This window comes from Sarcophilus harrisii, chromosome 5 (genome assembly GCF_902635505.1).
Source record: "Sarcophilus harrisii chromosome 5, mSarHar1.11, whole genome shotgun sequence".
Taxonomy (NCBI): Eukaryota; Metazoa; Chordata; class Mammalia; order Dasyuromorphia; family Dasyuridae; genus Sarcophilus; species Sarcophilus harrisii.
This window is the reverse complement of record NC_045430.1, coordinates 29,786,588-29,921,155: the sequence shown is the minus strand read 5'-3', so window position 1 is coordinate 29,921,155 and position 134,568 is coordinate 29,786,588. Positions and strand designations below refer to the sequence as shown.

At 35.7% G+C, this 134,568-nt stretch overlaps 3 protein-coding genes across 4 annotated transcripts; 2 read left to right on the top strand and 1 right to left on the bottom strand.

Moving 5' to 3' along the window:
• Positions 1-41,047: 41,047 nt before the first annotated feature.
• SNRPF (small nuclear ribonucleoprotein polypeptide F) lies at positions 41,048-47,416 on the top strand. The gene is made up of 4 exons (XM_031938015.1): positions 41,048-41,224; positions 43,744-43,869; positions 46,584-46,648; positions 47,276-47,416. Exons 1-4 carry the CDS (start codon positions 41,222-41,224, stop codon positions 47,340-47,342), a joined length of 261 nt encoding a protein of 86 aa, XP_031793875.1. The 5' UTR covers positions 41,048-41,221; the 3' UTR covers positions 47,343-47,416.
• Positions 47,417-47,661: 245 nt separating this feature from the next.
• On the bottom strand, positions 47,662-98,775 carry CCDC38 (coiled-coil domain containing 38). The gene is made up of 18 exons (XM_012550567.3): positions 98,664-98,775; positions 98,043-98,113; positions 97,118-97,217; positions 94,357-94,440; positions 91,674-91,774; positions 89,013-89,169; positions 83,928-83,995; positions 78,802-78,965; positions 78,609-78,689; positions 76,223-76,380; positions 72,734-72,814; positions 68,377-68,431; positions 63,972-64,035; positions 61,378-61,529; positions 60,275-60,410; positions 57,149-57,354; positions 48,861-48,954; positions 47,662-48,428 (listed from the first exon to the last, which is right to left on the bottom strand). Exons 4-18 carry the CDS (start codon positions 94,421-94,423, stop codon positions 48,315-48,317), a joined length of 1,698 nt encoding a protein of 565 aa, XP_012406021.1. The 5' UTR covers positions 94,424-94,440; positions 97,118-97,217; positions 98,043-98,113; positions 98,664-98,775; the 3' UTR covers positions 47,662-48,314.
• Positions 98,776-100,485: 1,710 nt separating this feature from the next.
• AMDHD1 (amidohydrolase domain containing 1) lies at positions 100,486-125,219 on the top strand. 2 transcript variants are annotated; one of them, XM_023504380.2, is made up of 9 exons: positions 100,486-100,757; positions 104,685-104,791; positions 108,297-108,361; positions 110,411-110,688; positions 112,448-112,673; positions 116,193-116,317; positions 120,132-120,225; positions 121,944-122,104; positions 124,316-125,219. In XM_023504380.2, the coding sequence occupies exons 1-9, from the start codon at positions 100,702-100,704 to the stop codon at positions 124,437-124,439; spliced, it is 1,236 nt and encodes a 411-aa protein (XP_023360148.1). In that variant the 5' UTR covers positions 100,486-100,701; the 3' UTR covers positions 124,440-125,219. The 2 variants fall into 2 exon arrangements, with proteins under 2 accessions (XP_023360148.1, XP_003771081.2); XM_003771033.4 differs by lacking the exon at positions 100,486-100,757 and adding an exon at positions 100,942-101,225.
• The last annotated feature ends 9,349 nt before the right edge of the window (positions 125,220-134,568 follow it).

Genomic DNA, 134,568 nt, shown 5'->3' with positions numbered 1-134,568 from the left:
TAGTCCTGCTTTTGTGAATTTGCTTAAAGGATAATTCTATTCCAGTCTTTTATCTTAACTCTGTGTGAATCTGTTTCAGGAATGTTTCCTGTAAACATTATATTGCTGAATTGTTTTCTAATCTATTTTGCTATACCCTTCCTTTTAATGGATGATTCTATCTCATTCCCATTTATAGTTATGTTAATTCTCTTGAGTGTCCTCTCGAATTTTTTCCTCTCTCTTCCCCAGTTACTCTCTTTGAAAAGAAAATAGTAAAACAGGTGTTTATTTAATATCAGTGGTCTTTAATTGAAGGCATCTGTTTCTGCTTCATTGGATCTCTTTTCTCCTTGTTCCACTCTTAATCAGAAATTTTGACTCTCTCTTTTTTCCTTTTAACTTGCCCTTCATGCTTTTCCTAATGACTTGGGAAGTTTTGTTCTGTTGCTTATTCCCTCACCCCTCTGGGCCTCTTTCTTAAACTTCCTTCTCCTCTTTTCCTGTCCCCACTGATGAGGTCCTGAATGGTGTGTTGGATCAAGAGAAATGAAAGAACTGATCCTTGAGGTAAGCAGGGAGAAGACACTGATAGAGCTCAGTTTAGCTCCATGGTCCCTCCCTTTGGGGAGGTCATCCAGTCTGAAATCCAAGTTTTGTTATATTGTTATGTTATATATCTGGATTTTAGTTTTGTTTTTTGGTGCCTCAATTTTGCCTTGGTTCTATCTCACTCTCTTTTCTTTCATAGTTCTAAACTCAGAGTTGGTTTTATCCCTTACTATAAGCCTGACAGGTCCCACACAAATGTTCACTGTGCAGGCTTCTTTTTTTTTTTTTTTTTTTTTTTTTTTTTTCCTGTGGATGATGAGATTTTATTTTATTTTTTTTCTCTTTTTTTTTTTTTAAATTTTTTTTTATTTAATAGCCTTATATTTACAGGATATATACATAGGTAACTTTACAGCATTAACAATTGCCAAACCTCTTGTTCCAATTTTTCACCTCTTACCCCCCCACCCCCTCCCCTAAATGTCAGGATGACCAGTAGATGTTAAAATATATTAAAATATAACTTAGATACACAATAAGTATACATGACCAAAACATTATTTTGCTGTACAAAAAGAATCAGACTCTGAATTATTGTATAATTAGCTTGTGAAGGAAATCAAAAATGCAGGTGTGCATAAATATAGGGATTGGGAATTCAATGTAATGGTTTTTAGTCATCTCCCAGAGTTCTTTTTCTGGGTATAGCTAGTTCAGTTCATTACTGCTCCATTAGAAATGATTTGGTTGATCTCGTTGCTGAGGATGGCCTGATCCATCAGAACTGGTCATCATCTAGTATTGTTGTAGAAGTATATAATGATCTCCTGGTCCTGCTCATTTCACTCAGCATCAGTTCGTGTAAGTCTCTCCAGGCCTTTCTGAAATCATCCTGTTGGTCATTTCTTACAGAACAGTAATATTCCATAATTTTCATATACCACAATTTATTCAGCCATTCTCCAACTGATGGACATCCATTCAGTTTCCAGTTTCTAGCCACTACAAAAAGGGCTGCCACAAACATTCGTGCACATACAGGTCCCTTTCCCTTCTTTATAATCTCTTTGGGATATAATCCCAGTAGTAACACTGCTGGATCAAAGGGTATCACTGTGCAGGCTTCTACAAGACTCCAGATGCTTTACATCCCTGGCCCTTTCTCCTGCTTTGACTGGGTATGGGCTAACCAAACAAGTTGAGCAGGTGCTACATTGCATGGGCCCGGTAATGGCTTACTGTTTGTTGTTCTGATTCAGTCTTTCATTGTGGGCAGAGATACTTGGACACTGGTGTAGCATTGCCTTCCACTGTGTCATAGGAAAGGCTTCCTGGGCACTAAGCTGCCTGACGGCTATTCTGTGGGCTCAGCTCTGGCCCACTTTCCTGATGGCCCTGGGGCAGTGCTGTCTGGGCAAGAACCTTCTACCTACTTTAGTTTGTTTCTCTAAGAGCTTATACAAGATTCTAGCATTCTTTTTGGGCAGATTTGAACTGGATGAAGGAGATTATAGCTACATTTCTTTGGTTTTATTTATCATTATTTAAGTAGTACTTTTTAGAGCATTTAGAGATGTTTATGGAGAATCTTTTCTCTTGTAGGTCCTAATATTATCTTCTTTTCACAACTATCCATTTAGGGGATTACTATGGCAAAATATTGGTCTCTTGCAATTCATTTTCATAATCAGGAAAACCCACCTTTTCTTGACTGTCCAAATAATGAAATGAACATTTTTCTATTTTACTCTTATGTTAGGGAATCTGGCTTTAAAAGTTAATTACATAAGCATCGTGGCCGCAGATATACTAACAGCACAAGAACTTTAAAATACAACATCTAGTTTGGAACTGGTGATGAAATAATAAACTATCCTCATGTCACTCAAGAGAAAATCCAACAATCTGTATGTCAGCTTCATCATCAATTTTGTATTATCAGTAAGGTAACTCAAAGGGAAATTAAGCTGATTTTGTCAGGTGCATCAGTTCCCTCCGGCATATTTTCTTTCTTCCATCATGACAAAAAAAGCTGTCCTGTAGGTCACATTAAAATGATGATGGTGGCAGTTGGCACAAATCAAGTGTATCTTTGCTTAATGAGTTGTCAGAAATTCTACCATGCCATTTGTCTTCTAAACAGGTTATTATGAAGAATGTCAGTGGAGGGTAAAGATGAGGTAAGCAATATATTCTCCAGGCAGCGGGGAGCTGAGAATCTGTTCACAAGAGATCAGCAGGAAGCTGTGGGAACATGTCTGTTATCCAAGCATAAACCAAGATACTACCATACAAAGATGGGGGGGGGGGGTGTCTAGAAAGCAGAATAAGTGATCTGGCTACTTACAGATAACACAGTGAAATAAAGCAGAAGAGTCTTTCCAGTACAAGAAGTATTTTAAATATGACTTCTCACCAAAGCCCAATTCACAGAATGAATGAACAATCACTCTGATAGGACAGCAGTTCAGGTTTACAAGTAATTGGAGTTGATAGAAACATATCTCATCATTTGAGTTTGTTTAGAGTAATCTGAAATGTAGGAATCTCAAAATCTCACTCTAGCTAATAACTATGCAATATATAGAATTATAAATTTTAAAAATTACCTGAACATCTCAAAGAACACAACAATAAAGTATTTAATAACACAAATAACATCTAATACCAAACAAATAAGGTATCTAATAAAGCAAAGTGAAAATATTCTAGTATTCATAGCAAAGAAAGTATCTACTAAGTTTTAAATAAGAATGGGTAAATCAAGTCTAGATTTTTTGTTGTTGTTGTTTTTGGCTTTTATTACATTTTTGTGCTTTAGGTGAACTAATTTACATTCTGTAAAGTCAATAACTTGAACTTATCAGTCATCAGATACTTTGTACAAAGCAGAATAGTTTGCGATCTTTATGATGCCATTTTTAGTTTATTATATTCCCTAACTGATTTGTTATATCTTAAAGGTTCACAATATAAGTATCAAAAGCAGCTTTGCTTAATTTTATTTTTTAAAAAATTTGTACTTAAAAATGATATTCAGAATATATCAATTAACAAATGATATTCTAATAGGCTCAAAAACAAATTACAGAAACAAATAATTATTATGTGAAATTATAACAATGAGATGACATATTAAAATTTCAGGAATTTGCTAAAGTAGTCCTAACAGGAAAATATATCTCTAAAATAGAAAAACAGGATTAATGAATTAAATATTCAAGGAAAAAATAAATGCAAAATAACTGCAAGAGGTGAAATCTTGAAAATTAGGGATTAACTGAAAAGCCCCAAGATTATCATTATCTATTACACCCAATTATATGCCAGAAACACGGGATATTTAAAAGTTCTGGGGGGATTAGCAACAAAAATCTAAAATATTCAAATTAATAAAACATGAAATAACGATCTTTTACAATCCAATTTCAGGAAGCTAAATTTAACTAAGTGTAAAAGAAAGTGGGATGGGGATGGAAAAACCCTAGTCTAGACATCTTTATAGTTGAATCCTAACACATATATTTTAAAAAATTAATGTTTATATTATACAAATAATTCTTAAAAATTCAAAAATACTCTGCCAGCTCCTTTTATGGCACAGATATAATCCTAATGTCTAAACCAGTGAAGGATAAAGCAAAGAAAGAAAATCATAGATCAATATCGATGAATTAATTAAAAAGTAATTATTAATTATTTAGTATTTGCTAATTATTGAGAATAAAAACAGAAAAGTAAGACAGTCCCTGTCTCCACAACTCACATTTTAATTGAGAACGATAACATATACAGGAAGGTTCAGCTATATGATAGATGGAAAAAAAAAACAATTAGATAATTTGATTTGATTCAAAAATTTTAGTTAAATATTATTGCCCAGTAATAGTCTTAAGATTTACAAAAATTTTAACTTATGTAAAAGCAAAATAATGTAAGGTATTCTGACCTATTACAATTTAATATAATAAGGAGTCAGAACAAATATCTAACTGCTTTATAAAAGCAATCAGCAAATTTATGTAGTTTATTTTCATTGGCACTGGTCCACAGCGAGGCTGATGTAAGATAAATCATTTTTATAATTCACAAAGTTCCCAGAACTCTGTCTATTGCAGGAAATTACTAATCTGATCATATTGCAAAGATAAGAAACCATCATCAACAAGGATTAAAAAATGAACGACAAAATTAGTTGCTATTATCAATCAACTATGTCAAGCAACTTATAAAAAAGTTCAAGTGATCTTAGCTATGTTAACAAAAATATAATATTCAAAGGTACAGTACAGTAGGTGGGGCATAAGGCCTGGACTCAGGAAGATGAATTCAAATCTAACTTCAGACACTGTTTATGTAACCCTGAGCAAGTCATTTAATCTAGTTGCCTCAGTTTCCTCAACGGAAAATGGGGATAATAATGCACCTACTCCTGAGGCTTGTTGTGAGAATATGAGATAATATATATAAAGGGCAATGTCTGACACATACTAGATATTTTGGTTCCTCCTTTCTCATGCTAACCATATACTGTATTTTTCAGTGATTTGGATATGTGGTCTTTCATAGAATTCAGGGTAATAAAATTTAAAGACACTAATAAACTAAAAGTAAGTAGGACCAGGCAAGTAATATGAAAGAGGTGTGAAAATCATGTTTTTAAAAAAGTTGTGGAATTAAAACAAGCATTTGCTATCGTTTCCATTTGCCCATCAAAAAGAGTTAATATTCTGCAGAGTCAATGGTTTTCGGAAAATACATTAAACTAAAATTGGGTTTAATATTGTGGGGGATGGGAAGAGAGAAACTAAGTCTGCTTTTCATTATGTTATCCCATTTCTGAATGAATACCAAGTATTTGTAAGCATGCTCCTCGCTTTCTTTCATTCTTCTCTTCACTCTTTTATACCTTCATCTCCTTTCCCATATCTTTTTTAAAAGAATGTTTTTATTTTATTTTTTCTCAGTACACATAAAAACAGTTTTAACATTTAGTTTTCATAATTTTTGAATTTTAAATTCCCTTCCTTTCTATCCCTCTTCCCCTCTCCTTGAGAAGGCAAACACTTTAATACAGAATACACATGTGTAGTCATACAAAACATTTCCCTAGAAGTCATGTTCTGCTTTCCTGAGCCAACTTGCCAAACACACTGAAAATCATTAATCAGCTTCAGAATGGTAATTCTTACACTGTATGAAGGGAATTGGAGGAGATATATGTGTCTGGATTGTACCATTTAGACTGGCATTTACCAGTTCTAGCTTCTTCCTGTTTCTCCCATACCAGTCATAAAACTCAAAATGGCTACTGTAAGAATTTTGAGAAGAGAATCCTCTAGATGAAAAAAGTTAAAAGGGGAAAAATTTCAAGCCAAAATGACATTCACCAACACAATAGACTCTTTTACAAACAACTCCACTGATTTAAAAGTCAACTTATATATAATGTAACAGAGTCATGGAACATGCTCCAATTGGCTCTTCCAGGTAGATTGTAAAAAACTGGTGTGTGTGTGTGTGTGTGTGTGTGTGTGTGTATGTGCTGTGTGTGTGTGTGTGTGTGTGCTCTGTGTGTGATGTGTGTGTGTTGGGGGAAGAGGCTGTTTTTGACTTCTAGTCACATCTAAGATCTAGTACTAACTGCCCCCTCAGCCAGAACTTAGTGGATATATAAACAATAAAATCCCTCCTTCGGTCTTTCTCTTTTCCTTTTGGCTTCAGAGGTTAAGGCTGCTTTGGGCTGACTCCTTAGAGCCTGGTTTGGAAGGGACAGCTGGCTCTCTTTCTCTTTCTCTCTATCTCTCTCTCTCTCTCTCTCTCTCTCTCTCTCTCTCTCTCTCTCTCTCTCTCCACATGACCTATGTAGATGAGCTAGAATCTAGTTTGGGCTGCCTCTTTAGTTTTTCTTCTGAGTAGGTGACCTAGAAACAATCTCAAAAGGGAAGCATCCAGCTGCTGCCTTTACGAATTCCTAAAAAATTCAGGTATCCCGGGAGGCCTGCGAGATAAGAGCTGCAGCATCCATAGAGCAGCAGTGAAGAATGACCCTTCATGGAAAGGAATGATGGCCACAGACGCAAGAAAAGACTTCTAAGCTCTAAAGTGCCAAGAACAATGAGTTACCTGTTGTCACAGGTGTCTAATACCGATGTGCCTCTCTGTCACTGTAGTCTAAGTTTAAGCCTACCTTTTTTAGACACAGTGTGTACTTATGGGAGAGTGCACTCCTGGGTATTGGCAAGAATGCTTTATAACTATTCTTATTGCTGTCCCTTTTAGGTAAATGCTGTTTAGTTGCTTGTTTCATGATGCTTTGGGGGGGTCTTTCTTGGCAAAAAACTGGACTGGTTTGCCATTTCTTTCTCCAGCTCATTTTACAGATGAGGAAACTGAGGCAAACAGGATGAAGTGATTTGCCCAGGGTCACACAACTAGTAAGTATCTCAGGCTACATTTAAACTGATCATGATGAATCTTCTTGACTCCAGGCCCAGCATTCTGTGCTACCTCAGAGTCCCTTTACTAAGAACCTATTTAAGTCTCTTGGCTTATTATCAATAGGAAGCACATGAGGGTGGGGTAGAGGACAGCTCAGGAACTTATATTAGAAGTATAATATTGGTTACCCCTAAATCCCTGAGAGTAGTAGCAGTTCCTCAGGAAATAAACCCCATACGTGTATGTGCAAGGTCAGGGAGTAAATTTCTTGCAAAGGAGGAAAAAGAAATCTTGTAAAATCAGGTTTCCCAAAGTAATATCTCCTCTGAATGATATGTCTATTTCTTATTATATAAACCAAATGCTGAATGGTTTGATGGAATATATTGTTATTGCTGTTCTTATATTGAATCTAAATTTGCCTCTCTGTAACCTCTACCTTTTGTTCCTAATTCTGCCCCTGGGACCACACAAAACAAGTCTAATCCCTTTTCCAAAATCCAGACTTTTAAATACTTGAAGGCAGTTATCACATTCTTACTTCTCTTCATCCCACACCACTTAGTATTCTCTTCTCCAGGCCTAATGACTTTAGATCCTTCAACTAATCCTTACATGACACAAACTCCAGGCTTAGAACTATTATGGTTGCATTCAGGATATTCTCCAGCTTACTAATGCCCTTTTAGAACGAAATAAAACACAATACTCCAGATATGGTCTTTTTAGTACATAATAGAGCTACAGTATCACCTGCCTACTCCTATGAATAAAGCCAAGAGCACATTAACATTTTTTTTTTACCTCCACACTATAGTACTAACTCTTATTAGTCTACTGAAATACCTAGATAATTTTATCTATTGAATCTACTGAAATAACTAGATAATTTTCAGACCAGCAGCTGCCTAACCATACCTCACCTATCCCAAACTTATGAAGATAATTTTTTGAACCTATAGGTAGGTTTATTTATCTATTTATATTTATTATAAAATTTATTTACTGCATATTTATATCTATATCTAATTACCTACTATTGAGGTTTTAAAGATATAAACACAATAAGAAGAAAGAAATGGGTTACAATTTCTACTAGTTATGGGGGTATTCGTGTGGTGGATGAATCTACCAAAATAATAAGGAAGAACAAGATGTAAATTTCTATAATGCATTCATCTTAAAACACTGTTTTCCACTATTTTTGTACAATGCTTAAGCTGTCTTCTCTGACTAGAACAATGTTTATAGGAGTTTTTGTTTGTTGTTTATAACATATGATACTAATTGCACACAATTTGTGTCAAATATAAACGTACTGATAAATACAATGTACATAAGAAGAAAAAACAAAAAAATATAAGTAACAATATTAAAAATACATGTTACATGCTATGTCCATTGTACTTAATGTTTTTGCTATTTTTAAAGAAGTATGATAATTCTAACATGTAACAGAAGGGTTTTTGTTGTTGGGATGTGGTGGTATAGTTTTTATAAACTATCACTGAATAAATTAAAGCATAAAATCTTAGTAAATATCAGCTAATTAGACTGGATCTTTTCTAAAATGGAATTTAGGAACTTCCAAATGCTTTGCACATAGTAGTTATTTAAATAATGGCTGCTGAATTGAATTGCTAAATTGTTTTAAAGTACTAAAGTCTGAAATAGATTTGTATTACTGTCACAAATCCCACTAGGAATTGAGAAATAGTAGACTATTCTTTGTACATATTAGGCACTTAATAAATGCTCACTGACTGAATGACAGACTGAATGATTATATACAGTCAGACAATATCACCATATCAGTCAATTATCACTAGCTATTCTTTATTATGAAGGATAGTTATATGGAGAGGTGATATTAGGGGGAAAATGTAGCCTGAAAAATAAAGGGCATTAATATATCTTTTTTTGAATCCCATTATGCAAATTATCTCCAATATTCCATATTGATTTATTCTGTAGTCTTGAATTAGGTTCATGTTAGAGTGAAGACCCAAAGTGCTGTAGTCCTAACATAAAAATAAGATTTTCTTTATTAGCAGTTGTTTCTTGCTTCCGGGATAATGATGGCTGCCAATATGTTTGTGTTTGAAATAAGTAGTATGAAATTAGTAGCGTATGTTATAAATAATACAAAAATCTTGCATGTATTATAATTATTGTTCTACTCAAAGAAGAAAAGTTAAACATAGCACAGGAAGAACAAAAAGCTGTGCCTTAACAAAAATGTGTTATCAATAGAAATTTGCATCTGGTCCCACTTCAATACTCTAAAGGGTCTATGACCTCATCTATTTGGTTACTCTCTATTTTTTAGTGAATGGAATATTATCATATGCAAAGAGGCAGCATAGAATAATGGACAAAGAGCTTAATTTGGATTCAAGAGAACCTGGATTCAAGTTCCAGATGGTGTAGTTCAAATACAGACACTTGCTGTGTGACCTGGGACAAGGTAGTTAACAAGAGCAGGTGGCCATATCAGTGAAAGAGGGAGTTTTAGTTTCTTCACCAGGAATTCTCTATATCAATGAAATCACAAGGCCAATTCAACATTAACACATACATAATTTAAATTTGTGCTTCTTTTTTCCTATGAGAAAGACAGACCATTTTCTCTACTGCCTAATGAATTCATACAAAAGAAAGCATTACCTTTTGGATATACACATATCTCTCATGGAAATCGTTATGTAGGGCTCCAGTTCTCTATCATTCCAGTCTTATCCAAAAGCCTTCTTTGAGTGTCTTGGATAGCACCTTTACAAATAGTGAGAGAAAAGAACAAAATTGTATCTTGATACACTCCACTAAGGGTAGGTACATAGAAGTGAATCATTTAGGTATGAACCCCAAGGATCACTAACACCAGCCTAATTTTTACTTTATCTCTGTTTCTTTGAATCTCTTAGCCCTCTACTATTCTAAGATTCCTTAAGATATACCTAAGTTTTTTAGTTACAATCATCAGATTGGCTAGTATGACAGAAAAAGAAAATGATAAATGTAGGAGGGAATGCGGAAAAATTGGGATGCTAATACAAGACCAGTGGAATTGTGAACTGATCCACCATTCTGAATGGCAATTCTGAACTACATCTAAAAGGCTATAAAAACTGTACATACCCTTTGACCCAGCAATACCACTACTAGGTCTATATCCTAAAAAGATGAAAGAAAAAGGAAAATGACATATAACATAAAAGGAAAATGATTTATAACAGCTCTTTTTGTGGTAGCAAAGAATTGTAAATTAAGGGGATGCCCATCAATTGGGGAATGTCTGAACAAGTTATGGAATATGATTGTCATGGAATACTATTGTGCTATAAGAAATGACAAGCGGGATGGTTTCAGAAAACTGATGCAAAGTTAAGCGAGCAGAACACTGGAGAATACTGTACACAGTTAATAGCAATATTGTATGAAGATCAGTTGTGAATAACTAAGCTCTTCTCAGCAAAACAATAATCTAAAATGATTCTGAAGGTCTTAAGATGAACAAAGATGAACAAAACACTTCCAGAGAAAGAACTGATGGAGTCTGAATGCAGATCAAAGCATACTTTTTAAATTTTCTTTTTTCTTCTTGGGGTTTTTTTGTTTTCTTTTGCAGGATAGCTAATATGGAAATATGTTTTACATGAATATACATGTTTAATCTATGTCAAATTAACTGCCTTCTCATGGAGGAGAAGAGAGGGAGAAAATCTGTAACTGAAAAATTTCCAAAATTAATTTTCAAATTTACTTTACATATAATTTGAAAAAAAATCTTTTAAAGATTTATTCCATTTACCTCTTTGTTTTCTAGAAAGATATTGTTTGTCTGTCTTCAAGAAAGGATTTTAGATTTCATGGGGAAAAGTTTGGATAAAAACATTCTTAATAAGGAAGGCTGTTCTTTAGATATTTATAAATTCACTATGCACCACTTTAATAATCTTGTAAGCCCTTTTTTCATTATTACATTCATAGTATGTTTTGGAAAATGTGTTAACAAGAGACTTAGTCTTGTAGAAGCAAGGAGGTTATATAGAAATCTATAATATGGAAATATTGTACCCAAAGGGTATAATAAATTAAACTCTTCAAGCCTTTTCAGAGAGATGATTATAATTAGCATGGAATCAACACAAAGTAATGGAGGAAAAGGTCAAGGCCTGGGAATCATTACTTTTCAGTAGATATTCCCATCAACTGACACCAGCAGGGACCTATATAGTAGAATTGGTCATTGATAATATTCAAACTTCCCCCAAAATTCTTCTACAGATTTTGAAGAGGCAATGGAGGCCATCAAGAGTATTTCTCTTTATTTTGCAGGAAAGAAAACTGAGGTCCAGATAGGTTAAATGGTTTGTTCAAGGTCTCACTGTTATGTCTGGTCATCCTGACTGCCTCTGGCCCTTTATCCATCCATGATAGCACACAATCTCTAATGTTGAGAAAGACATCATTTCCCAAACTGTGATATCAACGAAAACCCAAAAGTCTTTCACATCTATGTCCGTTCTTTGTGGCTTCATTGTAGCATTTATTAACTGAAGAATACATCTAAAGGACAGCCTATGGTTGTCTCTGGAGCAGGCCTTATCATTCTAAGAAGGAAGTAATTTCTAGTATCTTGTTGTCACTCAGCCAGTCCTGGCTGACTCTACACGACTCCTTGAAGAAAGGCCATGAGGTTTTCTTGGCAAAGATACTGGAGTGATTTACCATTTCCTCCTCTAGTGTGTCCCCATTTTACAGGTGAGAAGTTGAGACAAAAATGTGAGACAAATAAGTGACTTGTTCAGGGTCACACCACTAGTAAGTGTCTGAAGCCCCATTTGAATTCAAGTCTTCCCAACTCTAGGCTTGGTCCTTTATCCACTGCACCACCTAGCTGCCTCAAATAATCTAGTACTGATCAAATAATCTGCCATATTAATATGATATTATTCAACTGGGAAAACATATTTACAGTTAAAGGTTCTGATAAAGGCCTCATTTCCAAAATATATAAAGAATTGACTCAAATTTATAAGAAATCAAGCCATTCTCCAATTGATAAATGGTCAAAGGATATGAACAATTTTCAGATGATGAAATTGAAACTATTTCTACTCATATGAAAGAATCAGTACTGATCGGAGAAGTATAAATTAAGACAACTCTGAGATACCACTACACACCTGTCAGATTGGCTATTTAATCTTGTGTTTTGCAGTTTGGGCTTTCAACTGCTCTACTGACACATTATCTGTTGGGAGTTGTTTTTTCTCATTATAGTAAATTCCTTTTTTGCTTTTTTTTTTTTTTAACCTTAAGAGTCTCTGATTTTAATTTGAGTAAGGGTCATTGTCCCACATAAAAGAGATACATGTCTGTAGATAAATGACCCTTTCACCCAAGCCTGGGTGAAATACCCCAGGCTTGGGGTATTTTTAATACTGCTGCCTTTGTGAAGAGACAAGATTCCTAATTAATAAGTGGTGGAGAGAATACTGAAGTAATATTGCAGACTTGTGTTAGTTTTCATACCTCAATCAATCAATGAACATTTATTAAGTGCTTACCAGTGTCAAGTACTGTGCTAAATGCTGGGGATAAAAAACTAAGGACAGTTCCGGCCCTCAAGATGCTCAGTCAGGGAAAGATCAGATTATGCTTAGGAGCCAACTGAAAAGCCCCAGGAATAAAAGTCATAAGGGAGTTATGTTGATGTGTTCAGTTTGGAAGGAGAAAAAACACACACAGACACACACACACACACACACACACCTCTTAGCAAATGGAGAGGGAGTGAATTATCAACTTCCCCTCATCAAGGGAGAGAGAATTAATTCCTCCAGCATGACCAGTGAGGTCTGTGGACTCATAGTAGGATTATATATGTGTGTGTGTGTGTGTGTGTGTGTGTGTGTATGAAATATATGTAAGATTGGATGTATCCAGGTAAGATGCATATGTCCATAAAAAAAAAAAAAGACCATCAAAACTTGATGAATTCAAGTCATCTGGCTGAGATGGACAAAATGAACTATATATCTGACCCGACTTCTCACACCTTATGCCCCTCCCTTTCTGCAAGTACAATAAGGACACTGGTTCTGGCCTTTTTGCATTTCTCTAATTTTACAGACCAGATAACTGAGATCCAGGACTCTCCATTTCCTGATTCTAGGCATTTCACTGGGGATTTCAAAATATGTTTCTAAGGATTGCACATATTTAACCTATTTCAGATTGTTTGCTGTCTTGGGGAGGGAGAAGGTAGGAAAGGGAGGGAGAAAAATTTGGAGCATTAAGTCTAACAAAAATGAAGGTTGAAAACTATATTTTACATGTATAAAATACATATATAAATATGTAAAATACAATTGAAGGAAAAATTATACATATATTATGTACTTTCACCAGACACAATAGGCTTTTAGTGAATGCTAATTGATTGAACTTCTAATATTCCAACAAGTGATCAAAGGAGGGAAATACTTAAAGGCAGAGGAACCTTTTTGGTATCCCTAAAAAATATTCCTAGATTTACAGTTGAAGAGTTATGATAAAGAAATAATCAAAACAAACAAAAATATACAAATATATCATTTACCATAGGAAGGATTAGATAACTGAGGAAAAAAATCTAAACACTGACTCAGAAAAACAATAGTTGTTCTTCTAATAGTATTTTATATATATATATATATATATATATATATATATACACACACACATACATACACACACACACACACACACACACACACACACATATATCTTAATTTTGTCCAAGTCTCAGACACATTAGTAAAACAGAAAGAAGCAAGCTTTAATACTTTATACCTGTCTTCTCCCCTTTACTGACTTTACTTTTAGGCCTCATCAGTTAAATCCATTCCAGTGAATTGTTCTCTATACCAGATTACAATCATCATGAAAAAAAAAAAAAACTTAATAGAACTGAATCACCATCTCTACAATCAATGTTAAGGTAGGTAGGTTTAGGAATAGGCTACAGAGTTTAGTAGCTGCTAAGAACCATAGTTAAGAGGAAAAAATGTTCTGCTTTTCCCTATGAAAGCATTATTCATAAGGATAGTTTTTATTCAGAATGATAAAAAAATTTTGTCTTACAACAAATCAAAGTAAAAATAAAAATCATAGCCTTCTCCCATCATGATATTGATTTTAATTGAATTCAAGTGTGAATCATTTTTTTTGCACAAAGAAAAGAGGTGGTTCTAGAAAAGTCTAAAATTTACCAAGTTCACAAAAGCACTTTTTAACCAGTAGCAGTTGCAACAAATGCTTCAGTTAATCTCGCCTTACTGGAAAAAGAATAAAACCATCTTCTTTTGAGTTGAGAATGAGATAAAGGAAAGTAAGGGGAGGATTTTCTGGGATGTAAGATAAGGCTAGAGGCATAAAGTCCAGATATTTCACTTCTTACCCATATCCTTACAAAGAACCTTGTCTCAAACAAGTTTCCTATGCAAGAGAAAAAAGAGACTAAGACTCTCCCCACCCTGGGATCTCTGTTCTCATAGACTCCAGGAGACTTCTGACACAAAGAAAGAGGAATTAAGACTTCCTAATTTCCTTTTTGGAACTGTGTCCAAACAAAAATTTCAGAAAGTCTCTCACTCATAGAACTCATTTCCCCTCTTATTTCCTGTCACTTTCCAGGAATAGGAGACTTGAGAACATATTCTAAACTATGTTATGACATGAATTTTATAAAAGAGACTTCCTGATTCTGGGTCCAGTGCTCTGTCCAGTATGGGAACATGACTCAAAAATCATAAAGTTCCATTAATGTGTCATTCATGTACATGATAATTCATATAAAAACAGGCTAACCCACAAGATTCAAATTGGACAGTCAACAAACATTTACTAAGGGTTTACTAAATGTCGGGTACTGTGCTAAGTACAGACAATATAAAATGCAAGCAAAAAGATAATTCCTGCTTTCAAAGAGTGAACATAGTCAAAGCTATGCTTTAGAAAAATCACTTCGGTAGTTGTCTGGATAGAATAGCATGGGGAGAAACTTGAGGAAAGGAGACCTATAGGAAACTACAGTAATAATATAGGCAAGAGGTAATGAGGGCCTAAATTAAGGTAATGGCTATGTTTGTGGAAAGAGGAGTATGGATACTAGAGATATAGTATCTGGCAAATGCTTGTATGTATAGAATGGGATTGAGAGGATTGTGATACTTTTGACAGAGATAAGGAGGTTCAGAAGGGAACTGGATTGATATAAAGAATTATTTTGGACATACAGAGTTTGAGATGCCTCCTCCTATAGGGTTTGGGGACTGAAGACTTCATTCAGTGAAAGGTTAACTCTATCTAAGAACAAGGCCTTTTCTCTTTGTCTTTCTAGAACTTAATGTGGACCACAACATAGCATTTTCACTCTTTCTGTTATTGTTTGCTGGCATTTTTGTTTTCCTTCTCAGGTTTTTTTTTTTCTTTCTCAATCCATTATTTCTTGTGCATCAAGATAACAGTATAAATATGTATATATATATTGGATTTAAGATATATTTTAACATATTTGACATGTATTGGACTACCTGCCATTTAGGGGAGGAAGTGGGGAAAGGAAGGGAAAATTTGGAACAGAAAGTTTTGCAAGGGTCAATATTGAAAAATTATCCTGCATATGTTTTGTAAATAAAAAGTTATAATTAAAATTATAAAAAAGAAATAAAGAATAACTCAAATATCTGGAAGATTAAAAAAACACTAGGTTGTAAGTATGCATGATGGCTATTAAATAACAAGCTGTAATATGCTGAAACGAGATATGTTGAATATCCGCCCATAGTACTGGAAACAATTCATCAAAGAAGCATTGAAGTATTTTACAAACTCCAGTGCTAAAGATGCTTCTTCTTGTTCATTCTTCATTTTCAAAGAGAAATAATGACATCATAGGGGGGAATGCACTGACTTGTGTATGGATTGGATTTAATGAGGCAGAAATGCACAAAGTCATCAGCCTGACTCTCTCTTCCTGAGTCATGGGAGTTCAGTGGCAAGACCAAAGTCAGGATGACTAGCAATGATCTGGGATGCAGTAGATGGCCCTGACGACTTTTGTCTGACCAAGCTCTAAGCATTCCACACCACCTGCTTCAGCTGCCTTCATGGTCCTATCTGTTGAATTCACTACAAGATGTTTTCATATGCTTCGAGTAGATATCATACAAACTCACTGATAGACCTGAGGCCCTTTGGATACCCTTAACCTGGCTAAACTTATCTGCTGAAATGGTTTTGCTAGGGTGTGGCCATTGTTCATGTTTCAGCTTCTTAGAGGCACAGGTGAAAGCTGGGTAGGGTAGACACCAAAGGTAGATAAGCATCCTAAGAAGGCAAGTTCTTACGCCAAAGATGCTATCCTTCTAGAACACTCCATATATACTACTAAGTATACAAAAATTGAAGGAACAGGAAAATCTGTGGAATAAGACCATTATTTTTGACTGTTTTCAATTTCTATACTTCAGAAATGTCTCTATGTCCTTACTTTATGAATTTCTCTAAAAGAATAAGTTCTACTCGACAACCTTAAGAGTCAATGAATGAGGATTTACAACAATTTATTTTAAGTCAGATTCCCAAAATGGTGTACAAAAAACTAGTTCCTCCAATGTCATCACTACCTGAGGAAAAACGAAAACCTTTATCTCCTCTCTTCTCCCTCTTCCATCTCCCATAAGACAAGCTCAATTTCAAATATTCTAGGATAAAATTCTGACTAATATCCAAATTTTGGTTAGCAGTTAAAATTGAAATTAGATGTATGTGAAGTTATACAATTGAGTTTAGGAGTTGTGTAGTTTTTTTTTTTTAGTGACTCGTTTTATGAATTATAATTTTAAGAATTTTGCATAAGCATGAAAATGATAGCATCTCACAAACTTAGGTTTCAAAACTATATGGCACTTACAGATAACCTATTCCAACACCTCATTTTATAGATGAAGAAACTGAGACTCAGAAATTATTGCCTCACGATCATACAACCAGTAAATGGCAAAACCATAACTCTCAGCTCCTTTGATTCAAAATTCATTATCTTTTCCACTGTCATGTGGCTTTCCTTATGTCATACTTTATCTATTAAAATACTTTATAAAATATACAAATTTAATTTTAAAAACTATAAAAAACAGGGCACAGAGAAGTAATATTTTCAGTTACACAAATGACAATGTTATTATCTTCCTTGACTTAGCTTGACCAACAGTTTGATATAGTTTGCATGTCAGGATTGGGGTGTAAATTGTCATAGGAACAAAAGATCTAGACTTAAACCTGGGTTTCAGTAAAATCCCTTACCTTCTCAGAGGGTACTTTCTTATCTATTCACAATCCCTGAATCATGATGGTTAAATGAGATAATAAATAAAATATTTTATAAATGTTAAAGCATACAAATGCCAGTTATCACTCAAATTTGACTTTTTTTTTAAGAACCAGCTCGAACTTAATTAAACACTTTCATCTGTTTCATGTTCTCAATCTTCAAAATGTATTTTCAATATTTTATGTAACATTTTGTGTTTGGAAGCATTCTATGACTTAGTAATATTTGAAAGTAAAACATGGGTGGATCCAAATGTTTTCAAACTATCTATTTATGGCTTACATAATTAATTTTATTACTAGCAGTTCCTCTTTCAAAAACAGAGTTTCAATCAGGAAATTTATTTGACAGTTCAGTGGTACAAATTGTAATCTCCAAGAAGTTCTCACATAGAACAGGAACCAGATATCTGTCTGACAATGTGAACAATTAAATTTTTTTCAATTATGTTGTTAAAATGTCTTATTATACTAGCAATGCAACAGACTGTGGCTATTCTGCCTTTTACTTCATTCTCATAGACCACAAAATGTTAACACTTTGTGAGCTATTACCAAAAGATGGTGGAAAAAGATTTGAAATCTACTGTGGTTAGATTATAGCTTGAGTATCAACAACTCTTTAATAGTACCCATCTCTCAAGGTTGCTGTTGTGAAGATCAAATGAAATGATATTTAAATGTTTATCATAGTGCCTGCCACATGATAGGTTTTACATAAAGGTTAGCTATCAATCATCTTCATTATTGTCATCATTATTAATAATAACAGGTAGAATCTGTTGCATTAGTAAAAATGAAACTTATATAGTAAAGACATACATCCATAACAGTTTTATACACTACTATATATAAGTAGAATTTTGCTAGATATGAGATTTTTACTTTGATCTGCAAATGTCTCCCTGACTATTCTACCCCAACTAATTTTATTAGATCAGTTTGCTGTTTTATCCATTTCCTCCAATTCTGAACCAAAAGCATGAGTTAGAAAAGTAGGATGTAAAGAAAGGAGCTAAAAAAGTAGAAAAGAAATTCATTCAACAATCCTCATAAAAACACATATCACAGGTCCAAATTATATTTCAGAGAGTATGATTGTATAATCTACCTTCATTAAACTATTTGGGCTTTCCAACAGAATTTTTGAAATTCCATATTTTTTCCTGAATATTAAAAACAAAAATACAAAAGGGTCCCTCGTCTTTTTTTTGCCCCTTTCATTTTTGTAGTGATAGTGGAAGAGTGAAGATAATCAATATCTGTTGAAGAGAAGGTAAAGAATTTCTATGAAGAAATAAATTAGATTCCCCCAATTAATTCAACATATGCTTCAATACTCAATAATTTCAATGCAAAGCCAGATTAAGAACAGGAAAGTGAAAAAACAATTTAGATATCACAAATTCTTTCTTCAGTAAAAGAGCTGGGACATTACTAAACATGATGAATGAATGTTAGTCAGTCATAAAAATTGAAAGGAACTACATCTTAATAGGAAATGATTGGTTACCAATGGGGAAATAATTTACTAATCAGTCGTCTGTGTAAAGTTGGCTTAATACTTTGTTGATGAAAAGAACAAAATTCACACTAAGTTTAAAGAATAACAGTGAAAAGACAGAGCAGGCTCAAAATATCTCCAGCACTATCTATTTAGACCAGCTACTGATGTTGAAAAATAAGAAAATAAAGAAAGAGGAATTGACAAAGACTATCATAATTTCCTACAGAAGCTTAACAAATATAAAGGAATTGCCAGCATGGGAAGGTCAACTTAGAAATCACTTTACATAGCAAACTTTTGATCTTTCCAAGTGGTAAACTTTTGTAACTGAGGGCAACAATGTTTATCAGTTTATAAGTTTATCAGTAAAAATAGTACAGGGAAGAATTGCAGAAGATTATTAGCAGTAAACCTCAAAAATCAGTAAGAAATGATAAATTGATTTAACTCTCAACAATACAATGATTCAAGACAATCCCAAAAGACTCATAATACAAAATGCTATCCATAACCAGAGAAAGAACTATGGAAGCTGAATGCAGATTGACGTATACTATTTTCACTTTGATTTTGTGGCATTTCCCTTTTGTTCTGTTTTTTTTTCTTTCACAATATAACTATTGTGGAAATAAATTGCACATACAAAACCTATGTCTGATCACTTGACGTTATGAAAAAGGGAATGGGAAGAAGGGAGGGAGAAAAAAAATTAAAAATTTAAAAAATTAAAGTTTAAAACTATTTAAATATATACTTAGAAAAAATAAAATACCATTTCCCAAAAAGAAAAGAGGAAAAAGAAAGAGTAGAGAGAAAAATTTGAGTTTATAGAAAGCTCAGCATGTAGCCTAATTAAGATCATCCTAAGAGCATTTAAAATGAAACTAAAAAGACAACAGAGATGACAAATAGATCACTCAAGATTTCTATAAAAAACTACATTCTCTATCTTTGTGCAACCATCAAATTCAAATTCTAGCATCATGATCCTTATTATGCTTCTTTTTTTTTTTTATTTAATAGCCTTTTATTTATAGGTTATATGCATGGGTAACTTTACAGCATTAACAATTGCCAAACCTCTTGTTCCAATTTTTCACCTCTTACCCCCCACCCCCTCCCCCAGATGGCAGGATGACCAGTAGATGTTAAATATATTAAAATATAAATTAGATACACAATAAGTATACATGACCAAACCGTTATTTTGCTGTACAAAAAGAATCAGACTCTGAAATATTGTACAATTAGCTTGTGAAGGAAATCAAAAATGCAGGTGGGCATAAATATAGGGATTGGGAATTCAATGTAATGGTTTTTAGTCATCTCCCAGAGTTCTTTCTCTGGGCGTAGCTAGTTCAGTTCATTACTGCTCCATTGGAAATGATTTGGTTGATCTCGTTGCTGAGGATGGCCAGGTCCATCAGAACTGGTCATCATCTAGTATTGTTGTTGAAGTATATAATGATCTCCTGGTCCTGCTTCATTTCACTCAGCATCAGTTCGTGTAAGTCTCTCCAGGCCTTTCTGAAATCATCCTGTTGGTCATTTCTTACAGAACAATAATATTCCATAATATTCATATACTACAATTTATTCAGCCATTCTCCAACTGATGGGCATCCATTCAGTTTCCAGTTTCTAGCCACTACAAAAAGGGCTGCCACAAACATTCGTGCACATACAGGTCCCTTTCCCTTCTTTATAATCTCTTTGGGATATAAGCCCAGTAGTAACTGCTGGATCAAAGGGTATGCACAGTTTGATAACTTTTTGAGCATAGTCCTTATTATGCTTCTTAAAGAAGAAGAAATGATTGGAAAGAAAAAAAAAAAAATCAGCGAACACAGCTTGACCATATCCTCAGAAGTCAAAAAAGGATGAGATTTTTCTCATGCCAGTGACATGTATTTTTCACTGAAAGTAACACACAATTTTGAGAGTATCGAGGGATATCTAAAATAAAGATGCCAAATCCCTGAACAAAATAATTTTCTATTACTATTAAAAATATGCCATCAATTAAAGACTTGTTAAATGAACATTACTTAACCTTCACTTAACCATCCTTAAGGTAGCATATTATACCTTTCCTTCTGGAAAAAGATGTTTATATTAGTTGTTTTAACTTTACCTCCAACTTACTTCTTTTCTACCATGTACCAAAAACAAAACTTTTCAAAGTCAACAGTGATTTCTTTATTGTTAAACCCAATGGCCTTTTCCCTGTCTTTGTTTTTCTGGAACTCTCTTTAGCTTTTGATATTGCTATTCACTCTTACCTTTGGGATAGTTTCTCCTTTCTGGTGGTTTATGACACTTATCTGTCATCAGTCTTCTTGCCTGTTGAATGAATCCTTCTTAATCTTCTCTAGAAGTTCTTATCAGAATCTATATCTCTCCTATCTATTGATGTAATCTAAGGCTTTTTCCTAGGTGTTATACGCTTTTCTCCTGAGATCACATCAGATCCCATGAATCCAACTATACAGATGAATTTTAGGTCTATATAAAACTCTCTCACATATAGGCAATTAGGTAGCACAGTGGATGGAATGCCAGGCTTGGAGTCTGTAAGACCCAAGTTCAAATCCAGCCTCAGACACTTAATAGCTATGTGACCCTGGGCTTAACTTTAAGTTAAACACTTAACCTTGTTTGCCTCAGTTTTCTCATCTGTACAATGAACAGGAGAAGGAAATGGCAAAACCCTCCAGTATCTTTGTAAAAAAAATAAAAACGAAAACAAAACAAAACAAACAAACAAACAAAACAAACTGCTTTGGATTATTGTGTTGCTGAGAAAAGCTAAGTCTGTCATGGTTGATCATCACACAATATTGCTGCTGTTGTTATTGTGTACAATGTTCTTCTAGTTCTGCTTACTTCACTCCGCATAAGTTCATGTAAGTCATCCAAGGAAGCTATTTGTTAAGAAACCCCATCAATACCTATATTTTTATAGCAGCATTTTTTGTATTAGCAAAGAATTAGAAACAAAGTATCCTCTACGATGATTGGGAAGTAGATAAACAAATTGAAGTACATGAATGTAATGAATATTACTGTGCTATGAGAAATGACATGTAAGAGAAGCATAGAAAGATAAATATGAACTGATTCAAAGTGAAGAATCAGGAAAAGAGTAGCCACAATGACTACAATAATGTAAACAGAAAGAATAACCATATACCAAAAATTCAAAAATGAGTGTAACAAAATTACTAAAGATGAAATAAATGAAATGAAAAGATATGAGAAGACACTCCCAAATACTCCCTTTTTGGAGATAGAAAATCCATAGTTATTAAATATTGTGTGTTCTTAGACTTTTTCAAAGTATTGATCAACTGTGCTGATATTTTTCCCTCCTTAAATATTAATATTTTTACATGGGATTTCCCTGGGAGGTAAAAGAGGAATTATATAAAACTATGATGATGTAAGAATCAACACAATTAAAATAATTTTTCTTAAAAAAATCAAATGGGATTACAAAGAATTGATGTTATATGTTGTCTCATTACTGTCGTTTTCTTGGATGAAATTATCAATTTTTAAATGATTTGTTCTTTGATACATTCATTCTTCAGGATTAGATTATTTAGTTTCCAACAATTTTGGTCTATTTTTCCATGGTCCTTTATTACATATAATTTTTACTGCATCATGAAAAGGATACATTTAACATTTCTGCCTTTCTAGATTTGATTGTGAAGTTTTTATGCCCTAATACGTAGTCAATTTTTGTGTAGGTGTCATGTACCACTGAGAAAAAGGTATATTCCTTTCTATCTACATTCAATTTTCTCCAAAAATCTATCATACCTAACTTTTCTAAAATTCTTTTTACTTCCTTAACTACTTGCTTGTTTATTTGGTGGTTAAATTTATCTAGTTCTGATAGAGGGAGGTAGAAATCCCCTTTTGCTTTCTATTTCTTCTTGCAATTCACTTAACTTTGCCAAGAATTTGGATGTTATACTACTTGGTCCATATATATTGAATACTGATATTACTTCATTGTCTATGGTACCCTTTAGGAAGATGTAGTTTCCTTCCTTATCTCTTTTAATTAGACTTATTTTTTCTTTTGTTTGATCTGAGATCAGGATTGATACCTTGTTTTTTCATTGTTTTTGTTTTTTGACTCTGCTTCAAATATGTTTCTTGTAAACAACATATTGTAGAATTCTACCTTTGAATCCACTCTGCTATCTGCTTGCATTTTATGGAAGAATTCATCCTATTTACATTCACAGTTAAGATTACTTACTCTTTATTTCCCTCCAACCTATTTTTCCCAGGTTATACTTTTTTCTCTCCTTTCACCTTTTCCCTCCCTTACTAGTGTTTTGCTTTTGATCACTATCTCCCTCAATCTGTCCTCCCTTTGTTTATCTCTTCCCTATATTTTATACTTTAACCCTTCTACTTCTACCCTTCTCTCTACTTCCCTATAGGGTAAGACAAATTTTTATATCAAACTATGTATGTTAATTCCCTCTTTGAACCAAATCTAATGAGATTAAGGTTCAAACAATGCTTATCCCCCTCCCTTCTTTCCTTCATAAGTTTTTTGATGCCTTTTCATATGATGTAATCGCCTCATTTTACCTCCCTTTTCCACCCCTAATTTCTTTTTTTTATATCATCACATTAAAAGTCAGCTCATACCTCATTGCCCTGACAAAGATACAGATTACACAAAGATACAGATTATATATATAATTTTCCCATGTAGAGGTATAAACATTTTAACCTTTAAATATATATATATATATATATATATATATATATATATATATATATATATATATTTATATATATATATATAGGTTTTTTTCCTTTTGTTTACCTTTTTATGCTTCTCTTGAGTCTTAAATGTGAAAATCAAATTTTCTGTTTAGATATGATCTTTTCATCAGAAATGACTGAAAATTCCCCATTTCATTGAATGTCCATCTTTTCCCCTGAAAAATTTTGCCCTCTGATCCTTTAATGTGGAAGCTACTAGGTCCCGGATAATCCTAATTGTGGATTCTCAATATCGGGATTATTTCTTTCTGGCTGCTTACAGTATTTTCTCCTTGACCTGATAATTCTAGAATTTAGCTACAATATTCTTTGGAGTTTTCATTTTGGGGTCTCTTTCAGAAGGTGATCTGTAGATTCTTTTGATGACTATTTTATCCTTTGGTTCTAGGATATCAGGGAAGTGTTCCTTAATGATTTCTTGAAAGATGTTGTCCAGGCTCTTTTTTTTTTTTTTTTTTTTTTACATCATGGCTTTTAGGTATTCCAATAATTCTTATTTCTCCTAGATCTATATTTTTCAGGTCCGTTGTTTTTCCAATGAGGTATTTTACATTTTTTTCTATTGTTTCATTTTTTAGAGTTTTGTTTGACTGATTCTTGATGACTCATTGAGTTACTCTTCCATTTGTCCAATTCTAATTTTTAGTGAATTATTTTTTTCAGTTAAACTTTTTTACTTCCTTTTGCATTTGGCCAATTGTACTGTTAAAGTTGTTCTGTTCAGTGGATTTTTTCTCCCATTTTGCCAATTCTGTTTTTTAAGGAGTTGTTTTCTTTTTCCAATTCACCAATTCTATTTTTTAAGGAGTTGGTTTTTTCCCCTTTTGCCAATTCTATTTTTAAGGATTTTTTTTCCATTTTGCCAAATTTATTTTTTTCAGTGTATTTTTTTCCATTCCATCAAATTTATTTTTAAGAATTTGTTTTCTTCAATGTATTTTTTTTTCCATTTTGCCAAATTTATTTTTTAAGGAATTGTTTTCTTAGTCAATTTCTGTGCTTCCTTTTCCAAGCTGTTGCTTCCCCCCCCAAAAAAAAATCATAATTCTGCATAGCTCTCATTTCTTTCCTTCATTTTTCTTCTATCTCTCTTTTAAGATCTTTTTTGAACTCTTCCAAGAGATCCTTTTTGAGCTTGAGACATTTTGTCTTTGCTGTTCTTTTCTAATTTTCACTGTTCTTTTCTGATTTTCTCTGTTCTCCATAGTAGCTTTCTACAGTCAGAGATCTTTTTGCTTTTTTTCTCATTTTTAAAAATTGAGTTCTGCTCCTAGGGCAAGGGGGGAATTATCATGAGTTTCTTTTGCAGGAGGACAGGGGCCTGTCATTGACAGTGCTGAGGCCAGTGGTGCTGCAGACTTTCCCACTGCACTGGGTGAGTCTGGCCAAGTCCTGTCTGTTATGCTAGAGTTTAGGGACTCATAATTTGCCTTCTGTAGTTGTATTGGAGGTCTAACAGCTGATCTGCTGATCCACTGGCCTTCTGAATCAGTACAGAGTAGGCAATACTGCTATATTTTGGCTAAGAGCTTCCTGCTAGATTCCTTACACAGGGTGTCCATGTGCTGGGCACATTCTCCCCTGCCCAATTGAGACAGACCTTTCCTGAAGTCCTTCTAAGATATCTTAAGTTGGAAAATTATTACATTCCAAATATTTGTAGGTTCTGTCACTTCAAAATCCATTCAGAGGCTTGATATAGTGTTGATTCTGAGGGAAGCTGGGGAGAGCTCAGACAACAATCTGTCTACTCTTCACCACCTTGGTTCTACTCCTTATACTTTTTAGTGATCAAAAATCTATTTTCTCTCCTCTCCATCTCTTCCTACTATTGAAAAAAGAAGGAAAAACAAAAGCTTTTTAACAATATTGAAGCAAAAGAAATCCCTGATTAGGTCATATCCAAAAATATACTTTTCTTAACCTGCGCATCCTGAACCCATTACTTCTCTGTCAGGAATTCTCTCTGCTGCTCACCCTACTCAAGCCCATTTCTCTTCAAAATTCTCTATTTCTACTGAGGCCACCACCATGCCTTCACTTATGTTGGCTATCTCATTCACCTTCAAATCCCCATTTCCCCTCATTCCATGTATCTAACCAAGTGCCAAATCTTATCTTTCTAATGCCACAAAATATCTTCCATCCTTCCTCTTCTCTCCACATTGTCATTGCTCTCGTTCTGACCCTCAACACTTCTTGCATGAACTTTTCAATAGCCTCCTAATTGATCTCATTGCCTCAAGTCTCTCCCCAATAAATTCCATCTTCCACACACAAAAAAGCCAAAATATAGCTCCAATGAGCTTCTTTGTTTGTGAAGGTTATACTTTCACAATTTGATGTCAGGCTACAGTTTCAAAGTAATAACTCATTACTTCTCTTCACCCATTTTTTTCAATGTATCTGAAAAAACTGGTGTTTGCTATTGTCATAGAAAACATCTATTGCAGAATTCAAAAAGAAGAGATATTTCATATAATGAGGTCCTCCAGATTTGCAAAAAATCATTGCGCTATTATTGTATTTAAATCCCAGATCTTTGCAAAGCCTCTGAAATGAAACATATAAACAAGAGTTCACTCATATAAAAAAAAAAACAAAAAACAAGTAAATCTTTAAAAAATCTATCATCTAAGCTAGCTAGGCAGCTAGAAGAATAGTTTATATTGGACAGATAATACAACTGAACAATGACCTGAGTCCAGAACTAAACGTGCAACTATTCTGGATTGTAGTAAGAATGACCTTTTCTGTGAAACAAAACACAATCTTTTTGAAAGATAAATATATATTCTATATAGTTATGAATCATGGAATACTGAAGAATGTGAAAAAGCAAACTTATAGGTAGGTCATCTAAAAGGTAATGGAGAGAGAAATGGGGAGTATGAATAGACCAAGTTTACAAATGATGAACTTCAAATATAAAGTGGCAAAAAAAGGATGTCACTAACAACATGAGTATGATAAGAAAAGGGAGTAAGCTATGGATATTGCAAGAATATAAAATATCTTATAATCAAAATGAAGAATTCAGAAAAGCATGGGAAAATTACAACTGATAAAATGAAATTCATATTATATTTTCCATGTGCTATGAGGGATTTAGAGATTACGAGGGAGGCCAATCACCTGTCGCAGGTTTATAGGAATTATGAACAAAAGTTGCACAGCTGGATGGACTGAAATATTACCAAAATCACAGATCCTCTCAAATGTTAGTTTTGAATATCAAAAATACAGTAATTTATAATGTATTTCATTTGAATAAATAAAGTAATCTGACATTCATTTTCACAAATCCCTATTAGACCAAAAAAAAAAAAAAAAGAAGGATTGTCATTGATTTTATAAATCATCTAAGAATATTATTTATTACAAGGTCACCACCAAAGAGTGAATTTTCAGCTTCGCTTAGCATTTTCCCCTATTTAAAAAACTGAGGCTTTTTGCTGTTTTTTTTTCAACTTTATAGCTCTTTATTGAAAACCTACTATGTGCTTCTTGTTTTTCCTTATGTTATAATTAATTACTAGTATTTTATTTTACCAAATATATGCAAAAAGTTTTCAACATTCATCTTTGCAAAACTTTGTGTTCTAAATTTTTCACCTTTTCCCCATCTCCTCCTTCCCAACATAGCAAGTAATCCAATATGTTAAACATGTGCAATTCTTCTAAATATATCCCCATATTCATCTTGCTGAATAAGAAAATTCAAATCAAAAGAGAAAAAAAGCACAAGAAAGAAATAAAAAAACAAGCAAGCACACAACCGGTGAAAATATTAAGCTTTGATCCATATTCAGTCTCCATAGTTCTCTCTAAATGCAGATGGCTCTTTCCATCACAAGTCTATTGGAATTGTCTTAAACCACCTCTTTTGAAAGGAGTCAAGCCCTTCACAGTTGAACATTACATAATCTTGTTGTTGCCATATACAATGTTTTCTTGATCCTGTTCAGTTCAGTTAGCATCAGTTCATGTAAGTCTCTCCAGGCTTTTCTGAAATAAATCTGCTCACTGTTTCTGATAGAACATTAATATTCCATTACAGTCATTTAAAATAATTGTAGACAAAATAAAATATCTGTCAAGACAAACTCAAGAACAGTATGAACATAATTACAAAACACTTCTCACATAAGTAAAGTCTGATCTAAACAATTGAAAACATAGCAATTGCTCATGGGTAGACCAAGCTATTATAATAAAAATGACAATTCTACCTAAACTGGTCTTCTTGTTCAGTACCATATCAATCAAACTGCCAAAAATTGTTTTCCAGAGCTAGAAAAAATAATAAAAAAATCCATCTGGAAGAACAAAAAGTCAAGAATATCAAGGGAATTAATGAAAAAAAAAAAAAAAAAAAAGAATGGTAGCCTAGCAGTATCAGACCTAAAACTATGTTATAAAGCAGCAGTCATCAAAGCCATTTGATACTAGCTAAGAAATAAAGTGGTGTATCAGTGGAATAGATTAGATACACATGACACAATAATCAACAACTATTATAATCTAGTATTTGATAAACACAAAGACCCCAGTTTCTGGGGAAAAAAACTCGTTATTTCACAAAAATTACTGGGAAAACTGGAAAATAATATGTCAGAAACTCGGCATAGATCTACATCTCACACCTCATGCCAAAATAACATCAAAATGGGTACATGATTTGGGTTTAAAGATGATATCATAAGCAAATTAGGAGAGCAAGGGATAATTTTCCTATCAAATCTTTGGAGAAGAGAGGAATTTATGGCCAAAGAAGAATTAGAGAACATAATGAAATGCAAAATGGACAACTTTGATTATGTTAAATTTAAAAAGTTCTGCACAAAAAAATTAAAAGGGAAGTACAAAACTGGGGAAAAAATTTACAGCCACTATTTCTGATAGACGTCTCATTTCTAAAATATATAAAGAACTATGCCAAATTTATAGACACTCCCTAATCAATAAAGGATCAAAGGGTATGAACAGAAAATTTTCAGATGATGAAATAAAAGCTCTCTATAAGTCATATGAAAAGATACTCTAAATCACTATTGATCCCAGAAATGCAAATTAAAACAACTCTGAGGTACCAACTCACATACCTCAGATTGGCTAAGATGACAGAAAAAAATAATGAGAAACATTGGAAGGCATGTGGGAAAACTGGGACACCAATGCATTGTTGGTGGAGTTGTGAATTGATACAACCATTTGGGAAAGCAATCTGGAAATATGCCCAAAGGGCTCTCAAACTGTGTATACCCTTTGATCCAGCAGTGTTACTATTGGATTTGTATCCCAAAGAAATCATAAAGAAGGGGAAAGGACCCACATGTGCAAAAACGCTTGTAGTGGCTCTTTTTGTGGTAGCAAAGGATTATTAAATGAATAGATGCTCATCAACTGGGGAGTGGCTGAACAAGTTATGGTATATGAAAGTAATGGAATATTATTGTTCTACAAAAAAAGATAAGCTGATTTTAGAAAGGCCTGAAGAGATTTATATGAATTGATGCTGAGCAAAATAAGTAGAACCAGGAATACTGTGTACATTGTAGCAACAAGAGTGTGCAATGCAAAACACCATCTGCATTCATAGAGAGAACTATGGAGAATGAATGTAAATCAATACATACTACGTTCACTTTTTTTCTTCTGGTTTTTTTTTTCTTCTCATGGTCTTTCCCTTTTGTTCTGATTTTTCTCTCCCTACATGATTCATAAAGAATTGTGTATTTTTTTTAAATCAACATACATGTATAACCAGGGAAAAAAAGAAAACTTAATTTTTTTTCAATTTTTTTTCTTTTTTCTTTCTTTTTTTTAAATTAAAGCTTTTTATTTTCAAAATATATATATGAATAATTTTCGGCATTCAACCCTACAAAACCCTGTGTTCTCATTTTTCCCTGCCTTTCCCTCATCCCTTCCCCCAGTCAGCAAGTGATCCAATATATGATAAATATGTGCAATTCCCTCTATACATAATTTCCACAAATACCATGCTGCACAAGAAAAGTCAGGTAAAAAAGAAAAAAAAAAATTAGGCAGAAAATAAAATGCAAGCAAACAACAAAAAGAGAGAAAATACTCTGTTGTGGCCCACATTCAGTTCCCACTGTCCTCTCTCTGGGTACAGATGGCTTTCTTCATCATAAGACCATTGGAACTGGTCTGAATAACCTCATTGTTGATGAGAGACATGTCCACCAGAATTGATTATCTTATAATCTTGTTGTTGCCATATATAATGATCTCCTGGTTCCTGGCTAAGTGAAATGATCTTATTTCAGTTAGCATCAGTTCATGTAAGTCTTTCCAGGACTCTCTGAAATCATCCCACTGATCATCTCTCTTATAGAACAAAAATATTCCATAACATTTATATACCATAACTTGTTCAGCCATTCCCCAACTGAAGGACATACATTAAGTTTCCAGTTTCTTGCCACTACAAAAAGGGTTGCCACAAACATTTTTGTACATGTGGGTCCCTTTCCCTCCTTTATGATCTCTTTAGGACATCATAAGCCCAATAGAAACACTGCTGGTTCAAAGAATATGCAAAGTTTGATAGCCCTTTGGGCATAGTTCCAAATTGCTCTCCAGAATGGTTGAATCAGTTCACAACTCCACCAACAATGTATTAATATCACCATTTTCCCACATCCCCTCTAACAATGGTCATTATTGGAAAACAATGTGCCTAAAATAAGAGTAATATGTTCCAGGTAAAGTGAAGGAACTTGAAAGAATGGGCTTTGTGAAACAAAGATTGATAACTCAAAAAATTTCAATTTTTCTTAAAAAAATAAAGTTGTTTTCAAAATTTACAAAATTCCATTTTATTCATATACCATAACATCTTCAGCCATTTCCCAACTGATGGGCATTCACTCAATTTCCAGTTCTTTGCCACTACAAAAAAGGGCTGCTACATTTTTGAATGTGTGGGTCCTTTCCCCCCTTTTTATGATCTCTTTGAGAGATAAACTCAGTAGAGACACTGCTGTTCAAAGAGTATATACTGTTTCATAGCCCTTTGGGCATAGTTTCAAATAGCTCTTCAGAATTATTGGATCAGTTCACAACTCCACCAACAATGTATTAGTATCAATTTATTAACTTTTTTTTTGCATCATTACAAATTGCCTTCCAGAATGATTGGACCAATTCACAACTCTATTACCTTCTTATTAGTATGTCTCTCTTCCCACAGTAGGGAACAATAACTACTTTCAATTTGAGGGGTGTAAAGTGAAACTTCAGAATTGCTTTAATTTGCATTTCTTTTGATATAAGCAATTTGGAGCAATTTTTCATATGGTTGCTAATAATTTGCATTTCTTCTTCTGAAAACTGTTCATAGTCTTTGATAATTTATTTACTGACAATATTTTGTGGTCTTACATATTTGTGCTAATTCCCTATGTATCTTGAATATATTAGACTTTTAATATAAGTATTTGGTACAGTTATTTTTTATTAAAACCAAGTGAGTTTTCCTTCTTATTCTAGCCACATTGATGATGCTTGAGTAAAATCTTTTAAATTTTATGTAACAGGAATTATTATTTTCTCCAGGTTAGTCTTTTAAACAATTAAAATAAAATCAGTGTAAAAGCTACAGTGACACCTTGTGCCCACCAGAAAGCACTGTTTAGCTAGACAGTTCTCCCTTCTGGCAGAGGTTTGAGGAAACAAATTCATAAATTCACAGAATTTTAGCATTGTAAGAGACTTTCCACCACATTTATTAACCCCTAAATTCTACAAATGAGACAACAGATGCCCATAAAAGTCAAGGTGATTCCCCTAAACTCCCTAAGTAAAGCTAGGACAAGAACCCAATTCAGAATTGATACAAGTAGATCCTGATATTCCTAACCCTCATTTTTGTTCTTCAGCTAGCTCATGAGATCATACGGTCCTCTGTTCATTCTTCTTTGAGCCACACAGAATAAGCTCTACATCTGATCACCAATCTTAATTCAATAAATGCTTATTAAATATCTTTTTAGCATGGATGATGCTATGTGCTGAATGCAGTCTAGGGAAGAGTGGGATACTGAAATATGATTGTTCCTGCCATCAGAAAGAATTTAGAATAGGTGGTGAAATGATATGCACACAATTACAAATCAAAACAATATAAGATAAATGCCATGGGAGTGATACAAAGCATAATATTTATCATAAAAGGATTGGAATTTATGGTAAAATCTAATGAAATTACATTCCATTAATGGTTCTAAGAATGAAAATTCAATAGCCACCTTTTTCTTTCTGAATGAAGTTACATGGTAAGGACTTATGAAGAGAAAACAACTATACTTATCCATCTTCCCAACTATAAAAGCATTATATAAATGTAAATTGTAATTATTACCCATGTCAATATCTTAAGCCATGATTTGTGATTCTCTATTTTGCATTTTCTTCTTTTTTCTCTATTCTTTTACAGCTATGCCTTCCACATCTATTGCCTTCTTTTCTGTGTAGCCAAAAATATTTTTAATGTTTCTTTCTTATTACTCATACTTTTAATCAATCAGCAATCATTTATTAAGTACCCATTATATGCCAGGAGGGCCAGCTACATGGCACAGTGGCTACAAGATAAAGTCTGGAGTCAGGAAGTTTCATTTTTCTTAGTTCAAAATCCAGCTTCAGATACTTACTAACTATATGACCCCGGTCAATTCTTTTAGCCTAATTTGCCTCAGTTTTCCTCATCTATAAAATGAGATGGAGAAAGAAATGGCAGACCACTCCAGTACCTCTGCCAAGAAAACCCCAAATGAGGTCACAAAAGTCAGATATGACTGAAATGACTGAAGAAGTATGCTAAAAATTGTAATAGGCACTGGGGGTAAAAATATACTAAACTTGTGAGTAAAATATTATCTCAATCCTGAAATAAAGATTCTCTAGATTCTTTTTCTTTCTAATATATTAGGGTTTTGTTCCCATCTCTCAAACTTCTATAACCATTAATATTATCACTAGTTAATTCTTTTAGGTAACAATCACCCTGTAAACATTATCTTAATGAATCTCCTAATTGTAGGTCTTTGTTTAGAGCTACTGAATTTTGATAGTCTGACACTAAAATTGAAACTTCATATTTTAGAATTTTCACTGATTAAAACTCTTTTCCCTTAAATATTATATGTCTGATGTTACTAATGTAGAGAATGAAATGTATACTTCTCTATTGTTTATGGTGTCAATCAATGAGATTTTATAAAAGCTTCTTTATACTTATTAACTATTTTCCTGGATATATGAGAATTAATTTAAATTTTTTTAAGACTGGGTCTCCCATTTTTTCCAAGCTAGAAGTCTAAGAAATACTGATGGGCCTTATTCATTACTGATTCATATAAGAGCTTCATCTGCTTCACACTAAAGTTGGACCACTTTACCTTCCTTAAGAAACATGATAGTCCTACCAAGGCTTACCATTCTGATACTTAACTCATGATCTCAGAAGTCCTAAAATCAAGAAATCCTCTGACCACAATTTACTTCATACCTGGGATTAAAGACATGGGTCACTACACCTTGTACAATTAATTTTAGAAAGTGTTCCAAGTCGCTTGTCATTGGATTGTTCTTTAGAGATATAAATGAAACAATCAACAAACACTTATTAACATATTCTTATGTGGCAGGAACTGCTCTAGTAACTGGAAATAAAAATAGAAAAATGTCAGTCTCTGTTCTCAAGGAGCATGTATTCTATTGAGGTAGATTAAATATATTTATAAATACGCACAAGATAAATACAAGTTAATTTTGGGGAGGAATGACACTAGCAAATTGGAGGTATTAGGAAATGCCCTATTTAGAATGTGGCTCTTAAGTCAAACTTTAATGTAGAGATTCTAAGAGGTGGCAATGAAGAGGGAAGGCATTTCAGACAGCCAGGACAAAGGCAAAGAACGGAGAACTGGGGTTTTTAATGAAAAAACCAGTTTGCCTGAACTCCAGAGCTGAGTAATGTAAAGGGAAAGCAATGTAATGAAAATTGGAAATGAATGGTACAAGTTGTAGAATCAAGACCCCAAGCCTGTCTTAATTCTCTTCTAAATTTTATTTTCTATAATTTTATTATCTCTTCTAAAATATTACAAAGCTTGTCACAATTATGATTAGATTAAGTATTGCTAACCTGAAATAAAAACTAAGGGAAATCTCATTACTTTTAAGTGGGACAACGAAAAGCTTCAAGTATACTTCAATGCCTTATCCTTTCTGTATTCACTGCCTAACTAACTGTACTATGCCTTTTATATTTTGATTCTTTCTCAAGGTTGTTGTTTTGATCAGAATTCTTAAGTCTTTCAGAGTTGTTTGTGAAAATATAACAATGAATATTGGAGGGGATGTGAGAAAACTGGGAAAATTAAAATTGTGGGAAAACCAAACATTGTTGGTAGAGTTGTGAGCTGATCCAACCAACCATTCTGGAGAACAATTTGGACCTATGCTATCATGCTAGCTATGGGGTATCAAAATGTGCATACCCATTGATCCAGCAGTGCCATTAATGGATCTATATCCCAAAGAGATCATAAAGGGAGGGAAAGGACCCATATATGCAAAAATGTTTGTGGCAGCTCTTTTTGTGGTAGAAAAGAACATTATTGTTCTATAAGAAACAATCAACAGCATGATTTCAGAGAGGCCTGAAAAGACTCATATGAACTATGCTAAGTGAAGTAAGTAGCACCAAGAGATCATTGTACATGGCAATAACAAGATTATATGATGATCAATTCTGATGGACAGGGCTCTTTTCAACAATGAGGTGAATCAGACCAGTTCCAATGATCTTGTGATGGAGAGAGCCATCTGTACTCAGAGAGAGGACTGTGGGAACTAAGTGTGAATCACAACATTATATTTTCACTCTTTTTGTTGTTGTTCACTTGCCTTTTGTTTTCTTACTCATTTACTTTCTTTTTTTGATCTGATTTCTCTTATGCAGCAAGAGAATTGTATAAATATGTTTATATTGGATTTAACATATATTTTAACATATTAAACATATATTGAATTGCTTGCCATGTAGGAGAGGGAGTGGGGGGGACGAGGAGAAAATCTGAAACACAAGGCTATGCAAGGGTCAGTGTTGTCAAATTATCCGTGCATATGTTTTGAAAATAAAAAGTTTTATAAAAAAAAAGAAAGAAAAAAAAAGAAATCCCCTCTAAAATATCCCTCAAGTGAATAGAAATATTCTCTTTCCCAAGGCAGCCAATTTCACTTTGGAAGCTATAATTTTCAGAGCTTTTTTCTTGTATTGAGGTGAAATCTGCCTCTCTGCAGTCAGTTTACATCCACTGTATCTGGTTTTGGCCCAAGGACAGGCAAAAGTCTAATCTTTTTTCCATGACAACCTTTCAATATTTTTTTTTGTTTGCTAAATCATCATCCATCTTTTCTCCCCTAAGCATAGGAATCACCTAAGGTTCTGCACTGGGCCTTTTCTTTTCTCTCTACACTTTCTCCCTTGGTAATCTTCTCAGCTCCCATGAGTTCAATTTTCAAGTCTATGCTGGTGAGTCCCATATCTATATATTCAGTTCTAACTTTTAGTCTTCACATAAGTCCCATATCAACAAATACCCACTAGACCTCTTCATTACAATATCCCTTTGGCATCTCATGTAGCATATCCAACATGGAATTGAAAACCTCTCCACAAACCTAGGCCTTTTAAAAACCTTTTAATTTCTATGGAAGGCACCACCATTTCATTATTCCCCCAAGTTTATAAATTCAGGGTCATCCTTGATGTTTCCCTCTTCTTTCCTTTCTATGTCCAGTGGCACTGGAAGAAAAGGCAGCTTTTCAAAGGAGAAAAAGAGTCAGCCTCATAGCCAACAAGACATGGGATTAATTCTGATATATATTGGCTATGTGACCCTGGTTAACCATCTAACCTCTTAGTTCTCTAAGCAACTAAGACCTTTAAGTGGCCAGATTACGTTGGCAAAGGAGCTTCCTTATGTAAAATCCCTTATACCAATGAAATCACAGGTCCAATTCCTCTCCCTATCTAACTGATTAGTTGCCATATCTTACTAACAGTTAGTTACTCTACATGTATAAGAAGAAGACAACACATAATAAGGGAGTGATGGTTAGGGAACAATATTTTGGTCTGTGAAATCACAGAAATGGTGAGTGGAGCAATAGGACAGTCAACTGTCACATACTTTACAGAAGCAACAGTAGTGTTGATTTGATGACTATTCCCAAAGGTAGAAAACTCATAGGACTAAGTGTGGTAAAGACACTCAGCATGACAAGAATGGTGTAAAATAAAACCTGATTAGGGGTCTGGGACCATCTACATGCAATTAAGATAAGACAGACCCAGGAAAAAGTTTCTAAGTTGAGTGGCTTAGATTTTCCAGGGAATTAGCTCTGTAGGTCCTCTTCAGAGGGTGGAACACAAGCAGGACAGGAGGGCAAAAAGACAGTGGGGATGATGTATGGTTAGGAATCCGAAACCAGGTATATGCAGGGATTCTCATGAGTGATGCCAGTATAATATTTGCTCTTGTTGCCAAATAGGTACAGCAGCCAAGGGCAATGGATAACAGAGTAGAATATGATCATTTGCAACATTCCCAAAGAAGATTGTGGAAGATTCTAAGTAATATTATCTTATGGATGTCCAGAAGTATGAAAAGAAACATGAATTTTCAGAAAGCTTGGTATAACAACTAAATAAGCCAGATTATCCCCCAAACATTTAAAGATTAAATTTAAGATTTTTATTTTAAAAAACTAAAACACTTTTCTCCATTGATCACTATAGGACTATACCATCTGATCATAAAACATCCCATGAGGAAAAAAAGAAAAAAAGAGGGGCAAGTTAGACCAGTTGTGACAGAATTTTGCCCATTTTGAGGGATCATCTTCACCTTATTCGAAGAGGGCGAACTAAAACATGAGAAAAAATAAGAACATTCTTTAAAATGGGGGAGAGGGGAAGAGGATTGAGAGGACAATAAATATTAATGCCCCTACTTTTTTTTTTTTTTTTTACCTCTCTGGGGCTGCATGATTTGGCAAACAAGAGTTTTCGACATGTACTCAAGAAACCTTATTTGAAATCAGTCTCAGGCACTTGCTAGCTTTGTGACCATGGGCAAGTCGATTATCCTCTCTTGCTCATTCATCTATAAAATAGGCATAACATCTAAGAAAAGTTACTAAATTATTCATATTCTTTAAAATTCTTCTAGAGATTATATTCCAGAATATGTTGTCAGCAAAAGACACATGTACAAAAAAATTCAATATTCCTTAAGAAAAACTTTATTGATTCCTTTTTATTTTATTTATTTTTTTTTTTTTACAATTTTCAGTTATTCTATCTCCCTCTAATGAGCCTTCCTTTATATTAAGAAAAAAAGTTAAAACCAAGCAATACAGGGACTATACCTGAGTGTTAACATTCTTTGTCCATAATCCCTACTACAAGGAAAGAGAAGGTGATTTCTGATCTGTTAGGGCAAAGATTAGTCATGACTCGTACTCAATCTGATTTCCTTAGCTGTTTTTTTTTTTCACTCTCTGACCATTTTTCTTTTCTTCAGAATTGTTCCAAATGTTACTTTATATATGAGACTTTTTCTAATACGCTCAGATGCTAATTTTTCCTCCCATTCCAAAAAGAATTTGCCTTATATTGTTTATATTTAAACTGTCTCTACTGATAGAATAAAAACTTTTTAAGAGATCTTTCATTTGTGTTCCATCTTTAGTACCTAGAACAATCCCTGGCATGTTACAGGTACTTAATAAATGCTTATTGATTGAAGAACCATTTCCTTGATGAGTCTTCTCATTCCCCAGACTAAAACAATTCCACTTCCTTCAACTGAAATGTCCATAGTCTCCAGTCCCATATTTTGGTTGCCTTCCTTTGGATAAGCTCTAGTTTGTCAATGAACTATATAAAGTGGGAGTGCCATTAACTAAGTACCACACTCCAGATATGCTTTGTATAAGGAAGAATATAGAAGGAATGTCCCTTTTGTCCTTTTAAACAAGCTTCCTCTCAAATATTACTTGACCATACCTAGAGTCTAGATTGATCACAGGTTGACTAACATGTCAATGGACTGGAGATGATATTTCTGGAGTAGAAAAACCTGGTTTGAATCCCAGCTTACTACCTTTATAATCTAGAATGATCTGTTACTTCACTGGACCTCATGTTCCTTCTCTGTAAAGTAATGAGCTCCAAGATCTCTCCAAGTTCTGGGGCTATCATCCAATGTTACTAAGATTATCTGCCTTGACCAGGCTGAGCAAGACTGGGGACCAAGTTCCTACCTTTTTCAAGAATCAGCCCAACTCTAACAACCATTCTTCCTTAGTTCCCTGTTATTAGTGTTTTCTCTCCCTAATCAAACTGCCAGGCACTCAATAGTCAGCTTCTGTCTTTTATTTTGTCTTTGTATTCTCAATATCTAGCAGTCTCTGGTACAGAGTAGGTACTCGATGATTACTGAATTAACTGAATATGGTGGAGTGAAAAGATTCCTGGATTTGTAATCAGAACATGTAAGTACAAATCTTGACTTTGCCATTTACTATCTGTATGAACCTGGACAAGACAATTCCTCTCCCTGGTCCTATTTTCTCAAATGTAAAATAAATCAAGAATCCAAGTGTTTATCAAACACTGGGGATACAAACTATGGCAAAACAAAACAAAACAAAACAAAACAAAAAAACAACTCCCCCCCCCCAAAACCAAAAAAACCACAACTCTCTGTATTCAAGCAGCTTATATATTTGAATGGTGAGGAACAATATTGCTACAAAACATACAAGTTATTGAGTAGATAGTGGATAATTTTAGAAGGATGGGGGGGGGAGGGGAATGATGAAAGGCTTCCTAAAAAAAGGAAGTCAGAAATTCTGAGAGATGGGATTGGAAACAGAAAACATTCAAGGCATGAAGACTAGTTAAATAGATCACATATGAAATCCTGTTTTTTTCTTAAAGTTCTTATTCTGGCTCCTTTCTGCCTTTCCAGTCTTACATCTTACACCCCTTTACAAATCAGACCCACATGCCATTCTATCTCCCAAGCACTCCATGACTTCCAAGCATTTTCACTGGCTCTCTCCCTCTCCCAACTCTTCCCCTCATCTCCAACTCTTGGCTTTCCCTGAGTTCCTTCAGTACCCTACTACAACCCCACGTGCTTACAAGAAATCATTCTCAATCTTCCTTAAATACTAATACCTCCAATCTGTTGATAATCTCAAATTTAATTTTATCTTTGTAGAGTTGCTTTAATGTTATCTCCCACATTGGGTTGTCAGCTCCTTGGGTAAGAGGAATTACTTTTTGCCTTCCTTTGTATCCCCATCACTTAGCACAAGTGCGTAGTAGAGAGCATGGGCTTAAGAAATGCCTGTTGAAAGTAGATTTCAGAAAATTCAGAAAGGCTTACAGGAACTGATGCTGAATAAAGTAAGGAAAACCAAGAGAACATCAGACTCAGTAAAAGCAAAAGTGATGCATGATGAACTTTAACAGACCTCGCTATTCTCAGAAATACAATGATCTAAGACAATTCGGAGACTCATCCAAATCCAGAGATAGAACTATGGAGATTGAATGAAGAGCAAAGCATACTATTTTCACTTTTTCTCATGGTTTTTCCCTTTTGTTCTGTTCTGACTCCTCTTTCCCAACATGACTAATGTGAAAATGTTTAATATGATTATACATGTATAACCTGTATCAGATTGCTTGTCTCAGGGATGGAAAAGGGGAATGAAGGAGTAAAATGAAAATCAAAATCTTATATTGAAAACTAAAAAAAAAAAATTAAAGAAAAGTCTGCTGACTTGTTCTCTTGAGTATAATTGTGCGGCATGTGGATGTAAATAAAAAGTGTAAGAAATCTGGAAAGGTAGATAGTCAGATTGAGTTTAAACTTCCAGAATTTATACAGAATATTGCAAAAGTCTTTATGCAGTTTTAAATGACCAAAACTTAAGCTGTTAACATCCAGGTGATCTGCACCTGGAGCTAATTGGGAACCACTGTGTCTACGTAAATTTTAAATGATGCAGGGGGGTAAGCAACTGGCCTCAAACGCATACTCTAGCCAAGTCCCTTAACCCGTTTGCCTCAATTTCCTCCCCTGTATAACGAGGGAAATAGTAGCACCCACTTCGAAGGGTTACGAGAATTTGATAATTTTGATTTATAGTTTAACAAATATTTATTTAGTTTTAGCTTAATAATTAATAATATTTATTTATTTATATTATTTATTTATTTTATATTTATTTATTTATATTATATATTCATTTATTTTATTTATATTTTATATTTATATATTTATATTTTTATATTTATATTTATATTTATAATATAAATATATTTATATTATATTTATTTATTTATATATTTATTTATATTATATAATTATTGTAACATATTACATTAATATATAATTAATTATATTAATTAGTATAACAAATCTATAATATAATTAATTATATATTAATATAATATATATAATATTATAATAAATAAAAAACAAATAACAAAAGTTTAATAAATAAAAGCAGCTAATATTCCAACAGCATATTACTTAACGTAAATATATTGCAACGCAATGCTATGTATTTGGGAACTTGATAGTGAAAGGCAGGCTGGTTCCAAGAAGTCTACATTCTCTTCCAGTTCCAAGCCGTGATTCTGTAACCACAGCACAAAAGCACGAAGAACGCGAGTCTGGATTTACACCTGGACGGGTCCTCAGAGGGTCAATCTCTCTTTTTTTTTTAATTGAGAAGGAATTCGAGGCTCAGACACCAAAAGTGGGGGCGGGGGCGGGGGCTCCTTCCCCGCCCCCCGAGGGCGCCCCACAATTCCGCGGTGGCCGAACAAGCAGGCCCCGGAGTCTCGATACCTACGGCCACCCAGAAGCCTCTTGTGGGGCACTGCCCCGTCCGCGGAGGCAGCGTCCGGTCAGCGGGGGCCGTTTCCACGACTAAGGTACAGAAAAAAAAAATAAATAAATAACGATAATCACGTCCCTTCAGGAGGGAAAGTTTTTTGGAACCCGCGCCAGGAGTTTGAGGAGAGCGTGAGGACCCGTCGGAAGCACGGAGGTTCTAACGGACCCGAGCGACTGTTGGACGCGTTCGGCGCAGGCGCGCCGAGCCCCCTGCGCGTGCGCAATGAGTAGCCCCCGCACGAGTCTCTCCCACCCCGCATCCAATCACCACCCACCTGCTTCCATCCAATCCGAGAGGCCCGGGAGGTGGAGAGCGGGGGAGGAGAGCAGTGACAAGGATCCGGGGTGAAGGGTGAGAGTTCACGCTCCCGGCTGGCGGCCATTTCTCCGCTTTCCGTACGATTGCCGGCGAGAGGGAGGAGGAGGAGGAGGCAGGGGCGACGGCGACTCACTTCACGTGGGGACAGGAGAATCGGCAGCGGCGGGCGGCCAGTGGCGCTCTTCGGTGGTCACCATGGTAAGAACGCGGCAGCGGGGGCGGCGGCGCCGGCGGCAGCGGCGGCCGTGGTAGCGGCGTGAAGAACGTCCGCACGGGTTCCCGCTTCCCGCCTTGCCCATTCATTTGCTCTGGGGGGCGGGAGCGGCCTCGTTCGGCCCTTTCTTCCTTGTTCCCCCTCCCCCCCCCCGATCTCGCGAGAAGAGCGCTAGCGAGGCTGTTATGTGCCCATTTCCTCGCCCACACTCCCCCGAACTCCGGTTGGTATCGCCCAAGTCCTCGGCTTTAGTGCCTCCTGGAAGCGGCCATTTCTAAGGATGGGCGGGGGGGGGGGGGAGGCGGAGCCAGGAGGAACTTTGTAGACTCGTGGGACTTTTCCCGGTGTCAGGGATTTCGCGGCTGCTTGATTGCGGGACGGTGCTGGCCTTGTGGGGCCGGAGTCGGAGGGATCCGAATGAGCCCATTCCCCTCGCTTCACACAGCCCTGGGGAACCCAGAGCAAGCCCTAGAGCTTGAGGGAGCCTCACTGACCGCATGGAACCGAGGCCTCCCACTGATTTAACTGAGGGGATTGGGGCTCTCTTAATGATGCTGTTTTACTGCAATTATCTGTAAATTTAAAAAATAATCCTCATATTCCCTATTCCAACGGCGCTCTTTATGTTATTTTTTATTTTTATATTATTTTTATTATCTTTATGTTATTTTAAACAAAGTTAAGCTTTGTCCAAACTGTTACAGTTTGCCATTTTACAAATAAAAGTTAATTTTGCGTTTTCCAAGCCTCTAGAGCCTCCCAGGATTCTCTGAATCATAATTGGAGAAGCACGATCTATTAGTCGGCCCTTGGCTGCCAATCTGTGCTCCCCCTAAACCCTTAAGAATCTTGATCCTAGTTTAGTCTTGGTCTCGGTGTCATCTTCCGAAAAAGACACATTTTCCTCTTTTGACTTTATTTTGGCTATTTTGTTTTTAGTTATACCTTCCTGCACTTAAATCCAATTCTCCTGATGTTAGGGTCCTCTTCCGGAAAGGGCAAACAATAACCCTTCCCCCCCCCAAAAAAAAAAAAAAATCAAGTGTAAATATCAATGGGAATTTTTCTTCACAAATGTCCTCCCATGCCTTGTGGCGGGCAGGTGACTGATGGTAGGTGTAAATTTAGCAACACGTAATAGGGACCCTACAATCGTCCCTGGTCGCCCCATTGTAGCTGTGGGATTTTTCAGTAATTAGAAGTGCCTGCTTTGTGCCAGGGGCTGTGCTGAGCACTGGACATACAAAAAGAGGCAAAGAGCACTCCTCACCCGCAAGCAGCATTTAGTCTCCACGTTGGTGTTCTGCTGTAAAATGATAGGGTGGACTTTCTGAGTTGTCATTCTAGTGGCTTGGAGAGGAGTGGGAATCTGGCTATTGACTAAACTAATGTCAATTTATCCATTTCAGCAAATCGAAAATTAAAGGAGTTTAATGTAGCAAGACTTGGCATAGTTTAAGTACTAGGAAATATGGATATAATATAAGGTAGTTTAGTAAAGAATGGGGAAGTGAACTCCGTTTATCTGTCAAATAAAAGTATTGGGCTAAATGAATTCTGATCTTACTTCTATTACTTGAGATCCCATGAAAGCTATCTTAAAAAAAAATAGCTTTTTATTTTCAAAGTACATGCAATGATTGTTAATGCTGTAAAGTTACCCATGCGTATAACCTGTAAATAAAAGGCTATTAAATAAATAAATAAATAAAGTATATGCAATGATAGTTTTCAACATTCACCTTTGTATAACCTTGTGTTCCAAATTTTCTCCCTCCTTTCCCTCCTCCCTTCCCCAAGACAGCAAGTAATCCAATGTAGAATAAACATGTGCAGTTCTTCTAAGCATATTTCCACATTTATCATGCTGCACAAGAAGTATCAGATCAAAAAGAAAAAAAGTAATTAGAAAAAACCAAGCAAACAACAACAAAGTTGAAAACACTATGTTGTAATGAGATGATTTAGACCATTTTTTAATGATCTTGTGGTAAAGAGAGCCATCTATACCCAGAGAGATAACTGTGAAAACTGAATGTGGATCACAACATAGCATTTTCACTTTTGTTGTTTGCTTGCATTTTGTTTTCTTTCTCATTTTTTTCTTTTTGATCTGATTTTTCTTATGCAGCAAGATAATAGTGTAAATATGTATACATATATTGGATTTAACATTTTTAACGTGTTTAACATAAACTGGATTACCTATCCTCTGAGGGGGGGGGGGGGGTGGAACACAAGGTTTTGCAAAGGTTAATGTTTAAAAATTATCCATGTATATGTTTTGAAAATAAAAAGCTGTAATAAAAAAGAAAATACTATGTTGTGATTCAAATTCAGTCTCGTAGTCATCACTATGGATATAGATGGCTCTTTCCATCACATATCTCTTGGAATTGTAGGCCAGAGGCTTTAATCTCCTCCATGAAAGCTATCTTAAAGGCTTTTTCTTAACTGATGTATTCCTTTCAATACCTCATTCAAACTATTGTTCTTTGTACAGAGTTTACCCCTCAATCCCAAACCTTTCCTGAATGGACTGACAGGGAAACCAGTGATGGTGAAGCTTAAGTGGGGAATGGAGTACAAAGGTTACCTCGTCTCTGTGGATGGCTACATGAACATGCAAGTAAGCTAAAGTCCAGCAGAGTGTGGGTCACTTTACTTACTCTCTGGGAGTTGGGGCATTGTCCATGATTGCTGTGGAAAGTAACCATCATTTTAATAAGTGAAGCCTTAATTCCTCTCTTTGTAAGTTTCAGGCTTCAAAGGCTTAATTTACTTAGAGGGCAAACAGGTGGTACAGTAAAGACCTGAGTTCAAATTTAACCTCAGACACTTGCTAGTTGTGTGATTCTGAGCACCTTCTGCCTTCCTCAAGTTTCCTCATCTATAAATTGTGCTGTAGAAGGGAATGGCAACTCACTCCAGTATCTTTGCCAATAAAACTCCAAAAGGGGTCATGAAAAGTTGGGCACAATTGAACAATACCAGAGAGGGGCAACTTGAGATATAACATTGGCTGGGCATGTTGGTAGTAAAGCTGTGATTTACTTAGTCACTGGGGGCCCTCTCACTGCCCTTTGAATTACTTCATATTTTGACTTTTCTCTGACCTAAATGTTCTCATTTAGCATTTGTTTTTGACTGAATGAACAAGTCATCTGTAACATTAAAAGGATTGACTTAAGAAGAAAATAAAAAATTATTGTCAGGAAAATAAATTCAAAATTTGAATGTATTGTGGAAAATTTAACCTAATGTTTCATGAATTTTTCAGTTTAAATGTGATGATTTCTAAAGAATGTAACTGGAGACAGATTTATCACAACTATTTCTTTAGAATATTGTTTTAGTAAAAATACAATTGAAATGTATTAGCTGTTAAAAAAAAAAAAAGCATGTTTTTCTTAAAGGAGCATGTGATTAAATCTTCAAGAAAAAATTTATTTTCTGTATTTAAAAACATTTTTTCTGAGAAAAGCCCCATCCTTCATCAGACTACCAAAAGAACCCATGTCACACCCAGACACCCTACTCCTCCAAAAGATTAACCCTTACCTTAGTTATTGACTGTTCTCTATCCTTTAGAAGATGAGCCTCTCTGAATTAGGTAAAGCTTATGCTCCACCTGCTATCACAAAGACCACTTCCATCTCATTTGGACTTGCCAGTGTGTGTATTCTGCTCTGAAACTTTGGAGAGTCTAGTTGTGAGGCATCACAGTACAATTTTAGTAGTGGGTTTAGGACTAATACAAACAAATGGTAGGCCATTTTCCTCATCTCTTATCACAAACTGGTATAGGTCATTATGAAAGATAGTTCTGGGAAACAGTGAGCAGTGACCTCCACTACAAACCACCTAGGTTTCTCACCTCCATCACTTCTGCTAAAAAGAACATAGACTGCAGCTGTGCACACCAGGATGCCAGTGGCAAGGTTTTTTACAACTCTTAGCTAGATCATTCATGGATGAGGAACGACTGGCTCATGGACCATGTATGGCCATCAAAATCATTTGCTCTGGTTCTGCCAAGGCAACTCTGCAATGATGAGCAGAAAGCTAAATACAACAGTCTCCTTCTACTTCAGGTTTTAAGTTTTGATAATTTTGTGTGCCCTGCAAATGTTATATCCAAATGGCCCTTGGCAGAATAAGGGTTTCCCCATCCCTGAGCTAGATAATGCCAGAAAAGAAAAATGTTTCTTTCCCAAGTAACTGTTTCATCCAGTCGGCAGAATGGATTCTGTTAGTTTTACTTCCATTTATAAAATAGTGGCAATTTTGAAAATTAAAAAATAATTAAAAAAAAAAAAACTATGGATTTTGAGGTAAAAATAAGTATAATTACCTCTACAGTAAGTTGTGAAAAACAGACTTGTAGATGTCTAATACATAGAAAATACTATTTCCCTTGCCCAATCAATCACATTCCCACCCCTTCCTCCAGATGATAAGATTGTTTTCCATGGATGGCACTAATCTAATACCTGATGGGAAAAATCCACCAATCCTTGCCTTTTCTGTTTTTTCACTTTGTGGAAAATAGTTCAATTCTATTTCAGACAATTTTTTTTTCACATTGAATTCAGTAAACATTTATTGAATGTGGCATCTCTGTGGCAAGACACTGTACTAATGTCTGTGAATACAAAGACCAAAAAAACGCACAGGCCTTTACCCTCACAGAGTTTGCATGCTACTGATCCTTATTGTTTTTAACTACTTTGCTCTTTTCCATTCTTTCTTTGAGCTTTTTTCCATTTAACAGAACAGTTTTCTTTTTCATTTGCTTTGTTCCATTTGTGAGCCAAAGAATAATAATGGGAATCATGGCCAGTGAAAAAGTTAAGGGAGCAATACATTTGAATTCAAGAAAAGGAAAGCTAACCACTTTTTTTTTTTTTTTAAATTAGCCATTCCCTGTCTTCCAGTCTTCCCTAGTATCTCCATAAAAATCTCAATCTGTTTTGTCTCTGTGGCATGATAAACTATTAACTTCACAACAAATGATTTACAAAGGAACTTTTGTATCACAGCCTATTTTAAGTTGTTTTCTATGCTTGAATTTTTAGTCTGCCAGAAATAGAAAATTATATCAAAGCAAACATTTTGAAGTGAACTATGTAACAGTTTTGCATATCAGTTGTTTGGCTGAGCAGATATAATAATAAAACTGAATTGTTTTTAATGTTGAACATTTTGTTTTTAATCATTTGTGGATAGATATGTTTTATTACTGTAGAACGGCTTCAGTATATTCTTCCAGATTTAGTTGGTTTTTATACAATTTTTCCCCTCATTCAGTTTTGCTAAATCATATTTCTTTTTATTTAAAAGCTTGCAAATACAGAAGAATACATTGATGGGGCATTGTCTGGACACCTTGGTGAAGTTTTAATAAGGTAATTCTGTCAGAGAAACATTGTGCATAGAATACAGAAATGTATTGATACAAACTAAGTGATGTTTCACTTAATTTTTTTAATAGCATTAACTGTTTAACAGTATCCTACATACAGGAAATGCATTTTGCTATGTTAGTAGTCAAATAAAGGATTTAAATTCTTTAATGTTCATTTTCAAGATTTTCCTTTTGTTGAAATTAAACAGTCTGGGTTTTAGCTGAATACCTATTTCAATATTCATAAATTATAAGAGCTTTGGCTAGCAAACAGAAGTTGAGAAAATTAAGTTGTACCAGGTAATTTGTTTTCAATAGAATGTAGTTTATTATCTTTTCCACATTTCATTCCCCTACTTTTCTCATGAATATTTAGCAAATGTGTCTGTTTTCTTCACAGCAGAGCATAGTTGCCATATTAATTATACAATGAAAATGAGTGCCATATCCCTATACTTAATAGCCTCAGCCTGAAAACACTTTAGAAATACTAAAAAGGCATTCCATACTTAACATTCTGAATTGTATGATCTAAAAATACAGTATAAAACTAATTTACAGCCACCACGGTAAATGCTGTGACTTTTTCCTATTTGGAGCAACAAAATAATTCTAGTTCTATTTGCAGGTGCAATAATGTCCTTTACATCAGAGGTGTCGAAGAAGAGGAAGAAGATGGGGAAATGAGAGAATAGTGTCTTTTCTGGGGTAGGGTAGGGTGGGGATTTCTTTTGTATATTTCTAGAAATAAAGATTTGTTTGTTTTTCAGTTTGTATTGGTCTATAGGTCCATAACTTGTTCTCCATGAACTTTTGTGAGTAGAAGGAATTTTCATTTGTTCAAATTCAGAACAAAAACTCCAAACTTAGGAAACAGGTGGTTTGTAGAGCTAATAGTAGAAGACAAACTGCCTTCTCTTCAAGATGCAGCTAGATATTTTCCATGTTCTGAGGATGGGGGGGGGGAGGGGAGAGATTGACATGGCCCCTTGGGAGAATTTTTGTAAAGATAAAATATTTGTGATTTCAGGAAGGGAAGTTGTAATTATGCAGTTGTTTTCTTTTAATTTTGACTTTGGAAGTGTTTCTTTTGATTTTATATTTAAAAGTCTATGTATTTCTCAACATTTTTGCTTAAAAAGTTGCTTAATTGTGTAATCAAAGTAATCTAAAATATATGCATATATCTTAATAGTTCTTGGCCAAACTGAGTATAGGGTCAGGGTATCTTCAGAAAACAATGCTTTTGTTTAAATTTCTGTCCTCAAGACCTTTGTTTTACTTAGCTGAAGGAATTAAATGCATCCAAAAGGCTTATTCCTTCAGAACCAAGCCCACTTTGCATACTATTTGTGATTATAATCAGGAAGATCTCAGTGAAGCAAACCACTAGCCTTTTAGAAATAAATACTTTTCCTGTTTTTTTTTTTTTTTTTTTTTTTTTTTTAAATCCCCATCCTCTAAAGAAAATGTTACAAAAATAATTAAAAGGTTCTGGAAAGATTTGGTTTACTGGTATTTGGAGATACAACTCTGAATGACATTCATTCTTTAAAATAAAAATTCTGTTACTTTAAAAAAACAACTTAAAACTTGACAAAAATAAATAAATAAATAATTTTCAGGCTTTTGCCTGAAAATTGAGGTATATGTCTGGTTGATTTTGTTCAAGTAAAAAAAAACTGTTCCTCCAGTAATTTTGACTTTGTGTCATCCACAAAGAGTATTTCTTGTTTGATATCCGATAGAGGTTGTGAACGAAAAACAAGTCTCCTTCCCATCTGCAGCAAAGGAAAAAAAGTTAATTTTTCTGTTCATTCTTGTTTAATATAAAATGACTTTAGTGATTCCAAAAACATTGCCATTCTAAAAAACAGACTTAAAATGTTAATCCCCCAAATCGTAAAGTGTTTTGGCTACTTTACCATAGGTATATGAGGGCACAAACATATTTAAAAATAAATTAATTTGTTCATTTTGAGTTACAAATTCTCTCCCCCAAATATAGAATGCTATATTGGCTCAATTTTCATGTATGTGCTACCAAAAGGAGCTGTTAGATAAGTATTTTGCCTATTTTTCAGATTATGCCTCAAAGCTTCAGTTGCCTTCAATATTTGCTGAAGTTTATAAAGCTAGTAAATAGTAAAGCTAGGATACAAGATTTTTCTTCTGATTGGTGAAAAACAGCAATGAGTTAACAAAATACAAACCTTTTTCTTTGGTTGTGATACTGCTCTTTCTAGGGCAATTCTTATTTTTTCTTCCTGGGATCTCTGCTTTTCTTTTAATTTCTCCTCACGAAGTCTGTTGTAAGAGGGGGAAAAAGTTCTTTAACTATAAATGCTGTAAGAACACTTAGAAGACTGTTTAGAATAAATTCCGTTTCTGTTATATTAGGGAGATGTTGCTTTTCAACATTTGGAAAAGCTTCAGATTTACCTTTTACCCAGACTATAAAAGTATTCCCACAGAATGAGAGCAGATAATGAGAACCCCATGTACTTATGGGAGTGTGGCTAAGCAAGTTGTGGCATGTGTATTTTGAAAGCTTGTAACAAAAATGGCAGATAATAACAAATCCAGGAATACCTGAAGTGGTGTAGGATGAAGCATAAAATACTGGCTATGACTATTTAAAAGATTAACAATTTCCTAAAATCAATCCACGTACATTTTAGTAAGTGCCTACTGCAGGGTTGGGAATACAAAGGACAGCAACATTCTGATCCCAGGGTGTTTGCATTAAAGATCATACCCTATCTGGATATAACATATGTAAAACATAAGTATGTGGGTGTGTGCATATACCTATATTTTATATACACACACACATATATGTATATTTTTTTGGAATCTTGGACATTTCAAAATAAAGAATCTTTTTTGGTTGTGCAGGTGCTTCTTCATGACTTCTTTTGAGAGCTTTTTGGGTAAAGTTCCTGCAGTGGTTTGCCCCTTGCTTCTCCAGATTGTTTTACAGGTGAAACTGAGGTAAACGGGGTTAAGTGACTTGCTCAGGGTCACACAGCTAGTAAGTGACTCCAGATTTGGTACAATCTACAGGGCTACCTAATTGCTTTCTTCAAAAGGGGTCATAGCCACAGCCAACTAGGAAAAACAAGTTCTGGTTTGTGGCTATTTTATCTTGTATGTCTGGCTTTGTCAGGTTTATTGGGATTGATGCTACTGATGCTCTCTGATATCACCTCTCTCAAAGATAGGGAGACTTAAGTTATCTGCTGTTTAGTGAGGTATAGGCGCAGACAGAGGCATTAAGCAATCGCTGTGAGGTATGAGCAAAAATCAGCAGGATTATAAAGAAGCTTCCCCATCACAAAGCAAGCTGTGGTATAAGTGTCTAAGATTCCAAGAAATACATGTGTGTGTATTTAAAATATGGCCAGCAGGGATAGAAGGATTAGATGAGAAGAAGAAAAAAAGGGTTAAGATAGAAAGAAATGGGTATATTAGAAAGGGTAAGGATAAAAAAAAAGGTAAGGAGTCATTAGAAATAGATTTCTACTCGAGATCATTCCAATTTTCTTAGACCTTACTTCCCAGGGTGCACTCTGAACCAGTGATGATAATCTGGCAGTGTCATTGATGAGGGTCAGGAAAGGTATTAAAACTTCAAAAGGTAAGTTGCAAGGTGCACGTGATGAAATTACAATGGCGTTCTCTTTGCCAAAAGGTACCTTTTAAATTTTGCAACATGCTTTGGAAGGAGTCCACTTGTATAGCTCAAAGGGAGAATGGGGGAGATAAAAGCAGGATCTTGGGAATAGCAAGAATGTGTACTGAAATGGTGGGACTGTCTTAAAGATACTAAGAAGACAGTCTGGGAAAGCCTTGGTTCTTAAAACATGCTAAGCAGTTTAGGAGAACTTTTGTGTATAATAGCAGAATGGGCTTCTTTTTAGCAACTCCTGACAAGGAAAGAGAAGAAGCTGGTTTCAGAGTTCACACCACCATGAACAAGACATTCCATCTCACTTCTGAACATTTCCCCATCCTGTCCCCTTTAAAAATATACTCTTCAGATGGGCTGCTACATGGACATTAGACCCAGAAAAGAAACTTCTAGCCATCAGTCCTTGGCACTATCACATGAAATCAAAATTATCAGTATCAGAAATAGACACAATTTTATTAATGGAAGTGATACCAAAGAAAATTCAATACCCTCTACCTTTGAGTCAATGGGCCTTATCCTCAGACCTACAGCTGAAAACACGTGTATTGTCTTTCTTAATATGACCTGACTTGAAAATAGGCATTTTTTTTCTTTGAATTCCTAATGCTTAATATACAGTTACTGATTAAATATTTTCATTCATTCAGCAGCATGCAAACTATACTGTATGAAAATGCATAATAAGAATTATCCTATGTATTCGTCTTGAGGACTCCATTTAAGAATCTTTGTAGATTTCATGATTAAACCAGAGAAATGACAAGATCTGCAGAGTGTTAACATCCAACATTCTATGAAGCAAGATAAGCTGGAGGTGGTCAAACAGAAGATGGAACGATTCAACTTAAATATTTAGGGTTTCAGTGGACTTAAATGGACAGGAATGGGTGAATTTAATTGAGTGATCACTACATATATTACTAGGGGTAAGAATCTTAGAAATGAAGCAGCCCTTGTAGTCAGTAAAAGGGTGAGAAAAGCAATACTGGGGTATAAACAAAAATGATCAAATGAGATCTGTTCAGATCCAAAGCAAGCTGATCAGTTTCACAGACTTATATGATTATCTATTCATGCAAGTTTATGCATCAAGAATATTGCCAAAGAGGCTAAAGTTGATTAGTTCCAAGACGATTTACAACATTCAGAAGTAACACCAAAAAAAAAAGTCACAAAGGGGATTGGAATGCTAAAGTAGGAAATCAAAAGGTAATTGGAACAACCACCAAATTGGAATATAAAATGAATCAGGACACAGTTTTGTCAAGATAATTCCTCATTAGTCATAGCAAACTTTTAAATAATATTTTAATTTTTTCCAATTACATGTAAAAACAATTTTAAACATTTCTTTATAAAAGTTTTAAGGTCCAAATTCTCTCTCTCTCCATAGTTCCTCCTTCCTTCTCTTTGAGGTGACAAGCAATTTCATATAAGTTATACATTTGCAATTATGCAAAACGTTAATCATGTTGGGAAGTAAAACAGACCAAAATGAAAAAAAAAAAAAATAAAGGATGTTAAAAAAAAAAAATAGTATACGTTGATCTGTGTTTAGGCTCCATTAGTTCTTTCTCTGGAAGGAGATAGCATTTTTCATCATAAAATCACATTCAGAGTTTTCTTGGATCTTTATATTGTTGAGAATAACCAAGTCATTTATAGTTGATCATTGCTATAATATTGTTACTGTGTACAGTATTCTGGTTCTGTTCACTTTGGTTCTCTAATAATGGTTCTCTAGTTCACATATATATGTAATACTTGGTATGGTGATGTATTGGTTCTCTAAGTTAACACATAATCAGTATGCTGTAATGATGTAATTACAATAAGGTATAGAAAGGCTAAGAAGGACTGGAAGATAGACATTCTGTCTTTGACCATCCTTGTGATGGCTGTCCTGCTTCCTGCACTCTTCAGCGAAGATCAAGGCTGGTCCAAAGGACCTCCAGAAAGCTAACTCATACATTACATTGTGGTTTTTCCTTGTAAGCCTTTCCAGGTTTTCTTGAAAGCAACCTACTCATCATTTCTTATACCATAATAGTCATATGCCACAACTTGTTTAGCTATTTCCCAATTGATGAGCAACCCTTCAATTTCCAATTCTTTGCCACTACAAAAAGGGCTATTATAAACATTTTCTTACAAGTAGGTCCTATTCCTTTTATTTTTTTTTTTTTTAATATCTTCAGCTCATAGACCTAGTAGTGGTGTTGTATCAATTCACAACCCCAACAATGCACTAGTATCCCAATTTTTCCACTTCCCTTTCATCATTTGTCATTTTCTTTTTCTGCCACATTAGCCAATCTGACAGATGGGAAATGATTATATCAAAATTGTTTTAATTTGTATTTCTCTACTCAATAGTGACTTAAAGATTTTTTTTTACATGATTATAGATAACTTTGATTTCTTCATCTAAAAACTGCCTGTTCATATCTTTTAACAATTTATCAACTGAGGAATAACTTGAATTCTTATAAATTTGATTCAGTTCTCTATAAATTTGTGAAATAAGGTCATCTTGCTGTAAAAAATTCTCCCACCCACCTCAGGCTTTCTGCCTTCTAATTTTGGATACATAGGTTTTGTTTGTTGTAAAACCTTTTTAATTTCATATAACAGATATTATCCATTTTCTCTATTAGTGCTTTCTATTTTTTGTTTGGTATAAATTCTTCTCTGATCCATAAATCTGATAGGTAAATTATTCTATGCTCCTCTAGTGTGCTCATGATATCATCCTTTTCATTTAAATCATGTGCCTGCTTTGACTTTATTTTGGTATGTGGTGTGAGATGTGTCTATACCTAGTTTTCAGTTTTTCCAGCATTTTCTCTCCAGTAGTGAATTCTGGTCCCAAAAGCTGGAATCTTTGCGGCAAACATACTTGAATTTCAACAACCCAAAAGGTAATTCTAGACATGAACATTACCAAATAGTTAATATCCAAATCATATTGATTATATACTTTGCAGCCAAACATGGAAAAGATCCATATAGTCAATTAAAATAAGATCTGGAGCTGCCTATGGCTTCAAATGATAAGTTTCTTATTGCAAAATTTAGGCTTAAATTGTAGAAAGTAAGGAAAACCAGCAGATCACATAGGTATGACTTAAATGACATCCCTTATGAATATGAAGCAATGGTAATAGATTTTAGAGATTATAGAGATCTATAACACCTGAAGAACTCTGGACAGAAGTTTGAAATATTGTACAGGAGTCAGCAACAAAAATATTCCAAAGAAAAAAAGCAAAATAGCTGTCTGCTGAGGCTTTGCAAATAGCTGAGGAAAGGAAAGGGAAAGATATATCCAACTGATTGCAGAATTCTAGAGATCATCCAGGAGAGATAAGGTTTTCTTAAATGAGGGATGCAAAGAAATAGGAAAAAAAAAAGTATGGGAAAGAGTTTTTCAGGGAAAGAGAGTTTTTCAAGAAAATAGAGATTGCATGAAAAAATTGGGCTTGATAAAAGACAAAAATGGAAGTGGAAGAGATTAAGAAGAGGTGGGAAGAATACACAGAAGAACTACACAAGAAAGAACATCACTGAAAACCATGATGATGTGATGTCTGATCTAGAACCAGATATTTTGGAGAATAAAGTTAAGATGGTCTTAGGAAGGATTGCTAATAATAAGGCTAGTGGAGGTGACAGAACTCCAGCTGAACTATTTAAAACCCAAAAAGATGATGTTGCACCCAATATGCCAGCAAAATTGGAAAACCCAACAGTGGCCACTGGGCTGAAAAGGGTCATTTTATATCCCAAACCTAAAGAAAGGCAAGCAGTATTCAAATTACTGAACAATTTTGCTCATTCCACGTGCCAAAAATAGTATGTTAAAGATTCTGCAAGCTTAAAAATGTTTGTAGTAGCCCTTTTTGTAGTGATAAGAATTGGAAATTGATTGGATGCTCATCAATTGGGGAATGACTGAAAAAGATATGGTATATGAATGTAATGGAATATTAATATTCTGTAAGAAATGATAAGCAGATTCAGAAAAGCCTGAAAAGACTTTCATGAACTGAGACTGTGAAGCAAACAAAACTGAGGGAACATTGTATACAATAACAAGGAGATTCTGTGATGGTCAATTGTGATAGATTTGGCTCTTCTTAGCAGTGTGGTGATTCAAGGCAATTCCAATAGACTTGGAATGGAAAATGCCATCTGTACCTAAAGAGAGAAGTATGAAGACTGAATATGAATCGAAGTATAGTAGTTTCGCCTTTTTTTGTTGTTGTTTACTTTTTTCTTTCTCGTGTTTTTTCCCTGCTTTGGTCTGATTTTCCTTGCACAACATGACAAATATGGAAATACGTTTAAAATAGTTTCACATATTTAATCTATATCAGATTACTTGCTGACTTGGGGAGAGGAAAGGTAAAGGAAGGAGGGAGAAAAATTTAGATCACAAAGTCTTAACAAAAATGAATGTTGAAAACTATCTTTACATGTATTTGGAAAAATAAAATACTATTGAATTTTTAAAAAAAATTTGATTCTGCAAGCAAGGCTTGGCAAAATGTGAACTGAAAATTACTAAAACAGTCTGACTTTTGAAGATGCAGAGGAAGTCGAGACCAAATTTCCAACATTTTCTGAATTATGGAGAAAACATGGAAGTTCCAGAAAATCATTTACTTCTGCTTCATTGACTATACTGAACTCTGTGTCTGTGTGGATCACAACAAAATGTGACAAAGAGAAGGGAATATTAGATCATTTCATTAGTCTCCCAAGGAACCTGAATGTGGGCCAAAAAGAAACAGAACATAGAATAAATTATTATGTTAAGATTAGGAAAAGAATACAACAAGGCGGCATACTTTTATTTCATTTATTTAACTTCTATTCAGAGTACATCATACGAAATGCCAAGCTGGATGATTCAAAAACAGAAATTAAGATTGCCAGTAGAGATGTCAACAATCTCAGATATGCAGATGATACCTTCTGATAGCAGAAAGTGAAAAAGAATTAGGAAGCCTCTTGATGAGGGTGAAAGAGGAGAAGGTAAAAGTTGACTTGAAGCTTAACAAAAACCTCCCCCCTTCAAAAATAAAATCCTAAAATCTTGGCAACTGGAACTATCACTTTTTGGAAAATAGAGAAGAAATGGAAGCAGTGTCATATTTTATATTCTTGGGCTCAAAGATCAGAACAGATGGTGACTATAGCCATGAAATTAAATTACTCCTTGGGAGGAAAACTGTGGCAAATCTGGACAGCATACTAAAAAGGAGACACATGATGACCTTATCAACAAATGTCTGTAAAGTCAAGGCTAGGGTTTTTTCCAGTAGCAATGTATGACTGTAAGAATTGGACTATAAGAAAAACTGAGTGCCACAAAATCAACACTTTCTCCGGTGGTGCTGGAGAAGACTTTTGAGAGTCCCTTGGACAGCAAGATCAAACTAGTCAATACTTAAAAGAAATTAATTGAGGCTACTTGGTGAAAGGTGAAATTAACTTTAAATATTTTGGTCACTTAATAAGAAGACAAGATTTATTGGAAATGGCCATGATCCTGGGAAAAACTGAAAATAAAAGGAAAATGGGGGTGGCAGAGGAGGAAATAGAGTGTATCATGGAAGTAATGAACACGAATTTGTACAGACTTCAGGACAATAGTGAAAAATGGAAGATCCTAGCATGCTATGGTCCATGGGTCACAAAGAATTGGACATAATTAAATTACTCAACAACAACAACATTCCAGCAGTCAGATGTAATAATTGGGTGAGATTATTTCTGCTTCTCCTATTCTACAATCATTTTTAACACTATACCACGCTAATAAAATGTAATACTCAAGGAAGACTGTTAATTACATAGGAAGTGAAAATTTCTTCACCCACCTATCCAGATCAGAATTTAGAGAAAAAATAATGTTAAAAAAATCAGTCAAATACTGATTCTTTCTGATGATTAGAGATAGACAAGTTAAGACTCTCTTATATCTCCTTAAAAATCCACTACCTTGCAAAGGGTGCTTGACATAATATGCATTTTTTACTCCCATCTTGGATTTTCATAATTCATAAGATCATAGATTTAGGCCTAGAAAGGAGCTTAGAAGTTGGTGAGGTCCACTTAAAGAGAGAAAGATGAAGTGTGTTGCCAGGTTTGGACCCAAGTTTTCGTGCCTTCAAGATCAGCATCCTATCCACTCTTTCAGTTATGATCTCAGAAATTCTGTCCAAAGGATATTTTACTACTAAGTTCTTAGATGCATTAATATTTGAGGACCTATTGTTTTATCACTATGTTCCCTTCACTGATACAATTTGCAACTCTTCAATGATTCAAGAGTTGGTTTTAGGAGCTGCCATGGCCCCCAAATTCTCCATTTAGTGGCCAACTTAGTAAAGATTATCTCCAAACTCATCTAGGCCATTCTTTGGACAGCAGTCATATAGTTCACATTGAGGGCCAAACTCCAGAACTTTCCAACTTGACAGACAATGGTAAATACTTATTAAATCTGATTAATTAGAATCTGCCAGAGCTTACATTTTTCAAAACAGAGGCACCTCTAAGTGATGAAAAGACAAAGAAACAATCTATGGTGGAAGAGTGAATTCATAAGCAATGTATATATATAATGTGTGTGTATATATATATATATATATATATATATATATATTCACCCTTATTTAGAATTCCCACTTGGTAGCTCTATTGCCACCTCAATTTCTACCCCACCAAAAATTATGCATAATTGAAATCAATAATAAGGTTATTTGTTTTGAATGCAAAAGACATAGACTGTACTTTTGTCTTCTTTCTCTCTGTTTTGCCTTCTCAATGACTTCGATGTTTTCTTTAGGAACAGAATCAATCAGGTCACTCAGCTCCACCAGTCGAGATTCTACTTTGACCAACTTTTGAACTGGATTGAGGTTGGCTATATCCACATCTCCAATACAGACCTTGTATACTTGATTGACTTTTTTACTTAGGGATTCTATCAATTTTTCCTAAGTTTAAAAAGAAAGAGGTGACAGAAAGCATAAAGATCCATCATCAGTGTAACATCATTTGACTAATTACATACATATATATCAAATTGCATGAGTATTCCCTATTGGAATATAGATTCCTTGAGGGCAGGGGGCTGTCAATTTGCCTTTGTATCCTTAAAGTCTCAAATAATACCTGGCACATAGTAGGTGCTTAACCAATCCTTGTGAAATTCAGGTAAATCTGTTGAATTTGATACAGTGAAATTTTAGCGAGCACACATACACACACACACAATCTGAGTACCTTCTTAAACTCTTGTAGAAATGGAGTTTAATCAGTTTCATAATGAAAGACATGTGATTTCTATGGTAACAAGTTGGGTTAGTCTCAATCATGGCTTGAAAAATAAAGAAAACAATTGAAGAATATTTTGAACAAAAATATTGAACCAAGATGCTCTAGTTCCAGAGTTTGAACTTTACTTGATAAAGTTGTTGGGGTAAACTGGAAAACTTTACTCAGATTTTGGAAAACCTCTGATTCTAAAACAAGTTCTCTTTCCAATACATCATGAGAGCTTCCAACTAAAAAATCTGGAAACATAAGGATTTTTAAAAATAGAGTTTTGAAAGGAAAGTTGGTGAGTTGGATGTCTTGGATATACAACCAAAACCAGGAGGATTTAAAAAAAAATCATTTTTTGCTTCAATCTTCCTCTTATGGTTGGGGAATCTGTTTTTTTCTTTCTTCTCTCTTTATACTTGGTGATCTCATTCTATGGGTTCATTTCAATTATCATCTTTGTGTAAATAACTCCCAAGTCTATCTATCTATCTATTTGCTGGACAAGCACTTGCTTGACTTTATCTCAAGTCAAACATGTCCAAAATTAAACTAATTTTCCTTCCTAAACAGGACCCTTTGGTCATTTTCCCTATTTCCATTGATGGCTGTAAGATCCCCCTAGTCATTCAAGTTTAGAAGCTTTGGGATCATCTTCAACTTTTTTATCTCTCCATCTAATCAGTTGCCAATTCTTTCTCTCCAATCAAACTGCCTCCAACCTATTTGTTGCTTTTTGCTTGGACTCTCATAATAAGCTTTTAATTCACATCTTTACCTCCAATCCTCCCTTTCACAGATGTGTAATTTTCTTAATTGGGTCACTTCTCTGCAAATGTCTTATTGCTAACTGTATCAACTTTGGTCTTAGTCTGGTATTTAATTGTGACCTTCCTCAATTTGGTTCCATTCTAGTCGGGTTTTTTTTTTTTTTTTCATTTTACTTCGCTTTATACCCTCTCTATTCTAATCCAGCTGAACCTAACAACTCTTGACATATAATCTCCTGTTTTGGGATATTTTTGGATAGACCATGACAGAATGCATATTCTTTTCATCTTCACTTTTTAAGTCATAGGGAGAGCAAATGCCATTTTTGCTTTAATCTTTGTATCTCCCATAGGGAAAACAGTCCTTTACACATAATAGGCACTTAATATATATTTGTTAAAAATAATGAAGGGGATAAAAATTTCTTCCAATTCTAGTTTGTTCCTTCTTGAACCAGACTAACTAATGAGTCAAAATCACACAAGGAGTGAGTAGGTTGAGTTAGGATATGAACCTCATTTGGTCCAAAGGCAGGCTTGTTGAGTTAAATATGAAGGATAAAAATCACTTTTCCTTTGATAATTTTATCAAGGAAAGTAACTAGTCTATAATTAAAGGTTTGAAAACCAAAATGTCCTTCTCACAGCTGCCAAATACCAGTTGAATAAATGTAGAGCTTCTGATCTTTTTTCTGTCATGGCCCTTCAGGCAGTCTGGTGAAGACTGTGGAACCCTTCTCAAAATAATGGTTTTTTAATTTTAATTTATTATAAATATATGTAAATCTATACTACATATATTTTTAGTTTTTAGTTTTTTCTTTGGAAGGAGATGGCATCTTCCTATATAGGTCCTTTATAGTTTATTTGAGTATTTATACTGTTCAAAATAACTAAGTTATTCACAATTATTCTTCAAACAATATTGCTACTACTATATATAATGTTCTCTTGATTCTCTTCACTCAGAATAATGTTTTTAAATAATAAAGTGAAATACATAAGAATACAAAGGAAATAAATTATATTAAAATATAATTATCAATTTAAAAAAGAATAAGTTCATGGACCCCATCTTAAAGAGTTCTTGATTAAGGAGAAATTAAATTTCATAGAAAAAACCTTCAATGAATGATGTTTTTCTTTTTTCAAAAACAGTATTTTATTTTTCCAAATACACACAAAGATAATTGTCAACATATTTCATGTAAGTGGACCCTCATGTTACTTCTATATGTATAACTATAATAAACTCTCTTGTGAATGTCTAGATTGGCTATGGAAAACTAAAAACCAAAATAATTTCCTTTCTCTTTTATCCAAGGTAGATTTGGAGATTTTTAAACGTCATATCATCACAAGATAATAAATTCATAATTTTAATTCCCATAGGGAACTCTCAGAAGAGATGGAAGTCACCTCAAAGGCCATTTGGTCCAATCCCCCTCATTTTACAACTGAGCAAACTGAGGTCCAGGGAAGTTCAGGGTTGTTTTTTTGTTTGTTTTTTGTTTTTGTTTTTGTTTTATGTTTTTGTTTTTGTTTTTTGTTTTTTACAATTGTACAATTTACAAAGTTTATAATAAGGTACTATAAACGTCTCAGGAAAGAAAAAAGAAAAAAATTCAGACCTTTTCTCTGGCATGAAGGAAGGGCCAAAAAGTTTTACTAGGATTTTCCAAAACACAGGAATGAGATGTGTGTGTGTGTATTTGTGTGTGTATTGGGGGGCTGTGGGGATGCTGGGACATTCCATTCTAATCTTTTCCGATGTGGAAGAGATAACTGTAGACAAGAAGTAGAAATTAAGCTTAATCATTACCTGAATTTCCGAATTAAACTCCCCAAAACTAAATAGCCGTGACCTTAATTCCAATTCTGCTGCTTTTTCTTCTTCTCGAGCACAGTTATTCTTAAGCATTTCTTTTTGAGTCAATAGAGCTTCTATGTTGCTATTCCTATTACAAAATTAGAGACAGTATAGTCAGTGAATACAGTGATTTCATAGGGCAAATTCCCAGAATTGAGGTCAAAATGAAAAACTCTCAGCCTCTACCTAAGAAGAACCAAAGGAAATCTATATCCTAACATGATTTATGAATGGACTGTTGAGTAAGATTTCCCAAACTTAGTCAATTAAACCTCATATCTCTGAAGCTGTAATACTATACCAACAGGTCTTATTGAGTGCTATTTACATAGCCATTCATTCACTTTACATGGTGAAGTCCCAATCTTTAAAAGGAAGAAATGAAATATCGCCATGTGGACCCCACTTTCCTGCCTAGGATTTCTGGTGATCTCATTTTTTCCCACACAAATCAGAAGTTTGTTGGTGGTAATTAGTGGCTCCGTTTTAAGTATTGGGGTACTCTCTGTCACCATACCCCAGGAAGAAGACATATCCATCTGTATCCCTGTCAGAGATAGCTCTTTTATAACAAAGAATTGTATTTTTAAAAAAGAGTAAAACATTCAGCAATATCTATGAAGACACTGAAAAAAATATCAGATTATATATAATGGCTCACATCTGTGAACAGCCCCGATGCCTATTCTCTGCAAATAAGCATTATAATTGTCATCTGTAATTTATGCCCAATGTACAGAGGCCATGTGCCATGGAGGTTGACATTAGACACAACATGATAAAAGCTCATGGCTAAGTTACATAAATTATATAACCTCTCAGTGCCCCATGTAACTTTATAATGTTATAAGTTGGAGACAAAGTACTAACAACCCATATTGGTAGATGGAGCTTTCATTTCTGAAAGTTCCCTCTAGGAATGAAATCATAGGTCCAGTTTCTATCTCTATACTAGATTTTTAAAAATACCCCAAATACCCAATCCCAGATAGGAAAAAAATGTGAGAAATTTGAGAACCAACTTAGAAATGCCTTCCTTGTTTTGGATGGCTTACACTTTATCTTGTATAACTTTTTCTCTTTTTGATACATCATCCAGAGTTTCATCGACATCTTGGGAATATTGTACCAAAGTAAGATTCTGTTCTTCTAGCTCGGTGAAGACCTGGAGTAACTCTTCTGGTTCTTTGAAGTAAAGCTCTGGTTCCTAATGAATTTTTAAAGAGACATGGTGTTGTTCATAAAGAGGGAAACTTGGCAACTTCTCTTTAAAGACCAATCCCATAAAGCTGATTTTCAGGCTGATTTTTTAAAATGATGTGACAGGGTGAAAGAAGATGCTCTTGGAGGAGTGATAAAGAATGTGCAGGAGGAAGCCAGGGTAGAGTAATGCTAGAGGAGTAGAGGGAGATGTATTAGGCAGGGAAGGGGAGTCACATTAAAAAAAGAGAGAGAGAGAGAGTGAGCAATGAAGTGGATATTTGGTTAGGCAATTTCCCAGTGGGTGATGAGAAAAGGTAGAGAAGCAGAAAGAACTAGGAGAAGGAAAAAAAGAAGGCAGATGTAGACAGCACCGACCGATCAATCAATCAATATAATCAATTTAAGTATTGATTTTGTCGTGGTTGAGTGATTTTTCAGTTGTGTGAAATTCTTCATGACCACATCTGTTTTTTTTTTTTTTTGGCAGAAACACTGGAGTAGTTTGCCATTTCCTTCTCCAGTCATTTTACAGAAGCAGAAACTGAGGCAAGCAGGGTTAAGTGACCTGACTAGTTTTACATAGTAATATTTGAAACCAAATTTGAAACTGGGAAATCTTGCTGACTCTAGGCATAGTACTCTATCCACTGTGTCAACCAGCTGTTCCTGAGCATTGATTAAGCATCTACTATAGGCCAGGCACTGGACTAGACGGAGAATACAAAAACAAAGATGAAACAATTTATAACCTCAGATAATAAAAAATAGCTAGCATTTAAGCCCTTCACATATCTCATTTAATTCTGAAACGTACCTAATAATTATTATCTCCATTTTTTAAATGATGAAAACTGGGACTCAAGAGTTATATAGCTAGTAAATGTCTAAAGCAGAATTTGAATTGTCTCCCTTATTCTAGGTACAAAGTGTTAACCACTGTGTTATCTACTAGCTCTAGAATATGTTTTATTGAGGTGTGTGGGCATTATATAGACATATATAATATGTTATATATATTATGTCTATTATATGTATTTATTTTTATAGGAATATTATTTATATATTTTAATAATATATATTATTTATATTATATATAATTATATTATATATATTTATTATATATTTTTATAATATATTATATATATAATTATATAATATATTATAAATTTATTTATATATATGTAACACATACAAAGGAAAAAGGAGAGAGGGAGGAAATTGACATGGGAGGATCTGGCAGTTTCCATCCCTTACCTCACCTTGTTATCCTATTGGGGAACTTCCCCTTGGGCACAATTTAGGACTCTCTCCCTTGGGCTGAATGAGTTACCTAGCTCCCAATGGAAAGCTCCTTTCTGTATTATCTGGCATATATTCTTCTAGGTATACTTTCTTAGATTTCCATTTTCATATAATTTGGATAAATGAATTTTTTTTTATTACTGCTATATGTGTTCATCATGGAATTGGTATCTGGTAGAAAAGGAATCAAATCTTGGATATAAAGTTTGAGGACTGAAACAGTCATTACAAGTTAGAATGAACCTGAAAATCACATCCCTTAGACTAAAAATATTTAAGGGAGCAGATAGATATAAATCTAGCTTAGTGGCTCTCTCTGAGAAGAATAGAATGGCCACCTCTAGCCCCAACCTTCTGCTTTTCCTCCCGGGAGGAATTAAAGTCTCTCTTGGAGAAGGATGGGGAGAAAGCTTAAAGATGTCTTTTTTACTTCCTTTTAAGCCATACACACACATCTACATGCTACATGTTGAGTCCAGCCTTCAAAATACCAGTAACTTGCACATAGTAAATGTTCAATAACTATCTGTTAATAAACGGACCACATGAAAGGGAAAGGAACAAAGAAAAGACCTTGGTTTGAATTCTAGTGGGTTCCACTTAATATGTGTATGATTTTGAATAAGTCAATTTGTATTTTTGGGCCTCAGGTTTCTTCATTTATAAAATGAAGATAATGAATAAGATGACATCTATGTTTTCTTTAAGTTGTAAATCTTTTAATGCACTGAGTTTAAGACATACACGTAACAAAAAGAAGAGATGGAGAGAAGAAGGCTATGATAAGTAGGGAAATAGTGGAATAAAGGGGAAGAGAAAGCTGGGAAATATTTCATATTTTATGAAAATATCATTCTTCAGTAATCTGTGGGTCTCCCTCAAAATGCATTTCAGCTAAGTGTGTCTTGATAACAATGTTGTAATTAAATGGGTCTATATAACCTTATGTAGGTTATTGATTATATTAATGTTATAATCATAATTATATATTAGATATATGTGTTTATATGTGTCTATATAACATTAAAGAAAGTTTGAGAAGTGATTAAAATTCCCAAAAGACAAAATTTTAAAAGCAGCTATGTGTCCATAATGTTCCCACTGAACAAGTATTTAAATAAATCAAGAAATATCATTTAGTTACCAAATCGCAGTCTATGTCATCAATACCAAAATCCAAGCTGTCTTCTGAGCTAACACTTGCAGCCCTGTCCAGAAATAGAAAAAGAAAAATTCAGTTCCTGTCTCTTGAGCCTCAACTTTTTCCACTCATCTTGTCTTGTTATTTTTTTTTTTCTCAATGTTTTTCTTTTGGTGGAAAAAAGTCATGGAATAGACTTTTATTCAGTAGTGCTTTAGAAATTGGATTCTAGGAAGCAATATCATTTCAGCAGCTTGCCTAGTCTTTTAGGAACATGATGAGTCAGTTTGTTTTCAACTCTTCAATCAACCAAATATTGACCACATCATATGGACCTGACTATTTGCCTTTTTTCTACTTGCCCATATTTGTGAGAAGTATTATAAAGAGCAATGGATATAAAATGTGCAGAAGCGAATGTTTGTGGCAGCCCTTTTTGTAGTGGCTAAAAACTGGAAACTGAATGGATGTCCATCAGTTGGAGAATGGCTGAATAAATTGTGGTATATGAATATTATGGAATATTACTGTTCTGTAAGAAATGACCAACAGGATAATTTCAGAAAGGCCTGGAGAGACTTACACGAACTGATGCTGAGTGAAATGAGCAGGACCAGGAGATCATTATATACTTCATCAACAATACTATATGATGACCAGTTCTGATGGACCAGGCCATCCTCAGCAACGAGATCAACCAAATCATTTCCAATGGAGCAGTAATGAACTGAACCAGCTATGCCCAGAAAAAGAACTCTGGGAGATGACTAAAAACCATTACATTGAATTCCCAATCCCTATATTTATGCCCACATGCATTTTTGATTTCCTTCACAAGCTAATTGTACAATATTTCAGAGTCTGATTCTTTTTGTACAGCAAAATAACGTTTTGGTCATGTATACTTATTGTGTATCTAATTTATATTTTAATATATTTAACATCTACTGGTCATCCTGCCATGTAGGGGAGGGGGTGGGGGGGTAAGAGGTGAAAAATTGGAACAAGATGTTTGGCAGTTGTTAATGCTGTAAAGTTACCCATGCATATATCCTGTAAATAAAAGGCTATTAAATAAAAAAATAAAAAATAAAATAAAATGTGCAGAAGTTATTAATAGCCTTGTGGGGAAAATGTTGTAAATCACTAACAATTACATAATGCAAACTAAAGTGACTTGAAGTTCTAGCTCATATTCAGTAGTTTGGCAAAGTTGACCAGCAAAAAGAAAAATGGCTTTATCCTCTTAGTGTTCTATTGATGACAGCTGTGAATTGGTAAACCATTCTGGAAAGCAATTTAGAATTATACCTCTAAAGTCAACAAATTTTGCATATCCTTTGACTTTGAATTCTGCTATTAGGGCCATACCCCACAGAGATCAAAAAAAGAGGGAAAAAGGTTCATATGTAGAAAAAATATAACTAGCAGCTCTTTATTGTCATGGTAAAGAAATTAGAAACAAAGAAGGTACTCATTGGTTGAAGAATGACTCAACAAATTAGGCTGTAGGTAATACTGTTGTGCTATAAGGAATATTGAAAAGCAATTTCAGAGAAAATTTGTAAGAATTAATGCAGATTTTTGTATTTGTTTTCATTTTTTTTCCTTTTTGACTTGATTTTTCTTGTGCAGCATGATAACTGTGGAAATATGCATGGAAGAAATGCACATATTTCACATATATTGGATTGCTGGATATCTAGGAGAGGGGTGGGGAGGAAGGGAGGGAGAAAAAATTGGAACACAAGGTTTTGCAAGGGTGCTGCTGAAAATTATCTATGACTTATGTTTTGAAAATAAAAAGCTTTAATTAAAAAAAAAGAATTAATGCAGAGTGAATTAAGCTGAACATGAAGCCAAATTTATACAATAACAAAAGCATAACAAAGATAAACAATTTTGATACACTTAAAGAATTCTGATCATAATGCCTGGTTTTAATAGAACCATCGATAAAGCATGCTACCACACCTCCAGACAGAAAGGTAAAGGACATAGGTTTTTAAACATGGCCAATGTGAGAATTATCTTTACTTGCTTATGTATAAGGGTTTAATTCTCCACACCCCACACCCCCCCGGGGGAAGATTGAAATGAGAGAGGGGGAAATAAGATTTTTGAATTGGACAAAATAAAGTTTAATTAAAAATAAGCATTTATAGATACTAAATTCAAGTACCTTATAGTCTACTTAAAAGGGTCAAATCAGATTCAGAGGTCAGCTAGTCCTCTCCTCTCATGTAACAGTAAGGTAAGTGACCTGCCTAAGATCACACAAGCGATAGATATAGAAAGCCAATCATCTGACTCTGGAGTGTATGATTTTTGATAGAAGATGTGGCTTCCAAAAATACATAAAGTTATGAGTATAATAAACTTCTCAGCAATGATAACTGTCCAAAAGTGGAATGCGCTACTCTAGCAGGTCATAGGTTCTCCCTCAGTAGAGGTCTCCAGACTAGCTGAGGAATGGAAATATTGTCAACAAAGATGTCATAAATTTTTTAAATTATAATACTTAAAAATTATTTTAAAATTTTTGCACTTGCTAAATGTTAATGCCCTGAGGCTAAATGCTGATCTACATGCCCTAGTTATGGTCCTGACTCCTTTAGTCCACAGTGATCTCTAAAATTTCAGAATCATTTTATAGTGTTTCTCAATTTGTAATTACCTTTATGGGAGCAAGAGAGATTCTAAAAGGATTTCTGAGAATCCAAAATCTCATAAATTCTGTTATATAATTTTCTTAAGAATAGTAATTATTTCATTTTTCTTTGCATCCCCAGAACCTAGCAGAATTCCTAGTACATTTGTTGTGGTTTATTTATTTTTCATTGATATTCTATTCTTCATGACCCAATCTGGGTTTTTTATGGCAAAGACACTGGAGTAGTTTGCCATTTTCTTCTCCGGCTCATTTGACATTTGAGGAAAGTGAGGTAAACAGAATTAAGTGACTTGCTCAGAGTCACACAGCTTGTAAGTCTCTGAATCTAGATTTGAATTCTTAAAGATTCCAGACCTGGTACTCTATCCCCTGAGCCATATAGCAACCTTCCTGGTACATAGAAGACACTTAAATGCTTGTTGCATGAGAATAGATTGAATATATTTCAGTACATATGTATTGTGCATATTAACATGCATATCCATATTTCTTTCTCTGGGTAATGTTATTTTTATTTATCAAATCTGAACAGTGAAAGTAGAGAGTTAGGGACTTTGGAGTCCGTGGACCTGAGTTCAGGAGGAGCAACATTCAAATCCCTCTTCTAAAGCTTACAACCTGTCTGAGGGGGCTGGATTAGATGGCTCTGAGATCCTCTTTAATGCTAGATTCATAAATTGAAATTTGTCATGAGAACATTCAGAATCCAGCAGCAGACCTTATTTTGCTTATGTCCTTGAGTGATTAAAGGAAGATAGAAACAGTGGAAGGAGGTATTGCTGATCTAGAGCTGCAACAGGCAGAAGGGGAAGAGATAATACAGAGATACAATTCTATGTTAAGGTAACCCCCTGAGTTGCATTTCTATATTAGTGCTGTCCCTCCTTCATGACCTGAATTCAAATATAGCTTCAGACCTACACAATTCACTTCACCTCTGTTTGCCTCAGTTTCCTGTTCTAAAGAATGGAGATGATAGAACCTATCTCCCAAAGTTGTTAATATAAAATGAAATATTTGGAAAGTATTTTAGCACTTAGTAGTATTTAATAAATGTAGGTACTTAATAGTAGGTGCTTAATAAATGCTTATTATTTATCCCAGTGCAAAGAATGACATCAACAGAAAAAATTCTGATGAATAATACTAGACTGAATCTGATATCATGGGATTATATCTGATCATCAGTCAAGAGCTAGAAAAATACTTATTGGAGGTCATCTACGCCAATCCTATTATTTTACAGATAAGGAAACTGAGGACTCAAAATTAATTTAAGTGATTTTCCAAAGTTCATACAGGAAAGATGGGATTTAAACCTAGAATTTCTCAGTCAAACAGGATACATGATCTTGTTTCCTTTAGTTTCAGTGTTCCAAAGCTTCTCACCCTCCCCACCTTGACCCCTTGCATTCAGCATATAACCTTGCCTCCCAGGGATAGAACCCATTTTCATTTTCATCTTGTTCCACCACAAAGGCTGTACCTTTACTCATTTTTTCCTTCCAATATTGCTTGCACTGAACTCATGCTTTAATCACCGAAATCATATTTTAATCATGGCAGGGAAGTGACCATGGGCTCCCCAAAGGTTTTGTCAGGGGTACACAAGCCCTGGTAGATCCCACCAAGCTGGATTTTTAATACATGACCATATGTCTCACAGTCTTTTGGCATGGACTTCTGATAACAGCTATAACTATTTCAAGAGAGGTAATTAATTTCATACTTTACTTTGGTGATGGGAGTTTCCTTTTTTCAACTGATGCTTTTTTTCCTTTTTTACTTTCTTCACGGAGGTTGGTTTGTGAGGTTTATTAAAAAGAAAAAAAACACAAAACAAATTTTTGTAGGCACTGATATACATTCTCTTTGTGGATATATTCATAGCATCTTGTTACCACATAGAACATTGTTAAAACTCAATCTCCTCATAAGCTAAAAGCTAACTTCCTCATAGGATCAGGAGTTGACTTAAAAGTAGAAGCAACCTTGGAGGTCATGGAGGCTGACCCTTTCATTTTACAATTGGAGAAACTGAGACTCAGGTGGAATACCATAGAACTGAATACCATAGGTCTTGACAAGAGTCATATAAGTAGTAGCTGAGAATTCAATCCTGTTTCTTCTTTCTGTCATCTCTCCTACACAACTAATTGCCAAGTCTTGTCAATTTTATTTCCTTGACCTCTCCTTTCTCTCTATGTTGTTGCCTCCCTGACAAGTCCTTACCTCCCCGTTCAGACTTTCATTATAGTTCACCTGGACTATGGCAAAAGTTACTAACTGGTCTCTCTGCTTCTACAGTCTCTTTTCCTAATATATAGGTCTGATTGTGTCACCCCTCTCCTTTGTTACCCCTATGTAACTGAAAAACCTTCCATGGCTCCCTATTACCTACCAAGTAAACTCCAAATTCCTGACATTCAAGGTCCTTTTCTAGCCTTCTCTCACATTGTGTCTTTACATTTATACCTTTCAAAAGATAATGACTTTTCATGTGGAAGGGACCTCAGAGGTCAGAGGATCAGAGACATAGAACTGGGACAGTTCAACTTTTTGACTTTACAAAAGGGGAAACTAAGACCCGGAGAAGAAAAAAGATTTTCCCAAAATCATCCAGGGACTAAAAGCAAACTTGAGACTTGAACCACTTCAAATCTAGCCCTCTTTCCACTATACCACAATTTTCCTATGAACTTATAGTTTAATTGAATTACAGTTTTGGGTAACTATTTTATCACCCTCATCTGAATGATAAACCCCTCAATTAGGGGCAGAAAATATACTTTATTCATCTTTGTGCTTGTGCCATCACATACATATTCATAGGTATTTAATCAACAAGTACTTATTAAATGCCTACTATGTGCCAGGTATGGTGCTGGTTGCTAGGGGTACACAAGTACAAAAAGTGAGACAGTTCCTGCCTTCAAAGAACTTGCATTCTTAATTTAAAACTATTGAATTAGGCCAGTGGGCAGCTAAATGACACAGTGGCCTGGAATCAGGAAAACCTGAATTCAAATTCAGCCTCAGAGATACTAGCTGTGTAACCCTGGGCAAATCACTTCACCCTGCTAGTTTCCTCATCTGTCAAATTAACTGTAGAAGGAAATGGCAAAACCCTTCAGTATCTCTGCCAAGGAAAAGGGGCTCATGAAGAGTCGGACCCAACTAAAATGACTGAATAAGAAAATTAGACCAAATATTTGGGGGTGGGGAGTGGTTTATACTTGTTTTATTCAAATAGACTCATCACTAGTGGATTTACAATAAGGAAACCCATGCCTGAAATTGTACAGCCTTGATCTCGGGGCTCAGGGCTGGGAAAAATTATAAAAGAGGCAATATTGGATTTTGTGGGGCCACCATTCCATATCTCTGTTCTTTCTTCAGGGGGCAAATTCCTGCTCAGACCCTCCAGACTTCTGATGAAAATTCTTTACATGGCCAAAATCTTCTATGTTGACTATCCTCTTGGTCATCTCAATGTTTTCCCTGGAAATTGGGCCCTTTGGGGGAAGTTGTGTCCCTAAAAGGGGGGGGGGGGAGAGGGAGGGGAAAAAGGAAGAGGAGGGAGAAGAAGATGAGAGAGAAGTGGGAAAAGGAGGGAAGGGAAGTGATGGAGAGAGGGAGGAAAAGACGGAAGAGGAAAAAGGGAGAAAGAAGGGAATAGGAATGGGGGGAAAGAAAGAAATCTGGAGAGGGAGAGGGAGAGACACAGAGAGAGACAGAAACAAAGACACAGTGACAAAGATAGACACAGAGAGGGAGAAACACAGAGACAGAGAAATAGACACATAGACAGAGGAGGAAACAGAGGGAAGGAGAGACAAACACAGAGATAGAGAGGTATAATAACTTTTAGTTATGGAATATAGGATGTAGATTTGCTGCTTATTAGCTCCCTTAAATATGAGTGTTCCCTATGGTTTTTTTCTTAAGATTCTTCCCCTCTATTTTTAACTGCCTTTACTGAAGCAATCTCATAACATGCCTTCAATCATCTCTGCACAGATAACTCCAAAATCTATACCTCCAAAACTGACCACTGTTCTTCATTCTATTCCTGAAACTCCAATTGTCCTTAGGACCATCTCTTCTTTTGAATGTCTCATTAGGACTTCAGAATCCACTTGCTAAAAATAAAGTTCATAATCATTGCAATGATCATCACTGTCCCTCCCCAAATACCTTGTATATATTAATTATATAGATTTTATATTGATTAATGCATTATCTTATCTGTCTCTCTGTCTCCCTCCATCCATCTCTCCCTTTATCTCTCCATCTATCTATCTATCTATCTATCTATTCTCTTTATATTTGTTCTGCAGAGAGACAATGGAGAGGTAGGTGCACTAGACAGAGAGCAGCGCTTGCAGCCCAGAAAACCTTTCTTTCTGAGTTTACTTACTAGCTGTGTGACCCTGGACAAGTCACTTAACCCTATTTGTCTCAGTTTCCTCATCTGTAGAATGAACTGGAGAAGGAAATGACAAATTACTCCAGTATCTTTGCCAAGAAATGGCAAATGGGGCCATGAAGAGTTTGACATGACTGAAACAACTGAATGATAATATGAAACTTAACAAAGGACTGAACGATAACATGTAGACAATAATCCAAGACAATTCCAAGGAACCCATGATGAAAAGTGCTATCCATCTCCAGAAAGCAAACTAATGAACTCTGAATTTGGAAATAAGCATTTTTCCACTTTCTTTATGATTTTTTTTCAGAAGAAGAGATTTCTAACTATATGCTTCCATGGCATATTCAAGAGAAATACTTTATTTTAAAAATTCAAGTGAAATACTTTATTTCTATCCCTATTAAATAATATCTTATCAGATTTGATACAGAATTCTAGCCAGTCACAATATCTTTAGGACTCTGTCTTGTAGCATGGTAGCTACTTTTCCCAGTTTTCTTTTTTTTTTTTTTTTGGCATGTGAAAATCTGAGATGTATACCATCTATACCTCTATCAAAATCATTAATAAAAATGTGCCATTTGGGGCAATGCACAAATCCTTGGGGTATTTGTTGAACCATTAATGACTCCAATTTTTTTTGTCCATTCATTCAATCAGTTTCAAATCCACATATCTATAATATCACCCATTCATATCCTGCCATCTTTCCTCCAAAAACACCAAATGCTGGGCTACCATCCTTGCAAACCACACAAGGGGTATGTTGGAGCCAGTTCATACTGGTTTACTTTGATTTTTAAATTCTCATTGTGAGTATTTACAACTCAGAAATTGCAAACACTACAAATCTGGGCTTACTTTATTATTTGCTTGATTGCCTAGATTGAAGAAAGATGGAGAAAATGTTAATATAATTTAAACTTAAAAGTACAAACCAACAATTTTCTCTCTCTGTAATAAATTTTTTTAATCAGAGGGAAGTATACTTAAGTTACACCCAGAAATTTGCAAAAATGATTAGAATCAAACTTAGCAGTGTTTGTGTATTTTTAAAAAAACTGGTTAATCATTTGCTAGCACACCACTGGCCAACTCTATAGGATTCCCCTAATTCATCAATCTAGTAACACTATCAAAACAGGAAATAAGGTTAGTCATCAATCTAGTAACACTATCAAAACTGGAAATAAGGTTAGCCTGGAACGATTTTGTTCTTGATGCTGATTCACTATGATGACTGCTGCCTTTTCTAGAGGTTCTTAACCATCCTTTTAAGAATATGTTCCAGAATTTTGCCAGGAATTAAAGTCAAGCTCCCTGTCCTATAGATGAAAAAGTCCATTCTCTTTCATTTTCTGGAAATCAGAAATCCGCCCTTTTTCATTACTTAATTACTGATAAATCTTAAATGGAAATAGCAGATTGAGGAAAATAAAGGGAAGACATCTTGGAGTTGGAGAAGAAAAGAATGGGAGATCAAGCATTCACAGCAAATATACATATTTTCCTTTCTTCTTATCTCTGACCAATCATATCAAGATACAAATCAATGTAGAGTTAAACAACTATCAGAAGTACATAAATAGTACTTTATAAGTTATTATCTACTGACAAGGCTTTCTTTAAGATCATTTAGATCTGAAGAATTACCATCTTCTGTAGTTGTGCTATATGCTGAAATTTTCCTTTGATTGTCTTTGTCTAATTTTGACCTCTTCAGAGATGACGTTTCTGGTAGAGAAGACAAAAAACATAATTCAAGTTATTCAGTCCTCCATAATGGCAAAAGATTTGATAACATAGATGAGAAAAACCCTAGATAGACAAATAAATGAGCCAATTTCTCTAAACATTCTCAACTGTGGCTAAAAAGTTGAGAAGGAAAAGTGCTACTCTTAGAATCAGGAGAACCTGGGTTCAAATCCTACTTCAAATATTTACTATCTGTGTGACCCTAGGTAAGTTACTTAACTCTGATCAGTGTAAACTCTAAATCTATGATCCTAAGCAAAAAAATAAATAATGCCATAAGCAAAATGGAAATCTCAGGCAGGCTGTAGATTAATATATGTAATGCCTTCCTCCTGTGAACCATACTTAATAAAATAATGTTGAACATATGAGCAGTTTGCTCCAGTGGGGTATCCACAATGAGTCTGGAATTAATATGGGTAACTGTTGGGAGTGGAAGACTACCAGATTGTTGAAGCAGTTTAGATTGAAAATGGTAGTTCAAAGTTTGAGTAGTTCAAAGCTGATTACTAGTGAAATTGAGGCTGAGTAGCTCCTCCCAGCTTGGGTGAGATGGGAATACTTATTTTTCTCCCTCACCCAAATAAATTTTTTAAAAAGCATCCTACTCTAAAGCCTGAGAAGCAATCTGAAAGGAAAAATCTCATTAATCTTTCTCCAACATCTCTGAAACAAAGTCATTGCTTCCCTCTCTCAGATCAGTCCAGAAAGGACTCTTTCCCTCAGGTAATTATTGTGTAAGAGCAGTATAGTAAGTAGTCTCTTCTAAATACCTAGAAGAAATTTGAGTTATTATGATTCACCCAGGATTTTTGATTAGGAAGTCTCTGATTATTCTGGGTCACAGGTGACCAATTTGAGATGGAAATGGTAGAGCACACAGTCCTTGAGGGAAATATTTCTCAACTTTTTTTATGGCATGAACCCCCCTGCTGTCTGAAGAAAGCTATGGATCCCTTCTTGGCATAATGTTTTTAAATACAGAAAATAAAATACATAGGATTACAAAGAAAGTCAATTATATCAGAAAGCAGTTATCAAAATGTTTTTAAGAACAAATTTTAAAACTCCAAATTAAGTCCTGTAGAGGGATTGATTATTTTTAGGAAATCCAATCTCTAAGGATTAAAGAACTAGTGTTTTGTTTGATGAAGCAAAATATTAACTTTTATTTTACCCTGAGCTTTTTTTATGTTTTATCATATTGTGAAATTTTTTTATTCAAGTTCTATATTTATAACTTCAAAAATGTCTTATGTTGGATACCCAAGGATTGAGAGTACTCTACCTACCATTTTTCTCTTAAGCAAAACAATGCTTGAGTTTAGAATAATGACAAATTAATAAAAATAGTAAATAATAAAAAAATAAATATAATATTTAAATTATACATATAAAATAAATAATAAAATTAAAATTAAGATAATAAAAGCAACTAACAAAAATAATATCTGGAAGATTTGTGCCTGCCATACAATAGAGTATTAATATTTTTCAATTATATATGTGTGCACTTATGTGCATTTATGATCAAAAAGATTGACTACCATGCACCAAGCACTATAGGTACTGGAGTTAGAAAGATAAAAATGAACCTTTTCCTGCCCTCTAGGAAATTAGCATAGGAAACAATATATACATACAGAAACCTATATGAAATAAATATAGGGTAGTTTGTTGAGAGTAAAAAAAAGGCAATTTGGTGAAGGAGAGTATAGCAAAGGTGGAAAAAATAATTTAAAGTCACGTGCTTGAGGGTCCTGACTGCCAGAGTAGTTTTATTCAACTTCAAGAGACAATAGGCAGCCACTGATGTTTACTGAGCAGGAGAGTGACTTGGGAAAAATGTTTTGCCAATTGTAGCAGTATAGTGGCTTGAATGGAGAGAAAAGAGATTTGAGATAGGGAGACCAATGAGGAACAGTAGTCCAAGTAACAGATAATGAAGCACAATAATCAGGAGCTGAATGAGTGGAAAGAAGGGGAAGGATGTGAGAGATGTGGAGACTAAAAACCCAAGACTTGGCAACTAATTAGATATGTTGGGAAAAGGAGTGTGAAGAATCAGGAATAAATTGAAGGATGGTGGACTTGAAAAATAATAATAGGGACAGAAAATGGATCACAACATAGTATTTTCACCTTTTTTGTTGTTTGTTTGCATTTTTCCTTTCTGATTTTTTTCTTTTTTGATCTGATTTTTCTTGTGTAGCATGTTAATTGTGAAATATGTATAGAAGAATTGCACGTTTATTATGTATTGGATTACTTGCTGTCTGGGAGAGGGGATTGAGGGAAGGGAGGGAGAAAAATTTGGAACACAAAGTTTTACAAGGGTGAATGTTTAAAACTATCTTTGCATTTATTTTGAAAATAAAAAGCTATTAATAAAAATAAATGTAAAAATTATTTTTACAGGTAATTGAGAAAATAAAATATTAAATATAAAAATATTAACATTTTTGAAAAAAACAAAAAACAAAAATAGTAAAGTCACCATTACATCATTACATTACATGGTGACCTTGGCAGAAATAAGGAAGTTGAGAAGAAATGTGTCTTTGAGGGGAAAAATGATAAGTTTTTTTGGACATGCTCTGTTTGAGAAGCCAATAGACAGGGGGTATTTAAGAAAATATGTGTGTGTGTGTGTGTGTGTGTGTGTGTGTGTGTGTGTAATATGTGTATATATCTATATGTATTTATGACACTTTTAAGTTAAATCTGTATTGTTAACATTTTCTTCATGACTTTCTTAAATCCAAGCAAATACAACACAATAAATCAAGCCCTAATTTATAGGTTGTATATATATATATATATATATATATATATATATATAGTTGTAAATGCTTACATTAACAATTGACTCTCAATGTTTTTAAGCTCTCTCCAAGACACACCTGACTTGAGAATATCCAGTTGGAAATATCCAATAGGTAGTTAGTTAGTAAGGTGGGGCAGCTAGGTGGTACCATACTGCACAAAGTAGTACCTGGTCTCAGACACTTACTAATTGTATGACCCTGGGCAATTCACTTAACTCTGTTTACCTCAGTTTCCTCATCTGTCAAATAAGCTGGAGAGGAAAATGGTGAATCACACCAGTATCTTTGCTAAGGCAACCCCAAATGGGGTGAGGAAGAGTCAGGCAACAACACAACAATAAATGTGGGACTAGAGTCATGAAATACAGACAGATCACGCAGTCATTTACAAAGGGATAATAATCAGATTCGTGGGAACTGATGAGGTTATTGAGAAAACATTTTCCAAATGCATTTAGTTAAGATAGTTTAAATTATTGATATTATGTGTGATTTTAAAAAATACTGAAGCAGTTCTGATATTTATACTTTATTTAAATGAAGACTTAATTAAACTCACTTGACACCAGTTTTGGAAGACTAGGAACTGAAGTAACATCTTTATTTTTCGCTTTCTTTAATGCTTGCTGGATTTGCCAGGATTTGGGAGATAATCTCAGTAAAAAACACCCATATTTCAGATATTCCTTAAGAAGAAATTCGGATTTCGTAATTTCACTACTCAAAAGAAAAACATAGCAAAGGTTACATTAACCAAGATAGTATATAAATATAAGAAGTTAAAATCTTGCTTTGCAAAGTTATATTTTCTTAGCTATGTGTTGATATAAAATCTACTCACTTAGCAAAAATTACTAATTCATTTAAATACAACCCAATAAACAGGTATTACATGCCTGCTATGTGTGAGATGTGAGACTAATTAATGGTGTAGAGGAGAAAAAGCTGACCTTCAAGTGAGGAAGGCCAGAGTTCACATCTTAACTCTGAAATACTCTTTATGTAACCATGGGCAAGTGGCTTAATTTCTCACTGCCCCAGACAACTCAAAACTATAAATAAAAAAAATCTCTTGGGTGATGGGCCATGTTAGACATTGACTTTACATAGAAACAATCAAAAATAATGGCTGCACCAAGCAATTTATGACAAATAGGTGGCTACAATGGATACAGAGTGTTAAATCTGAAATAAGGAAGACCTGACATCAGATATGATCTTTGATATTTACCCCTAGTTGTGTGACCCTCGAAAATGTATTTAATCTGTTTGCCCCAGTGTCCTCTTCTATACAAAAGCAATAATAATGACCCCTGCCCGCCTTCACAAAAACCTGAAGCTTTTCCCTGTGGGGAGAGGAGAAAATTTATTTACCTTTCTTTATTTTTAATGTTTATTTTGTGTTTATAAAGGAAGTAAACACCAGCCTTCAATTATTGAGGAATACTTATTAGAAATACTATTGGAAGGGAAATATTTCCAGAAATAAAAAAGAAATAGATCCATTGAAACAGCTTAACATTTCTTTTCTAGATATACAACAGCAAAAGATTGAAAGGTTTCCATAAATAACAAAGCCAATCCAAATGATCATGTCATTGTTAAAAATATAGTCAAGGTCTGCAACTTTTATAGAGGCAGCTAGATGGCACAGGGATAGAACACTGGGCCTAGAGTCAGCAAGAATTGAAGGTTTTTTGTCTATTTTTATTTTTTCATAGTTAATTGATATTTACTTCAGGACATGTCATGTCAAAAACTAACTTGTCTTTAATAACAATGTTGTATTATAAAAGCATTTTCCATCCCAATTTGCTTTTATAACTATTGATATGTAGACTAATACTAGTCCTGAAATCCTGTGTGATAGACTCTTCCATTTAGTTGCATAATCCAAGCACTTGGAGTATATTTTGTGATGGATTCTTCCATTTAGTTCCAAAATCCAAGTTCTTGGAGTATATATATTGGGGTATATTAGGGTGATAAAGAGGGGCTGGGGAGGAAAGGAAGGAAAGCCTTATTCTGTTCTACCAAGAAATCAAGAATTTGTTCTTGATTTCTTGTCATACATTCTTTAACATTATAGACCCATAAGATCTTGGGGCTGAGAGAAATCATGGTGCTTTAGATTCAGTTAATTTTTTGGATTTTGTTTGGAATTAATGAAAAGAGTTTGAAGAGGGGGTGGGATATAGGTTGTTGATGAGGAATTAACTGGAGTTAAAGGAAACTTTCTACTCTTAAGTCATAAAAAGGCTTGGGACAAACACTTTATCTTGCTAGCAAAAAATGGAATTTAAAAGATATTTATACCTGAAACATGATAAATATACAGTTTTTAGGATGTAGAAAAATGCTGCCTCTGTAACAAAATATTGCCTCTTTCCAAAAACAAAAACAAAACAACAAAAACGAACCCAAACTAGATGGTGATATATTGCAGGGAGAAATATCTCAATTGTGATAAGAGTTCAGAGTGGACTTTGATAGTAATGGCTAAATCCAACTGTTCTTGCCACATTATTGTCATCGTAAAGCCTAATTACATTTTCCAGACCTTCCCAAATGCCAAATCTCCGTTAGATGGTTGAATGTGACATTAAAGCCGCAGGAAGCAACCCAGGCTCATGACTGTGTCTATCACCACCGCAGCAATAATAAATATCCCACTGTGTACAGATGCAGGACAATGTACTAGATATTAGGAGAGAATAAACATTTGGAGAAGACAAGGTTCCTCCCTTCAGGGAGCTTACAGTCTAGTGAGGGATCTAGTGAGAGAACCGATTCAATCCAACATAATTTTATTCCCATTCTCCTAGGTGTCAGACAGTATACTAGGCATTGGGAATAAAAAGGTAAAATGAAAAACTATCCCTGTGCTCATGGATCTTATATCCTATGGAAACTAGAAAATGATCAGAGGTACAGGATCCCCTCACCTTTTCACAACCTGGATTTCCAAGTTGGCCTTCTTTAGCTCTGATGTCATTTGGAGTTTGCCAATGGTTTCTTGTGCTGCTCTAAAAGGCAATAAAAATAGCTCTGCTTTGGCATTTAAGCAAATAATATACCAAACCATGCTTTGTAATATTACTTTAAAAAAAAAAGAGAGATGATAGAAAGGATGCTAACATTTTCAAGGCATCTACCGATTTCTGGTCATTTTCTCGGAGAAATTCTTCAAAAGCAAAAGCATCTTCTTGAAGTCTTTTTTCTGCATTAAGGAGTTGCTCCTCTTTCATCTCCATACGTCTCTGAAGCTTCATTATTGTTTTCCTTTTGGTTGCTAATGTGTACTATGAAAACAAAGATACAAGACATATATAGATAGATAGATTCTGGTGCAGTGATTGAGGTTAAGTGATTTGCTCAGGGTCACAAAGCTAGTAAGTATTAAGTATCTGAATCCAGATTTAAATTCAGATCCTCTTGACTTCAGGGCCAGTGCTCTATCACCAGGTAGCTGCCCAATACAAGATGCATCCATACATCCAGATATGGATGACATTATTTCAGGTAAATGTCAAACAAATTTGTTTCATCCTTCCACTAAAATGGAAAACAACAAACGAACAAAAAACAAGCTTCCAAAAATCCAGATCATTGGGAAGTGTCATCTTTAGGTAAATCACTTAAACTCTTTTAGAATTGATATCTTCATTTGTAAAGGGCAAAATAAGATTTGACTCTCTCTTATCCTAATAATGATGATGATAATGATGATGATAATTATAAAAACACATTTGTATAGCACTTTAAAATTTACTTTCTTCAGGATTTGACAGTTTTTCAGGTAGCATCCAATCCTAGTAATAATCATGATAATGATAATTATAAAAACACATTTATATAGCATTTTGAAATTTACTTTCTTCAAGATAACCATGTGATTTTGGGGTTTTGTGAAATAAGTGGATTGTTATCGTTTCAGTTTTATTCTCCTCTCACATTTGAATCCATCAACAGCTTTACAAATGTATGAACAGAAGCTAATTAGGCTTTTTAAAAAAAAAAAGCCTTGCCAGAGCAAAGGCATACCTGGCAAGGAAGCAAAACAAGTTTCTTTTCTCCTACAAGATTTGTTGCCAAACAGTAAAGTGCCATGCTGTTCAATCATTTCAGTCATGACTCTATTTGAAGTTTTCTTGGCAGACATATTAGAGTGATTTGCCATTAACTTTGCCAGTTCATTTTACAGGTGGGGAAACTGAGGCATTTAGGATTAAGGTACTTGTCCTGCATCATACAACAAATGTGTTTGAGGCCAGATTTATGTTAATATCAGCTCTCTGTCTCCCAAAGTTCATATTCTTGTGTATTTTGGGAGTTTGGGTTTTTTTTTTTTTTGGCAAGGCAATTGGGCTTAAGTGATTTGCCCAGGATTACACAGCTAAGAAGTGTTAAACATTTGATGCTGGATTTGAACTCAGGACCTTCAAGATCTCTATTCATTGCACCATCTAGCTGTGCTTCTTGTGTATTTTAATAGTCCAGTTAATATCAAGGTCTCTGATCCCAATATTTTCTTTTTCTGACATTAAAAGAGCATAAGAAAACTACCTTGCTTGTGGCTATGAAAGCCATCAGCTCCAGGGAAAACCTAATTTTCTTCTATCAACTTTAATCCTATAATAATAATAATAATAATAATAATAATAACTTTTTAAGGTTCCAAAAAAATCTTTAAATACATTATCTCATTTAATCTTCACAACACTTCTTTTAAGAAGATGCTATTATCACCCCCACTTTATAGATAGGGAAACCAAGGCTGAGAGTGGTTTAATGATTTATTGGTGCACAAACAGCTGATAGGTATCCAAGGTAGCATTTGAACCCAGACTTTCCTAATTCCCAATTCAGGATTCCATCTACTGCATCACCTAACTGCTTCAGGAATATGACTAAAAGGATGGAGATAAGATGCATTGCTTGAGTCCAATTTTGGGGGAGGTTTTCAGCACATTCAGAGTGGGCTGCTGGGATGGCAAAAGGCAACTTTGGTCAAAACACCTTTTTTCTTCATTACTGACAGCCTGATTATATTTCAAGGAGTCTTCAGCTTGTGGGAGACACACCACAGCATTAAAAAATTATGACAAAATTATCATAATAATAGTATTATACAGTGTATATAGAGTCACTTAACTTTTTAAAGTTATAGTTATATCTGCCATCTGGGGGAGGGGATGGGGGAAGGAGGGGAAAAATTGGAACAAAAGGTTTGGCAATTGTTAATGCTGTAAAATTAACCATGCATATAACTTGTAAATAAAAAACTATAATAAAAAAAGAAAAAGAAGACTTAATAAAAAAATAAAGTTATAGTTATAAACTACAGGCATACTTTTAAAATAAACATGCATGCTAATTCTCAACAATGAGAGTCTTTTAGTGCAATTTCTGAAAATCAATAAAGTATGTTCAATCTATAGGAAATAATGCACTGTTATATAACACTCACTTGATTGAGGCAAAACTTTCATTCTCATCCTAACATTTCCAGAGAGTAGGAATTCTACTTTATCACAAAAAGAAAGGCAGTATATGACGACAATTCCATCGCAGGAGCCTATGAGTCCTTCTTTCTATAAGTAGCAGACCATGGTTTCTGAAAACGTTACCTAATTAGCCATCATTGAAACAACACATTTTTCATTGTCAGTGGAAAACTCAATAGCTTCAGGAAATCTCGCTCAGAGATTTCACACTACTTCAGCATTAGTAGAAATGTCTTTCAACATGTCAACATTTGTTGAGCATTGTTGTCAAAAGTGAAGGATATTGATAACAGTAGTGATCAGACATATAGACAGATAGACAGGTAAGCAGGTGGACGGGTTAAATAAAGACCATACGCCAACACAAGGAATAACAATAACTAAATTTAAAGTCTTGTTTATATTTCCATTGTGAAAATTTATTTTATGTAAAATTTTGTATGTTGACTGTAGCTGGCATAAAAGTGTTGATTGAGTCTGGGTCCCTGTTGTGAAACATATGTTCTGTGAAATTTAAATGTATTTATGAAAATGAAGCAATTTTCATTTGAGCAAGGGCACTGATGGTTCTAATCAAGATAGAACATCTTATTTAAACATAACAAATGACTATAAATAAGTTCATAGAAACGTATACAGGATACACTTGTGGAATTTACTGATTATTCCTTCCTGTTGCTACATTAGCCATTATTTGGGCTTCAATTCTGTGATATCCATAATTATATAAACATATATACTATCTATTAATACATGCATACATATATAATACAAACACATACAAAAATACACATATACACTTAGGTAGATATGAAACAATTCTGTTTTAAATACAGAATAAAAGCTAGAACTATTATTAATAATCTAAACAGAATACACAATTACAGGGCATCTAGATGGTACAGTGGATAGAGTGTGGGCATTACATAAACATATACATCATTTATTCATATGTGCATACATATACACATATATATAATGCAAACACATATAGCAAAAATGCACATATACACTTAGGTAGATATGAAACACATGCTTTCTCTTTCTATGGTCTAGTTACAGATATAAGTTCTAGGTCTAACATAAAAGCTGAAACTATTATTAATCTAAACAAAATACACAATTACAGGGCATCTAGGTGGTGCAGTGGATAAAGTGTGGACATTATATAAATGTATATATTATCTATTCACATATATATACACACACACACACATACATAATACAAATACATATATATATGTATTTAAATATGAAACAATCACGCTTTTTCTTTCTATGGTCTAGTAATAGATATAAGTTCTAGGTCCAGCAAAAATGTTAGAACTATTATTATTAACAATCTGAACAATATACAATTACAGGGCATCTAGGTGGTACAATGGCTTGTGTGTCAACCTGAAGTCAGGAAGACCTAAGTTCAAACTTAGCCTTAAATACTTACTAGCTGTCACTTAACTTGCCTCAGTTTCCACGATTGTAAAATGAGCTGGAAAAGGAAAGAGCGAACTAGAACTAGAAGCAAAAAATTGGAAATTGAGGGGATACCCATTAATTTGGGAATGGCTGAATAAATTGTGGTATGTATTTATGATAGTTCTATAAGCAATGATGAACAGGAAACTCGGAAAAGCCTGGAAAGATTTCCATGGATGGATATAAAGTGAAATGTACTGTGTACAAAGTAACAGCAATATTGTAAGATGATCAGCTGTGAATGACATAACTATTTTCAGCAATACAATGATTCAAGACAATTCTGAAGGAGGGATGATGAAAAATGCTATCCATATCTAGAGAAAGAATTGATGGTATCTAGATGCAGAGTGCAGCATACTTTTAAAATTCATTTTTCTTAAAGATTTTTTTTGGTCTTTGTTTTCTTTCTCAACATGACTATTATGGAAATGTGTTTCATGACTACACATATATAACCTATATTGAACAGTCTGCATGCATAATGAGGTGGGCTGAGGAGGAAGAAGGGAGAGAATCTGCAACTAAAAAGTTTTTTAAACAGTATTTAATTTTTCTGAATATATACATATATATTTTCCAAATTAATTTCCCTTTATGAAACCTTGTGTTTCAAATTTTTCTCTCTCTCTCCTCCTCTCCTCCCCTCCTCAAGACAGCAAGCAATCGGATATAGGTTAAACATGTGCAGTTCTTCTAAACATATTTTCATACTCATCATGCTGCACAAGAAAAATCAGATCAAAAGGGAAAAATGAGAAAGAAAAAAATAAACAAACAACAATAACAAAAGGAAAAATACTATTTTTTTTTTTGCTGAGGCAATTGGGGTTAAGTGACTTGCCCAGAGTCACACAGCTAGGAAGTATTAAGTGTCTGAGATGAGATTTGAACTCAGGTCCTCCTGACTTCAGGGCTGGTGCTCTATCCACTGTACTAGCTATCTGCCCCCCAAAATACTATTTTTTCATCCATATTCAGTCTACATATTTTTCTCTCTGGATGCAGATGGCACTTTCTATCACAAATCTATTGGAATTGCCTTGAATCATCTCATTGTTGAAAAGAGTCAAGTCCATCACAGTTGGTCATCACTTAATCTTGTTACTATGTACAATGTTTTCTTAGTGGAACTCAAAGTTTTAAAAACAAATGTGAAAAAATTGTTTTTACATGTAACTGGGGGGAAATAAAATACTACATAAAAAAAGAGAAAACATCCATTAGCAATGCTGTTAAATAGCTCTACTCTAAGCTTATAGGAAAAATACATTTCATTACCTCCAGCATAAACCTTTCTCTTTGATCACGAATAAATTCTTGTATGGGCTTTTTTGCATCTGCACTTCCTTTTAAAAGAATTGAAATATATTTAGCTTGAGATCAGTATCAGTCTAAGTTAATCAGCACTAATTTTAGATTAAATGGTAACATGACTGTAATTAATATATATTCAGTACACCTAGGATGCCATATCTGCACATAACCAAATGCTCACTAAATTTATCACCTTCTTTAAATAAACTCACAGAGCTTCCTCCATCCCCTTGGTCTCTTAAAAACTTGATAGTAATGAGGAGAATGCTAACAAAGTTACAAACCAATAAGACTAACTTTAAGGTGAGTCTGCTTTGTTAAAAAAAAATTATTAATCATATTAAGCACAGATTTAGAGCTGTCTAGTTCAACTTTTTCATTTTTTAGATGACCCGAGATCACAAAAAATGGTAAGTATCATAAGTGTTAGAATCTGGAATTAAAACCCAGCTCTTTGGACTAGGGAACTAACAATGAAAGCCATCAAAAGAGGAAGCAGTGTTGGGCAACCGTTGGGAGTGCTCCAACACTGGCTCCTTCAAGTGGATGCTAGAGTAGGGATTCAAATGAACACCACCAATCTCAACTCATCTAAGACTGTAGTAGATGGTCTTGGAGAGCAGCGATGTCCAAGAAGACCCTGGAGTCTATTTGGACTGTTCTCTCTGTTTCTGTCTGTCTGTCTCTCTCTGTCCCTGTCTTTATATGACTGTCTCTCTGCCTTTATCTCTGTTTTCTATCTGTCTGTCTCTAGATCTCTGTCTCTCTCCCCTGTTTCTCCAAATTACCTTTTCTGCTTGATTATACAGGACTCTCTAGGGTCCAGAAAAACTTGCTCTATTGTTTTTCTTCACACACAGCTTCCTGCCTCCTCTCTCCCTGGTCTTTGCAAGTCTTAGCATATACATGAAGCCACCCTCTTCAGCTACTGATGCCTTTCCTTTGAAATTACCTCGTATTTATTTTGCCCATTTTGCTGCATACACACACATATATAAACGGATTTTAAACATGGTACTATGGTATTAAATTATTACATATACGTGTGTGTGATAAGAAGAATGGCCCAGGGCAAAATTTCATGACCCCCACTGGGGATCTGTAACTGAATGATGGGATGGCAAAATTATGATTATTTATCAGTAAGTGTTTGATTTGTGTATCTGTTTATATACATATACACATACCTGGAGTCATGTATAAAACTCTTGGACAAAAAGGGATCTGAGTGGAAAAAGTTTAAGAAATCTCAGTCTATGAGGTGGTGGCTGGTCTTGGGCTCAGCCCAAGTCTCATCCTTCAAACCTAACATCCATGATCCTGGTATCTTATGATATGCTAAATGAGGATATAATTTTATCTACTTCATGAGGCTATTATGAGGCTCAACTGAGATTAATTATAGATATGACATACATGTGATATATTTCTATGGCTATCATTTAAATAGTGCTTTATGTGTGTGTATAGTTAGAGAGAAAGAGAAAGATACACAGAGAGAAAAAAAGAGAGATAGAGAGACACAGATATATATATGTGTATATATATATATATATATATATATATATATATATATATATATATATATCTATGGCTATCATTTAGATAGTGCTTTAAGGTTTATAAAGTACTATGTATGTGTATGTAGAGACAGACAGACAAGATACAGAGACAGAGAGACAGAAACAGAGACACACAGAGAGACAGAAAGAGTAAAAGAGAAAGACAGAATAGAAAAAGAAAACACACAGAGATAAAAGAGAGAGACAGAGACAGAGACAGAGAAAGAAAAAGAGGCAGAGACAGAAACAGAGACAAAAAGACCAAGATAGAGACAGACACAGGAGAGATATACTCAGAGAGACAGAGACACACACACAGAAAAGAGAGAGACACAGAGACAGGGAGACAGACAAAGAGAGAGACATAGATATAGGGAGACAGACAAAGAGAGAGACAAGATAGATAGAGAGACACAGAAATAGAGATAAAGAGACAAAAACAAGAGATAAAGAAAAAAGACAGAGACAAAGAAAGGGAGAGAGACAGAAAAAAGAGAGAGAGAGGGAGAGACATAGAGAAAGACACACAAAGAGAGAGACAGACAGTGACAGAGACAGAGAGATACTGAGATAGAGAAAAACAGAGAGAGACAGAGAAGAGAGAGAGAGAGAGAGAGGAATCACACACAGAGAGACAGAGAAAGAAAGAGACAGACACACAGAGAGAAATAGAGACAGGCAAAGAGACAAAGAGAATGAAGCTTTAGACAATTACTAGCTCTGTGACCCTGGGCAAATCACTTAACCCTACTCCCCTCAGTTTCCCCATTTGTTAAATGAGCTGGGGAAGGAAATGGCAAACTATTCCAGTGTCTTTGCCAAAAAAACTCCAAGGGGGTCATGAAAAGTTGAATGCAACTGAAAAACAACTAAACAACAACATTATGTTGTATTTCTATTATTTTGTTGAACATTTTTCAATTGCCTTTTTAATCTGGTTTCTGGAGTACTGTGGGAAGCCACAAGTTTGCCTCCTCTGACCTAAAGCACTGAGAAGGGAAGGGGCTTGCCTAGGATCATATAGCCAGTATGTGGTAAGGCTAGGACTGGAACCCAGGATTTCCTTGCTCTAAGCCCAGTTCTTTATTCACTTAATAGGTATTATTTCATCTCATATAAATAATATATTACTATTATTATTCATATGCATGGCAAATCAAATAACCCCCAACTAGCATAGTCCATGTGGCTCTGAATAACTGATTGTGTCCAGCAGCTAATTTTATTTCTCACTTTCTTCTCCTTTTTGTTTTGGAGGCAATCTGGGTTAAGTGACTTTCCCCCTGCTAGTAATTTCTGAGGCCACATTTGAATTGATGTCAGGGCCAGCATTCTAACCACTATACTATGTAGCTGCTCACACACAAGCTCTTATGTTGTACTACAGAGGGAGGTGCTGGTCTGAATATGGGTTTGCTCCCAGACTGGACCTTGGAACTTGTTTTTCTGATCCAGGTGCCTAGAGATCAGCTTCCCCTCTTGCTTTGGCTATCTTTGGCTGTTGAACTACAGGGTGGGGTTCAGCTTTATCTTTTTCTGAGGGGTGATCACTTGGCCAACTGAGGTAGGAGATCAAAAATTGAAGCAGCCCTTCTAAGTAGAAACCTCCATCCTCACCCCTTCTTATCTGTAACTTTCCTTATTATCAAGATGCTTCCAATATTCTTATTTCTTGGCAGAATCCTGCCCTATGATCAGAGGATCATTGACTATAAAGCTCTTGGAGGTCAAAGAGTCCAACCTCTTTTCATAGAAAACTGAGACCCAAGGTGAGGAATGGAGCTGTCCAAGGTGAGACAGCGAGTCATGGCAAAGTTGGGCTTTGAACCAGCTTTCAGGAGGAGCCTGGTGTTGTGGGCAGAGAAGGCTGGTCCTAGACTCAGGAAGACATGGGTGAAACAAACTCTTGCCAACTGTGGCTAAGTTACCTCTCAGATCAGATTCCTTTTCTTTAAGAGCAGGGGATGGAACTCAATGACCTTAATCTAGGAATCCTGATCCAGAGTGGGCTTTCCCAACACCACACAACTTCTTCACTGAGTTCAATCTCTGCCTCTCTTGTATGAACATTTTTTTCTCTGCAAAGAGTTTTTTGATTGTTTCACATGTCACCAAAATTCTATTTCCTTATCTATGAAACTGTAAAGTTCACTCTGAGGTCCACTCCAGTGCTAATTCTTGGACCTTTAAATAAGGCAGGGCAAATCTTTGCACCCACGATCATGTACATGATAAACAGGGAAGACAAAATACAATTCAAATTTTTCTATATGACTTGCCTGCAGATAGTAGGTACTTACTTATCTTTCTGTTGTATTTCAATAAATCTGGTCCAAAAAACCTCTCATTTATTAAGTCCCTTCTATGTTTTAAGCCATGGACAGCTGGGTAGCATTGCAGATATTTGGCAAAAAGACTCATTTTCTAGAGTTCAAATCTGACCTCAGGCACTAACTGTGTGACCTTGGGGAAGCCGTTTAACCCTGTCAACCTAAGTTTCCTCATCTATAAAATGAGCTGGAGAAGGAAATGGCAACCACTCTAGTATTTTCGTCATAAAAACCACGGGGATCATGAAGAGTCAGATATGACTGAAAAATGATTGAAGAACGACAAAATGTTCCTAGGGCAGAGGTTGAAACAAATAGAAATGGAGGCCACTAAAAACATATGTAAGAATCCCTCATGAGCCTTGAATTGTCTTAGTTTTTAAATGTGATGTAATCTATCTTAGTGTATTTTTACTTATTTTGTTCATATATTTCCCAATTACATTTTAATTTGGTTTTGGTAGAATTTGACAGGGATCCATGGATACATGAACAGAGAGCCAGAAAGACTCAGATTCAAATCTTGCCTCAGTTTCTGGCAGTATGACTCTGAGTAAGTCACATCTCCAACTGCCTCAGAAAAAATGAGGAAATAGGTTTAGAGGAGTTGTGGCTTAATTCATGTTTCATAGGGGCAGCTAGATGGTGAAATGAATAGATCATGGGCCTGGAGTCAGTCCTGAGTTCAAATCCAGTCTCAGACACTTACTACTTGTATGACCCTGAGCAAATCACATAACTCTGTTTGCCTCAGTTTCCCCATCTGTGAAATGAGCTAGAGAGGGAAATGATAAACTACTCCCATATCTTTACCAAGAAAATCTCAAATTAATCACACATGAGAAAAACTGACTGAAAATTTATACCTCAGAAATCATTAAAGTTTAATTTATTGTTTCGCTGGTTGTCTAGACCAGAGACCAGATAACTATTGCCAGCAGCTAAAGGCAGTTGTTTGTTCATCCCTGGTGTACACTTAAGAAAGTGAGGGAGAAAATGTTAATAATATAACTTATACTTAAAAGTGTGTCATGCATTGATTAATTCCCTTCCCCCTCCTCCACTTATTAAACATTTAATAACCTCTGGCTAGCCATAACTAAATTACTGCCTTAATTAAAGGCGGCTCACATAAAGAGTTGGTAATTTGTACTTACTTTCTACAAAGCTGAGGATGACAGTGGAATCCAGACCAAGATCATGAGATACTGATTCAACGGGAATATGTATTCCTCCCAGATGTGATCGATTCTTCATTCTGGATGAAAAAGTTGTTTTTTCATGTACTTTTCTACTTCGGTTTATCAGTTTTTCCTGCATATATAGAAAATAAAATAAGATTTTCTTGTGTAACTGGGTCTGTAATCCAAAGAGATCACAAAAGAGGGAGAAGGATCCCCATGTACAAAACTATTTGTAACAGCCCTTTCTGTAGAGTTAAGGAATGGGAAACTGAGTGGATGCCATCATTTGGAGAATGGCGGAATAAGTTATGGTATATGAATGCTATGGAATATTATTGTTCTATAAGAAATGATGAATAGACAAGCCTGGAAAAACTTACATGATCTGATCCTAAATGAAGTGAGCAGAACCAAGAGAACATTGATTATGTGATGATCAATGTGATAAACTCAGATTTTTTCAATCATGAAGTGATTCAAAGAAATTCCAATAGTGTTGGGATGAAAAGTGCCATCCATATTCAGAGAGAGAATTCTGGAAAATGAATGTGAATAAAAGCATAGTATTTTTGCCTTTTTTATTGTTTTTTTTGTTTTTTTTTCTTTCTCGTGTTTTTTCCCTTTTTGATCTGATTTTTCTTGTGCAGCATGAATAAAATGGAAATATGTTTAGAAGAACTGCACATATTGGATTCTCTGCTAGGGAGGAAGATGGGGGGAAAGAGGGGGGAAAATCAGAACACAAAGTTTTGCAAGGGTGAATCCTTTCTTATGGATTTTTTTCTTATGATCTGATTTTTTTGGTGTAACATGATGAATATGGAAATATGTTTAGAAGAATTGCTCATGTTTAATTTATATCTGATTGCTTGCTGTCTTGGGGAGAAGGGAGGGGGAGGAGAGAGAAACATTTAGAACACAAGATTTTACAAAGGTAAATGTTGAAAACTATTTTTCTATGTATTTGGAAAAATAAAATGCTATTAAAAAGATTTTCTAGTATAATGTATTATTGTTTGGTACAACAGCAATGGGACCTATCTCACTAGAATATATTCTTTGCTCTTAGTCCATAAAGCACACATCTTGAATTCTTTGTAAATGAAATAAATTCTATAGAATGGTGCCAGGGAAAGAATTAGATCTGGATCTCTGGATCCATATGATACTTAGAAGCTGTGTGGTCATGGGCAAGTCAGTTAGCCTCAGTTTCCTCATCTGTAAAGTGGAGATTTAGGAGTAGATGAATTCTAAAGTTTCTTCCAGCTCTAAGATTCTCTAATTTTTCTTCGATATCCCCATAATTGGCATTGTAGCCTTTGCTTCCAATTAAAAGCTGAATCAAGTTGTAAGTGAAAACCTTAATTTTTATGAAGACTGGATGTAAGATGGGAGAGAGAGAAAAAAAAGGAAGAATGAGAAAAGAGAGACAATGATGGAAAGAAGAGGAGAGAAAGGAGAGGGAAGGATATATGGACTATTATTATTTTTTTCTCCAAAGTCCTGCACTGCCCAAGAAGTTGTATTAGGAAGATTTGGTTTTGCTAGTGAGATGAAAGAATGAAAAGAAATGAACTTCAGGGTTAAAGAGTTTAAGAGTAGAAAGAAGGAAAGTTTAGTGTCTAGTCCCATTCTACCCCAGTGAAATTATAGATCTGATCCCTCCAAAAGGAAACCCTTTATATCCAAGTGTTTTTTAAAATGTAAATAGAATTAATATGATAGAATTTCTATGGAACCAATAGAAAAACATTTATCAAGTGCCAACTGTGTACCAGAACAGCTACGATGTACTGGGCTCTGCCTTTTAAACTGGGAAGACCAGAGTTCAAATTCAGTCTCAGACACTTATTAGCTGTATGACTCTAGGCAGGTCACTTACCCTGATTACCTCAATTTCCTCATTTGTCAAATGAGGTGGAAATAGAAAATCACTCTAGTATTTTTTCCCAAGGAAATCTCAAATGGGGTCATGAAGAGTCAGACATGAATCAATGATGATAACAACTGTGTACAAAGCACCAAATTAAACACTAGGGTTACAAAAGGTAAAAAAAAAAAAAAAAAAATCCATCTCTGCCCTCAAAGGAGCTTACATTTGATTGGGGAAAATTACTTTGCATTTTACTCATCTGTTATCCTCTAATAGATTTTTTTTTGTAGAATGTTAAAATGAGGAGAATAACCGGATTATTGCCATTTGGGAGCTCTCTGGATCCTATCCTTTTAAAATGTGGGATGCAAACCTATACAGGGATCATGTAACTGAATGTAGGGGCTGTGAAATTATGATTAATCATCAGTAAATGTTTGATTTGTATATTTATTTTATACCCCTATATATCCAGAGATATGTAAAAATTTCTTAGGCAAAAAGGGGGTTGGGATTAGAAAAAGTTTAAGAAATCCTGCCCTAATACATACAAAATAGAGGAGCTTTAATATTGGATAACATTCCCCCCATTAGAATGTAAACTCACTGAAGACCCATAATAAGCACTTAATGAATGGTTCTTTTTCATCCCTTTATTCACAATACAATGCATCATAACTGATGCATCAAAAGCCTTAAATGAGATAAAATCTTTTGGTACCGATTTGATTCTCCACATGGTCACAATTGGAAATACTTACCCTTTCCTTTTCTTCTAGTTCTTTTTTTTTGAAAAGAAACATATCTTCAAAATAGTAAGTATATGGCTTGGTTTTTTCAGAGAAAGATTTCCTTGAATTTTCTGTCAAGAGGAAAGGAAGAAAAAATTAGAGTTAGTTTTATAAAAATATTCAGCATACTTCAGTTATTATTCAATCTCAGGGCCATAAACAGGACATTTCTCCTCAAAATGCAAAATCTACTTGTTTTCCATGAATGGTCTTTTCCCCGATGTCCCTGATTCTTTAGTGGAACAGAATGAAATAAGCATTTATTAAGTGCCAACTATTTCCTTAGTGGAACAGAATGGAATAAGCATTTATTAAGTGCCAACTATGTGCCATTTGATCTTTATAACGACCCTGGGAGATAGGGGCTGTTATTCTTCCCATTTTATAGTTGAGACAACTGAGGCAGACAGAAGTGAAATGATTTGCTGAGGGTCACACAGTAAGTGTCTGAGGCTGAATTTGAATTCATCCTTACTCTAGACCCAGGACTGTATCTACAATACCATCAGCTGCTTTTATGGTCCAGCTGGGTCCTTCTCCCTGAGGTCCTTGTCAATATTGATGCTCTATCCCTTTCCCAAGTTCTCTTCCTCCAACCCAAATTTAAAACTCCATCCACTAACAGATTCTATGCCCTAGCACAAAAAACAGAAGGCCAGAGGTCCAGACTGGTAGAGCAGTTTTTATATATTTCCACTAAGGGTCGCTGCTTCCCTGATAAATAAAATATGGAGGAAAAACTCGTTTTAAGTGTATCTTCAGTTTTAAGGCAAGATAAAAGGCTACAAATATGATAAGACAATAAGATTGTAGATTTAGAACTGGAGAATCATAGTCCAACTCCTTTTTTCATATGAGGAATCTGAGGATAAATAGTAAATTGCCCAGGTTTAAATATCATTTTTTCCCTCCATTTAAACATTTAGAAGAGCAAATATCCTTGAAATGTTAGTGTTGTGGTTGTTGAATCACTTCTAAGAGAAACATTTTCAGGACATCCATATTTAGGGGGGAAAGCATTAATTAAGCACCTACTATGTGCCAGGTACTATTCTAAAAGCTTTACACATATTACCTCATTTGATCCTCACAGCAGCCCTGGGAGATAGATGCCATTATTATCCCCATTTTATAGATGAAGAAACTGAGACAGAGAGAAGTAAAATGACTTGCCTAGGATCATACAGCTAGGAAGTGTCTGAGGCTGGATTTAAAGCAAAAAGAAGTGAAATGGCTTGCCTAGGATCATAGTAGATTTGAACTCAGATCCTCCTGATTTCAATGCTGGTGCTCTAGATCCCTAAATGCCTTGTTCCCCACACTTTGAAGCATCATATTATTCTTCTACTGCACCTTTACCCCTCCTGCCCATTAGAGTGCCCCACTCCAATGCCATCCCTCTTTCCTGAGCACTCCTATAACTACACACCTGATGGTCTCTTCTACCAGACTAGAAGAGGCATTTCCTGGAATATAAGTATCTCAACTAGGGATTATTCTGCTCCCTTCCTGGTTTAGAGGGAGTACAATAAAGTCTCAGATTTCTGTTTACCGCTTCATTGAGGAAGGCAGAAAAAGAATTCTTGACCCCTCGATTACAAGAGTAAGAGATGATGACTGAACCTCTGATTTCACTGAGAAAGGTGGGAAACTCCATCTACAACACAGGTTAACACTTTTTCTGCAATTTAAAGTCTTAAAATAATTGTCTGGAACGTCAAGAGCTTTGGCATCTTGCCTAGAGTCTATAGGCAGAGTGCATCAAAGATAAGATTCTTCTTTGGGCAGAGACAGCTAGGTGCCTCAATAGGTTTGGAGTCCAAATCCAGCCTCAGACACCCATTAGTTAGTGATCCTGGACAAATCATTTCATCTCTCTCTTCCTCATTTTCCTCCTTTGTAAAATGGGAATAATAAAAGCAATCTATCTCTCAAGGCTACTATGAAGATCAAATGAGATAATATTTGTAAAGCTCTTAGTACAGTACCTGGCACATAGTAGGTGCCTAATGAATGCTTAATTCTTTCCAAGGCAAACCCTACAGCAAGCTGACTCTCCATTTCCTCATTATCATGAATTGCTGAATTACCTGAGTTTGAAAAAAGAAAAGAATGAAAAAGAAAAGAGCTGACCTGATGCTCAGGTTAGTTGGCTTGTTATTAATGGAAGTGAGAAATCTTCTACCTAACTCCCTAAATTCTAAATATATATATTGATTAAAAAAAAAACAACAACAGGGGTGGCTAAGTGGTGCAGTGGGTAGAGCCCCAGCCCTGAAGTTAGGAAAACCTGAATTCAAATTTGACCTCAAACACTTCCTGGCTGTGTGACCCTGGGCAAGTCACTTAACCTCAATTGCTTCAGTAGAAAACAAAATGAAACAAAACCAAAAAACAACAATGATGACGGGTCTTCAGTTAGTGCTGGAACATAATGTTAACTCAACAGAATGCCAGCTATTTGAGACCAGCCTCTGTTTCAATCTTACCTTTATAAACTGATCACATAATACATTGTTGGCAGGGCATGGGTACTTATTCATTAGCCAATTAATCCACTAACTCCTTCATTCTGGTTTTATCTCCCTGGCACCAAGTAGGCAGCCCCTTCAGCAAACCTTGCCAGGGGATGAGTGGGGGACGAGTAAAATACCTCTTGGTTTGTCTTCTCTATCTCTGGTAGAAGTGGTAGATCTTACGGGTAATGCGTGTGTTGACATGATGACTTTTTCTCACCCTGTCAAGAGAATAATAATAACAATTAACAAGAATAGTAAGAATAGTAAACATTCATACAGCACCTACTATGTGCCGAGAATTGTATTAAGCACTTTACAATTATTATCTCATTGGATCCTCACAATACTTCAAGTATGTGCCATTATAATCTCTATTTTATGGAGGAAACTGAGGCACATAGGGGTATTAGGATATAGGATACAGAATAGGAGATACTAATATTTATCATTGAAACACAGCAAAACCCAAGATAGTCTGGGATAATAAAGAGCCAGTCCCAGAGCAAGAAGACCCAAATTCAAGAGTTACTCTGACACCTTTTGGCTGGGTGACCTTGAACAATTTATTTAATTATCCTGGGTTCTAGTTACTCTCTGAGACTGTAAATTGTTGAGAGGGCACCAACTTGCATGAATTAGTTAGAGTTAGTTTATCTGGCAGTTTCCTATATGGGTGAAATAATAGGACTGGATCCCATCTCTGAGGAAACTTCATTGCAAGCATTATCCCATGATGGCTTTGAAGAGCCAAAAGAGAGGAAGCATCATAGGCAGAAGGGTAAGGGGATGCACCATCCTGTTTTTACTTGAATAGATGGGATACATTCTTTTTTTAAAAAAAAAATATTGACTTATGTAAAACTTAAATGCAAGAAAAGATAAAACAAAATATAAAAGACAGAAAAAAGACAAAAAACATTGTCATGTGCTTAGCAGAATATAAGGGAGAATTCAAAATATGTAACAATAAATTTCCATTTCAAGAAAGCATATGTAATAATAGAAGACATTGTATTCAGAACTATCCATCTCTTCTTTGCTTTTTTGTAGCTTTTCTTTCGTTCTCTGCTGTGTACTTTTTACTTTATTCTTTTTTCCTCTTTCCTCCCTCCACCTCTCTTTCCGTTCTTCCTTCCTTCCTCCCTCCCTTCCTCTTTCTTTCTCTCTTTCTTTCTTTCAAGCAATAAACTGGGAAAACATTTTTAAATTCAAAAGTTCTGATAAAGGCTTCATTTCTAAAAATATATAGAGAATTAACTCAAATTTATAAGAATTCAAGCCATTCTACAATTGATAAATGGCCAAAGGATATGAACAGACAATTCTCAGATGAAGAAATGGAAACTATTTGTAGTCATATGAAAAGGTGCTCCAAATTACTACTGACCAGAGAAATGCAAATTAAGACAACTTTGAGATACCATTACACACCTGTCAGATTGGCTAAGATGACAGGAAAAAATAATGACAAATGTTGGAGGGGATGCGGGAAAACTGGGACACTGATACATTGGTGGTGGAGTTGTGAATGGATCCAGCCATTCTGGAGAGTGATTTGGAACTATGCTCAAAAAATTATCAAACTGGGCACACTCTTTGATCCAGCAGTGTTACTACTGGGCTTATATCCCAAAGAGATCTTAAAGCAAGGAAAGGGACCCACATGTACAAAATGTTTGTGGCAGCTCTTTTTGTAGTGTCAAGAAAATAGAAACTGAGTGGCTGTTCATCAGTGGGGGAACAGCTGAATAAATTATGGCATATGAATGTTGTAGAATATTATTGTTCTGTAAGAAATGATCAGTGGGACGAATACAGAGAGGCTTGAAGAGACTGACATGAACTGATGCTGAGTGAAATGAGCAGAACCACGAGATCATTATATACTTCAGCAACAATACTATATTAGGATCAGTTCTGATGGACGGGGCTCTCTTCAACAATGAGATGAACCAAATCAGTTCCAATTATTAGTGATGAACAGAATCAGCTACATCCAGTGAAAGAACACTGGGAAATGAGTGTGCACCACAACATAGCATTTTCATGCTTTCTCTTGATGTTTGCTTGCATTTTGTTTTCCTTCTCAGGTTTTTTTTTTCTTTCTAGATCCAATTTTTCTTGTGCAGCAAGATAACTATATAAATATGTATACATATATTGAATTTAACATATATTTTAACATATTTTTTAAAGGAAGGGTTTTAAAGATCAAGCAAATAACCAGTTTTTTTCTGTTTTGAGTGTTAGGGTAGAACAGGAAAGCATTTTGGAGGCCATTTGGTCCAACCCCTCCATTTCAGAAAGGAGGAAACTGAGTCCAGGAGTATTAAGTTGATTTGTTCAAGTCACACAGGGAACAGAATTCGAACCAAGGGTCTCTTGAGTCCAAATGAATTGCCACAAGGCATATCTTGGACATGATTCTATTATATATGGAGAAGATTGGTGACCCATTTATCAGGCCAGTGAAACTCTGGGATTTGCACTTTCTTGATTTGAAATTTAAACAGGAAGCTTCTCAAAATTTTATCTTTTTTCCTTTAATGATCTTTTTTTTTCTCCCTTCCTCTCTCTTTGGGCCTTACCATTTCCTCCTCCCATCCTCTCTCTTTTTTAAAGAACCCTCTTGCCCTTAAAGTATCTGTACAATTTTTGCCCATTTCCTGCCACCCCAGAAAAGATACTAAAATCAAAACCTTTTAAACTCAATTGAGATTCAAAACAGAAATCTGTTTTCCTACTAATTCTCCAATATTTTCTAAGCCTTGCCAATAGAATTTGTGAGACAGATGTTCCCATGAAGTAATGCTTTGCTCACGTTGAAATCAAGGATGGGGAAGATGGTGAAGAAAGGAAAAACAAAAAAAAACAATGGTTGTTATGAGGGACTACCTGGGTAGGGCCGATTCACTGGAGAATTCACAAGAGAAGGGCAAATCCAGAAAGTGTTTTTGGTGAGTGGAATAAAAATTAGATGCTGTTCACACTGCCTCTGTAATAATAATTTTTAAAAAGGGAAATATATCAGTGTCAGAGATTTCTTGGTTCAAAAATTTTACAATTACTGTTACTTAATTTTCTCTCCTTTCACCCTGTCCCTCCTTCAAAAGTATTTGGGTACTGACCATTCCCTCCCCGCAAATGCCCTCTCTTTTATCACTCTCCCACCTTCCCAAATCCCATTCCCCTCCTATTTTCCTGCGGGGTGAGCTCTATTTCTATACCCATATTGAGTGTGTATGTTATTTTCTCTTTGAGCCAATTCTGATGAGACTGAGATTCACTCACTCTCTTTTTCCTCCCCCTCTGCCTCTCCTCTGCAATGGCTTTTTTCTCAGGCAGAGTTGGTATTAAATGGTATTAAACATTTGGTTGACCAAGCTCTCCAGAGCTTCCATTTAGAATTGGAAGAGTCATCTAGTCCAAAACACTCATTTTACAGACAAGTAAACAGAAACTGGAGGGTTTCAGTGACTTGTCCCATATCACCAACAAGTTTGTGGCAAAACTGGGATTTGAACATAGAATCATGACATTCCCTCCTCCCCCTTTCAGAGTCCAACAACTTTTTGATAAATTGGGGATTTAGAGAGGGTTTTTTTTTTTTGATGGTCTATATAGTTTCATTAAATAGGGATCAAAGTGATGTTAAATATATTGTCTAGGATAAGGGAACTTTGAAATCATGTTCATGTCTAGGATAAGGGAGCTTTGAAATTATGTTCCTCTAGGAGTCAGGAAAAGACTTGGGCTACAATTCTGCTTTCGATAAGCCATGGACAAATCAAGATCATTTCTTCTCTCAGCCTTCACTTACTTATCTGTAAAATGGGGGATGAAGGAGGAATCTTGTCCGGAGGGAACATGAGATTATATCCGTGTAGCACTCTGTAAATGGTAGAGCATTCTATTAATACCCTATTATAAAGCATTATTATATATATTATATAAAACAAATAGGGCTCTTTTAAGGCATTTATAGGGCTGGATTTCTTAGTCCGTATGGACTTTGCCATTTTGGGGGGTTAGTCTCAAAAAGGAAAGAAAACCAATTTTAGGGTCAAGAGAAGGGGGGACAGGAGGGGGTGTTCCCAAGCTCTCCGGGCATTGCCCAGCTTAGATTTCACCCCGGGAAGGAAAGGGGGGAGTCGGACGGAGGGGTGAGGGTGCCAGAGCATGGTCAGGGTGGGAGATTATTTTCAGAACAGCCTTCTCCAGCCTCCACCTCCAGCTGGGTCTACGCCGCAGGGGACCCCCGCGGCTGGCTAGGCGGCTGCGATCTCTACTAGGGGACTGGAAAAGGGGCGAGTGGGGCCAACGGTTTCCCAGCTGCAGGAAGGTGGGGAGCGGCCGGGGGGGAGGATTCCTGGGGGAGCCCGTGCGAACGGGCCGCTTTCAGCCCAAAGTCCCCGAGGGCGCACTCCCTTCCCCTTCGCACCTGGGAGTCCCGGGTGAGAGCCGCTCAACAGCTGGGGGCCTTGTGGGGCCCCTCCATCCCCCCAGAGCGCGCGATGCCCGCTCCCCACTTTCCTCGAGAGCGCGAGACGCCCGCTCCACGCGCCAGCCCCTTCCTCCCCCAGCGGATCGCAGCATTCCGAGCCCCCGAGCATCATTAGTGACAGCGGGGGCAGCAAGAGGGGCAGAACGTGGGGCATGGAACCAAGGCAATCTGAGTTCAAATTCGACCCCAGATACTTACTAGCTGTATCCCCCTACTCAAGTCCCTTAAGCTTCCTCATCTGTAAAATGGGCACTTACCTCCCAGAGTCGTTATGGGGAATCAAAAGAGATAATAGCTATAAAGTGCCCAGCACATAAATGTTTATTATTATTATTATTATTATTATTATTATTATTATTATTATTGGAATCCTTTTTTTCTGGTCTCTTCCCATCTCATCAAGGTCCTCAGTCCTACTTCTTGTTGTTTTACTCTGGGTCTCCACTGCCCACTCTCTCTTCCCTCTGCTAGATTTGCTTCCCCCCATCCCCTATTCTCTCCTACTTCCTTACTTTTCTTTATTCCCTTCTTCCGACTATATAATGCTGTCTGTTCACCTATTCTTTTTTTGTTTGTTTGTTTGTTGTTTGTTGCTGAGATAACTAGAGTTAAGTGACTTGCCCAGGGTCACACAGCTAGGAAGTATTAAGTGTCTGAGATCAGATTTGAACTCATCACCTATTCCTATTTTAATTTCTTAGAGCAGCTAGCTGGCACAGTGGATGGAGTACCTGGCTTGAAGCTAGGGAAGACCTGAGTTCAAATTTGACCTCAGAGTAACATTTACTAGCTGTATGATCCTGGGGCAAGTCACTAATCCCAATTGTCTCACTAAAAAACCCAAATAATCCCCCCCACCTCAACATTTACTAATTCTTCCCCTGGATTTTCAATGAAATAAATGTCCCCTTCCTGCCCCCCCCCAAAAAAAACACACACACACACACACATATACACACACAACTTTGCTTAAGAGAGGATAGGAATGCTGAATGGCAGGAAGTATGACACACTAACTAGTATATAAAACCTGGAGTTAGTAAGACATGTTTCAAGTCCATTTTTGATCCCTAAAAGCAGTAAGACCCTGGACAAGTTATTATTTATTTTTTGAGCCTCAAGTAATTTTAATACCAAAAGTCAGAATGGGGTTTTATTCAAATGTTAGGTACCCAGAGGTCCTCAAACTATGGCCCGGTGGGCCAGATGCAGCAGCTGAGGACGTTTATCCCCCTCATCCAGGGCTATGAAGTTTCTTTATTTAAAGGCCCACAAAACAAAGTTTTTGTTTTTACTATAGTCGGACCCTCCAACAGTCTGAGGGACAGTGAACTGGCCCCTATTTAAAAAGTTTGAGGACCCGCGCACTAGGTGAAAGGCAATGAATGGGATGGATCAGTAGATATCAAATTTTGATACCTACTCTAGGTGTATCTAATCGCTTAATCTGTATGCTTTAATCCACTGGTGGTGATTGTTTTGTCCTTCGTTCTCCAAGAGGACCAGGACATCAGGGGAATGATGCCATGATGTGCAAGTAAATTGTATTTCAGTGAGAAAGGGCTGTGCAAGGTCACCTGACTCACTCTCCCCTCCCCGTCTGGGTCCGGTGACCAGATATAGATCAGGACAGTTGGAAATGGCCCTGGACGAAATGAGAGACCTTGGCCTTTTTAAGCTAAGATTTTCAAGTGTCTCAGTTTGACTGAGGCAACACCCATTCAATGATGAAGGCTGGGTAGCAATTGAGGTACTTTCACCTAGTCCAAAAAATCTAAATGAATGAATGAATGAATCTGGGAGGGGAAACTCTCTGACCAAAGCAGACAACATTTAATCTGAGTAAATCGGGACCCGATCAATGACCAAATGGGGCTTGGCCTAGGATTTATTGGTGATCAATGAAAATCAGATTGATTTTGGTGTAAGGCCCGGTGCTTAAGAAAGAAATCTAGCCAGTTAACCCCAAGATATCATGGGAGGATTTAAAGGTGCACAAGAAGAAAAACATGATTTTAAGAGCATCTCTAGGTAAGGGTGTGGTACTCTATATGGGCAGAGGGAAGGAGGGAGGGAAATGATAAATCATTCCAATATATTTGTCAAGAAAATCCCTTGAATCAGATTTTTGTGAGCGCCTTTAAAAGTGCTTTTAAGAGGTAAATCGAAAGCTCTTTCCTGGGTCACACACAGTGAAAACTGACCCCTTGGACTCTGGAACGGACACTCCCCCACCGCCTCTCCCCACAGCAGTCGGTCCGGCCAACCTCGGCGCCTGCTCCTCCCTTGCCCCCGGCCTGCTGCGGCCCCTGCTCTCCCACCTCCCCGGGCCCGAGCCTCCACAGCCACCGAAATGAGCGAAATGAGCGGGGCCCAGAAGCTCCTGCTGGAGAACGCGCAGCAAGTGGTGCTTGTCTGCGCCCGGGGCGAGCCCTACCTAGCCGGGGAGGCGGCGCGGAGCCTGGCCGTGCTGGAGAACGCCAGCCTGGTGGTGGGCGGGTAGGTCGGCCCTCCGGGGAAGCCCCTCGGTTCCGACTGGGGGAGACTGGCCTTAGGTGGGGAGTGGGGAGCCCTGGAGAGGCGGCTGGACTTGGAAGTCAGAAAATTCTACCTCTGACGCTTACAATCCGGGTAATATTAGACAAGTTATCCGGTCCCTAGAACTCTGATCTTATAAACGAGGCGCTTGGACTAGGTGACTAATGAGATTCTTAAATGCTTATTAAGAGAATGGCTTAAGTCACTGATGCCCTTTGGGCTACAAATCCTATATGGGAGGAGGAAAATGGTGTGCGTGTGTTAAAGAGAGACACAGAAACAGAGAGAGAGGGAGGGAGGGAGGGAGAGAGAGAGAGAGAAAGAGAGAGAGAGAGGAGAGAGAGAGAGAAAGAGAGAGAGAGAGAGAGCGAGCGAGCATCGTCTGTATGCCATCTTCTGCAGGAAAGCAGAAGCCCAGGTCCTTCCCGTGGATATTTGCCAACTTTGATTTTCTTTTGCTCCACCCCTTCCAGGGGTCTGGGGTGGGAAGGGGAAGCTCCTGATCTTCTCCTAGAGAATGCCAAAGTAATTAACCCTTTCCACTTCACTAATATTATCTCATGTGATCCTTACAACCCTGGAAGGTAGATGCTTGTTGTTATTATTATTATTATTAATTTTACAAATGAGGAAACTACTACTATTACAATAGGAGGTGAATACTGTTTTTTATCTTTATTTTCCAGATAAGGAAACAGAGGCAGACAACTTAAGTGACTTGCACAGAGTTAGCCAGATAGTGTCCAAGGCAGTATTTGAAGTCAGGGTTTGATCTAGCACTCTAATCTCTGTGCTACCCAGCTGCTAGTTAAGACTGTTTCATAGCATTAAATCTGGAAGAGACCTTAGCCAACTCATTTTACAGATGAGGAAAGGTCACACATAATTTGCCTGGCTGGGATTCAGATTTAATTCCAGGACCAGCATTATTTCCATGACTTCTATTCCAAATAGAAACAATCTAGTTAAAATGGATGTGTCCAGATGAAATTTCATAAACCAACAGTTGATTAGGTCCTCAGGATGGTACAATAGAAAGGATTGTGGCTCTAAGGTCGAAGAATCTGAGTTCAAACTCTGTGGGTGTAGCTAAAAGGGTCTGCCACAGATGGGTTATAATCACATAAGAAACATAACCTCCCTGAGCCTCGGTTTCCTCATCTTGGAAAATGAGAAGATGGGACTGAGACGCTGAAGTGCTGTCCAGCTGGTAGCAATATTTCTATTGCACTCTAAGGTTAATAAAGTGTTTTCCTTACAACAACCCAAGAAAGGAATTGATACAAAAATCCATTTTACAGAAGAGAAAACTGAGGATTAAAAGTCATACATCCTTACAATTCAAGTATTATAATTATTTTTTGGTGGGGTGAGTGCATGGACCAGAGCTGGAATATCACACTCAGAAATTTTCTCCATTGACGCAAATTGGATAGTTCCTTACTAACTTAAACTCTTAGGGAAAGAGTGGGGAGCTCAGAAACATTCCATGATTATGGATCATAGTCCCAGTCAGGGGTGGAACATGACCTAATTCTTTCTGATTATGGAGTTGACTCTGTCTCTATTACACTGTCCTGCCACTCAGAGCAAGTATTGTTCCCATTTTACAGATCAGAAATCTGAGGATCAGAGAGGGTAAGGGTCACAGAGACAGCACAGTGTCTGATCTGAAATCTAAGCTTCCTTTCAGTTCTTCCTTCCTGTTTGATCCTCAGATATGGGCTGTCCCAAAAGTTGTAGAGCAATGTTAGTGGCTCATTACATTTAATAATAGTTTTTAATAGTTTAAAGTTATTACATTTAATAATACCTTAAAAGCTATTAAATTTAATAATAGCAGTAATAGCCAGTTCTCCAAGAGTTTAAGTTACTAAGTTCTCAGATTTGTGTCAATGGAAGGAGTTTCTGCATGTGAACTCACAGATCTGGACCACCCCTCCTTCTCTGCCTCCCCCTAATAATATTTGCATTAGTTGTATATCGAGCTGGCCATGAGAAAGGTAAAGTCTCATCTCTCTGATCCTCAATTTTCTCATCAGTAAAAATGACTTAGTAATACCTACATCATTTACTTCCATGGGTTGAGCTATTAAAGCTTAAAACTGGACTAAGATTTTGGGGCACCCCAAATTAGTACTGATGAGCCTCTGAGGAGTCACAGGCAGGCAAAAGGGAATATCAAAGTAGATAGGAGTCGTGTAATTCCATTAAGATGGATCAGAGACCAATGCACATTTCTGTGTGTTTTTTTTTAAACAGCATCAGAGAGAGGGAAGTTTTAGGGAGCTCTGTTTCTCATAAAGTATGTTGGTCTCTGGTTCTCAAGAAGCATGTTCCAAATTTGGCAGTTGAAAACTGAACAGCCAGATGGGGCAGTGGTTAGAACAGTCAAGAAATCTGAGGTCAAATGTGACCTCAGGCATTAAGAAGTCCCAGGGAAGTAATTTAACCTCTGCCTGTCTATGTTTCCTCATCTGGAAAATGGGGATTCCAGCACCAAAATCCCAGGGTTATTGTGAGGATAAAAATGGGATAATATTTGTAAAATGCAACAAAAATATGGTTCTTTTCTAAAAATGAATGTACAATGAGTGGGTAGGTTGGGCTAGATATCTCCTATTTTAGCTCCATGGGCCTAAAATTGGAAGGTAAGAGAATAAGAATAAAAGAAATTTAATAATAATAGACACTTTTGTAGCATCTTACAGAAAATAGCTAATGTTCAGAGATTTACAGAATATTTTCATAATAATAATAATAATAACTGGCATTAGATCAAGGCATACTACATACTATTTTTCATTTTTGTGTTTGGTGTATTGCCTTGTATAGATTTAATTTTTCAAAATTTACTTGATAAGATTTTTATTTTTATTTTTTTCCTCTTCTTCCCTTTCCCTCCTCAAGATGGCAAACAGTTTGATTTGTGCTATACACGTACAATGAATTTTACTTTATAAATGTCAAGTGCGGAAGCTGGGTTATCCTAACATTGCTTACCATTATTTCTGTATACACATTATTTTTGTACATACAAACTCAGAAAAAGAATTGAAATATTTGTCTAAATGATTTAGGTTTGTAAACAAAGTCAAAATATCCTTCTTCCATTTTCTAGAAGTTTTGAGGCAAAAGTGAGTGTTTTTTTCTTAAATTATTTAGCCAAAAGTGAGTGTTTTTTTTTCTTAAATTATTTAGGCAACTGCTCTAACCACTGTGCCATCTAGCTACCCCTCAAACTAATCTTTGGAAGTGAGAAAACCATCATCACCAGAAGGCATTTCATCAAGTGCTGGATACTTTTGTTCAGGGCAATTCACAAAATTATCCATCAAGGCCCATGTGACTTACTAATCACACTGGTGATGGGTGTGAATTATGGAAGAAATTTTATTATCTTATCCCATTTTTTTCCAGAGATGGTTGCATAAAGGCCATAGGTCCAGCTGATGCCATCAGGAGAGAATTTTCAAAGGTATCATTTGAGGAAAGGATTAATTGCTCTGGAAAATGCATTCTACCAGGTATTTACTTCTACCTTGATTTAGCCATTAAAAATGGGTTTTAATCCCTGCTGTAGTAGTGAAAATGGGTAAAGGGTGTCAGGCTGATCCTCCTGTATCTAGAGTTAGCTGTCACCTCACAGATCAGCTAGTTATACTCTTTCCCAATTTACAGATGGAAATACTGAGGTCCAGAATTCATTTTAGGGCATATTAACAGAATGTGACAGTGCAGGGATTTGAACTTATGTCCTTGCCAGTTCTTTTTTTCCAAGATGAATCTTAAAAGAATTTCCCTTGTGTGAGGCATGAAATGCAATAGATTTCCTATCAGAAGTCCTATTACTAGTGCTGTGATCTTGAACAAGTCATGTCAACATTTTGGGACCCAGTTTCCTCATCTATGAAATGGCTCTCTGATCTCTGAGACCCTTTTCATACTCAGGGCAGACTCTGGCTCTCAACTTTGCAAATCCTGGTGCAGAACAGTGCTCAGTGGCCAAAAGGAGTTATGTATATTTAAGGTATATTTTCTTTAAGAGGCAGCAGAATGGTTGAGCCTCCTTTTTCCATTTCAGAGATATATGAGGTGGTTAGATGACCTAGTAGAGGGAGCTGCTAAAGCTGGAATCAGAAAGATGTGAGTTCAAATTTAGCCTCAGACACATACAAGACCTTGGACACCTCTGTCTGCCTCAGTTTCCTCATCTGTAAAATGAAGATAATAATGACAACTACATTTATCAGAATTGTTATGAGGATCAAATGAGATTATAATTGTAAAGCACGTAGTACAATGTCTGGCACTTAGCAAGTGCTATCTAAATGTTAACTTAAAAAATTAAAAATATATAACCAGAGATATATTGTGCAATGAGGTAGCCAGTGGATAGAGCCAAGAAGATCTGAATTCACCTCTGGCCTGATACCAGCTATGTGATTTTGAGTAACTCTGTATGCCTCAGAGACTCAAGTCTCTCCATCTCTCTAAACCTCTAAAAATAGGAAGAATAATAGAAATAGCACCCACCTCCCAGGATAGGGAGTTGTTGTGAGGATCAAATAAGATAATATTTGTAAAGTGCTTCATAAATCTTAAAGTACTATGTAAATGCTGCTATTATTATTATACTTACTACAAAGTGACTGGAATACTGGCATTCACGGGTCAGGAGCTCCTTGTGCTGGACAGCGCCGGAGATAAATCAACACATTACATTCTAGGGAGCTTAGAACCCTTCAGTTTGCATTGGTCATTCTGTTATCATTCCAATGTATTTTGAGACAAGGTGAAAATGTCCTCATTTACAATATGCATTATATACAATAAGGGAAGGAACAACATGGGGGACTAGAGATAGGAAATCCAGGTCCTGGTGCAAACTCCATATAGAGGAGCTATGTGACTTTGGACAAGTCCCATAACTGTCTCCTGTCCAAATTGGTAATATTGAACTGGATTAAGTATCCCTAACTTCTAAAGACCCCTAATCTGGGATCCATGAATAGATGTATATGTCCATGTAAATACACATACATATATATTGGTGATCATATTTCAAGATAATCATTTCCTTGGTAATCCTATGGATTTTACTTTATGTATTTAAAAATATAATTCTGAGAAGTGGCCTAACGATATCATCAATCTTCCAAAGGAGTCTAGTAAAATAAAAAAAAGTTGAGAATACTGGGCTAGGTCATTTAAAGGTCTCTTTGAAATTCTGTGATCCTGATTCTTTCCTCTCCCTCATTTCCAATCAACTTCCAAGTCCTGATGATTCTACCTTCGTGATTTTTAAAATTTTTATATTCAAAATTCATTTCCTAATTTCTGTTGAGGGTACCAAGTCAAATCAATAAACACTTATTAAGTATCCATTACATGCCAGGAACTATGGTATGGACTGGGAATACAAATAAGAAAGAGAAAGACAGAACCTACTCTCAAGATGTTTACAATCTAATCCCGAGCAGCTAGGTGACATCATTAAATCCAGCCTCAGACATTTACTAATTGTATGACCCTGGATAAGTCACACCTTCATCTGTAAAGTGAGCTGGAAAAGGAAATGATGTTCCAGGATCTTTGCCAAGAAAATTTCAAATGGGGTCACAAAGATTCTGATATAATTGAAATGACTGAACAATATCAATCTAATTTACCATCTTTCTAGTCAGCTGAGTTTTGTAACCTAAGAGTCTTCCTCAGTCCTTCCCATTACCTCATACTCCACATCCAATCAGTTGCCAGGTCTGGGTCATTCTACTTTGAAGACATCTCAAATCTATCCCTTCTCTCTACCTGAACACCCTAGTTCAGACCCTCATAACTTTGCCTAGGCTAGTGAAACACTAATTGGTCCCCAACTCCATTTTCCAGATTCATCTACACAGCTTCCAAAACCATCTTTCTAAAAACAAAGGTTTGACCATGTCATTCTCCAGCTCAGTATCTTTCAATAATTTCCTATTGCCTCTAAGATGAAATACAAATACCTCCATTTGGTCTTTCACAATCTGGCTCTAGTCTATTTTTGTAGACTTCTTACACATGTCCTTCACATTATCTATATTCCTCCCAAACTGCTCTGTCCTGCTGCTCCAAAAGTTGACTTTTAGTTTCTTGACACTGCCTTTGAACAAGGTGTCCCCCATGTCTGCAACTCTTTCCTCTGTCATGATGTCTCTTGGGATCCCTACATTCCTTCAAGTCTCAACCTATGCCATTTCCTATGGAAACCCTTTGTTGATGTCCCTAGTTGTAGTGTTCTCTCTCTCCTTAAATTACTATTTATACTTATCCATTGTATACCCAAATAGAATGTAAATTCTTGAGCAGAGATATCAAACACAAGACAACAAACCATTCAAAACCAGATTATAAAATGTACCTGGGAAATATTCAACAATATACATAAAAATATAATAGAACATAGATAATGTTAATATGTAGTTTTCTAAGTCGATAAGCTAGAGGGAAGAGCTCTTTAGGTATGGTTTAATGTTCTCTTTCTGTTCAAGTTTGACACCACTGTTCATGAAGGCAGAAACAATTTCCTTTTTTGGTCTTTAGCGACTTCCACAATAATTGATAGACAGCAGGTATTTAATAATGATTGATTTTTACAGATGAGGGAATTGAGGCTTCCTCTCTAGAAGAGAATAGTGACTTGGCCAAGTTCTCATATTCAGGAAGGGTCAGAAGGAGATTTGATTCCAGGTCTTGATTCTAAGTTGAGTATTTTTGTCATAGTTTCATGTTCCCTCACATATAGTTATAGTAACTTGGTATATTGGAGATTGAAAACAAGTAGCATGATAAAGCATTCCAGCTGAATTAAAGAATTGTTGTGTATTTTACCAAGAGCAAATCACTATGGAATCTGATTTATATCCAAGTATTTTGAATCACTCAAGTAAGTGAATTTAAAAAAAATATGCATTAAAAACATGTGTGAAAAAATTATGGATTCAAATGTGCACTTCTATCATGGGTAAACTTGTGTTGCCTTGTTTCCCTTAGGTTTGGTGGATGCCCATACTCATCCAGTGTGGGCTGGGGACCGAGTTCATGAATTTGCAATGAAGGTAATATCTGTGGATGGTGACATTAAGACAAAGAAGGATGGCAGATGGTTCTTTTTCTGGAATGTTTATAACTCTTGTGTTTGTCTCAATTTTTATATGATCCATATTCCACACAGCTCCCCCCACTGCGTATTCTTATTTCTGCATCATTTTGCTTGCTTGGACCATTAGAAAAGCCACAGAATAGTAGAATCTCAGAATCTGAAGGGACTTCAAAGGTGGCCAAGAGGAATAAGACTTTTTGAAAGAAACCCAACTAATGCTCATCCAGTCTCTTGAAATCTTCTAGTGAAGGAAAACTCACCACTTCCCAAGAAGACCCTTCCATTTGCAGATGGTTCTGAATGTGAATTTTCCCCTTATATCTATCCTAAATCAGGGACTCCAATTTGTATCCAATGCTCTTCATTTTGCCCTTTATGGCAAAGCAAATCTAAGCCAAGCTCTCTTTCAGATGATAGCCCTTCAGATATTTAAAACCCTCATTATTTCCCTTCTAACTTTTCTTTCCTAAATGTTCTTATGTCTTTATTGTTCTAACTGTGTGAACCACTGGGAAATCACTGGAAATAGCATCAGATTTAGCCATGGTAGCCACAAGCTCTCTTCAGAGAGAGATGCATCTGTCCATAAGATCATTTCAGATATGTATATATGTATGTTTCTACCTATACATATGTGTATATATATATATATATTTAATATATGCATCTCTATATCTATTTCATATTTATACCCATACACATAAATATGGATGTAAATATGAATGTGGATTTGGATATAGATATAAATATAGATATGGATAGATATAGTTATATATATGTATAGATAAGGATGCCAATAAATATGTAGATATGTCTATGGCTACGATATCAATTTTATATTTATACACATACACATAAATATGGATATAAATATGAATATGGATTTGGATATAGATATAAATATAGATATGGATAGATATAATTATGTATGTATATAGATAAGGATGCCAATAGATATAAAGATATTTTTATGGCTGAAGATATTTATATATATATATAGTTATGATACATAGGCATACATATGGACATAAATAGATATATAGATATGGGTATGAATATAGATGGATATGGATATAGATAGATTTAAATATGGATATGAATAGACATAGAAGGCAGAAAGACTCATCTTCTGAGTTCAGATCAGGCCTCAAACATTTACTAGCTGTGGGACCCTGGACAAGTCACTTAATTCTGTTTGCTTCAGTTTCCTCATCTGTAAAATGAAGGCATTGGACAATATGGCTTCTAAGATTCCTTCTGTCTCTAGCCTGTGATTTTTCTGATTTCTCTCTTCTTAAAAATTTTAATTAATTAATTAACTTTTGACAATAGCTTTTTATTTTCAAAATACATGAAATAGTTTTCAACATTCACCCTTGCAAAAATTTTTCTCCCTCCCTTCTCCCCACCTCCTCTCTTAGAAGGCAAATAATCCTCTATATGTTAAACATGAACAATTCTTCTGTACATATTTCCACAATTATCATACTGCACAAGAAAAATCAGAGAAAAAAGGGAAAAATGAGAAAAAAAAAACACAAAAAGCAAACAAACAACAACAAAAAGGTAAAACAAAACAAAACTATCCTGTGATCCATACTCATTCCTCAGTCCTCTCTCTGGATGATGGCTCTCTCCATCACAAGTCCATTGGAACTGGCTTGAATCACCTCACTGTTGAAAAGAGCCACGTCCATCAGAAATGATCATGTACAATGTTCTCTTGATTCTATTCACTTCACTTAGCATCAGTTCGTGTATGTCTCTCTAAAATCATCCTGCTGATCTTTTCTTATAGAACAATAATTATCCTCAGTTTTCTTATGTATAAAATAGGTAGAATCATTGTGCTTAAGGCTTATTGTATGGATCAAATGAAAAAAAAATATATATATATATTCATATGTCCTTGGAGTGAAATGATCTGTAAACCCTGAAGCACTACAGGGCTTAGCTATCAGTGTTATCACCACGATCATTCTTCATAAGAGAAATCTGTGTTCAGCTGGCAGGTGCTACATATATGGACATACACCAGGCTGGAGGAGGGATAAACTTCACCGTGGAGTGTACGCGGAAGGCTTCTGAAGAAGAACTCTTCAGCACTTTCCGATACCGACTGCTTTGTATGATGAGGTCGGGGAGCACTTTGGTCGAATGCAAGAGTGGCTATGGCTTGAATCTGGAGACAGAGCTGAAGATGCTGAGAGTCATTGAGCGGGGTCGGAGGGAACTGGACATCAGCATCTCCTCAACCTACTGCGGAGCTCACTCAGTGCCCAAGTAATTGAAACACCTTTCCTGGAGTTAATGGTGCCCTTCTGAGAGTCTGTTATGGTTTGATATTCCTCCATGGCTTTAAGAAAAAGGGATGATGGGGGATAAAGAGGAGTGGGTGGGAAATCATTGCTTTGATGGAGCAGGTCAATGTTCAAAGTAACTCTCAAAGCTCTAAAAGCTTCCTCTATATATATGATCTCCCAAAGGTTAATTCCTCCTCTGAGAGAGAGGGTTTATCTCCCAGAGTGCTCTCTGGCCCTAAGAACTTCAAGGGAGGTGTGAATTCCGATATCTCTTTCTAAACCCTGAAATCTCCCAAATATGTGAACTCCAATGAGTACTTAAATATTTCTTGCTTCTATGAACTCTCTAAAGGTGTGAACACAAGCATCATTTCTATCAGTTGTACTTAGTACCTTGTTTCAAGTCCTGGGATGTTATGGGATCATTCACATCCTTCCAAAGAGGAGATTGGGTAGATAATTCTTCCAAAGATGTTCCACTCTCCCACACTGATGTATCATCAAAGGACCATGGGAGAGACCTCAGAGGTGATCAAATCCAACCTCCTCCTTCTACAGATGAGGAAAATGAGTCCCTGGAAGGACATAGGATTATGGATTTAGAACTTGGAGACCACCAAATCTTGTTTGTTGTTTAGTCATTGTTGGTCATTTCACATTCTTTGTGACCCCATTTGGGGTTTTCTTGGAAGAGATCCTGGAAAGGTTTTCATTTCCTTCTCCAGCACATTTTACATATGAGGAAACTAAGGCAAACAGGATTAAGTGACATGCCTAGGATCATATAGCTGGTAAGGTTGGAGTTAAACTCAGGTCTTCCTGATTCTAGGCTAAGCACTCCATCCACTGTGTACCACCAAGCTGTTCACTAAATCTAATTTCCTCAACTTACAGATAAGGAAACGGAGGCTGAGAGAGATTAAAGGTCACTTTACTAAAATCACCCAAATAGTATTTAGCGGAGATGGAATTTGAACTAAGGTCCTTTGACTACCAATTCAATGAATTGCCTCTCAAATGAAGGGATTCTTTCCCCTTCCCCAAAGAGAGAGGGTCCTACTATATGATTTCTAGGACCTAATCAACCTGACCAAGTTCAGTCCAATCAAATAAGCACTTATTAAGTACATTAATTTTAAGTATTATTAAGTAATATTAAGTATTAAGTATGTACCAGGCACTGTATTAAGCATTGAGTTTACAATGACAAGAAAGACATTTCCTGCCTCCAAGGAGTTTATAATCTAAGAGTTGGGGAGACAACATGCAAAAAAGTAGTAAAATGTGTGTAGGGGCGTGGTTAGGTTCAAATAAGGAGAATAAAGGACAGAGTAGACCACAGGGCACACTTGGGTTAGTGATCCACAGCTATCTTTGGGGGTACTCGGATAAGATGCTAACAGCAGAACTCTCAAGATGTACCTCAGCCAGGTGAACTTGCTGGAGTCATTCATTCCATTCACCAAATACTTATTTATTGCTTAGTAAGTGATACCGGCTTTAGAATCAGACATTCTGAATTCTAATCTTAGCACTGTTCTGGTTGATAGCTATATGATCCAGAATAAATCATTAACTTCTAAGGGCTTTGATTTCCTCATTTGTAAAGGAGTTGGATGGGATGGTCTCTTCCATCCTTGTTTCCTAAATATTCTGATCCTCCTCCCTAAAGGGACTCACCTACTAAATACAACTTTCCAAAATCACTTGATATCCCTTTCCATATTTTCTTTCATCAGAGGGAAAACCGCGACTGAAGCTGCTGATGATATTGTCCACAACCACCTCCCTAAGCTGAAGGAACTTTGCCAACGCGGTGAAATCCATGTTGACAATATAGATGTGTTCTGTGAGAAGGGGGTCTTTGACCTCCAGTCTACCAGAAGGATTCTACAGGGAGGAAAAGACATAGGGTTACAAATCAACTTCCATGGTGATGAGCTCCATCCAATGAAGGCTGCTGAGGTATACCTTTTTAAAATTTGTTTGTGATGATTTTCTGATTTAACCCATTAATTTGATTCAAAAAAAGTTTACTGAGGGTCTACTATGTGTAAGGGATATGACAAAAATAACAGGATTTTAAAGTTGGCAAAGCACTTTATAGATTAGGTAAATAATAGGTGAAGGAAGTGAAATAAGGCTAGAAAGGTAATTTGGGGCCAGTATTAGGCTTTGAGTTTCTGGTGGCAGACACCAGAAAAATCCTGTTAGACTAGCCAGATCATGACATTGCCTGAAGTCAAATAGTCCTAATTTTGACTTCTCCATGCACAGGACTACTCCCTTCATTCTAGGGCTGCTCACTGGATCTCTGTATAAAAGTCTAAGAAATGCTTTTGGAAAGGGAAATAAATACAACAAGTCAGACAAACGAGAGCATGGATTTTGAGCTAGAAAGGACCTTAGAGATCACTTAGTCCAACCCCATTTTATAGAGGAGAATATTGAGGTTGAAAGAAAGTGACTTGTCCAAAATCCACAGCTAGAAAGAGGAAGGATCTGAACCTTGAGTTCAAAATCAGTACTTTTTCCCCATTGAGCCATTTATTTTTGCATGATAGGCTTCTCAATCCCATTAGCTACTTTCTTCTTTTCACCCAAAAAGAAACCAAGAGAAAGTAGAACAGGCTACCAGTTCTTGGTAAGAGATGATGAAGTTTCCTGCTTCAGACCACACAGAGTTCTTTTACTAGCATCTTCCAAGTCAACAAATGACATTCAAAACTAACACATCAAGGTGATGGTTTTATCTCTTGAATCTGGGAACAACTGACCTTTATCCATCATTGGTTGTTGTTGTTAGGGGTGGTTTTGGCTTATTAAATATTGACTTTTCTTATCTTTCCCTTGTGATGTCAATGGAGAGATATCTTTGTGGTGTTATTCATTAGCATCACAGCATTTTTGACTGTTCAACTTAAATTTTTTGTAAGGAGAAAAAAAATGACTCAGATTTTCCCTTTTTGGACACTATTATTAATTGATTAGATGAATCCTGAAAAGATAGAATACTTGAATTTCAGCAAAGCATTTGATAAGAGCCTTCACACTCTCCATGTAGACAAGATGGAGAAAAGTGAACAAATGACAATGCAGTTAATTGAATTCAGAATCCATTGGATGACTGAACCCAAAAGTTAATTATTAATATGAATTATAAATAATCAACATGGAGGGATAGCTATGATGCCATATCACAGAGATTTTCTCTTGGCTTATTATGACTAGCATTGTTAATCAGTAATTTGGGAGAAGTTATAAATGTAATGCCTTATTTATCAAATTTCTGATAGTATGATGTAGGTGAGGATATTTAACAAGTTGAATGAAAAGAGTAGGAATCCAAAAAGATTATAATGAGAATGATTGACCAAATCTAATAAGATAAAACAATTTTTAAAGTTTAACAGGTATAAATGTAAAGTCCTAGATTAAAAAAATCAACCGCACAAATATGAAGTGGTGGAGGTATGGCTGGACTATAGCTTATGTGAGAAGATCTGGAATTTTAGGGGACTAAAAGCTTAATGTGGGTCAGTAGTGTGACATGGCATCCAGAATAGCTAATGGGATCTTTTTGTGGTTGTTCAGTTGTTTTTAGTTATGTCTGAACTCTTTGTGAATCCATTGGGGATTTCTTGGAAAAGATACTGAAGTAGTTTGCCATTTCCTTCTCTAGCTCATTTTACAGATGAGAAAACTGAGGCAAAGAAAGTTAAGGGGCTTGCCCAGGTTCACACAGCTAGTAAGTGTCTGAGGCTGGTGAACTCAGGAAGATGAGTCTTCCTGATTCCGGGTCTGGTACTCTGATGCTATCTGGCTGCCCAATGGGATCTTTGTAAGGACTTAGGGGAAGCATAAATTCAGGACATGAGATGCAGTATTTCCACTGTCATCAGACCACATCCAGAATGCTCTGTTCATTTCTTGACACAAAAGGACTTTAAGAAACTAGAGCTTGCGCAGAGAAGAAAAGCCATAGCAGTAAAATTTGGAAAACATGCCAGTGTTTGCCGTGGAAAACATGCCAGTCCACCCATGAAGTGGTTAGGTTGTACAAGATATAGAGATACTTCGGAAGGTCTGGGTTCAAATCCTACTTTAGATACTTACTAGTTTTATGACTCTGGGTCTAATAATACACACACATATGCATATAGATATAAAAATAAATATCCGTGTATTTGTTTGTGTTTGAACATATATATGTATATATATATTGATCTTGTTTGTGTTTGAACATATATATGTATATATATATTGATCATGTATATATACATATATGTATATATATGTGTGTATGTATATATGCAAAACACACAGATATATGTATATATATACATATATATGCACATATATGTATATAGAGAGAAAGAGACAGAGGAACAGAGAGAGACAGAGATAGAAAAAAGTCTCTCTAGATCCTTTTTCACAAATGGAACTGGTTACTCTCAATATGTGTATGCAGTTCTAAATTTTTGATATTAGATCTTATGTAATTTTAATTTATCTATTTTTATGAAATTCTGTCAAGGCACTTCCTATGAATTCTCTCACTTTGTTTTTTTAATATCTTGATAATAACTTTTAATTAATAGTCTTAATATTTTGTATTAATATGCTTACTTCATTTTCAAAAGCAGAAGTGTAAGTAAGGTGAGAAAATCAGGGCTTTGTCCCAGGGAACCAAAAGTATCCACAGCATCTGCCTTTCATCAGCATAGAAACAATGCACAGAATGCACAGAATCTCAGAATTGGAAGGGATTTCATATGTCATCTTATACAATCCATATTGGGAAAAAAAAAGAATCTCGCCTATAATATCAACCAATAATAATTCAGCAAACAAGCATTTATTTATCACTTTCTCTGTACCCCAAACTTTACTGGGCACAGGGAATACAAAGACAAAAATAGGAATAGTCCCTACCTATCCTCAAAAAACTTACATCTGAGAAGTCATAAAACCCTGACTTAGACACCCAGAAAGAACCACTACCTCTTAAGTTATGTCATTGTACTTTTGAAAGTTCTAATTTTTAACAAAACTTTTCTGAAATCAAGCCTCAAGGCAAAAGTAATTATTTAAAAGAGGGCACTAGTAAAAGATGAGCCGGGGTTCATTTTACCACTGTCCTACTCCATCATGCTCTATTTGGCAGTTTTTTAGACAGAGTCTTTGTACATTTCCTCCATGGAGTGGTGGCTTGATTCACATGTGGTATTTTATTTTTCTCAGGTGCAATCTGTGCTATTTGCCCTAGCACTAATAATCTTTTCAATTATAATTCTAGACAAAAGTATTCACATTTTTTCAGCCTAGTCTTTGAAACAATAAATTAGTTAATGATAATTTTCAAATGAATTTTCTATTACAAATGATTCTTCCAACTATATCTATCATTTATCTATCTATATACTTCTCATTAGTGATTCACCATTAATGTTTGTAACTCTCTCCTCTGAACATTTTGCATAGCTTGGAGCCGAATTAGGAGCCCGAGCAATTAGCCACCTGGAAGAAATTAGTGATGCAGGTATTGCTGCCATGGCAACTGGAAAATGTTCTGCTGTCCTTCTACCCACCACCGCCTACATGCTGAGGTAATGCCATCTAATGTATTGCTAAGAATAAGCCAAGGATGACTCTACCTTCCTTGAGTCTTTATTGTTCTAACCATATTTAAAGATGCTTTAAGAAACCAGCTCTGTCAAGGTTGATTACTGGAGGTCCCTGCCTGGGCTAGCCATTACAGCAAGGTGGTCCATGGAATGGGATGCTAAGGGTTCTTCGGCTCAGGTCTTGACCAGGGATTCCATTCATATTGACCTACAAAGGAAACTTAAGTACAAAGTCCAAAGAATAAATCAGAACTTTTCTCCAGCTCCAATCCATAAGTTTTTCAGTGGGGCGAGGGGGGAAAGAAGTCATGTTATATTTCTTTACAACATTGAAAGTTCCTAGGGGAGCTTCAAACACTGAAAGGAAGGAAAATTGGGTGAACAGTCAAGACAGGTACAGATCAAGAATGAAGCAATGAGTCCAATTAAAGGTTCAAGAACTTTGACAGGACTATAAAATGAAAGCTCTAGAGATAAAAGGGACCTCAGAGGACATTGAATCCAATACTCTTGTTCTCAGCTGAAGAAAATGAGACCCATTTTTAAATTTTTTAGATTATGTATAGTCACACAGGTAGCAAGCATCAAAGATAAGATTAGAAACAACCGTTGAATTCTGAAAATCTAGCAACAAACTAGATTTTCAGTTTATTGAAACTGAATCAAATAAATAAATTTTTATTTATTTATGTCAAAAAACCCAATTATTAAGCATTTTAAACATCTACTACAGTGGATAGAGAACAAGCCTGGGGTTAGGAAGACTCATCTTGCTGAGGTCAAACCTGACCTCAGACACTTACTAGTTGGTGACCCTGGACAATTCACTTTACCCAACTCTACTCAGTTTACTCATTTATAAAATGAACTGGAGAAGGAAAAGGCAAGTCACTGTAGTTTTTTTTTTTTTTTTTTTTTTGCCAAGAAAACCCCAAATGGTCTCAGAAAGAGTCAGACACAACAATATGGATTTGTGAATATGATTCTTTTAAACTTTTACATATATACATATATCTACATGTAGATAGATCTATATGAAAAAAAATAGTTCACAGACTCAAAGCAAAGGCTGATTTGCCAGATAATATCTATCACATGATACCAATAGTCCCAATTCTGGAAAGGCATTAAAATATGATTTATCTTGGAAAGAGTAGGAAATTATCTTTGAGGAGTCGCTTTTCCTACCACATCTATTTATTGAACATATTTCTTCAAACAAGTGGATCAGGTGGTTCAGGTAGCATCTGCACTATCAGCTGTCCCATAATCTTGTGATCTTAACAGATTAGGGAGCTTTGGGAAAGAACTCTACTAATGTAACCTATAGGTTACCTAGATTATAGGACAGAGAAATTGTGACTTACTTGTTTGAAGTCACACAGAATATGTGTCAGAACAGGATGTGAATTCATATCTTTTTGGCTCTAAAATCAGCTTTCTTTCCACTTCAGCAATATGCCTCTGTTTACAAAAATACTAAGTCTTTCTTACAGTAATGACTGTCAACTCATTTATCCCCCTACTGCTCCAGGGTAAATATCTAAGACCATAAATTGCAAAACAGGTCCCACTCTGCATTGATAAAAGGAATTTCTTCATTGGGAGTTTCCTATAGCAATGAAATAAGATATTTAGTCTCATAATTCTTTATTAACTGAATAAAATATAATTTTCTTTGTTATTAGCCACTATAATTTGAAGAGATGATATACAATTTAGAGCTAGATTTAAAGCACATTTCTCACTAATCATAACGATTATTAATCCCTTGGTGTTTTCCCTTGGCTGAATAAAATACTTCCTTCAACTCATCACTAATTTCTGAATTTAGAGTAGGAATTCTTAACTTGGGGTCCACGAGTTTATTTTTCTAAAAATATAGCTATATTTTAATTTAAAATATAACTATATTTTAATATGATTAGTATCCTCTGTGATCCTATGTTTTTGTTTTAGGAATTTAAAAACATTATCCTGAAAAGGGGTCCATAGGCTTCACCAGATTGCCAAAGAGGGACTTGACCTAAAACAGGTTAAGAATCCCTGACCTAGAATAAAAAATTTTGCATGACTACATAGAACTTCAAGTCAACTCATCATCAAAAGCTTTGAATCTGTGAACTATTTTTTCATATAGATCTATCTACATGTAGATATATGTATATATGTAAAAGTTTAAAAGAATCATATTCACAAATCTGTATTGTTGTGTCTGACTCTTTCTGAGACCATTTGGGGTTTTCTTGGCAAAAAAAACTACAGTGACTTGCCTTTTCCTTCCTATAATCAAAAGCCCTTATAGATGACTTTTCTTGTTTGCCAGTTTTCTTTTGTCATTGCCTTTTTTTGATGGTGAAAATAATTAAAGGAGCCTTATTATTCCTTCTAGTTCTCTCCCCCCCCCTACCCTCACCCCAGCCCTTTTCCTTTTACTGAAGAATGTAAAAGCAAAACAAAACTAGAAAAAAGAAAAATCTGTCATGCTTATAATGTATGTGTTTGCTGGTTGTCTGAAGGTTGAAATTGTCTGTTTCCTATCTAGAAGGGTCCTTTGTTTAACTCATTATAAGACTGCTTTCCATTAGATATATACATATACATAAAATGCTTAAGTATACTCACTAAATTACATCATCTGGCAGGGACTTAGCTTTCTGAAATGTTGAAGTCTGACATTTTACAAGGGCTGTATCCCACTTATTTACCGAATATGTATTATGCACAAATACTCTGCTAGGTCCTCTGAAAAATAAAGTATGCTATTTCAGAAATATCATACTGATGGTACCTATGATACAATTATATAGAACTCATAAAATGCAAATATTCAGTGTGGAAGAATGGGTAAATTCTCAGTTCCTTCATAAATATCCCCAAATGATTCATTGTGCTTATAGTTTGAAGACATAAATCCTGTCCTATATAAACTTTTAATGCAAATTAACAAGTCAACAAGAATTTATTAAGTCCTTGCTATGTCAGACATTGTGGTAAGTCTTGAAAAAGCAAAGAAAAGTTTTTGCTCTAGAGGAGCTCAGTCTAATGAGGAGGACTTGAAGAAAGTAAGAATTTATTTACCTACTATATGGGGCAATTAGGGAATGCCATAGTGCATAGAGCTCTGGGTGTGGAGTTAGTCAGGAAGACTCATTTTCCTGGGTTCAAATTCAGCCTCAAATATCTATTAGCTGTGTGACCCTGAGAGCAAGTCACTTAACTCTGCCTCAGTTTTCTTCTCTGAAAAATGAGCTGAAGAAGAGAAATCATAAACGACTTCAGTATCTTCGTCAAGAAAACCCCAAATGGTGTCACAGGTTAAAAACAATTGAACAGACTAGGTACCGAGTACTGTGCTTTACTATGATCTCCTTTGATCTGATTGATTTAATGGGGATAATAATATGCAAAAAAACCATGTACAAACAAAATATAGAAAGGATAAATTGAGCATCATCAACAAAAGAAAGGCACAAAATGAACTGAAATTAGGAAAAACTTCTTGTAGAAAGTGGGATTTTAGCAGGGACTTGAAAGACAAGAGGTAAAGATGAAAAGGGTGAGTTAAAAATACACAAAAAGGAGGAAGATGATACATACAGCATATGTGGGGAGAAACCCCTATATGATCAGTAAATGACAAGTATTGTGGACAGACAATAAATATTGAGGGAAAAAGGGGAAAAAAATAAGTACTTCCTCCTCGGAGGAAGCATCATGGAACAGGTAGAATTTAAGCTAGGTTTTGAAGGTGAAAAATACAAAAAATGAAGACTGACTTTCTTTTTCCTCCTAGATTGAAGCAACCTCAAGCAAGGAAGATGTTAGATGAAGGAGTAATAGTTGCTCTTGGCAGTGATTTCAATCCTAATGCATATTGTTTCTCCATGGTAAATCATGTGTGTGTGTGTTTTAACTATATAGAGAATCAAAACTTCTGACGTATTTTTGGTATAATTCTTTCCCTGTAGAGACAGTGTAGCCTAATGGATAGAAAGCTGTCCATAAATACCTGGGTTCAAGTCCCATTTCTGACACATATTGATAGTGAGACCCTAAACAAGTCACTTCACTTCTCAGTGACCCCAGACAACTTTCTAAATCTAAAAGACCCTCAAACAAATGATTCTGTGAAAGGATATAGAAAATATCTAGAGACTGGGCAAGAATTTCATCTGACATTCCTGGGAAGGGATCCTGCAGCCTCCACTTGAAGACCTCCAAGAATGTGGACTACGCCATCGCTACGCTGGTTGTAGACTTTGGAATGACCCTGTAGGAAGCTAATTCTTGGAGCCTTCCTCCCTGTGGTTGGGATGCTGCATGTGATGGGAAAGACCACGGGGTCTGGTACCCGGGAACCTGGGCCCTCTGGGATCTTGTGACCATCTCCCCGTGAAACTGGTTCTGTCCCATGGTTCTGTCCCAGAATCCATCTCTCTTTCACGTATAGGAAGCCTCCCCTCATTCAGACCAAGTATCCCCTAGTTCCTCTTATGTCCTGATTCCCATCCGTGTGACTATCCAGTGTATCAATATCCAGTGTATCAGCATCCTTCTGGAGATGTGGTACCCAGAACTGAAGACTGATGAAGTCATTACCCACTAGGTGGCACCATGGCACACAGAGCTCTGGACCTTAAGTCGGGAAGAGCTAAAATCAGCCGTGATCATAGGAACTCACTGGCTGTATCACCCTGTAAACTCTCAGCCTCAGTTTTCTCATCTACAAAATGGGGCTAATAGCAGTACCTCCCTCACAGGTTTGCCATGAAATGCAGAAGCCATAATAATGATAAAGTGCGTGGCGGCACAGCACCAGCCACGTGGTAAATACCATATAAACATTATCATTCCCTTTTTCCATCGTCAATCACCTTTCTCTATATCTTCCATCTCCCCTGTTTTGGACATTTTCTCAGTGCTGTCTGTCATGGCAATGACGTCTTCAGTTGTCATTTCTTATTATTTACTAAACCAGAACATAAATCTAGACCTCAGAGACATCTAGTCCAAGTCTCCCATTATATAGATGAGATAAATGAGATTAAAAGAGACTAAATTTTATCATTTGTCTTGCTCCCTAGTTTATAAAAAGCCCCCTGGGCCTGTAAGAACCCTTCTTTCCTTTCCTATAACAAGAGTCAGACTTAATAGACTTTTAAAAATGGCATAGTTACTTGATTTTAAAATTTACACATTGGATATGGTACAGAAAAAAGTGTAAATAAATAGGGTTTCTGTAAATTGAATCATAATCCAGGTCAATCTTGATATATCCGCTCATTTGAATCTCACAAAAAGCCTATGAGGAAGCACTATAGCTGTTACTAATCCCATTTTATATCTGGGTCTGCAGACCCTGGGTCAAATAGCTAATAAATATTAGAAGTAGGATTTGAACCCAGGCTTTTATAATGTCAATTATAATGTCATTATTAATTAATTATAATTTTATTATTCTACACTGCCAAAATTACACTTTTAGATCAAGCACATCATAACCATTTTATTAAACAAAAATAACTGTGATTTAAGGAGAGGTTTTAGGTAGTCATTGTGACCAATTCTTTGGTGTTTTTTCTCTGAGATGATATTTCTATCTTAGCCAACAGTCATGCATTTGGCCTGTGTAAATATGAGAATGTCGATGCCTGAGGCTTTGGCTGCTGCCACCATTAATGCCGCCTATGCCCTGGGACGATCTCACACCCATGGATCCCTGGAGGTTGGCAAGCAGGGAGATCTCATCATCATCAATGCACCCAGGTTGGAATTCTTCCCATCTTATTATTCTGTTTCCTTATTCATACCAAATTGTATTTTAAATCTTGTCTCTAGATATTAGTTACATCAGGAGCTACCTGTCCCAGAATCTGATTGCAGTCTGCCTTCCTTCCTTCCTTCCTCCCTCTCTCCTTCTTTCCCTCTCTCCCTCTCTCCCTCCTTCTGTCCCTTTCTCCTTCCCTCTCTCCCTCCCTCCTTCCCTTCCTTTCTTCCTTCCTTCTATCTCTTCCTTCCTTCCTTGATCCCTTCCTTCCTTCTATCTCTTCCTTCCTTCCTTCTATCTCTTCCTTCTTTCCTTCCTTCTATCTCTTCCTTCCTTGCTCCTTTCCTTCCTTCTATCTCTTCCTTCCTTCCTTCTATCTCTTCCTTCCTTCCATCTCTTCCTTCCTTTTTTCCTTGCTTCCTTCTTTTTTTCCTTCCTTCCTTCTTTCTCCTTTCCTGTCCCCTTCTACTTTCTTTTTCCTTTAGGATCTAAGCAAGAGGAACTTTGGGACTGGCTCAAGCCAGAAAAGGAAATATAAAAACTGCTGGTTTGAGGCTGCCTCAGTTCTGGCTTATGATTGTATCCCTAGCACTTTATTTAAAGACCGGCACTGAAGTTGTTAATAAATGTGCTCTGCAAATAAATAATAAATATTCTCCCCTCCCTGTCTCTGCCTCCCTTCACCTTCTTCTCCTCTTCTCTCCTCTCTATCTTCCTCCCTCTCTGTATCTGTACCTATCATCTCTCTATTATCTATTGATTTATATGTCCATCTGTACCTCTATCTATCTTTCTACCTATTTCCTCTCTGTATCATCAATCTGTTTCTGTCTATTTCTATCTATTCTCTATCTAAATGTTCATAAGAACTATTTGTGTTTGACTTGTGGCCAAACATTCAGAGCTCCTATTGGTCTGATCAGCCACAGTCGGACATACCGTAACTCGACTCTAACAAAGTGATGTCATTTTGATCCTCTTTGAAAATGAAGGGCAGCAACATTATAACTCTAGTTATTTTCCATATATCTAGCTATCTTTCCCTTCTCTATCATCTGTTTCATTTACTTCTATCAATCACCTGTCATCAATTGATCTATTATCTTTCTATCATTTATCAATATATACCTCTATCTTCTATCTATATCTCTTATCTATCATCTTTCTGTATACCTATCTCTTTTTTCTCTATCTATCCATTGATTCCTTCCATCCATCCATTCATCCATCCATCTGTCTATCTATCTATCTATTTATCTATCTATAATTATCTATATCATCTATCTATCTTTCTATCTATCTACCTACCTACTTCAAGGTATACCCTTGCTAGTGATTTAATTTTCAAATCAGAGTTGCTATGGCCAAAGAACCTTTCCTGATTATTTTTTATTAATAAGACAACATATATAAAAGTACTTTTCAATCCTTAAAATGCTCTATAAATAGCCATTATTTTTAGAGAATGTCAATCAATCAGTATTTATCAAATGCCTGCTGTGTCAGGTATATTATTGTTGTTGTCCTTCATTGGTGAAGAGGCCCAAAATGACATCCCTATGTTAGAATCGAGTTACACTGTGTCTGACTGTGTCTGATCAGACCAATATGAGCTTGAAATATTCTACCACAGATATTTCTCTTGGATTAAGCTCCCACCCTAAAGCCGTGGGAAAACTTTCCTGCTGAACAGCTTTCTGGGCTGGTACCAACTCTCCTTCTTAGGGGGTTAGTGAGGAAGAGAGATAAGGACAAAGAAGGAAAGAGAGACCAAGAAACTGAGAGGGAGGGAGGTAGAGAGAAGAAAAGAGACAGAGAAGGGAAAAGAAAAGAGGAATCTCTTCTAAGGAGGGAAGAGAAGAGAAGGGGAAAGAAGGGAAGGGAAGAGGAAGAGATCCATCTTTCCTTCCTTCCTTCTTTCCTTCCTTCCTTCCTTCCTTCCTTCCTTCCTTCCTTCCTTCCTTCCTTCCTTCCTTCCTTCCTTTCTTCCTTCCTTCCTTCTCTAGCGTCACACAATTAAGTATTCTAAGTGGGATTTGAACCCAGACTTACCTTCCTGCCTCTGTCTGCTACCCTACCTACCTGGGTATTGTCATGAGGGAGGAGTATCAACCACCCTGATAAATCCAAGACCTTTTAAAATATTGAACTAAGGCTTATCAAAGAGAAGTCTGTTGTCTTGACATTGAAATGCGTTCATTTCTTCCTAGATGGGAACACTTGATCTACCAGTTCGGAGGCTACCAAGAACTAATCGAATATGTTGTAGCTAAAGGAAAAGTCATCTATAAAAAGGACAATGCCAGTCTAAACAAACATGAAGGAAAAAGATAAGAAAAGCAAAACTGTATATTCTAATGGAGTTCACTTCTAGTCAATGTTAAGATTTGTAGTTTTCTCGAAGCAGATAAATCACATTTAAATAAATCCATTTTGATTTTCTAAGTAATTAAATACATTTGTAATCATTAGCATGAGACTCTGAAAGGTGTATTGGTTTTAAAATCAGGAAGCCTAGATACAAATCTTCACATGTGTGAGCTTGATTAAAGCAAATCCTCTTCATGAGCCTCAGTTTCCTTATTATAAAAGCTCTGATTCCTTTAATTATTTAATGATTTCTAATAATCCCATTTAGTAATTCCCATTAATTGTGGTTCCCATCCATGATTATTCATGCACATACATATTTACATATGTGTATGTTCATATCTATTTTCTCTGCTTGTTTAATATAACATTGCATATTATAATGACAAACAGCTTTGACAGACAACATTTATGATCAGTGAAATGCCCAACCTCAATTTCAGAAGATCAGTGATAAAGAAGCTCTGCAACTCCTGATCCAGAGGTGATAGATTCAAGATACAGAGGGAGCTGTTCATCTTTGTACATCTTTGGATCTGACCAATATGAACACTGCTTCACTATGCATAGGAGAACTTTTTTTAATTGCAAAGGGATGTGGGAGAAGAAGAAAATAAAATTCTTGTTAATAAAAAAATAAAATAAAATGGGTTAAAATAATGTAATGTTATATGATGATATCAAGATCTTCATTCTATGGATGTATTTTTTTAAAATCCCAATAAAGTGATTTGTATAAAATGATTTTCAAGTTTCAGTCCATAACATTACAGATAAATACTGTTTTATCTAAACCTCTTTGTACCATAGACATCTTCCTAAAACTATTTGTTATAAACAGGTTCCTGATGTGCATCTGTAGCAAAAGTTTGCCTACTTATAATTCCCTGACTTTTTTTTTCTTTTTAAGATCATTGTCCTTCAGAATAATCATGTCTGTGACATCATTGATGACATCATTATTCTGGACCAAAAGTTTTAATAATAATAATTTTCAAAATATACCTTATGGTAAAAGCTACAATGGAAGTCCCACTTATCTATTAAGTTACACTGAATAACTCAGTGAGAATAATGGAATTAATGGGCAACTTATATTCACAAAACCTCAGAGACCATATGGCAAAGCAGAAAAATTATAGCTTTGAGATGAATTTAAATGCCCACTTTTGATACTTATTATTTGAGTTACCTTTCTCAAAACACTTAGCTTCACTAGGTCTCAATTCCTTCATCTGTAAAATGAGAAGTGTTGAAGTCCCTTATAGTCCTAGATCCATAGTACTATATTTTCAAAAGAAAATGCAGTTTAATTTTCAATTAAATGAAGGAAAGTGCTGAGATGAGACCCTTAGGGGGGGATTTATTTAATAAAAAGATAAGAAATTTTTAAAAATTAGTATATCAATTTGCATTTCAATGAATATTTCAAAACTATATTGCATCGCTCTAATGTCCTCATCATAAGAATATGCACTATAGTTCTCTGGGTTTGCATCTTATCCTTCTAATTTGTAAACTCTGTGAAATCAGAAACCATGTCTTAGCAAAAATGTGTAGGAGGCAATAAGGTGGTGTAGGAGTAGATTGTTGGATCTTGAGTTGAGATGAGCTGCTCAGTTCTGACCTCAGACACTTATCAGCTGTGTGACCCTGGGCAAGTCACTTAGCCCTGTTTGCCTCAGTTTCCTCTTCTGTAAAGTGAACTGAAGAAGGAAATGGCAACTCATTCTGATGTCATTGCCTAGAAGACACTATATGGGGACATTAAGACTAAGACACAACTGAAGTGAGTGAATGATAATAAAATGAGAAATATGAGAAATCTAGAGGAACTTGACAAAATGTATAGGAAAGAATACTAAAGGAAATAAGCAGAATATTTTAGATTTAGAAATTGAGTATACAATATGAAAGAAAAGATTTCAAAATGGAACTTGAACTCTGGATAATAACATTTCTGCTAGTGGTTCTGGGCAGAAAGAGATAAAAGGGGAGAGAGAGAGACAGACAAAGAGAGACAGAGACAGAGAGACAGAGAGAGACACAGAGAGAGACAGAGAGAGAGACAGACAGACAGACAGACAGAGAGAGAGACAGAGAGAAAGAGAGATAGAGAGAGAGAGAGACAGACAGACAGACAAAGAGACAGAGACAGAGAGACAGAGAGAGAGAGAGAGAGATAACCTGGAATCTGTTGAATGAGTACAGCAAAAAGCAAGAAATTTCTAAGACAAAATTCACCTACTTCACAATTTTTACCTGAAGTCAGTTCTACAGACATGATTATTCTGAAGGGCAATGATCTTAAAAAGAAAAAAAAGGTCAGGGAATTTCCTAAATTATTTAGCTGAAGGAATGATTGGAAATGTCTGACATGGGTCTAAGACATGGACCCTGAGAATAAAGTCACACTTTGACTTCAGTTGCCATCTAGATCCTGCCAGCTGTCAGAGACACTACTGAGCAGTCCTGCCACTCTGACCCCCAGCAGTTGCCAGTTCTTTTTGATAATTCTCGATTTTGCCTAACATCTCTCATACATTACTCTTTCTCACCTCTGACATTGCTCACATCCCTTATGATCTCACATCTGGAACACTGCAACAGTCTTCTCAGGTCCATTATTCTCCTTCCCTCCCTCTCCCTCCCTCCTTCCTTCTTCCCTCCCTCCCTCCTTCCCTCTCCCTCCCTCCTTCTCTCTCTTTCCCTCCCTCCTTCTCTCTCTCTCTCTCTCTCTCTCTCTCTCTCTCTCTCTCTCTCTCTCTCTCTCTCCCTCTCTGTCTCTCTCTCTCTCTCCTTTGTCTCTTTCTCTCCGTCTCTGTCTGTGTCTCTCTGTTTCTCTCTCTCTGTGTCTCTGTCTCTCTCTGTCTCTGTCTCTCTCTTCTGAACAACCAAAAGTGGGAGATGAAACTGAAGATAAGGATTAGGGCCAGATCATGGAGATCTCTGAATGTCAAACTGAATTTCAGCTATATTTAGCAGTCTGTAGAAGTCACTGAGATTTTGAGCTGTGGAGAGTAGCATTCAGAATTGTATGTTGGGAATGTTTTTCACTTGTGACTGACTGTCCTCGAGTCCATTTTAGGGTTTTCTTGGAAACAATACTGGGACATTTTGCCATTTCCTTCTCATTTTACAGATAAAGAAACTAAGGCAAACAAGGTCAAGTGACTTGGCCAAGGTCATATAGTTAACAAGTGTCTGAGGTCTTCCTGATTCCAAGCCCAGGGCTCTGTCCATTGTGCCACTGAGATCTCCTTGGGAAAATATAGGATTGAATAGAAGGGGAAGATCTTAGAGCCCATTAGAAAGTTGTGAAAATAATCTAATTTAAAGGTAATGAAGTCCTTCAGCAGAGTAGTTGCAGTGAAAATTGGGGGGAAATGCAAATGGAAAGATCATTGGTTTTATAGGAAGAGAGACCATTTGCAACTGTGGATAAAGTTCAGATCTATTCTGTTTATTTTGGCAAATAAAGAGATGAAGAAAATCATATTAGGGAGAACTGTGTCTTCTTTGTGCAAACAATCCTTCTCCCAGCACATTTTTTGTTGACTGAATTGCTTTAATCTCTTTGGACAGTGTTGTCCAGGTTTGTCTTTACCTTTCCTGTAAACATTTTCTGACCTAAAGGGTGAAAATTTGCCTCAATTATGCAATATCCCAACAGACCTATAATTGGCTGCTAACAACCATTGTGCAACTTGAGGGTTGTTTTTGTCTTAGAATCAAAGGTTCAATAAGACTGAAGTTGGAAAAACTCTGTGGGTTACCTGGTGAACCCCTTCATTTGACAGATGAAGGAGGTGTGGCCCCTGAGATTATGTGATTGTCCAGTGTTACTTGGGTAGTGTCAGAGGTGCTAGTGGGCTTCTGCTTCGACCACTTATGACAGTATTAGCTTCTATGATTGAAAATCATTCCATTTATGTCTTTTCAACAGTGAGATGATTGAGATCAGTTCCAATGATCTGGTGATAAAGAGAGCCATCTGCACCCAGAAAGAGACTCTGGGACTGAGTATGGATCACAACATAATATTTTCATTTTTCTGTTATTGTTTACTTGCATTTTGTTTTCTTCCTCATTTTTTTCTTTTTTGATCTGAGTTTTCTTTTTTAAAAATTTTTTATTATAGTTTTTTATTTACAAATATATGCATAGGTAATTTTTCAGCATTGACAGTTGCAAATCCTTTTGTTCCAACTTTTTCCCTCCTTCTCCCCACCCCTTCCCTCAGATGGCAGGTTGACCAATACATGTTAAATATGTTAAAGTATAAATTAAATACAATATATGTATACATGTCCAAACAGTTATTTTGCTGTATAAAAGAGTCAGACTTTGAAGTAGTGTGCAATTAGCCTGTGAAGGAAATCCAAAATGCAGGATAAAAATATAGGGATTGGGAATTCTATGTAGTGGTTCTTAGTCATCTCCCAGAGTTCTTTCACTGGGTGTAGCTGGTTTAGTTCATTACTGCTCCATTGGAAATGATTTGGTTGATCTCCTTGCTGAGGATGGCCAGGTCCATCAGAACTGATCATCATATAGTATTGTTGTTGAAGTATATAATGATCTCCTGGTCCTGCTCATTTCATTCAGCATCAGTTCGTGTAAGTCTCTCCAGGCCTTTCTGAAATCATCCTGTTGGTCATTTCTTTCTTTTTTTTTTATTTAATAGCCTTTTATTTACAGGATATATACATGGGTAACTTTACAGCATTAACAATTCCAAACCTCTTATTCAATTTTCACCTCTTACCCCCCACCCCTCCCTAGATGGCAGGATGACCAGTAGATGTTAAATATATTAAAATATAACTTAGATACACAATAAGTATACATGACCAAAACATTATTTTGCTGTACAAAAAGATCAGGCTCTGAATTATTTACAATTAACTTATGAAGGAAATCAAAAATGCATGTGTGCATAAATATAGGATTAGAATTTAATGTAATGGTTTTAGTCATCTCCCAGAGTTATTTTCTGGCATAGCTAGTTCAGTTCATTACTGCTCCATTAGAAATGATTTGGTTGATCTCGTTGCTGAGGATGGCCTGGTCCATCAGAACTGGTCATCATATAGTATTGTTTTGAAGTATATAATGATCTCCTGGTCACTGCTCATTTCCTCAGCATCAGTTGTGTAAGTCTCTCAGGCCTTTCTAGAATCATCCTGTTGGTCATTTCTTACAGAACAGAAATATTCCATAATTTTCATATACCACAATTTATTCAGCCATTCTCCAACTGTGGACATCCATTCAGTTTCAGTTCTACCACTACAAAAGGGCTGCCACAAACATTCGTGCACATACAGGTCCCTTTCCCTTCTTTATGATCTCTTTGGGATATAAGCCCAGTAGTAACACTGATGGATCAAAGGGTATGCACAGTTTGATAACTTTTTGGGCATAGTTCCAAATTGCTCTCCAGAATGGCTGGATGTATTCACAATTCCATCAACAATGTAACAGTGTCCCTGTTTTCCCACATCCCTTCCAACATTTCGCGTTATCTTTTCCTGTCATTCTAGCCAATCTGACAGATGTGTAGTGGTATCTCAGAGTTGTCTTAATTTGCATTTCTCTGATTAATAATGTCTTGGAGCATCTTTTCATATGGCCAGAAATAGTTTCAATTTCTTCATCTGAGAATTGTCTGTTCATATCCTTTGACCATTTATCAATTGGAGAATGGCTTGATTTCTTATAAATTAGAGTCAATTCTCTATATATTTTGGAAATGAGGCCTTTATCAGAACCTTTGACTGTAAAAATATTTTCCCAGTTTATTGCTTCCCTTCTAATCTTGCCTGCATTAGTTTTGTTTGTACAAAAACTTTTCAATTTGATATAATCAAAATTTTCTATTTTGTAGTCAATAATGATCTCTGGTTGTTCTTTGGTCATAAATTCTTTCCTCTTCCACAGGTCTGAGAGGTAAACTATCCTGTGTTCCTCTAATTTATTAATAATTTCATTCTTTATGCCTAGGTCATGAACCCATTTTGACCTTATCTTGGTGTACGGTGTTAAGTGTGGGTCAATGCCTAGTTTCTACCATACTAATTTCCAATTTTCCCAGAAATGTTTGTCAAACAGTGAGTTCTTATCCTAAAAGCTGGGGTCTTTGGATTTGTCAAACACTAGATTACTAAAGTTATTGGCTGTTTTGTCCTTTGAACCTAACCTATTCCATTGATCAACTAGTCTATTTCTTAGCCAATACCAGATAGTTTTGGTAACCACTGCTTTATAATATAATTTTAGATCTGGTACAACTAGGCCACCTTCATTTGAATTTTTTTTTCATTAATTCCCTTGAAATTCTTGACCTTTTGTTTTTCCATATGAACTTTGTTGTTATTTTTTTCTAGGTCATTAAAATAGTTTTTTGGGAGTCTGATTGGTATAGCGCTAAATAAATAGATTAGTTTAGGTAATATTGCCATCTTTATTATATTTGCTCACCCAATCCAAGAGCATTTAATATTTTTTTCACTTGGTTAAATCTGACTTTATTTGTATGGAAACAGTTTTGTAGTTTTGCTCATAAAATTTCTGATTTTCCCTTGGCAGATAGATTCCTAAATATTTTATACTGTCAGTAGTTACTTTAAATGGAATTTCTCTTTGTAACTCTGACTGTTGGATTTTATTAGTGATATATAAGAATTTATTTTGTATCCTGCAACTTTGCTAAAGGTGTGGATTGTTTCTAATAACTTTTCAGTAGAATCTCTGGAGTTCTCTAAGTATACTATCATATCATCAGCAATTGATCTGACTTTTCTTGAGCAGCATGATAATTGTGGAAATACATATAGAAAAACTGTACATATTTATCATATATTGGATTGCTTGCCGGCTAGGGGAGGGTGTGGGGGGAAGGGGTAAAGGAGGGAGAAAAAAAATTGGAATACAAGATTTTGCAAGGGTCAATGTTGAAAATTATCTATGTGTTTTGAAAATAAAAAGCTTTAATTAAAAAAAAAAAAGAAAATCATTCCATTTATCCACCAGAGGGAGAGGGGAAATTTAAATATTTGGATTAGACAATTTCTAATATTCCTTAGAAGCCAGAGATTTTGTGACGCTAAGAATTTGATTCTGTAACCCTCATCCTTGTCCTTCTGGTCAGGCAGAGCTACCTACCCTTTTCGCTTTTCCAGGAGTCTTCAGTATTTTTCTTGACCTACAATCCATCTACCCAAAAGATTAGACGACCTTCTTGAGTAACACGTTCTGTTGTCTACAGGGATGTCCAACTTTTTCTTATGAGTAAAAACTTACCTTTGATTTCTCCGAATCCTTAAGATTGCTCTGGAGGTGCTCTCTTTCTCTCTTCCTCTCCCTCCCTTCCTCTCTCTCTCTCTCTCTCTCTCTCTCTCTCTTCTCTCTCTCTCTCTCTTCCTTCCTTCCTTCCTTCCTTCCTTCCTTCCTTCCTTCCTTCCTTCCTCCTTCCTTCCTTCCTTCCTTCCTTCTTCCTTCCTTCCTTCCTTCCTTCCTTCCTTCCTCCTTCCTTCCTTCCTTCCTTCCTTCTTCCTTCCTTCCTTCCTTCCTTCCTTCCTTCCTTCCTTCCTTCCTTCCTTCTTTCTTTCCTTCCTTCCTGTTGGATAGGAAGAGGAGCAGTGTGCATTGGAAATTAATGACCAGAAAGTGCCATATTGAAGGTACACATCATCAGTAGTTGAGTAGCTCAGCTATGTTCCCCCCCCCCCTATTAAAAACCACAGGGATCCATGGGGAGAATTCATAATGGGGGCAGACAGCTTTGGAAACCAACCTGTTCAATTTTCATGATAGATTGATATAATCTAATCTACTCATTTGGGATTACCTCCATCATAAAGATCTCACCAAGGCCTAACTTAATTTTTTTTTTAATTTAAAAATGCTTTCTCTTGTTCTTAGAGCTGATGGTGGTTGTGTTAAGGAAGTGTTGGGTATTTTATATACTTATTTATTTACATTTAGATACAGATATAGCTGAGTCCCTGTCAGTAACTCATAAATTACTCTCTGATCTTTAATATATTTATATCTATATCTTTGTCTATCTCCTTTATCCATCCATCCATCCACCCATTTATCCATCTATCTATCTATCTATCATCTATTTATATCTATTTCTCTGTCTGTCTGTCTGTCCTCTCTTTATCTCTCCTTTGTCTAGCCAGCCATTCAGCCATTTATATATCTCTCTCTCTCTCTCCCTCTCTCCCTTCCTCTCCCTTCCTTCCTTCCTCCCTCCCTCCCTCCCTCTTTCTCTCCCTCCTTCCTTCTTTCCTTCCTTTCTTTCTTTCTTTCCTCCTTCCTTCCTTCCTTTCCTTCCTTCCTTCCTTCCTTCCTTCCTTCCTTCCTTCCTTTCCTTCCTTCCTTCCTTCCTTCCTTCCTTCCTTCCTTCCTTCCTTCCTTCCTTCCTTCCTTTCCTTCCTTCCTTCCTTCCTTCCTTCCTTCCTTTCTTTCTTTCTTTTCTCTCTCTCTCTCTTTTTCTTTCCTTCTTTCTTTCTTTCTTCCTTCCTTCCTTCTTTAGCAATGCATATGTCAGCCTCATTATCAATGTAGATATCCCTGGAAATTATAATGCCAAAGTAAATGAACTTATCCATGGCATTCAAAACTTCTCCATTTGCTATAACTGATGGTTTCACATTTGGATGATGTGATGCTGTCTGATGGAGTATCTGTGTTTTCTTGTTAATTGTTAGGCCAAAATTAGCACAAAGTGTAATGCCGGAGAAACTGAGTAAGACAAGAGATTAGAGACCAATTCAATAGTTTATTAAATGGAGAGAAATACTGGGACCAATGGATCCATGTTTGATCCCAGGGCTGGACGAGACTATCATCTCAAAAAGTCCAACCCCGAGTATCGGGACAGCGAGCTTTTTTATAGGCTAACAAGAACAATGACATAGTGGGGGAGGTACGTAGGTGGGGATAACCTAATGGTGGGGGAGACCCCTAGGATGACACAATGGAGGGAGATTATTGATATTCTAATGACCTCTAAAATGGATAAACCTTTATCCTGTCAAACATTAAGAAGGAATGTCTATAACCTAAAGATACCTGATGGTAATTCTATTCCTGTTGAGATTTACAAAGTAGAGGGACCATTGCTCATACAAAAGCTGACTGAAATTTTTTGGGTTATCCCCGAGGAGTTTATGTTCCCACTGTCCATCTCTATAAAAGTAAAGGAAATTGTTCCATGACAATCACAGAAGGATTTCTCTAAACATTTTATAAATATCATTTGATCCTGTATTATTATTACTATTTTTCCAGACCTATATTTGTAGGTTTGTAGGTATGTAGGTTGATAGGTTGTTTTTTCCCCTCTATGTATGTGGAGGAGGAGGATTTTGAATGGATAAACTTCCTTTAAGAATGCAGATCCAGAACCAAATCAGTTCCAATAGAGCAGTAATGAAATGAACCAGGTACACCGAGGGAAAGGACTCTGGGAGATGACTATGAACCATTACATAGAATTCCCAATCCCTTTATTTTTGTTCGCCTGCATTTTTGATTTCCTTCACAGGCTAATTGTACACTATTTCAGAGTCTGATTCTTTTTGTACAGCAAAATAACAGTTTGGACAGGTATACTTATATTGTATTTAATTTATACTTTAACATATTTAACATGTATTGGTCAACCTGCCATCACGGGGAGGGAATGGGGGGGAAGGAGGAGAAAAGTTGGAACAGAAAGTTTTGCAATTGTCAATGCTGAAAAATTACTCATGCATATAACTTGTAAATAAAAAGCTATAATAAATTTTTTTTAAAAAAAGAATGCAGATCCAGGGTAACTAGAGATGGTGCAGTGGATAGAGCACCAGCCTTGAACTCTGGAGAACCTAAGTTCAAATCTGGCCTCAGACACTTGGCACTTTCTAGCTGTGTGACCCTGGGCAAGTCACTTAACCCCAATTGCCTTAGGGAAAAAAAATGCAGACTAAGGGTAGCTAGAGATGGCACAGTGGATAGAGCACCAGCCCTGAAGTGTGGAGAACTTGAGTTCAAATCCAACCTCAGATACTTAACATTTACTAGCATTATGACCCTA

Excerpts from the sequence above, each read along its gene's own strand:
- AMDHD1 (XM_003771033.4), top strand. The coding sequence starts at position 101,080 with ATGAGCGAAATGAGCGGGGCCCAGAAGCTCCTGCTGGAGAACGCGCAG. Across the intron at positions 101,226-104,684 it reads GCCAGCCTGGTGGTGGGCGG|AGATGGTTGCATAAAGGCCA; the intron begins GTAGGTCGGCCC and ends ATTTTTTTCCAG. Across the intron at positions 112,674-116,192 it reads ATCCAATGAAGGCTGCTGAG|CTTGGAGCCGAATTAGGAGC; the intron begins GTATACCTTTTT and ends CATTTTGCATAG.
- SNRPF (XM_031938015.1), top strand. Across the intron at positions 43,870-46,583 it reads ATGGCTACATGAACATGCAA|CTTGCAAATACAGAAGAATA; the intron begins GTAAGCTAAAGT and ends TTTATTTAAAAG. Across the intron at positions 46,649-47,275 it reads CTTGGTGAAGTTTTAATAAG|GTGCAATAATGTCCTTTACA; the intron begins GTAATTCTGTCA and ends TTCTATTTGCAG.
- CCDC38 (XM_012550567.3), bottom strand. The coding sequence starts at position 94,423 with ATGTCAACACACGCATTACCCGTAAGATCTACCACTTCTACCAGAGAT. Across the intron at positions 78,966-83,927 it reads GAGAAAGGTTTATGCTGGAG|TACACATTAGCAACCAAAAG; the intron begins GTAATGAAATGT and ends TTGTTTTCATAG. Across the intron at positions 48,955-57,148 it reads CAGAGAGAAAGAAGACAAAA|ACTTCGTGAGGAGAAATTAA; the intron begins GTACAGTCTATG and ends CTCTTACAACAG.